At 54.4% G+C, this 102,696-nt stretch overlaps 2 protein-coding genes across 5 annotated transcripts in view; both read left to right on the top strand.

The window, feature by feature from the left end:
• NCLN (nicalin) overlaps positions 1–12,838 on the top strand; it is a 16,118-nt gene extending 3,280 nt beyond the window's left edge. Inside the window, exons 2-16 of one of the 4 annotated variants that reach the window (XM_081233344.1) lie at positions 2,259–2,449; positions 2,571–2,715; positions 3,524–3,616; positions 4,603–4,697; positions 5,534–5,614; positions 6,964–7,067; positions 8,074–8,162; positions 8,246–8,385; positions 8,610–8,788; positions 9,624–9,711; positions 9,793–9,831; positions 9,937–10,097; positions 10,993–11,046; positions 11,141–11,219; positions 11,333–12,838. In XM_081233344.1, coding sequence (XP_081089470.1) covers positions 2,259–2,449; positions 2,571–2,715; positions 3,524–3,616; positions 4,603–4,697; positions 5,534–5,614; positions 6,964–7,067; positions 8,074–8,162; positions 8,246–8,385; positions 8,610–8,788; positions 9,624–9,711; positions 9,793–9,831; positions 9,937–10,097; positions 10,993–11,046; positions 11,141–11,219; positions 11,333–11,389 — 1,595 coding nt within the window. In that variant the 3' untranslated portion in view covers positions 11,390–12,838. Of the gene's footprint in view, positions 1–2,258; positions 2,450–2,570; positions 2,716–3,523; positions 3,617–4,602; positions 4,698–5,533; positions 5,615–6,963; positions 7,068–8,073; positions 8,163–8,245; positions 8,386–8,609; positions 8,789–9,623; positions 9,712–9,792; positions 9,832–9,933; positions 10,098–10,992; positions 11,047–11,140; positions 11,220–11,332 lie in introns of all 4 variants that reach the window. The other 3 variants (XM_081233343.1, XM_081233345.1, XM_081233346.1) reach the window with 3 other exon arrangements.
• Positions 12,839–22,877: 10,039 nt separating this feature from the next.
• CELF5 (CUGBP Elav-like family member 5) lies at positions 22,878–70,250 on the top strand (the record flags this gene model as incomplete). The annotated part of the gene is given in 13 exon segments (XM_081230848.1): positions 22,878–23,136; positions 42,294–42,376; positions 56,203–56,254; positions 58,092–58,220; positions 59,693–59,772; positions 61,433–61,579; positions 62,337–62,478; positions 62,563–62,709; positions 64,208–64,270; positions 64,920–65,003; positions 67,615–67,758; positions 70,029–70,066; positions 70,068–70,250. Coding segments are annotated over 13 exon segments (1,551 nt in total).
• Between the last annotated feature and the right edge of the window lie 32,446 nt (positions 70,251–102,696).

Here is a 102,696-nt window from a genome sequence, read left to right on the forward strand (position 1 = left end):
TGTAGGCTCCTCAGGCCGTCCTCTGTGTCCCCACCCCGAAGTGACAGGTGACATCCGAGCCGCCCCTGGGAGGCTGCGGGCTCCTGGGAGGCTGCGGGCTCCTGGGAGGCTGCGGCTGGGACACGTGGGACACAGGGGAGGGGCTGTCCGGCAATCCCAGAGCTTCAGGGGCCCCTGAAGGTCTTTGCCGCCCTCCCCGGCCAGGCCCTCCCGGGCTCCCACGTTGCCCTAAAGCAGAGGAAAGGTCCCGGGGGTGGGGGTGGGGAGAGGCACACAGCCCCCAGCCTGGGGCGCAGGCCCAGCTTCACTCCTTGGTCACAGACCCTGCCCCTGAGACAGCCCTGCCCTTTCCCACCTGGGGCGCTGTCCCTTCTGTGTTCTGCTGGGCCCCTCCCCCGGACCAGCCGTCAGGATGAGCTGTAGGAAGCAACCCTTCTGATGGCATATTCTTGGGAAGCAGAGGTGGGGACCTCGCTCCTGGCCCTGAGCCTGAGTCCGTCTGGGCCTGGTGCATCCCTGAGGACACAGGTGTAGCCTTGCCCGCCAGCCTTGACCTCCAGGCAGCACATTCTGGCTCCCTGGGGGAAGCAGACCTGTTTCTCTGCATTGTTATTTTGACACTCACTGTGTGGGTCTCCAACTGGAGGCCCTAAGGGCCGTTTCTGGCCCCCATGTGCAGTAGGGTTTGTTTGCTTGCTTTGTGCATCCTAGGTCAGCCTGGGACCTGTGAGACATTTGGACTCGCTGTTGCCTTTGTCACCTGGTGATCTGACCTAAGGATCTGGATTTCTGGCAGCATCCCGCTGAGTGCTGTTGGCCCTGGCAGCTGGGGGCCTGTCTGAGCCCCCTTTCCTCTCAGTCCAGGGATGGCCCCGAGGGCCCGCTGCTGCCTGCCGTGCACCCGTGTGTGCTGGCGCCCCCTCCTCGTCCCGCTGAAATGTCCTCGCAGCTTCTCGCCGCCTTTCTCCAGTAGAGCTCTCAGGACAGCAGTGCTCTGTGTCTGAGGGGACCTGCTGGCCTTAGAAAAGCGCTCTGTGCAATCCTGGCTGTAGCCTACTTCTGCTCAGGCGGGGAGGGGTCAGCTGCCTGGAAAAGCTTGTGAGCGGGGAGGGGTCCAAGGCGGAGGCAGCCTCTCCCTCCCTCCCTGATTCTCTGGCCCTTTCTTGAGCTCCCAGAGGAGAGAAACACGGGTGGTCCTGCCCCCAGGGCACACCAGGCCACCTCTGGCATCATCTGTGGTTACCCTGACTAGGGGGCTCCTGGCATCGAGGGGGCGGGGCCCGGGAGGCTGCTCCACACCCCCACAGCGCCCAGGACGGCCCAGGGGGAACAATGCAGCCCTGACTGGAAGAAGATGGACAAACCCTGGTGTTTCCCTTTCCTGAGGGACTTCGGGGAGACCGGGTGTTGGTTCATTCCATGTCCTGAGCCTGCTGGGCTGGGAGTCGCCAGGCGATGCTGGGTTTTCACTGTGGTGAACGAGGTCCCTACCCCTGGAATCCCCAAGCCAGTAAGGGGAGTAGATAGCAAGGGCCCCGGGGACATGGACAAGGCCGTGTTAGAGCTGTGAGGGGAGGGCGCCCTGGTCTGAGGAGGGCGGGACGGGGGCCACTGATCAGGTCAGCCAGGGCAGGGTTTGGGTTTTCCTCAGGTCATTGGGAACTGTGGCGGGGGCGGCAGTCCTGTAGCCTGGGGGCTCCCTCTGCTGGGGACTAGACCCTGGGGTGGGTGCTGGGCTCTGTGCTGGGGGTCTCCTGACACCCTGGGCAGGGCGTGAGGCACCCGTGGGGCCCTGCGTCCCGGGAGCCACGGGGAACCCAGGGGAGGAGGGCTGGGGGAGCAGGACCAACTGGGTTCCAATCCCGGGGCTCCTGCCTTCTGGGTGGGTGGCCTGGGGGGTTGCTGGTTGCCTCTGTGGGCTGGGGTGAGGGCACCCGCCCCTGAGCTGCCGCAGGGACATGGGGCAGGGGGCACAGCACCCAGCCTGGCAGGCAGCCCGCACATCCTCGCGGGTGGCTGGGTGGGCAGGGACCACGTCACTTTCTGAGGTATGACTGGCCGTGGTGCAGTGGCGGGGGGAGGGTGCCAGAGCAGGGACAGTGGGTCCAGCCCTGCTTTAGGAATGTAGGGGTATGGGGGTTGGTAAAAGGAGAAGGGTCTTAGTTTTCGTTGAGTTCTCCGAAGGCCCCGCGAGCCCGGGGTTGGGGTGGGCGCGGCTCCAGTGGGTGGGCGGCCAGCTGACGGACCCCTCCCTGCAGGCACGCGGAACGCGGTGCTTAACACGGAGGCGCGCACCATCGACGCGGATGTGCTGAGCCGGCGCTGCGTGCTCATGCGGCTGCTGGACTTCTCGTACGAGCGCTACCAGCGTGCCCTACGCCAGTCGGCTGGTGCCGTGGTCATCATCCTGCCGCGGGCCATGGCCGCGGTTCCGCAGGACGTCATCCGGGTGAGGCCCTCCCCGCCCCACCGGCTCCGGCTCCATCCGGTCCAGTCCCCGGTGCCCGACCTCCAGGGGCAGCCCCGGGCCCCCCTGCCCGAAGCCGCCTGAACATTTGTCTCTCCCGCAGCAATTCATGGAGATCGAGCCCGAGATGCTGGCCATGGAGACCATCGTGCCCGTGTACTTCGCTGTGGAGGACGACGCCCTGCTGTCCATCTACAAGCAGACGCAGGCTGCGTCCGCCTCCCAGGGCTCTGCCTCTGCCGCCGAAGGTGGGCTCGGGGCGGGGGCCGTGCGGAGAGGGGCCCCGCTGTGCAGTTTCCAGGACCCCCTCTCCCGGGCTGGGGGATGTTGTGGTGAGCTTGGCAGCCGGGAGCTCTGCCATTTGACTGGTCCGGGTGCCATGGGGGAGAGTGAGCTAGCAAAAGTGGTCAAAGAATTGAGCCAAAAGGATCCAATCGCTGGTGTAGGAAAAGGAAGCTGGTGAGAGTGGGCAAGGCAGGCAGGTTTGTCCACACAGTGGACTAGCCCAGCTCCTTGGGGAAACAGTTTGTGGGTATGTGTTTAAGCTGTAAAGGAAGGGTCATTCCTCCTGGCCAGATTATTAGCTGCGTGGATGCTAGACTGGGGGGTGGCAGGCTGTGGCTCTCGGCCGCTTGTTTGTGTAAATAAAGTTTTATTGGCACACAGCCAGTGGTACACATGGCTTATGGGCTTTCACACTACAGTAGCAGAGCTCAGTGGCTGTGACAGACTGGCCCACAGAGCTGAAAATTTCGACTCTCTAGCACTTTACAGAGAAAATTTGCCAAACCCTCGTCTGGATTAAAGTCTGGACAGTGGCCGTCTGCATTGTGGCAGCACATGAGTGAGGTTTTGGAAAGATCTTAATTTCTAGTTAGAGCGGAAGGGAGGAGGAGGAGTCAGCTGCCTGGTGGAATATTTTGCAGTCGTTAAGAAATGACATCGGGTGTGAGAAAGTGCTTATTTTACGTTGGTCTGTGGAAAAAACAGAAAGATCATAGATCAGGGCCACAACACTTTCTTAGGCGTAGCTTGTTTGTTTTGGAATAACGCTAGGGTTTGGAAGAAGTTGCGGACATACTACGGTTCCTGAGAGGCACTCTCCCAGCTCCCCCAGTGATGACACCTCCCATGGCCATCACGATTGTGGTTTGTGTCGTTGTCGTTGTTGTTTTTCGGCCGCACCGCGCGGCTTGCAGGATCTTACTTCCCCGACCGGGGGTTGAACCCGGGCCCTCGGCAGTGAAAGTGCGGAGTCCTAACCACTGGACCGCCAGGGAATTCCCACGGTTGTGTTTTTAAATGTGTAAAGAACGGAAGGGCTTGAGACAGGGTGAGCTCACGGGCATTTTAGGGCAGCCGCTGCCCCCAGGTGAAAAAGTGGCAGGCGGGGCTTCCCTGGTAGCGCAGTGGTTGAGACTCCGCCTGCCGATGCAGGGGACGCGGGTTCATGCCCCGGTCCCGGAAGATCCCACATGCCGTGGAGCTGCTAGGCCTGTGAGCCATGGCCGCTGAGCCTGCAAGTCCAGAGCCTGTGCTCTGCAATAGAAGAGGCCACAACAGTGAGAGGCCTGCATACCGCAAAAAAAAAAAAAAAAAAAAAAAGTGGCAGGCGCAGTGGACCACTGGCTTACATGGAGCGAGGTGGGCACCACCTCACCTCGGCTCAGGACAGAATGGAACTTTCCTTTTTATGAAACTTGGAGTTCTCATGCCATCTTTGCTTTCGGGGCTGGGCTGGAGGATCCTGAGCCATCTGATGGGAAACTCCTGTTTTGGGGTCCCTGCTGAAGTGATCCTTGGGAAGCTGGGTCAGAGGTCGTGCACACGCCTTCGTGATTTCGGAACAGTCCCTGATGGTCCTGCAGAGTGAGGGCGCGCACGCACTCCTCACCGGCCTCAGTGGTGTCCGGGTGACTGTTTCACCGGCTCTTATACTGGACACCCAGGTTCTTTCCCGTGTCCAGTTACCACGTTGTGTTCTAGTGTGTGTGGTCAGTTCTGCTTTTGCTCAGACTGAACCCCTGGAGTCTGGGGTGCTGGGGTGGTGAACGTGCCGGCTCTGGGCAGGGCAGCCCCGGGCCGCGGCAGGGCAGCCCCCGGCTCAGGCCGATCCTCCCCGCCCCTGTCCTCAGTGCTGCTGCACACCGCCACCGCCAACGGCTTCCAGATGGTCACCAGCGGGGTCCAGAGCAAGGCCGTGAGCGACTGGCTCATCACCAGCGTGGAGGTGGGTGCCCGGCGCGCCTCACCGCCCGTCCCCACTAGAGGGAGGCTCTGACTGGGAAATCGGGTCAGATGGCCGCCTGCCCGCACTATGGAGAGATGGGCCTCCAGCCACACACCCTGCCTCGCCTCCTCCCCCCACCCCTGCCCCACTGAGAGCCCCCTCCCCGAGTGGCCGGCCCTTCCCCTAACAGTAACATCGCGGGAGCTCAGCTGAGCTGGCCGAGAGCAGAGCTCTGGGCAGCAATTAAAGCCTAATCTCCCACCGGGAGGGTGGGTGTATGCAGGCATCCAGGCCAGAGCAAGGTCCAAGTCCTCCCCCTCGCATTGTCCCCACCAGAGTCAGCTCCACGGGCCGCCCGTGGGGTTGTCTCGCTGCACCCTCCCACCCCACCCCCCAAAAAGCCTCTGGCAGTTTTGTTCCCCTCTACCCACGAGGAGGCCGCAGCTGAGGCCTTGCAGAGCTGCCCTCTCCAGAGAGTAAGGGGCGTGGGGCCTCAGCATATGCTGCCCCCAGCTCGGCTCCGTGGGCCCTGCTCCCGACAGGATGACTTTCCCGACCGTTCCCTGCTGGACTTGACCGGGGGCCGGTTTACGCAGGAGGACCTCGGCCAGGGCGCCGGACCCCGACCCCCCGAGCTCTTCCTACGCTGTCAGGACGTTGCCGTGCCTGCTGTCAGCGGGGCTCGGCCTTTGAAGGGTGGGCCTGGTTTCCCGGTGGCCAGGTCCGGCCACCCCCCGTGTCCACAGTGTAGCCGGCAAAGCCGAGAACACTGCCGCTGGGTGGGGGGGCGGCCACGGCCTCGGGCCGGCTGGCCCTTCATGCCTGTGTCTCTGCAGGGGCGGCTGACCGGGCTGGGCGGAGAGGACCTGCCCACCATCGTCATCGTGGCCCACTACGATGCCTTCGGGGTGGCCCCGGTACGTCCGTGCCCTCAGGGCCCCGTGAACACCCTGCGGGACAGGTGTCACCGTGAAGCTTCACTCCCCCAAACAAGACGTGACAGCAGAGGGAGGGGCGGTCCCCGGGGACAGGCCGGGGTTCTCACTGGGCACCTCGGCCCGGCACGGCCGAGACCCCAGGCCCAGGAGGAGAGCGGGTGCCCGTGCGGACCCCGTGTCTGCACAGACAGTGTCGGGACAGGGGGCCCCCGAAGTCTGGTTCCCGGCGCCCCAGAGGGCTGGCCTGGCCAGCGTCCCTCCAGGCTGCAGGCCCCCCCGGGCTGTACCCTCAGAGCCCCCAGCACTTTGGGGTGGGAGGTTCCTGCTGGAGAACCCACAGCTGGCTGAACCGGACAGTGTGGGTGCCGGGAGGGCCTGCGGCCGGGCGTGCGCCCCTGATCACGCCTTGCGGGCCGCCCCACCTGGGAGGCCAAGGCTGTCCTTGAGGACGCTGGGGCCCAGAGGCCGGCCCTGGACAGTCGGCTCACAGCCACGTTCTCACCCTTTTCATCATCCACCCCCACGGAGCCTTTTTAGACACCTGTGTCCTCGTTTTCCCTTTCCTGTGAAATTTTCTTAAATTTTTGAGATGTGATTCCCATAACATAAAATCCATCCTTTGAAAGCACGCGATTCAGAGGTTTTTAGTGAATGCACAGAATTGTGTAGACATCACCGCTCTCTGCTTACAGAGCGTTCCATCCCCCCAAAAGAAGCCCCGTCCCTATGAAGTCACCCCACCCCTCCCCCAGCCCCTGACAGCCAGGAACCCACTCTCCGTGTCTGTGGATCGGCCTGTCCTGGACGTTTCCCCTCAGTGGGGTCACACCCTCTGTGTCCTTCTGTGTCTGGCTTCCCTCACTGAGCACCCGTCGGCCCCTCCTTGTGAACTAGAATGTCATCGCACGCCGTGTGTCAGTTGGTGCGCTGTGACTGTGGGAGGGTCCCAAGCCATGCAAACAGCTCAGCTTTTTTCTCTCCAAGAACCAGTCGTTCCCCGTGGGGAATGTCGCCTTAGAGCGCAGGACCCAGACGCAGGGTGGGGTGTGTTCACAGCGCGGGGGAGCCGAAGGCCAGGGGTCCAGCTGGAGGGAGCTCCCAGGGCAGATGCCCAGGCTGGACGGAGGCTGCGCACGGGGCTTCCCACGCGCGTGGAGGCCGGGCGGTGCCCAGGGGCCATCAGTCTCGGGTTTGGGCCGTGCAGGGCGGGTGAGCCCAGCTGCGCTGGAGATGTGGACCAGGGGCGAGATGCGGAGCGGGGTTGGGGGGGTGTGAGGCACCATGTGTGGATGTGGGGTGACCTCGGCCTCCTCTCTGCACACCCGCAGTGGCTGTCGCACGGCGCAGACTCCAACGGTAGTGGCATCTCCGTGCTGCTGGAGCTCACCCGTCTCTTCTCCAGGCTCTATACCTACAAGCGCACCCACGCCGCGTAAGTGATGGGGGCCAGGGCGGTTCTGACCCTGGAATCACAGTGTCAGGTCGTGGGGCCCAGCTCCTCCTGGGTGCACCCCCGGGAATCTCCCCCAGGAGGTCGGGCTGCCCTCGCTCCTGGAAGAGCCGGGGACGCTCCAACGGCAAGAAGCAGAAATACCTGCGAGCCGGTCGCTCAGGCTGGCGTCTCCCCGTCGCAGCCCCGGGCACGGCTGGTCACCGGTGTGGGCGCTCGTCCCCACACCACGCTGCCCTGGGGCGGCAGGGGCCCAGGGACGAGCGAGTCTCCCTGAGCTGCCGGGCCCGGCCCCACACACGCAGGCGCCCTGAGCGGCAGGGGTACTCACGTCCTGGGCGGGGAGGGGAGGTTGAGATCAGGGTGTCAGCAGGACCACGCCTCCTCCTGAAACCCCAGGGGAGGGTCCTTCCTGCCGCTGCCGGGTTCCAGCAGTGATGGATTCCTCGGTCCCAATGTCAGGTGGCCTTCTCTTCCTCCGGGTGTCTCCCCTCTCCTATAAGGACCGCCGTGGCCACGGCGGGATGGATGGGGCTGGGGGTGTGGCGTGGGGATATGGTCCTTCACAACACCTCTGGCTTCAGTCCTTCTCGAGGGACAGGGTGCTGAATCACCTGTCACTTTTTATTTCCCGGTTGGTCCACCCAGTCTCTCCTGGTTTGGAGAGTTCAGAGAGGCCCCTGAAGCCATGAGAGGGGCAACAGAGCTGTGCTTCTCACCTGGAGACCCCGGGGGGGACACTGGGCCATGTCTGGGGACATTGTGACCATCATGACTCGGGGACTCCTGGCATCCATTGGGCGGGGGCCAGGGATGCTGCTGCATACCCCGCAGCACCCAGGACGCCCCGATGTCAGCAGTGCCAGGATAGGGAGGGCCAACCCTGCAGGCTGGTTGGATTTCGTACTTGGGGGTGGGGGCCACTTCCTCCTTGTCGGGGACCTGGACTCCCACGTGTCAACGCTGGCACCCCACTGCTTCCCACCAGGTACAACCTCCTGTTCTTTGCGTCTGGAGGAGGAAAGTTCAACTACCAGGGCACCAAGCGCTGGTTAGAAGACAACCTGGACCACACAGGTGAGCGGCCCCAGCGGCCAGGGTGGGGTCTGGGCCCCCGGTACTCCCCGCCACCTCCACCCACCAGCCCTCACTGCACTCAGATTCCAGCCTGCTCCAGGACAACGTGGCCTTCGTCCTCTGCCTGGACACCCTGGGCCGGGGGGACAGCCTGCACCTGCACGTGTCCAAGCCGCCCAGGGAGGGGACACTACAGCACTCCTTTCTGCGGGAGCTCGAGACGGTAGGCGCCCCGCCGGAGGCCAGGCTGGGACATGGGAGCTTTGCGCACCCTGGGGCCTCGGGTGAGCCTCAGGTGGGTTTTCCGGGGGGTGGGGGACAGGTGGGCTTCTCCCTGGGTTTCAGAAGCAGGAGGTTCGGGGAGGGACTTGGGACCCGCCACAGAGACAGGTGGGGCTGGGGCGCGGCCCGCGGGCGCCGGGCAGAGCCTGACAGTGCCCCTTGCAGGTAGCCGCCCACCAGTTCCCCGAGGTGCGGTTCTCCATGGTGCACAAGAAGATCAACCTGGCAGAGGACATCCTGGCCTGGGAGCATGAGCGCTTCGCCATCCGCCGGCTGCCTGCCTTCACCCTGTCCCATCTAGAGAGCCACCGTGACGGCCAGCGCAGCAGCATCATGGACGTGCGGTGAGCACCACCGTCGGAGCAGGCATGGGCTGGGGCATCAGCTTGTCCTGGGGCATCTGGCAGGCTTCCTGGAGGAGGTGGCGCTAGAACTGGGGCACGAGCCAGGAGAAGGGTGTGGCTCGGAGGGAAGACTTGGGGCAGGGGAGGTGGGGCACCTCCTGGGGCAGCCCCCCACCCCACGCCCACGCCCACTCAGGTCAGGATGTGTTGCCTCTGAGGCTCCTCTTCTACGGTCCTGTGTTGCTGGCAGCCCTTGGTGTCCCTGCGCTTGTGGCTGTGCCACCGTCCCCACCTCCGTGGTCACGTGGCCTCTCTCTTGTGCCTGTGTCCGAATTCCCCTCCTTATAGGCACACCAGCCGTGGGACTTCAGGCCCCCCACTCCAGTGTGATCACATCTTAGCTAATAACGTCTGCGGAGACCCTACTTCCAAATCGGGTCCCTTTCCCAGGTTCCGGGTGGGCGTGAATTTGGGGGACACTGTTGCCCCCACTACAGGGCGTTACAGCAACTCCACCCTCAGCAGCCCGTGGAAGCGGGCGTCCTGACCTCCCCCAAGGTCCAGAGGAGGAGATAGGCACGGAGCCGCCAGTCACTGAGGCAGACACGCGTCCACAGGGCGCAGGCTCAGCCCGGGCGCCCAGGGTGCAGGGCAGCCCCGTCGGGGGTGGGCCCGGCCCAGAAAGGAGCCCGCAGTGCGGCGGGCGCCCGTCTGCTGGGAGGGCCGTCACGCTGCTTGTCTTTACCGTTATCAGGTATATGCGTGCTCTTGGCTTTCGGCGATTATGAATGACGCCAATTCCTGATACGTGTGTTTTTAAACCTTGCCCTCCAAGGTCCCGGGTTGACTCCAAAACCCTGACCCGAAACACGAGGCTGATCGCCGAGGCCCTGACCCGTGTCATCTACAACCTGACGGAGAAGGTGAGCCCCTGCCCGCAAGCCCCCCGCCCACCCGGCCGCTGGCAGGTCTGGACTCAGCCCCATGCTCTCCTCTCTCCGCAGGGGACGCCCCCGGACATGCCAGTCTTCACAGAGCAGATGGTAACGGGCGGGTGGATGGTAACGGGCGGGTGGACGGGCGGGCAGGAAGGGGGGGCTGGTGGGGTGGGGCAGGGTCCCGTGACCACGGCCGCTTCCCCGCAGCAGGTCCAGCGGGAACAGCTGGACTCGGTGATGGACTGGCTGACCGCCCAACCGCGGGCCGCCCAGCTGGTAGGCAAGGACGGCACGTTCCTCAGCACGTTGCAGCACCACCTCAGCCACTACCTGAAGGAGGTCAGGCCGCACCACGTCAAGGCCGACAAGCGGTGAGGCCGGGCGCCGCCCCTCCAGCCAGCGGGTGGGCTCTCCTAGGGCCTTCCTCCCCCCAGGGCCAGATGGAGCAGACAGAAACACTGGATGAAAAATAAACACGATAAGTGACAAGTGCAGGTGCCCCGTTCAATGAGTTCCAGGTGAACCACAATTGTCTCAGTGTAGGTATAGCCCACGCAGTGTCTGGGACATACTTACACTGAAAGCCCATTTCTTCTGTATCTGTAGTCCTCGTAGAACTGAAGCCCTGTGTTTTATGTGGCAGCCCTATAGTCCCAGCTACCCTTCGTGGACCTTTTGTGTTCTGTGCCTCGGGTGACTCATACCCCAGGTCCCCTTCTGCCCTCGGGATGCTCTTCCCCACTCAGGCCTCCTGAGTTTTGTCTTCTTTCTGTCCAGTGCTCCCATGCTCCCTGGTTGGGCTGAGCAAGGACCGAGGAGGGATGTCTGGGGGATCCACAGGCAGGAGACAGCCCCCAGAAAGCTTGGTGCCCCTCGCTGGCTCTCCACCTTCCTCCCAACTCTTGTCGCTCCAGGGAGAGCAAGCTCTTGAATAGAAGAAGAAACTGAGGCTCAGAGTGGACCCACAGCTGTGGAGCTGGGGGCCTCCAATTCCTAGGCTGTGGTCGTTCTCCCTCTATAGAAAGGCTTCCCAGACCAGATAATTTCCACAGTTACCACACTTAGTTTTAGAGAGTACACCCCAGAAAGCAACAGGAAAGACATTAGTTGAGAATAAAGCACGGTCCTTCCCCAGGAGGGACAGTGGCAGCCTTGTGCAGGCACACACCGGGGGTGCCCCCTTCCCCCGCCACGTTCCTAGGCTGGTGGGACCTCCAGTGGCCCTGCTGTCAGGGTGAGCCTGCTGAGAAAGCGCTCTCTCACCAGGGACCCTGAGTTTGTCTTCTACGACCAGCTGAAGCAGGTGATGAACGCCTACAGGTGAGCACCCTGGGTCACCATCCAGGGGACTGGGTCCTCGGGACAGCTGGGGAGCAGCCCCCTGATCCACCCCGCCGCCCCCTCCCCTCCCCAGGGTCAAGCCGGCCATTTTCGACCTGCTTCTGGCCGTCTGCATTGGTGCCTACCTCGGGATGGCCTACACGGCGGTCCAGGTGAGCAGGGGACTGGGGAATGCGAGGCCTCTCAGGAGACCCCTTGGGCGACCCGAGGGCCTTCCTGTTGGTGGGGTTGCCCGACCTCACTGGAGCCCTCCCGCTGCCCCCAGCACTTCGACCTCCTGTACAAAACAGTTCAGAGACTGCTGAAGGCCAAGACGCAGTGACGCGGCTGCTCGGCGCCGGCAGGAGGGCAGGGCCTTGCCCCTCGGCGGCTGTAACCCTGAATTACAGAGCTTTTCTGTGTTGCTCTTGAGGATTTGGGGGCTTCTTTCTCTTGTTTATCCTTTGAGCTCCCTCGGAGGAGCACTGGTGGAGGTCTGGTCTGGGGCCTGGCCACGGACTCGGGGACAGACGTGTGGATGAACCCCTGCCCTGGAGTTGGCCCCGTGGCCCTTGGGGCGCGTAAGCCACGCCAGGAAAGACGAACCGTGCCCAGCTCAGCCTCAGCCTCACCCCCGCCCGTGATGCTGACCGTGGACCTGGTGGTCGCAGGCCAACAGAGTCAGGGCCAGGCCACCCCCGTGCTGGCTCTGCATCTGACCTCGAGGCTGTCCCCACCCCCTCCGTCGACCCGGGTACTCCCTTCCCTCCCGTCTGGAGAGGGTGGTGCCGCCTCTGGGTCTCCGGGTTCTGGCCGCTCCCTCACAGCCTTGTACCCTCACCCAGCCGGCCCTGGGACGCGACTCCCCTGAGCCCCCTTGGGCGGCTTGCGCCTTGAACACCTGGCAGCCTCCCCAGGGGCCCTTACGCTGCTCACCCTGCTTCGCGCTGCCCCTGCCCCGGACTCCTGGGGCTCCGCACTCAGCCTGTCCCCCTGCGGAGCCCCGGGGGTGGGGGCGGCCCCTCTGCCCCTTTCACTGGGCCTTGGTTTCCTCACATGCGAGGAGGAGGATGCTTTCGGGGGGAGTGGGCACACCCCCACCCCAGGAGGAGACGTGACCATGGGAGCAGCTCTTCCTGGGGCCCTGAGGGGGCGGGTCCGGGCCTGAGCCCCACAAACCAGGTGCCTGTTGGGGCCTGAGCCGCTTGGAAGGGGAGGAGCGGGCAGGGCTGGGACTGACCTCAGGGAGACCCAGGTGTTCAGATTCATTAGCAATACAGTCAGTTAAGTGTTGAGTGCTGGGGGGCCAGTGTCCAGGAGAGGGGAATCCAGGGGCCTCCTGGCCACCAGGGAGGGCTCGCCTGCCTTCCAGTTCTGAGGGGCCTGGAGGGGCTGGGGACTGGCTTGCTCCCAAAGCCGCCCGACGCTCACTGGAGGGAACGGTCTCCTGGGGGCTCCTGGCTCGGCTGACCGTCCTGTCAGGCCTGGGAGGGGCAGGCGTGGAGGCTGCCCGTCCTCTGTCTCATCCCACCCTCTCCCTGCCCGGTGGCCCGTCTCCCCCAAAGACTGTTTACTGAGTGCCCGGCCACCTCTGGGGCAGGAATGGGCCCGGCCCCGCCCGGCCCATCCTATCCTTCCCCATGTGTGAGTGTGTGAGCCGTGGACGAGCTGTGGTTGCCGCGTGAGCGTCCTTCCTCCCCAGGGCACATGGTCAGGATCGCTGACCAGTTGGAGCTCAGGATGCTTGTGGGACGCGGCCGGACGATCAGAAATAAAGCCATAATGAATGACAGCCTTGTGTGTCCTGTCCTATCAGGGGCTGGGGCCTCAGGGTTCAGTCCTGCCCACCTGAAAGTGGTTTGCGTTTCCCCTGGGGGTGCGGGGGTCTGGTGCCCGTATAGAGAGCAGGGTCAGCATCCCTCCTGCCCCCAGCTGAGACCACCACCACTCCCCACTGCAAAATGGGGGTAAAAACCAGCTCAGAGCTGATGGGACAGTGGGGCATATTCCTTTCCTGCGGTAGCTGTACCACAAACTCAGTGTCTCAAAACAGCAGGGATTTGTCATGTCCCAGCTCTGGATGCTGTGAGGGCGAGGATCCCAGGTCTGTCCCGGCTTCTGGTCTCTATGTCGCGTGGCCGTCTTTTCCTGTCTTCTCTCATAAGGATGCGTCTTTGGGTTTAGGGCCCATCCTACTCCAGCAGGACTGCATGCCAACTAATCACATCAGCAAAGGCCCCATTTCTTCATAAGACCATAAGTCTGAAGTTCTGCGTGGACGTGAAATTTGGATGGACACCATTCAACCTGATGCAGGGGTGCAATGGCTGTGTGAAGGCCACGCCCATTAGTCAGGCGCCGCCCCCCAACCGCAGACCAGACTACGGGGAGGCCCTGGCTGGGCTGTGGTGCCCCGTGCAGCTCAACACAGGGGTTCCGGCGTCGGGTTCTCTGCTCTGGGCCTGGGAGCTCCCGAGGGTCTGCCTTGAACAAAGCCCTGCCCTCAGGAGCTTGGGTTCGGGGGGCGGGGGAGGATACACACATTACAGAGACGTATGCTGCGGGGACATGAAGCCACAGGCGACGGAGGCAGTGCGGGGGGTGCAATTTGGACGAGGCATCGGGGGAGCCAACGGAAGGGGCTGTGGGATCCTTTATCCCGGGGAGGTGGGACCCTGGGGGGCTGTGGGCAGAGGAGGGGGCGGGGCCTGACCCAGGTGCTCACAGGCGCCCTCTGCTGGCGGCTTCGGGGGGGGACAGACGGGGGAGGGCGCCAGGTGCCGAGGACTCTGCTTGTCCAGGTGGGGGCACAGGAGGGGAATGGGCTAGTTTCCCCAAACCCAGAGGAGGGGCTAGGAGGGTGCTCCTGGGACCGTGTGGGCCAGACCGCAGGGGCTGATCAAGTTGCCTTAGTGACACCCGTAGTCAGGGTCAGGGTCACAGCCGCCTCTCCTCAGACCCTCCTCTCCTCCCCCCACCCCGCCCCCCACCATCCTGAGGCTGGAAGGTGGCTCTGGCCCCAGCACGGACTCATGTGAAACTCCCCACGTCTCAGGGGCAAAGCCAGCCCCTTATCTCCTCATTTCAACACAGGTTGATATTTCTTCCTCGTTTTCCACAAAACTGTTCCATTGACTGTAGCCAAGAAAAGGAAAATCGCAACAACACCGGCCCGGCAGACAGAGACGGCCACCATCTACATGCTGGAGCCTTATCCTGTCCCCACACCCCCAGGTACGTGGGTGTGTGTACACGTATGTACCTGAAACCTTGTTCTGGAATTGAGGTTCATGTATAAAAATGGTTTAAGGGCTTCCCTGGTGGCGCAGTGGTTGAGAGTCCGCCTGTCGATGCAGGGGACATGGGTTCGTGCCCCGGTCTGGGAAGATCCCACATGCCACGGAGCGGCTGGGCCCGTGAGCCCTGGCCGCTGAGCCTGCGGGTCCGGAGCCTGTGCTCCGCAACGGGAGAGGCCACAACAGTGAGAGGCCTGCGTACCGCAAAAAAAAAAAAAAGTTTTAAGTGTTTCTCTCCATAGGCACAGTGGACAGCCACCCATGAAACCATCCCACATGGAGGGCGTGGAGTGAGCGTCATCCTGAACCCCCGGCTCCCCTTGCACCCCCTCCCTCCGCCCTCCTCCTCCCCAGGCGCCCACTGGTCCCGTCACTACAGATCAGTCTTGTTCCACTGTGGAGTCAACCAGTATTTCCCCACCTCCCCGCCACATGCCAGGTACCGTGCGGGGGCCCGCAGACGCAGCCGCCAAACGGAGACCGTGGGGCTCGCAGTCCGCTGGGAAAGACGGATAAGTAAAAATAACGCCTGGTGGACATGAGGGGGCTCTTGAGTGAAATCGGGATGACAGGACGGTGGTCCAGGCAGAGGGCACAGCCCGTGCAAAGGTCCTGGGGCAGTACCATGCCTGGTGTGTTGCAGGAACAGCGAAGAGGAAGCCTGTGTGTATGCAGCAGCGTGAGGGAGGGGGAGAGAGGGAGGAGGGGAGGGCAGGGAGGCCCCCAGGACGTTGGTGGGCTTTTGCATTCTGCTCTCAGTGTGATGGGGAGATGTAGGAAGGGGTGGGCTGAGGAGAGGAGGGATGTGGAGAGGTCACTGGCTCCCAGGGGACAGTTATGAAGATGCCCACGTTCCTTGGGCTCCCTCAGTGCCCATGAGCGTCACCCGAGGTCCCCATCAACCCTGGGCAGCAGCAAACGATTTGGGCAAAGGTGTCCTCTAGCGAGGGCATTGCACCCCCCACGGGGACCCCCAGGGGGTCACATCCAGTGGCTTTGATCTCTTGCCAGGGGTCTTTAAGACTCTAAAACAGGAGGTGCGTCCCATGAAACCACGTCAGTCCCTCCCCCTTCTTCACAGAGGCATCGTCCACTGTCTGTAACTTTGTCATTCTTTTAAAAACGTTTACATGCACATTTATGGATCCAGGGACAATATTCAGCATTGCTTGGTGTGTGGCCTACACATCTTATATGGGTGGCATTGTGCCGTCCCTCTCTTGCATTAACTCTTGCTTTGGCATCTCCCACTTACACCCCACACCCCTTTTCCCTGCTGTGTAGTATTCTACCCTCAGAAGACACCACAACTTACCCACCCGGCACCCTGCTGATGGACATAACCATTGCAAGCTTCATAGGTGCCTCTTGGGAGGGAGCGTGTTTAACCAGAGGTCAGAGAACTGCAGCTCATGGCTGCGTCCGGCCCCACTCCCTGTCATTGTAAATAAAGCTTTATTGGCACACGGCCACACCCACCAGACTGTGTAGGGTCCATGGTTACTTTCTCACCAGGGACCCACCAACCCCCAAGTGCTTACCTTTACGGCTCTTTCCAGGAAAATCTGTGGCCCCCAATCTGCCCTCTGGTTTTTCTCCTTTCTCATCGTGGGAAAACTTTGGCCGCTACCAGAGCAGAGTGGCTCTGTGGTCCTTTTGTGGGGGACATACATCCTTGGCTTCTTAAGACATTTCAGTCTCAGTTCTGAGAGTTACTGCTGATTTTAATTGCCGTTTGACCTACAGCAGGTCCAGAGGAAATCAAGCCGGGGTGGGGGGAAAAGGGGCGGGTGGGCTATTGCAGGAACCATGAATGAAGTGGGAGTGTCATTCCTGAGCGCAGTGTGATGTAGTGTCTGCCGGGCGTCTCCACGGAGAGTCACTGTTTCCCCCTTTGTGATTAATAAGCAATTTGCGGGGAGATCCTTCAGTCTCTGCAAATACCACTCCTCCTCCAGGTCACCCCACAGTGTCAATGCCCACTGAAGATTCCTGCCCGAAACCAGGACCCTGGTGCCCAGTGGGGACCCTCCTTCCATCCCTCCTAAAGGTACAGGTCAGGACCACATACCTGCTTTTATGTCCAATTTACAGAGAACAAAAGGGAAATCCAGGCAGGTGAAGCATCTTGCCTTGAGGTCGCGTGGCAAAAGGGCATAGTTGGCGTTCAGACAGGTTTTTTTAATTAAAAAAAAAAAAGCCTTATTGAGATATATTCACATACCATAAAATTTACCCTTTTAAAGTGTATAGTTCAGTGGGTTTTAGTACGTTCATAGAGACGTGCATCCATCACCTCTATCTAATTCCAGAACATTCCATCGCCCCAAAAGGCAACCCCGTCCCCATGAGGAGTCACTCCCATCCCCTCCCCCAGCCCCTGGCAACCACGAACCCACTCTCTGTCTCTGTGGATTTGCTTGTTCTGGACGTTTCACAGAAACGGCATCCTACAATATAGAAACCCACGCAGTTTTGATGGCAAGTTACTGGATCACACTGAGGCTGGCTCATTCAGAAAAGAGAATTTATTCATGTCTTTCTCATTCTAACTTGGGCGGGGGGAAACCCTGACGACTCTGGCATTCAACATGGTGTGCACCCAACCCCTATTGTTCCCAAGCTCAAATTCCCAGGGCAAGAAGTCCTGTGGGGCAGGTGTCCACTCCTGTGGTGAAAGGGTGGGAGGAAGGGGCCACGGCCCCTGGGCGACCACGGCTGGATCTCTGTTCCTGTTTCCAGCCCCTCCCTTCCTTCCTTCCCCTTCTCCAGGCTTTCTCAGGGTTGGCCAAGCTGTGCTTCAGACCTCCCCCTCCCCGACCCTGTCCTGTCCAGGGAGTGGGGTTTGCTGAAAGAGGGAACGGAGAGGTTGGTCCAATGAGGAATCATGTCCCATCCCTGAAGCCAAATAGTGGGGACCGGGGAGGATCCGGGGTCCCTGCAAGAAAGTGGATGGGCAGCTCCTTCCCAAGCGAGGGAAGGCAGTGGAGTTGGAGGCACTCAGAACTGTAGAGCTCTGGCTGCTTTGTGTCCTTAGATGTGTGAAGTCGGCAGGCATCTGGGGCAGGTGGGGACTGCAGTGTAGTGTTTCTGGGGGACGCATCCTGAGCCCCTAGGCCCTTGTAGGATGGGCCTAGGGCTTCAACCCCCTGGAATGTGCCAGAAGAGCTGTACACAGCCTGGGCGGTGAGGGTCTTCGAGGCATGGAGGGGGCAGAGCCAAAGGGCACCAGGGTCTGAGGGGACGGGGGTGCGACTGACCGTCACCCAGGAAGACACGCAGGCCGGCTGTGCAGAGACCACTGAAGGGAAGGGGCCACTGGCACAGGGCAGCTCCAGGCTGGGCCCCTCGCCCCACTTGCTGACTCTGTCCCACTGGCTGACCTTTCCACTGACACCAATAACCCCCAAGCAGAGGGGGGCAAGGCAGGGACTCAGAAAGGACATTTCCCTTCGTGGGCTCAGCCTTCTTCACACCCACACGCTATGAAATGATAGTCTTGCTAGTAAAAGTCAAGACGGGAACGCGGTGGATGTCTCCTCATAACTTTGCTGCCCTTACCTGGAGGCAGAGTCCCAGGCCGCACCCCAGACCCGCAGGATGGGGATCTGCATTCCTGGCAGGATGCCCAGGTGGTCTTGTGCACATCTGAGAGGTGCCAGCCAGGACTCTGCCCCCTGACCCCAACCTGGCCCCTCTGCTGAGGTAAGCACCTTACCTGTCCACATCAGCAATACTCACCTGGGGCAGTTCTGCCCCCAGGGGACCCTGGGCCGTGTCTGGGGACATCTGTGGTGGCCACGACTGGGGGTGCTCCTGGCACCGAGTGGGTGGGGCAAAGATGCTGCTCAGCCACCCACAGAGAATGACCTGATCCCAAATGTAGACAGTTTTCCTTTAAGATAAGTTTATTTAAGTTTGGGTAATTATTTTGAGAAAACCTATTCTGGGAGATGAACACTAAGCAAGTGCAAAGGTCCTGGGGCAGGTTTTTGACGACAGATCCAGAGAGCCAGGCAACTTGCCAGAAACCTCCCAGCCCCGGATCCCCCAACAGGCTCTGTTCCCACCCTCGTTGGCTTTTAACTAACAGCCCAAACCGTGGGCCTCCTGCCATGATGCCAATGTGACAAGGTTCCCTCTGGCTGATAATAAATCAGAGAGTCGGCCTCGAGAGCTTCAAATGCTTTCAAGCGCACAGCCTCAGTTTTCTCTGCCATGACCTTTTCCCTGATATGGCTGAGGTGTGTCAGGGAATAAACTCCAGGGATGAGTATTGTTCAGGATGTGGGATGCTGAATTTAAGTTACCGGAGGTCAGACTCAAGCTAGACTGGGCTCTTCCCCTCAGTGGAAGAAAGAGGCTGAGAAAAATGCCTCTTTGACTCACAGGAGAGCTGGTGGGGTTTTATTTTTATTCTTTTAAACGACTCTCCCGGCACATCAGAGGGCCACAGGGCTTCAAGCATCCTGTCTCCATGGAGACAGAGCCTGTCTCCAGCCTGGCTCCACAAGCCCAGCCTGGGGCTGAGCCGAGAACCAGGGGCTGGGCAGGGCCAAGGGGTGGAATGTTCTAAGAGGACTCTAGACCCCTCACCTGGGCTCTGCTCCTCCCCCAGTCCTGACGTCCTGCTCCTGTCTGGGGGTGGGCAGCTGGCTTCTGGTAACAGTCATGATAATAGCCATTTATTGAATGATAAAGATGTCCCAGGCGCTATGCTGAGCCTCACCTATTAGCTCACTGAATCCATGCCAGGGACTTCACCCTCTTAATCTCACTTGGCAAATAAGGAAATGGAAGCTTGGCTGTGTAAAGCATGGGAAAGACGGTGTGGGATCACGGGAAACGTGTGGGTTCTGGAGTCCAGCTGGCTGGGTTCAAATCCCAGTACTCTCACTGTGTGACTTTGCCCAAGTGACTTGACCTCTCTGGGCCTGTTTCCCCTTCTGTAAAGTGGGTATGGGAACAATACTTACCTCTTATGTTTGCTATGAGGGTGAGTTTGCCTGGGGAGCAAAGTTTAAGGGGGGGATGCCAAAAAACATCATCAAGGTAAAGATTATTTTAATGCAATAATTTTTTCTTTTTTTTTTGAAGATCTAGGTTGTGTTATTTATTTTTATAAATTTATTTATTTTATTTATTTATTTTTGGCTGTGTTGGGTCTTCATTGCTGCGCACGGGCTTTCTCTAGTTGCAGCGAGCGGGGGCTACTCTTTGTTGCAGTGCGTGGGCTTCTCATTGCGGTGGCTTCTCTTGTTGCAGAACACGGGCTCTAGGCGCGCGAGCTTCAGTAGTTGTGGTGCACGGGCTTAGTTGCTCCGCGTTGTGTGAGATCTTCCCGGACCAGGGCTCAAACCCGTGTCCCCTGCATTGGCAGGTGGATTCCTAACCACTGCACCACCAGGGCAGTCCAATGCAATAATTGAAAAAAACTAAAAATAATGTGAAAAAAATCCATGGTGAACAAAATGTCAACATTTTAAATAGAATTACTGAGGTTTCCTTTGGCTCAGTATGGCACTGTTACTGATGCTGTTTTTATTTTAAAATAAAAACAAAGAAAATAAATTTAAAATGAAGTCCGTGTTGGTAGACTGCCCCCAGTGGCTGTGTGGTGTTCTTTCTCTTACAGCCACTGATCCCTGTTTCTCCAACCCTGCCTCAGGGGCTTTGCACTTACCACTTCATTCTCATCTTTGCTTGAAGGCCATCCGCTCTAAGTCTTCCCTGAATTTGCCTCCTAAAGCCATCCCTCCACTTCTGTTTCCTCCATTGCATTGATGACAGTGTAAAATATCTGGTTTATTTGTCTGTACCCATCCCAGGCATTTGCTGTGTGGATCAAATGAGTTCATACATGTCAAGCACTTGGCACAGAGCCTGGCGCCTGGAAAGAGCTATGTGGCTTATCAATAAACAAGTAACTGGGGCTTCCCTGGTGGCGCAGTGGTTGAGAGTCTGCCTGCCAATGCAGGGGACACGGGTTCGTGCCCCAGTCCGGGAAGATCCCACATGCTGCGGAGCGGCTGGGCCTGTGAGCCATGGCCGCTGAGCCTGCGCGTCTGGAGCCTATGCTCCGCAACGGGAGAGGCCACAACAGTGAGAGGCCCGCATTCCACAAACAAACAAACAAACAAACAAGTATATAGCAAATTAGAATTAAATTAATTAAACTAAAATGAGTATAAATGCTATGGAGGAAAAAGGAAGCCTGAGAAAGGAAGTAATGGTAGCTGAACGATTTTCGATCAGGTGGACAGAGAAAGTGATGGGAGATCGAAAGAGTGGGCCATGCACCATTTGGGGGAAGGGAATTTCAGGCACAGCCCGTGCAAGGGCCCTGGGGCAGGACCATGCCTGGTGTGTTGGAGGAACAGCCAGGAGGCCCGTGTGTCTGGAGCATAGTGAGTGAGGGGGAGAGAGGGAGGAGGGGAGGGCAGGGAAGGGACAGGGCAGGTTGTGCATGGCCTTGTGAGCTGCAGGAAGGACTGGGGTTTTAATTTTGGGACATCTTTGGAGAGTTTTTTTTTTTTTTGAAGTATAGTTGATTTACAGTGTTGTGTTAGTTTCAGGTGTACAGCGAAGTGGTTTGGTTTTATATATATATGTATTCTTTTTCAGATTCTTTTAATTTCTTTTCTTAAAATTAATTAATTATATTATTTATTTATTTATGACTGTGTTGGGTATTTGTTGCTGCGCACAGGTTTTTCTCTAGCTGCGGCGAGCAGGGGCTAATCTTCGTTGTGGTGCATGTGCTTCTCATTTCGGGGGCTTCTCTTGTTGTGGAGCACGGGCTCTAGGCATGTGGGCTTCAGTAGTTGTGGCACACGGACTTCAGTAGTTGTGGCTCGTGGCTCTGTTGCTCCGCGGCGTGTGGGATCTTCCCGTACCAGGGCTCGAACCCGTGTCCCCTGCATTGGCAGGTGGCTTCTTTACCACTGCGCCACGAGGGAAGTCCCTTTTTTCAGATTCTTTTCCATTATAGGTTATTACAAGATATTGAATATAGTTTCCTGTGCTCTACAGTGGGTCCTTGTTGTTTATCTCTTTTATATATGATAGTGTGTATCTGTTAATCCCAAACTCCTAATTTATACCACCCCCTTACCCTTTGGTAACCATAAGTATGTTTCCTATGTCTGTGCGTCTATTTCTGTTTTGTAAATAAGTTCATTTGTATCATTTATTTTAGATTGCACATCTAAGTGATATCATATGATATTTGTTTTTCTCTGACTGACTTCACTTAGTATGATAATCTCTAGGTTCATCCATGTTGCTGCAAATGGCATTACTTCATTCTGTTTTTTATGGCTGAGTAGTATTCTGTTGTGTGTGTGTATATATACACACACACACACACACACACACCACATCTTTATCCATTCATCTGTTGATGGACATTTAGGTTGCTTCCATGTCCTGGCTGTTGTAAATGGTGCTTCTGTGAACATTGGGGTGTATGTATATTTTCGAATTAGAGTTTTCTCCAGATATATGCCCAGTAGTAGGATTGCTGGATCATAGGGCAGCTCTATTTTTAGTTTTTTGAGGAGCCTCCATACTGTTGTCCATAGTGGCTGCACCAATTTACATTCCCACCAACAGTGTAGGAGGATTCCCTTCTCTTCACACCCTCTCCAGCATTTATTGTTTGTAGGCTTTTTGATGATGGCCATTCCGACCTGTGTGAGGTGATACCTCCTTGTGGTTTTGACGGAGAGTTTTAAGCAGGGTTGACATGATGCCCATAGAGCACTTGGCCCAAATGCGTCCATATCCTTCGAAATATTTTGGACAGTATGTGCACATGGCAAGTGTGACAGAAAGTGTTGCTGTTGATATAACACAATGATTGCTATTTCTATTTCATAAGTTACAAACTTAAAGCTGTGCTGAGCGCAGTGCCTAGCACATAGTATTATCAAAGTGTTCTTTCTTGTTGCTGTTATTATTATTATTCATGATTGTATACTTAAACATTCCAAGGACAGCCCTGTAAATGCCAAGTAAGCACCGTATAGAACTGTGCGCTACTTTTAGTGTTTTTCCTGCTGTTATCAGTGGGAGGAGCCCGTGCCACCTGGGGGCCTGGTCTGTCCTGCCTAAAGCTTCGCCGTCACCTACCCAGAAAGCAGGGGCTACGGGCCCGGTGGACTCAGTTTACCGGCCCGGACTGGGCGCCGGGATGCGGGATGTGGGATTCAGGATGTTCCAAGTGCGATGTGGGATGCACGATTCGGGGTGCGCGATGAGCACGGAGGCGGGATGCGGGATGCTGCTGGATGGGCGATGCGCGCGGGGGGCGCCGCCTCGGCGAGGCGCGCTCTGGCCGCCAGGGGCCGCTGCGGAGCCGCCCTTTTGTGGTCCTGATGCTGGAGCGAGCGGGCGCGCGGAGGAGGGAGGAGGGCGCGGGGACGGGGCGGGAGAGAGGCGGGAGGCGGCGTCCGTCGCTCCAGCTGCGAGTCCGCCCGCCGCCCGCCGCCGCCGCCGGCTCGGTCCCGCGCCCGCCGCCCGCCTTCGCCCGCCATGGCCCGCCTAACGGAGAGCGAGGCGCGCCGGCAGCAGCAGCAGCTCCTGCAGCCGCGGCCCTCGCCAGTGGGCAGCAGCGGGCCCGAGCCCCCCGGGGGGCAGCCCGACGGCATGAAGGACCTGGACGCCATCAAGCTCTTCGTGGGCCAGATCCCGCGCAACCTGGACGAGAAGGACCTCAAGCCGCTCTTCGAGCAGTTCGGCCGCATCTATGAGCTCACGGTGCTCAAAGACCCCTACACGGGCATGCACAAAGGTGGGCACCCGGCCCCCTCCCTCCCCTCCCCTCTCCTCCCTCGGCCTCGCCACCCCACCTTCCGGCATCTTCTCCCCCCCCAACCCTCCTCTCCTCACCTCCTCCCTCTGCTTGCCTCTGCCACGGCATCATTTCTCCCCCCCAAACCCTGTTCCACCCACCCCCTCCTCCCCCCTCTGGGGGTGCAGCTGACAGATCCGAGCTGGCCCCCTCCCCTCCTCCGCCCCCTCTCCCTCCCTCCCCACCTTCCGGCATTCTCTCTCCCTCTCCCTCTCTCTCTCTCTCTCTCCCTCTCTCTCTTCTCTTTCCTTTTCTCTCCTCTCCCATCTCCCTCTACCTCCCATCCTCCCCCCCAGCATCCTTCTCCTTCTCTCTCTCTCTCTCTCTCTCTCTCCCCCTCCCTCTCATTCCCTCTAGACCCCCACCCCTTCCTCCCTCCCTCACCCACTCTTTCCTGCCCCTTTGCTCGGGGAGCTGCCTGAACGCTGCCACCCCTCCCTGCCGCCCCCTCCCCATTCATTCGGCCTCTCCAGGCCCCGTCGGGGAAGTTTGCACCTCTGGACTCCATTGCTTTGGTCATTTTCACAAAGCCAGGCCGGTGGGGCAGGTCCAGCCGGCCACGGGGGACACGGATGCCCAGGATCCCGGGCTAATCGGTAACTACAAAGAAAGCGGGGTGGGGGGCTGGGGTGCAGGCAGCTAAGCCAGTCAGGGGGAGCACCAGACTCGGGTGGTTAAAAGGCTACCGTTTGCCCTCCCCCCTGCCCACCCTCTCTGTCTGGAGCAGCATCCCCCCTCCATTTCTCTATGGCCCCCCCACCCTGAATGCCGCCTCCACCTTTGGCTCAAGTTAAAACTGGCCAAGCCTGTTAGCAGTGTGTTGAAGGCTGAGGCCAAAGACGATGAGCCTGGACCGTCCATCTGGCAGAGCCCAGATCCTGGGGTGGATGAGGAGGCGTGGGCGACCTGTGAGCCCAGCGGGGGGGGCAGGTGGGGTGGGGAGGCCTGCCCACCTCCCTGCCACCTGATTCTCTGATGGCATGCTGGGAGGGGGTGCCAGGGACTGTGGCCCCAGCCCTGGGCTCTGATCACGGCCCAGTATCTGAATGGGGGTGGCCCTGACAGTTCTTCCAGCAGGGGCTGGGGACTGCGGGTGGGGATGGTAGAGGCTTTGTGCTGACACCCCAGATGAGACCCTGGAGGGGTCTTGGGGGTGGATCAGGTCCCATGACCTATTTCAGGCCCCATTCATGCCTGTCCTCCCTTCAGTGTGGCAGGCATGGTAAGCATGAATACGTGTTTGTTGAATGAATGGATGAATGAACGAGTGAATGAATCAATGAATGATGGGTTGGGGCAGGCCACAGGGAGGGTCTGGTCGGTTGGAGCCCAGGCCTGCCACTTCAGCTATACCCTCCAGCCGGTACCCTGGGGGAGGAAAGCAACTCTTCCCATCCCCCACCTCTTTTCAAATCCAACCATCACCAAAAAAAAAAAAAAAAAAGGGCCTGGAAAATCTGACTTCTCCCTGTGGCCTAGGAGGGCAGAGGGCTTGCACTCATCCAGGCTAAGGGGTCCATAGCTGTACGGAGGGCTCTTTCCACAGCCCTCACCCACTGGTGTGTCCGAAGGGCCCTTTTCTAGAAAGATTCTGGTGGGGTGGGGGAGTGTCCACGCGGCCCCCCCCAAATGTTGAATTGAAAGGCTGTCGGTGAGCTCTGGGTCAGGGAGACAGATGGGGTACGGGGAGAAGGAGACACCTGGTGGCCCTCCCCTCGTTTCTCATTTTTAAATCTCCCCTGGAGACCCCTGCCGCCCCCGCAGCGTGGGAAGGTGAGGGAGAAACTGTGGCTAGATTTTCACCTGGTCAGAGCCTCAGTTTACCTGCTGTTAAAGAGCAGGGTCTCATGAATGTGGATGAGATTATTTTTTTCTGGCTGGAGAATGTTGGGATCGGGGGCATCTCAGGGTGTTTCCCATTTGCGATCTTTCCTTGGAGGGTGAAAATTAGGAAGCTGGGTGTCCATGATACCTGGCCCTCAACCTCCACTTTGCAGGAGCCCTGGATGCAGGGCCTGGGGATGGGGGGGTGGGGGTCTTCCCCTTCTATCCCCCCCGCATACCATCAGGACCCGAATGGTTCCCCCTCCTTATCCCACCTATGCTGGGCCTGGCAGGACCTTACCTGTGGATGGGAGCTGGGGGGAGCTGAAGGTCAGCAGCTGGGATCGAGGCCTGTTTGTGGGGCTCAGCTGTGTGACCTCTGGCCAGTGGCTGCCCCTCTCTGGGCCTCAGCCAAAGGAAAGTGGAAGGATGACTGGGAGGTTGTGGTGTGGGGATGAGCTCCAGGCCCCTCCTGCCAACATGTCTCTGGTTTTGGTTTTGTTTCTGGGGAGCCTACAGGGTGCAGGTTGCCTGCTGGGGGTGCTGGCTGAGAGCCATGGGGTGGGAGTGTGGACACCGGGTTGTGGAGAGAAATCCCCTGAGAGCTTTCTGTGCCGCCGGAGGCTGGGCACCAGGGGAGCTGAAAGGACCGGAGTGGGGTGAAGTGAAAACACCCATTGTGGTCCCCGTGACCCGAGCACCCAGTAGGAGAAGGACCATCCAGTATCGCATTATTCTTATGATCACCATCGCACCTTTAAGTTTCACATTTGGGGGCCTGTATGATGCCCAGTGAAGGGATCATCACTCCCATGGGCTTGTGAGCACCTGTGCATTTCGTCCAGAAGGGAAACTGAGGCTGGAGGGGCAAATACTGGGTCCTAAGGACTGACCAGAGCTGCCCCGCCAGCTGTCACCCACCTGTCTCCCTCCCAGGCCAGAAGCAGAAGTATATCTGTGTGATGAAGGGGCGACAGTGTCCCCCAAGCTGAGGATGAGGACCCCCCCCCACCGCGGTGGTGTTGAGGGAGGAGGGGAGGGGGCGGGGCTGTGACATCTGACAGCCGTCGCCAAGGGTCGGGGGTAGGGGCACCCCATTTCCTACGGGCCTGGGACCAGGAGAAAGGCAGGGAGTCCAGCCGGGCCCTTGGACTCTGGGGATGGGGCAGGGTTGCGGGGAGAAGGCAGGGCGGGAAGTGAAGATTCCTCAGGAACAGGGCAGGCCCCTGGGTGCTGGCCTTTTTTTTGTTTTTAAGAGAGATGGAGACAGAGGTGGAGAGACACAGCAAGAGCGGAGAAGGAGAGAGATACACCGAGACGGAGGGAGGGAGACACCCAGGGAGCCGCCTCCAGACCCCCCCCCCCCACAGGAAGAGAGGGTGGGAGTGAGGCAGAGCTGGAGAAGGTGGGCAGGGAGGCCACAGACCTTCCCCCTGCCCAGATTGGCGCCCCGTTCAGAGAAAGGAGGCCTCCCCCGGCGCTCCCAGCCCGGCTCGGGGCTCAGGCCAGGCACGGGGCGGGGCTCCCACTGGCCAGAGGTCTCCCACTGGCCAGTGTCCAGTCATCACCCCCTCCAGTCACCTGCTGGGGGACAGGCCCCCCTGGGACCCTCCCTCCGAAGGCGCTGGGTGCACATGGGGTCCCCCGAGGTGCCTGGTGTGGCTCGGTCCGTCCCTCTCCCAATGGGGCTGAATATTAATACCCAACCTGCCCGGGGCAGGCGCCTGCCAGAGGGCTCGTCCGCTGCCGCGCGGCCCCCATTTATGGTAATCACATATATATTTGCATGTTAATGACAATATTTGTCTTAAAGCTGAGGTTGTGAGGGGGGCCGGTGCAGGTGGAGGGGGCGGGTCGGGGCCTACGGTTTCCATGGGAGCACCAGCTGCTCGGCTGGCGGCAGGGGGGAGGCTGGAGCACGCTGCGATTGAGGCGTGAGATTCCGAGTGTGACGTGCCAGCCCCAGGGAGACGGCGGGCTGGGCGGCCGGCAGGCGCTGCCTGGCAGGGGGTAGGGGGGGACGGAGGGAGGGGACAGCGGCGGGGGGGCTGGGGAGAGCCACCAGGGCTGGCTGTGCGGTTTCGAGCCAGGCACACCCCCCTCAGTGCCTCAGTTTCCCATGATGATGGGTTTAACAGGCTTTTCTGAGGGTGACTGTGACATCGTTTCTGCCTTCCTTCAGGCTGAGGGCATTGATTGCGCGCCTACTGTGTGCCGGCATTGGTGCGGGGCTGAGATTCTGAGCAAATAGGAATCCCTATGTGGCACGATGGAGTCAATAAGCCGTAAATCCATCTACCCCTATGACCAACATTTATTGAGCACCTGCTGTGTCCCAGGCCCCATCCTAGACCCGGGATACAGTGTTGGGCAAACAGCTAAAAATCCTCTCCCAGACTCCTCCCACCCCCAGATCCCATATGGTGGGGGACACAGTGAGGAACCAGGAGGTTACAAGGCACTGATGTCAGGGCTGCGATGGTGGAAACACATCAGCGGGGACAACCCAGAGGAGGCCCCAGCCTCCTCAGTGCTGTTATCTATAGAGTTGGGAGGCCAGCGGGAGAGGGTTGGGGAATGTGAGGACCGGAATGGTGGTTAAAGCTCTTGACACAGGGCTGGGCACAGAGCCATGCTTATTATACGAGTAGGCTGAGACCTGAAGGGTGGGAAAGATCTGTTGAGGGGGAAGGGTGTTCCTGGTAGAGTATGTGCAAAGGCCCAGAGCAATGCTGATGCTGACTCTGGGAAAGTTCAAGCAGGGGAAAGACAGAGTTTTTGCCCTGGTGGGAAAACAGCAAAGAGTCCTGGGAGCCCCAGGGTCCCCTTCTGATGTGGGGCATATCTGGCAGGGCTCCTCTGAGAAGTTCTGGCATGGGGGGTGGACCCACGAGCTATCTCTGAAATAGGCCGGTGACTCTCTCTTTCACCCCTGATGTTGGCAGAGGAGACCCTCGCCATGAGGAGCACTCAGTAGGACCACACTCACTAATTTAGCCAACACTTCCTGAAAGCCTTTTGGGTCCTTGCCTTGTACTAGGCAAGAGAGATCTGAGACCCCTCTGATTGGTAGACAGAGCTAGATATTGGCACCTATAGCTGGAATGGTCAGGGTTGTATGAAAGGGAAGGGATGCAGGGTTGAGGGAACTGGATAGGAAGTTGAAGGCTCTGCCTGGGGACTCTGGCTGCATGGCACAGGGGCATTAGAAGTGGGGTTTTGAAGGATGAATAGGAGCTTGCCAAGCGGAGAAAGCATTTCATGTATTTATTCACAGAGCACTTTTTTTGTTCTGGGCCCTTTTTTTTTTTCCTTGCAGTACGTGGGCCTCTCACTGCCGTGGCCTCTCCCGCTGCGGAGCACAGGCTCTGGACACGCAAGCTCCATGGCATGTGGGATCCTTCCGGACCAGGGAACGAACCCGTGTCCACTGCATCGGCAGGCGGACTCCCAACCACTGCGCTACCAGGGAAGCCCTGGGCCCTTTTATGGGTGTGAAAAAAAGCAGTGAGTCAGCTAGGTGGATGTCTGTGTCCTCATGGATGTGGACAGAGGGAGCTGGGTTTGCAAAGGCCTGGAGGAGTGAAGGGGCACAGATGGAGTGGAGGAGGAATTAGGTGAGGCATGGGAGGTGAGGCCAGAAAGTTGGCATGGGCTGGACCCTGAAGAGCCTCTTATACTGGACTGAGCTTGGACTCTTTCCTGAGGACACTGGGGAGTCATGGAAGAATATGGAGCAGGGGAGGATCTCAGACCTGCATGAAAAGGGAGCTTCATGTCCTGTTAACTGTCATGGCCACCATTGGCCTCTTTCTAGCCTCCCAGCCTTGTTCAGCATCTGCACATTTCCTGCATACCTGGATGGGTACAACAGAAGCTTCCCCTTGAGGCGAGGCTCACAGTGTGGGACAAGAGGGTCACAAAGAAGCAGACATGTGCTCAGGTCGCAGTGGTTCTTAGAAAACCAGGTTTCCCTCCCCCACATGGATAGGTGAGGAATTGGGGCTCAGAGACAGGCAACACCCAGACTCAAGTCACACAGCAGTATAGCTAGGTGTCACACCTCCCAACCTGAGACTTGACCCCCTTTGGAAGAGAAATAAAGGAGTCAGAGAAAGAGATGTGATTGTGGAGACATAGACTCAGGATGAAAGCCATCCAGGGATGCTGGCTGTCCTTGTTCAGGGCCAGAGGGAGGGGCTGCTAGGTTTGGAAGACACTGACCTAGCAATAGCCCTGTTGGTCTGGGGTCATGGTCATCATCACTGACATGTAAGCTGTGTGAGGGCAGGGACTGTGTCTTGTTCACCATTTTGAAGTGGATCGTGTGGATGAACAAGGGCCTAAGGGAATGAGAGGATGGGAAGGTGAGGGAGTGGTTGGATGTGGGGGGGGCTGGTCAACAGGTGGATAGATGGATACGTGAGTAGATGGTTCTAGGTATGAATGGACGGATGGGTGACAGTGACTTGGTGGCTGTATGAGTGCATTGCTGGATGAAAGAGTGGGTAGACAGATGAAAGACTGAATGGATTGTTGGCTGGGTGGGTGGGTGGGTGGGTAAATGGATGGATGGATGGATGGATGGATGGATGGATGAATGGATGGAGGAATACATGGTTAGAGGGGTGGGTGGATGGGTGAGTGGATGGATAGAGGGATGGCTGGCTGGCTGGATGGATGGGTTGGTGGACACCCCTCCAACATTTACCACCTTCCTCCCCACCTGAATGGGAATGACCATCAGCTTTGCAGCCAGACAGGCTTGGTTCCTATTCCTGGCTCTGCTTTTTATTTCTGTGTGATCTTGGACAAACCACCTTATCTTTCTTCTGAGCCTTAGCATCCTCATTTGTAAAAGAGAAAGAATATCAACAGTTGTTTTACAGAGTAGTTGTAAAAATTAGAATTAATTTATAGAATGTGGTTAATGCAATCACTGTCAGTAGTGTCTTGCATATACTTGGTGTCAGTAAATGGTTGGGTAGCCAGATTGTCAACAACTGTCTGTCAAGTCTCTGGGATGTGCCAGAGCTAGGCTCTGGGGGACACAAAGCAATCGGGGGGGAGGAGGGATTGACAATAAATGAGCAAACAGATGAATAAGATTTGGGTAGGAGAGAGTCGCTCTGGAGGAAGTAAAATGAGATGTGTGTTTGTTGAAGGGTGACAGCTGACCTTGGGTGACTGAAGATGTCAGGAGGTGACATTTGGGATGAGACCTGCATTACAGATGAGAAAGCTGTTGTTCTAAACCCAAGGGAAAGTCATTCCAGGAAGAGGACATGGCATGTGCAAAGGCCCTGAGGTCAGAATTAGTTTGCTGTGTTGGGAGAATAGTGGCCTGTGTGTCTCAGGGCCCAAAAATCTGGAGGTAGAGAGCACAGCATGTGCAAAGGCCCTGGGGCAGGATGGGGCCTGGTGTATTGGATGAACAGCGGAGATTTCTGCCACCACGGTTGAGCTCAGCTCCTCTGAGGGGCTCCTGAGAGATGGCGGGTTGCCTGCAGATGTCATGTAGGGTAGATTGTGACCTCCCCTAACTGTCCTCCTACTTCTCCCAGCAGCCTTGAAGGGTGGAGTCTTCACTTCTGAGTGGTGGGGAGGGGGCACTCATTATGTCCTTGTCCCTGACCCTCTGCTAGGAGGAGGGACCCAAGGAGGCATTCCCACCACAACTAGGGGTCTCCCGAGCAACCTTATGGGGAAAGGCAGGCTCAGAGAGGGGAGGGCACCTCCCCAAGGACACACAGCATGTTCATCATAGCAATGTCTACGTTGGAAGGGTTTTGGTGTCATCTAGAGCTACCCCAAGTGGGTGGGCAGAGCTGCAAGGTCATTTCTTCACCTATCTACCCATCCCCTCTCTCAACTGTTTTTTTTTTTTTGTCCCTATTATGTGCCACCTTTGGGTGAACCAGACCTACTGTGCCCAAGAGGAGCACAATGTGCTGTGAGAAAGTTGTCAGAACAGCTGAGTGGTCCTAAGGGTGGTGATTTGTGGTGATTTAAAAAGTCAACTCGTCATCTCTTGGTGGGGGGAGATGAGGAGGAAGGGGTCCAGTGAGGTGGGTTTCACCCAGAGCGGTCCTGTCCCCTGGGGGACACTGGGCATTGTCTGGGGACATCTGTGGTTGTCATGAGTAGGGGGGGTCCTGGCTTTGGCTGGGGACCAGCCAGGCTGCTCCACACCCTACAGCACCCAGGATGGCCCCCACAGAGGATGACCCGGCCCCGAGGGCAGCAGTGCCGAGGGGGGGACCCCGATCTAGGATCGTACGAACATTCTGGCCTGAGCGGTTGGTGGTCAGTGTGGTGTCATGTAGACAGGCCCTCAGGGTGCTCAGGATAGAACCATGGAGTCACCCTCACTCTCCCCCACCACACCTCCGCTCCCCATCCCTCCCTCCTGATGGCTCTGCCTTCTAACCTTCTCCACATCCACTCACTTCTCCCCCAAACTCTCTCCACCCCGTCATTGCCCACCTGGACTGGCTTCGTCTCCTCCACCCTGGTCCCTCGTCTCCCATACTCACCCCCACAACAAGCTGAAGGTGCCTGTGAGCACCTGAGCCAGACCCCACACCCTCCTCTGCCCACAGCCCTCCAGGGCCCCCACCTCACTGGGGGTAAAAGCCCAAGTCCCCTCCCTGCCCTCCCCTCCTCCCTCTCTCCCCCTTGCTCACTCTGCTCCAGACACACGGGCCTCCTGGCTGTTCCTCCAACACGCCAGGCCCGGTCCTGCCCCAGGGCCTTTGCATGGGTTGTGCCCTCTGCCTGGACCACACTTCCCCCAAATAATCACATGCCTCCTCCTTCATCCTCTGCAAACTTCACCTTCTCAGTGAAGCCATCCTGCAGACATGATTTATAATCTCAGCCACTCTCCAGCACTCCAAATGCCTCTTCCCTGCTTTCCCCCCCTTTTTTTTTCTGTGAAAATGAGAACTTCTGATGTACCATAGATTTTACTTTTTATTTTATTGGTTTTTCTCTCCTCCCAATAGACTAGAAGCCCTATTAAGATGGGATATTTCTGCCTTTTGTGTTCACTGATAGGTCTCGAGTGCTTAGAAAAGTACCTGAAACACAGCAGGTGGATGGGTGGATGAACGGATGTATGTATGTATGGATAGATAACTTGATGTGTGGATGGATGAATGGGTAAATGAATGAATGATGGATGGATGAATAAAGTAATGGATGATAAATAAATGGATAACAGATGGATGGGTGGATGGATGGCTGGATGGGTGGATGGATGGATGGATATGAGGATGGACAGGTGGTTGAGAGGATAAATGAATGGGTAATGAATGGATGGATGGATGGATGGATGGAAGGATGGATGGATGGATGGGCAGGTGGATGGGTGGATGGATGGATGGATGGATGGACAGGTGGATGGGTGGATGGATGGGTGGATATAAGGAGGGACAGGTGGATGAGAGGATAAATGAATGGATAATGAATGGATGGATGGATGGATGGATGGATGGCTGGATGGAAGGATGAATGGATGGACAGGTGGATGGGTGGAGGGATGGGTGGGTTGATGGAGGATGGACAGGTGGATGGATGGTTGGATGGGTGGATAGATGGATGGATGGATGGATGGATGGACAGGTGGATGGATGGATGGATGGGTGGATATGAGGAGGGACAGGTGAATGAGAGGATAAATGAATGGATAATGAATGGATGGATGGATGGATGGATGGATGGATGGACAGGTGGATGGATGGATGGCTGTGTGAGTGCACGGATGGGGGAATCACTGGTGCAACCTGGCGACTAAATCCGTGGGAGGAGTCAACATGGCCGTAGGCAGGAAGTCGGGGGTCCAGATGAGCCCTGAGAAGCCGCAGTGTGTAAGGTGGGGGCAGAGGAGGAGGGAGCAACAGCAGCCCAGAGACGGTGTGCCCGATGGAGTGTGAGCCCTGGGTCCTAGGTCTTGCCCTCTTGGACAGGAAGCAGTGAGTTTATAAGCAGAGGGAGGGGCCCATCAGCCCCACTATTCTCAGCAAAGTGGGGGATGGCTTCAGGATGAGAGGATGGACGAGGAGGTGGAGAGGGTGACCAGGGACAGGGGGTGGTGGAGAGGTGGTGCCACAGCAGAAGGGAATGTCTCCTATAATCCTTAGTGGACGGTATTATTATTTTATGGATGAGAAAGTGGAGGCTCAGAGAGGTTAAGTGACTGGCCCTAGATCACACAGCAGAAGGGCATCGGGCAGGGTTAATTCCCCATCTTTAGTCCCTAGATTAGCACTGAATTGAAAGATCTTGTGCCTGGGGTGCCAGTGTGTGTTGGGTGGGGATCAGAGGGGTTTGAGATGAGGACTTTGCACAATCGGTCATGGTTGGAGTCCTGGCTGGGGAGGGGAGGAGATGTTGGTGATCAGAGAGAAATGAAAAAGGCTGTCTCTCCTGCTTTTGTTTCCGCAGCACAGCTGGCACATGACAGGTGCTCAGGAAATATTGACTGACCCGATGCTGGGCATGGGGGGCGGGTAGGGAGAAAAATGAATCAAATGTAGTCGCCGCCCTCCAGGAGGTTGTTCTTGATATTAGCAGGTCAGTTTGGAAACAAAGTCATTCATTCAGTCAGTATTTATTGAGCACCTACTCTGTTCCTGGCACTATTTAAGTTCTTGGGACCCCAAACTGAACAAAACACAAACCTCCCCCCATCCTCTTGGAAGTGGCATTTCAGTGGGGGAGACAGAAAAAAAAATTATGTGCCATTTGAGATGGTGACAAAGGCACGGGAAAAAATAGAACAGGGTGGGGGGTGGTTGAGGAATTTTTTTTTTTTTTTTGGTTGCATTGGGTCTTCGTTGCTGCACGTGGGCTTTCTCTAGTTTCGTCCAGCCAGGGCTACTCATTGCGGTGGCTTCTCTTGTTGCAGAGCACGGGTACTAAGCACATGGACTCAGTAGTTGTGGCTCGCAGGCTCTAGAGCATAAGCTCAGTAGTTGTGGTGTATGGGCTTAGTAGCTCCGCGGCATTTGGGATCTTCCCACACCAGGGAATCGAACGCATGTCCCCTGCACTGGCAGGCAGATTCTTAACCACTGCGCCACCAGGGAAGTCCCAGGACTGTCGTTTTAAACAGGGTGCTCCATGGAGGTTTCACTGAGGGGGTGACATTTGAGCCAAGACCTGAAGGAAGTGAGAGGGTGAACTGTGCAGAGTTCTGGGGGAAATACTTCCCAGAACAGCTTGTGCAAAGGCCCTGGGGCAGGACGGGGCCTGGTGTGTTGGAGGAACAGCCGGGAGGCCCGTGTGTCTGGAGCAGAGTGAGTGAGGGGGAGAGAAGGAGCGGGGAGGACAGGGAGGGGAAGGGAGAGGTCGTTCAGGGCCTTGTGGGCCACGGGGAGGACTTGGGCTTTTACCCCAGGGAGGTGGGAGCTCTGGAGGGTGGTGGGCAGAGGAGGGACGGGGCCTGGCTCCGGTACTCACAGGCGCCCCCTTGTGGCTGCTCTGGGGAGGACAGACTGTGGGCACCAGGGCGAAGCTGGGGACCAGGGGGGGAGGGGACTGAGTTGGTCCAGGTGGGGCTGGACCAGGATGGAGACTAGGAACAGTGGCCAAATTCTTACTGAGCACGTGCTGTGTGCTGGGCCCAATGCTGGACACTGGGAACACATAAGTGACTGGGACAACACATAAGTGACTGGGACACTACCTGTCTCTACCCCCCTGACCCAGCATCAGTTGGGGATGGGGAGGCTTCCCTGAGGAGCAGTGGCTCAGTTGGGACCTTCAGGTTGAGGAGAAATGAGCCAGGCAAAGATGAGAATGAGGGTGTGTGAACCAAGGAAATGGCAAGTTCAAAGGTAGTCAGCGAGGGACTTCCCTGGCAGTCCAATGGTTAAGACTCCGCGCTCCCAAGGCAGGGGGACCAGGTTCGATCCCTGGTCAGGGAACTAGATCCCGCATGCCGCAACTAAAAGATCCTGCATGCCGCAGCTAAAAGATCCCGCATGCCACAACTAAGACCCAGCACAGCCAAATAAATAAATATTAAAAGAAACAAAAACAAAGGCAGTCATTGAGAGGCCAGGCGTGGGGTGTGTCCAGAGTCAGGGTGCAGCCAGGGACACAACCAGTGTCCATCAGGGTCAGTCCCCAGACCTACCATGCTGCCTGGGAAGTGACAAAAATCCCAGACTCATGCATGAACATGAGGACTATGAATAGTAAAAAGGAAAAAAAATGTTTTTCTTTTCATTTTTAAAACAGTTTTTTTAGTTCATTAGATCAATGTAACAAGCTCCAGCGACTTAAGTCATCCCCAACACTCTGGAATTTTCTGGAACTCAGAAGCCCTTTACCCACCCCCAGTTTGGGTTTAGCACCAGGGGTTGTTTCTGGCTTGCTGTATGACCTCAGGAAAGCTGCTCAGCATCTCTGAGCCTGGGTTAACTCCTCTGTAACATGGGATAAAAATAGTGTGAGAGGGCTTCCCTGGTGGCGCAGGGGTTGAGAGTCCACCTGCCGATGCAGGGGACACGGGTTCGTGCCCTGGTCCGGGAAGATCCCACATGCCGCAGAGCGGCTGGGCCCGTGAGCCATGGCCGCTGAGCCTGCGCGTCCGGAGCCTGTGCTCCGCAGCGGGAGAAGCCACGACAGTGAGAGGCCCGCGTACCGCCAAAAAAAAAAAAAAAAAAATAGTGTGAGAATCCAGGGATGGCAGGGAGAGCAGCTGCATGAGGGCTTGGCTCCATGCACATGGCTGGTACCACTTGAGGGATTTTTAGTCAGTCCTCCAGGGGTCCTTCCCGTGAAGACCCCCAAACCCTCAGATCCGGCAGGGCCCAAACCAGGTTCCACCTCTTTCTTCCAAACTGCTCCTGCTCCTGGGTCCCCATCGGTACCAGTTTCCTGGGGTAGCCGTTCCAAACGATCACAGATTCTCTCTCAGTCCTGGAGGCCAGAAGTCTGAGATCAAGGCTGTGCTCCCTCTGGAGGCTCCAGGGGAGGGTCCCTCCTGCCTCTTCCAGCTTCTGGGGGCTCCAGGCATCCCTTGGCTTGTGGCTGCATCTGTCCAGTGTCTGCCTCCATATTCCCCTGCCTTCTGTCTGTGTCTCCTCTTCTGTCTCGTATAAGGACACTTGGCATTGGATTTGGGACCCACGTGGTTGTCCAGGATGATCTCATGTCAAGATCCTTACTTACATCTGCAAAGACCCTTTTTGCAAATAAGGTCCCGTTCCCAGGTTCCTGGAGCAGATGGATCTTTTCTGGGAGGACCACCATTCAGTGCCCAGAGATGCTTCTCATCTTCTGGACTTCCCTAGCCCTGTGTCCCCACCTCTGCCCCAGGCTGACAACACACAGGGGTGTGTCTATCTCTGCCTCTACCCAGCCTGGAGCCTTAGCATCACCCATTAGTCAAAGCATTGTCCCCAGAACCCCAGTTGAACAGAGGCCTGTTGCCATGGAGGGACAATGGCCACCTCTGCCCCCTTCTTCAGAGAGGAGCATCCCCAGGGCTGGGGGAAGAGCCCTGTGTCATGTGTCATGCAGGTATGGGCTTAAGTCCTAGCCCTGTCCTATCTCTGGGTGACCTGGGCCACTGGGAACCTCAGTCTCCTCACCTGTAAGGTGGGCACTCTTCTCCCTACCATCGTAGGCTCTGTGGGGTCGGCCTGGGTCTCCATGTTTGGGAGCCCTGTATTAATGGTTCAGTTTATCTGTACATCAAACAGCTGGTGACTAGGCTAGATTGTAGGTGGCCCACAATGGTCTTTTTCGTGGATGCTCTTAAGGCCACCTTTGTCTTAAAATATTAAAGGTGTGGAGTGAGTTCAGGGAAGATGGCAGAATTGGGGGCCTCTGCCACCCCACACCCCAGGGACCAAAGCCCCAAAAGTGCAGTGGATGGGAGTGAAGCCCATGACATCGGATACCCCTGGCTTCAAATTCCAGCTCCACCCCTTACCTGCTGTGCAATCATAGGCAAGTCACTTTGTCTCTCTGAACCTCAATTCTTCCATACAATGCATAACACCTCCCTCATAGGATTCCTGCAGAGAAGAGAGGGGCGTGGAGCCAGGTACCCAGGACAGCGAACACCCTGAGTGTTCAGTGAATTGGCTGTTATTGCTTCTACTGTTATCTTATAAGAGGGGAAATATTGTGGTGCAGAAGGGCTGGGACTGGAGTTAGACTTCCAGGGTGCAAATTCCACCTCTGGGACCCGTCGCTGTGTGACAGCTCAATGTCTGGTGTCTCCGTGTCCCCATCTTAAAATGGGGAGAAAAATAGATACAGTAGTGCCATTCTCTTGGGCTAGGCTGAGGGTTCATATGGGTGATGTCTCTCTAAGATGCTTGGTACTCAGTGAACTTCAACTATTACTGTCATTATTACAACTTCAAGTCATGAAATTCCAAAAGCTGAGATGTTGGAGCAGAGAGCAGAGGATCTCATCAAGAGGAGGGACCCTCTGGATTTCCCAGTAAAGAAGTGTCCTCTCTGGGGATCTGCTGCTTGCTTGCCTCCAGGGACAGGGCACTCCCTCCCTCCAAAGAGAGCCATGATGAGGTAGATCTAGTTGTTAGACAATTTTCATATATTGAGGAAATCTCTTGTTTCCCAAGGAGTCCCTACTCCACCTGGGGTGTCGAGAGGTCAGCTCTTGTCCAGGCTTTGAAAAATGGGGGTGGGTGTGAAGGGAACCATAGGGTTGTCAAGTACTGAGCATTCTGGGTTATTGGTTCTTGGAGGTGGGGCTGCCCTCTTGACCTGCCCCGCCCCTACAGAACCCCAGGGCTTGGCCAGCGCGGGGCTTGGAGTGTGTTTTGCTGAACACCTGGTCCCACCCTCTTGTCATTGACGAAGCTGGTGTATAGGGTGAGGGTAGCCAGGGCTGGAATCTGCTGAGAGGCTCACCCATTGTGGACACTGGCTGGGCTAAGATTTCCCTGGGAGGGTCTCTCTAGGATTAGGATGCAGCAAACCAGACCCCCTCAATTGAAATGGGGTCCATGGCCTCTTCAGCATTTGACCCAGCAGCACATTCTCTCAGAAAGGTGGTACTATTTTAAGGTTCCTTACAGGGAAAGTTAAGGCAGGGGCCTGTGACCCTCCACATAGGCCTGGGGGGCCTGTTTCCCTCATAGGCCCTGGGGGAAATTTTTAGAAAAGATGCAAACTCCAGGCAGTGTTTCCCAGTGGTTAGCACACAGTTCAAGGCACCTGACTGCCTGGGATGTTCCACTGTGTGACCTTGGGCAAGTCACTTCCCCTCTCTCTACCTCAACCCCTCATCTGTAAAACGAGGACAATGCCAACAGCTCCTTTGTGGGGTTGTTGTGAGGATTAAATGAGTCAGTATTGAGTATAAGCTTATTAGCAATAAAAGCTAAGGAGCTTAGGGCTTCCCTGGTGGCACAGTGGTTGAGAGTCCGCCTGCTGATGCAGGGGACACGGGTTCGTGCCCTGGTCCGGGAAGATCCCACATGCCGCAGAGCGGCTGGGCCCGTGAGCCATGGCCGCTGAGCCTGAGCGTCCGGAGTCTGTGCTCCGCAACAGGAGAGGCCACAACAGTGAGAGGCCCGTGTACCACAAAAAAAAACCCAAAAAAAACTGAGGAGCTTTATTAACATCATCACTAAAAGTCTGTGTTTGTTGGGAACTGTATTTATTTGTTAAGGCTGCTGAAATAATGTGCTGCAAACCAGGTGGCTTAAAAAAACAGAAATGTAATCTCTCCTAGTCCAACAGGCCAGAAGTCTGAGATCAAGGTGTTGGCAGGGCTGGCTTCTTTTTTTTCCGTTTTTTTTTTTTTTTTTTTGGCCGCACTGTGTGGCATGTGGCATGTTCCCCAACCAGGGATCAAACCCGTGCCCCCTGCATTGGGAGCACGGAGTCTTAACCACTGGACCTCCAGGGAAGTCCCAGGGGCTGGCTCCTTCTGAGACCATTAGGGAGAATCTGATGCAGGTCTTCCAGCTTCTGGTGGTGCTGGCAGTCCTTACTGTTCTTTGGCTTGTCATACATCCCCCAGATTTCTGCCTTCATGTTCACATGGCATTCTCCCTGTGTGCATGTCTCTGTGTTCAAGTTTTCCCCCTTTTATAAGGGTACCAGTCTCATATTGGATTAGGGTCCACCCTACTGTACTATGACCTCACCTTAACTAATTGCATCTGCAATAACCCTATTTCCAAATAAGTTCACATTCTGAGGTCCTGTTGGTTAGGAGAACAACATATGAGCTTGGGGGAGGAGGGAAACAATTCAACCCTAATAGAACCTGAAATTCGAGGCTCTATTATCCAGAAACTGGTGAACATGACACGTTTTCACCAATTAGAAAAGAGAAGCTAAGAGGCCGAGAAGAGATAGGGCCAAGAAAACAGGGAAACATTTCAGTACCAGGGACAGCGGTTCGCGTGTTTGTTTTGTTCTTTTCTCTCGCTGCAAACCTTCCAGACCCAGAGGCTGATGGAAGGTTATTCAGGGGTCTCACCGAGACCCTCCTAGGGCCAACACACTCCATCTTCTGCATATAGGGCTCCACAGGCAAGAAAGGACCCAAGGAGAAAGGGCTTTGCTCCTATTTTACATCTCCCTGCAGCCCAATTTCTTGCCAATCATGCCTAATTTCTCTCAGTCTTTATGGCTGATTTTCATAGTGCTTCTCCTTTCCCTGAAGACCTTGGGAGATTCTATTCAGAAAATAGAAACACCAAAAAAAAAAAAAGTGGAAAGACGAGGCATGCATTGGAAGAAGACATGGGCATCAAATATAATCAAAAAAGAATAAGCACACACAATTTATAAAGAGGGGATGTTTGTAATATATCCCAATTACAAGTTTTTATTCTGGTAAAATTACGTAACAAAATTTACCAACTTAACCATTTTTAAGTGCACAGCTCAGTGGCATCAAGCATATTCACATTGTTGGGCAACCATCCCCACCATCATCTCCAGAACTTTCTCATCTTCCCAAACTGAAACTCTGTCCCCATGAAACACTGATTCCCCATCCCCCTCCCCCAGCCCCTGGCTCCCACCATCTACTTCCTGTCGCTATGGGTCTGACTCCTTTGGGTCCTCCTATGAGTGGAATCATACTGTATTTGTCCTTCTGTGTCTGGCTTATTTCACTGAGCATCAGGTCTTCAGGGTTCATCCATGTTGTAGCAGGTGTCAGAATTTCTTTCCTTTGTGGTCCTTTTATAGATGGACCACATTTTGCTTATCCATTTATCTGTTGATGGATATTTGGGTTGTTTCCACCTTTTGGCTATTGTGAATAATGCCGCTATGAACACAGGTGTGCAAATATCTCTTCGAGTCCCTGCTTTCAATTCTTTTGGGATATATACCCAGAAGTGGAATTGCTGGATCATATGGTAATTCTATGTTTAACTTTTTTTAGGAGCTGCCAAAGTGTTCTCCACAGCGGCCGCACCATTTTACATTCCCAACACATTTAAATGTTTTTTAAATGCTAGAAGCTATCCTCAGCTCTGCCTGGTGCCCCTTCCCCAGGGCTGCAGGGCACCTCTCAGGCCTGGGGCGGGGACCCCTCCCCATCACCAGGCCCAGCTGGTGGGAGCAGCCGCGTAGTGAGTGCAGCCCAGCAGGATGCGGCTTTAATTAGCTCCAGCCCGGGGCGGAAGTGGTGCCCACGGAGCTGTTCCTAGGGGCTCTGCACAGGGGGTCCTCTTCGGGGGAGGCAGAGAGACCATGGGGAGGGAGCTGGGCATGGAGGACACAGGACTCGACAGCATCAGAGCAGCCAGCCATGGTCTCATTTCACAGACAGTGAAACTGAGGCCCATAGGGGTTAGGCAAACCCAGCGCTGGAGCCCGGATCCCTATGTCCATCCCAGGGAACTTGCCTGCATGCTCTAGCCCGCCTCGGGCCAACATCTTTCAAAATATCTTTGATCTCATTGGCCTTTCTCTGGGCGCCTCCCTCTGCTCGCTCCTCTTCTGTGTCTGTCTCTCAACCTTTCTTGTCTCTGTGGCTCTCACGCTTCTCACCCCCCGCCTCCATTCAGGACTTCCTCCAATCACACCCTCTCTCTGGACTACTTTAAGGCTGGCCCCGCCCCTTGCCTCTCCTGATTGGCCCTGCCCTTTGACGCCACACCCCACCCGTGTAGCTCTGCTCCCCGCCCCTTGGTGGGTCCATCCCACCGCACCCTCGGACCATCCTCTCTGATGGGGGAAACTGAGGCCCACACAGGGGCAGCGTCCCATCCGAGACCACAGAGCTGGTTAGTGGCAGAGTCACTGTGCTCCTCATTCCAGTGTTGAGGCCTCTCCTGACTCCTTGGGGCTGCTGGTGCCCTCCCCACCCTCCTCCCTGGGACAGCAGGTCTGCCCCCTCTCCCCTCCCCCACCTCGCCCCGCTTTTTAGCATCAGCCACGTATTTAATTAACAGCTGATTCTCCTCTCTGCCTTTCCCTGTCTCACCCTTTGGGAAGTGTACGTGTGGGAGGGGAGAGCTGAGCTACTCCTACTGCCCCACCCAAAGGGGGCTCCAGGCTCCTTTTCTCTTTTTGTTTTTTAAATTGTAGTAAAATACACATAACATTAAGTTTACCACCTTAATCATTTTTCCTTCTTTTCTTTCCTTAAATATTTTTTATTGTGGTTAAATACACATAACATAAAGTTGACCATTTTAACCATTTTTAAGTGTGCAATTCAGTGGCATTAAGTACCCTCCCACTGTTGTGTAACCATCCCCACCATCACCTCCAGAACTTTCTCATCTCCCCAAACTGAAATTCTGTCCGCATGAAACACTAACTCCCCACGCCCCTGGCCCCCACCATCTACTTCCTGTCTCTATGGATGTGACTCCCCTGGGGACCTCCTCTGAGTGGGATCACACAGTATTTATCCTTCTGTGTGTGGTTCTTTCACTGAGCATCACATCCTCAAGGTTCATGTATGTTGTAGCATGTGTCAGAATTTCCTTCCTTTTAATTTATTTATTTGGCTGTGCCGTGTGGCATGTGGGATCCTATTTCCCCAACCAGGGATCGAACCTGCACCCCTGCAGTGGGAGCGCAGAGTTTTAACCACTGGACTGCCAGAGAAGTCCCGTTTCCTTCCTTTATAAAGCTGAGTTAATATTCCATTATACAGGTGGACCACGTTTAGTTTATCCATTCATCAGTCAGTGGACGCTTGGGTTGTTTCTGCCTCTCGGGTATTGTGAATAATACTGCTGTGAACATGGATATACAGCATCCTTTTCTCCTAACACCCATTTTTGTCTCCCCTCCAGGCTGTGCCTTTCTCACCTACTGTGCCAGGGACTCCGCCATCAAAGCTCAGACTGCCCTGCACGAACAGAAGACCTTGCCCGGGGTGAGTCCTGGGTGCTGTCTGGGAAGGGAGGGGACACACGGAGGAGATGCTTTCTGCCTGGGGAAGGCTAAGGCCCTTCCTGGGATCAGCTGTGAAGCCCACGTGCTTCTGGACTCAGAAGGAGGCGTAAGGAACAGGGAGACAGAAATCATCACCAGAATGAGCATTTCTTGTGTGCCTACTGCATCCCGTGCTGTATACTTCACATCAGGGTGGTTGTGTGGTGTGCAGGCTGCATACTGCACAAGGGCACCTGACTTTGCATGTGAGTGTCATTGGACTGAAACCTGCAGGATGAGGAAATATTGGCAGGGCAGAAGGACAGCCCGTGCAAAGGCCCTGGGGCAGGACCGGGCCTGGCGTGTTGGAGGAACAGTGTGGAGGCCCGTGTGTCTGGAGCAGAGTGAGCGAGGGGGAGAGAGGGAGGAGGGGAGGGCAAGGAGGTGAGAGAGGCAGATGTGCAGGGCCCGTAGGCCTCAGGGAGGAGCCTAGACCCTACCTGTTTCTCACCATAAAAAGGGAAGGGATTGGGCTTCCCTGGTGGCGCAGTGGTTGGGAGTCCGCCTGCCGATGCAGGGGACACGGGTTCATGCCCCGGTCCGGGAGGATCCCACATGCCGCGGAGGGGCTGGGCCCATGAGCCATGGCCGCTGAGCCTGCGCATCCGGAGCCTGTGCTCCGCAACGGGAGAGGCCATAACAGTGAGAGGCCCGCATACCGCAAAAAAAAAAAAAAAGAAGGGGTTCTCTTTCCCCTTGTCCTCATGGAGTAAATGAAGCTATGGCCCCTTAATGTAATAGTTCCTCCCCAGGGAGAGCTGGCCCAGACTCTGTCCCTACTGGTCTCTCTTATCAGCCCTTTCCTCTTTGGGTGGGCAGGAGGTCCCTGCCCCTGGTAAAGGAGGGATGGTCCCCCTGAGCCAGCCAAGCCAGGTCTCCAGTGAGAACTGTGGCACCCCCCACATGAGTTCGGGGGTGGGGGTCGCCCCTTCCCTCTGGAAATCTCAGGGACCCTTCAGCCTCAAGGGGATTCAGCGGATGCTTTGGTGGCATCATGCCATCACTGCTGGGAGCATGGGCACAGCACGGCTGACAGTGGACAATCTGGGGTTCGCCTGCCAGGGACGTGAAGCTGTGGCATGGGTTTGACTCAACTCTGAACAAGCATCAAAATGTTTGGGAGGGGGTGGCCTCAACCTTATCTTTCAGAACAAAGAGCCCCTCTTTGGAAGGTGAAGTGGCCAAGGCAAGAGCATACACTTTGGTGGCCACATCAGTGGGCTCCTCATTTAGCTCCCACCTGTTTTTGCTGTGTGACAGTGAGCCAGTAACTCAACCTCTCTGATCTTCAGCATCGGAAGAGTATAATGGGGTGAAACTGTAGAGAAGGTCATGGAGGGATTCACAGAGTAGGTGGCATTTGAGAAGAGACTTGAAAGATGAGAAGGCAGGGCATGCCAGGAGAAGGAACAGGACATGCAAAGGTGACTTAGAGCCTGTGGAATAAACACCATCCGGAATTCACTCTTCTCCCTCCCTTGGACCTTCTGCCAATACCTCCCCAAACCAACCGGAAACTGGAGGGCAGGTCCGTCCATACAGGTTAGCGTTGAGGGGCACAGTGGAGTTCTATGGGCTGTATTAGTTATCTCCTGATGCATCACAAATTACTGCTCAACTTAGTGGCTTCAAATAATCAGCATTCGGGCTTCCCTGGTGGCGCAGTGGTTGAGAGTCTGCCTGCCGATGCAGGGGACACGGGTTCGTGCCCCGGTCCGGGAAGATCCCACATGCCGTGGAGCGGCTGGGCCCGTGAGCCATGGCCACTGAGCCTGCGCGTCCGGAGGCTGTGCTCTACAACGGAAGAGGCCACAACAGTGAGAGGCCCGCGTACCGCAAAAAAAAAAAATCAGCATTCGTTATCGCACAGTTGCCAGGGGTCAGGAATTGGGGTGTGAGTTTGCTGCGTGGTCCTGGCTTTGGGGTCTCTCCTGAGGTTGCAGTGAAGTCGTCAGCCAGAGCTCGACTGTTGGCTGGAGGCCTCAGCGTCTCTCCCTGTGGGCACCTTCCTCGTGCCTGCTGCTTGAGGGAGGGGCCTCACAACTGGGCTGCTGGCTTCCCCCAGGGCACGTGATCAGAGCCAGCGTGAGCCAGGAGGAAGCCATGGCGCCTTTTATGGCTTCCTTTCAGAATGACACACTCTCATTTCTGCCATATTCTCTCCTGGCAATTTGCCAGGAGCCAGGGGGCCTTGGGGAGAGACACCTTGGAGGGACAAAGTTTGGTAGTGGATTTGTCCAAGTTCTGGCAGCCAGCAAGCAGCAGAGCAGGGATATGACCTTCATGGTCTGACTGCAGACCCCACGCTAGCAACAGCCCCAGTGCTGTTTCCAAATCCTTCCATATCCAGTGGACTTTTTTTTTTTTTTTTTTTTTTGTGGCATCAGGTCCTGGCTGGAAGCTCTGACTCTCTGTTCAGAGAAATCAGTACCCACATGGAGATTTGCCAACGTTCCTAGTAGTTTCCCTCCACCCCCATCAGCTAAGTCCCTCTTCCCCATTCCCCTGTGCCCATTTTCCTGATGAGATCACTGAGATCCAAAGCCAGTGACTTTGGCTGCCTGAGGCCTCAGGGGCCTGTTCCCTCTGTGTTGGGGGCTAAAGCTGGGTTCTGGCAGACGGTGGAAGAGCCAGGAGTCAAGGAGCCATCCCTCCCTGTATGCCCCGCCCCTCTTTCCAGTCTGGTCTCTGGTCCGAGGCCTCTTCAGGATGTAAAGATGCCAGTTGCCAGGGGTTCCTTCTCTGTGTCAGGCTCAGGGCTCTCTGTCCTCCTCTCTCTGCTCACTCTCCCAGCCCATGGATCCAGTTCTTTCATCCATCTATCCAGCCACCAGCAAACTTTCATTGAGCACCTATGCTGCACTTCTCTCGCCAGCTCTGTGTGCAGAAACCACCCCCTGGTGACTCTCCCAGGCACCCCAGACCCAGCAGAGCTCAAACTGGCCACAGCATCCCCTTTGAACAAGCTTCTCCTCCTCCCTCCCCCATCCCCCCTCCAGCCCTGCCATCCCCACATCCTGCTCTCCAGAGCCTCTCCTCCATGTGTCACCCCTCCCCCCACATCTGTGATCCTGTGGGTTCACATCCCAGCTCCACCCCTCCCAACCTGTGTGACCTTGACAGTGTCTTTCCTTCAGAGGCTCAGTCATCCTTGTCTCCAAACTGGGCATCGCCAGGTCCATCTGACCAGGCTGGAGAGAGGGTCGTTAAAAAATGTGGGTACAGGGCTTCCCTGGTGGTGCAGTGGTTGAGAGTCCGCCTGCCGATGCAGGGGGACATGGGTTTGTGCCCTGGTCCGGGAAGATCCCACATGCCGCAGAGCGGCTGGGCCCGTGAGCCATGGCCGCTGAGCCTGCGCATCCGGAGCCTGTGCTTCGCAGCGGGAGAGGCCACAACAGTGAGAGGCCCACGTACCGCAAAGAAAAAAAAAATGTGGGTACAAAGTAGATTCCATTTTTGGAGATGTTAAGCTCTTATATTTTGGTCTCCGGCAGCCCCTAGAAATTCCTCACTCCCCGTATACTAAGGACCCGGGAAGAACACCAACCTCTAGGTCGTGCGGAGAACATGTGGGAAACTGCCTTCCTACCTGGAGAATCTCTACGCTGCTTTCAAGGCGACCCCTGTTATCTCCTCCCTCTGCTCATCCCTGACCCCTCAGGGCCAGGGGTGTCTGCGTCTGCCTATGTCTCCCCCTAGATTGGGGGTCCCTTGAGGGCAGACCCTGACTTTCAGGATGGGAGTAAATCTGGGGGTGTAGATGTCTCCTAGGGCCACTCTAACAAGGCACCACAAACTGGGTGTCTTAAAGCAACAGAAACTTACAGTCTCCCAGTTCCAGGAGCCAGAGTCCAAGATCCAGTTGTCAGCAGGGCCGCCCTCCCTCTGCAGGCTCTCAGGGAGATTCTATCCCAGGCTGTCTCCCAGCTTCTGGTGGTCACTGGCAATCCTTGGCTTGTAGACCCATCCCTCCAATCCCTGCCTCTGTCATCACGTGGCCTTCTTCTCTGTGTCTTCAGCTCTCCCACCTCCCTCTGCCTTTCTCTCTCTCTCTCTCTTTTTAAAAAATATTTATTTATTTATTTATTCATTTGGTTGCTCTGGGTCCTAGTTGCGGCTCGCTGGCACCTTAGTTGTGGCATGTAAACTCTTAATTGCGGCATGCATGTGGGATCTAGTTCCCTGACCAGGGATCGGAGCCGGGCCCCTTGCATTGGGAGTGAGGAGTCTTTTTTTTTTAATTAATTAATTTTATTTTTATTATTTTTGGCTGCGTTCGTTCTTGGTCCTGTGTGCAGGCTTTCTCTAGTTGTGGTGAGCAGGGGCTACACTTCATTGCGGCGCGTGAGCTTCTCATTGTGGTGGCTTCTCTTGTTGCAGAGCATGGGCTCTAGGCACGCGGGCTTCAGTAGTTGTGGCTTGCGGGCTCAGTAGTTGTGGCTCGTGGGCTCTAGAGCGCAGGCTCAGTAGTTCTGGCACACGGGCTTAGTTGCTCCTTGGCATGTGGGATCTTCCCGGACCAGGGATTGAACCTGTGTTCCCTGCACTGGCAGGCAGATTCTTAACCACTGCGCCATCATGGAAGTCTGTGCCTTTCTCTCTCTCTTTTTTTTTTAAATAAATTTATTTATTTTTGGCTGTGTTGGGTCTTCGTTGCTGCGTGCGGGCTTTCTCTAGTTGTGGCAAGCAAGGGCTACTCTTCGTTGCGGTGCGTGGGCTTCTCAGTGCAGTGGCTTCTCCTGTTGCAGAGCACGGGCTCTAGGCACGCGGGCTTCAGTAGTTGTGGCTCGTGGGCTCAGTAGTTGTGGCTCATGGGCTCTAGAGCGCAGGCTCTGTAGTTGTGGCTCGCAGGCTCTAGAGCGCAGGCTCAGTAGTTGTGGCGCATGGGCTTAGTTGCTCCGCGGCATGTGGGATCTTCCTGGACCAGGGCTTGAACCCATGTCCCCTGCATTGGCAGATGGATTCTTAACCACTGTGCCACCAGGGAAGCCCCTCTGCCTTTCTCTTATGAGGACACCAGTCGTTGGATTTAGGGCTCACCTAAATCCAGGATGACCTCGTGTCCAGATCTATCACTTAATTACATCTCTAAAGATGCCTTTTCCAATAGGTTCCCATTCACAGATTCCAGGGGTTAGGACTTGGACATATCTTTAGGGAGAACAACCATTCAACTCACTACAAGGGGTGACCACAAAATGAAGAGCCAGATATAAGGGTCACTGTGGGCAGCATCTCAAGGGAGAACCAGGTGACCTGCATTGATGACCTCGCGGAGGGCAAACAGGATGGCTTCTTGGAGGGGGATGCATTTGAGCTGAGTCTTGAGCAATGGGGAGGATTGTGGCAGATGGGGGTGGTGTGAGCACGGGGTGTACCAAGACTTGGAAGCAGGAACATGCCTGGCCTGCTGAGTGCAAGGACATGTGAGATCCTGACGGACGAGTTTACTGCCCCCAGGGCCACTGGGCAATGTCTGGGGACGTTTGTGGTTGTCATCACCGGGAGATGCTGCTGGCATCTTGTGAGTAGAGGCCAGGGATGCTGCTCCAAACCCTACAGTGCACAGGACGGCCCACCACAATGGAGAATTATCCAGCCCCAAATCAACAGTGCTGAGGCTGAGAAACCCTGTTTTGGAGAATAAGGAGCTGGTTAATGTTCTAGAACGGTGCTAATAGAAATAGAATGCAAGCCATGTATAGCATTTAGATTTTTCTAGGAGCATCATTTAAAGAGTAAAAAGAAACAGTTGAAATGAATTTTAATGCTATCTTTTATTTTAACCCACTATCTCCAAAATCCTATCAAGAGGCAGTCAGTAGAGCCCACGTAAAACTTACTAACAAGATAGTTCACATTCCTTTTTTTCATCCTAAGTGTTCCAAAATCCGGTGTGTGGATTGCACACTTCTGGTCCATCTCAAGTGGGACACTCAGTGGTTATCAGAGATGCTCAATCTGGATTTGCATTTTATAAAATTGACAGTTGAAAAAGTAGATTCACTTGCCCAAATTGTCCTAAACATACTTAAAGGTTTTCCAAGAATGAAGTCGGCTAGTATCAGTTTTCAGACTTAGGTTTACCTTTATATTAATTTTTTTAAAAATAAATTTATTTATTTATTTTTGGCCGCGTTGGGTCTTCGTTGCTGAGTGCCAGCTTTCTCTAGTTGCGGCAAGCGGGGGCTACTGTTCGTTGCGGTGCGCGGGCTTCTCTTGTTGCGGAGCACGGGCTCTAGGTGTGTGGGCTTCAGTAGTTGTGGCTCACGGGCTCTAGAGCGCACGCTCTGTAGTTCTGGCACATGGGTTTAGTTGCTCTGAGGCATGTGGGGTCTTCCTGGACCAGGGATGGAACCCATGTCCCCTGCATTGGCAGGCAGATTCTTAACCACTGCGCCACCAGGGAAGTCCTATATTAATTTTAACTAAACACAATTAAACACAGTTCCGTTTCTTGGTCACGCAAGCCACATTTCAAGTGTTCAGTAGCCACATGTGGCTGTCGGCTGCTGTAGTGAATGGCATAGTTCTAAAATGTTCCAGGCCAAGGGTCAGCCAGCTTTTTCTGTAAAGCAGAAATGTATGGCTTTGCCGGCCATACAGCCTCTGTCACATCTACTCAAAGTGTAAAACAGTAACAGATGACAAGTGAACAAATGGGCGTGGCTGTGTGCCAGTAAAACTTTATTGACAACAACAGATTGGGCGCCCGAATAGCGCTGTAGTTTGCCAATCCCCATTATAGACCATTGCTGTCCAATAGAACTTGAAGGTGGAAGTGTTCTCTCTGTGCTGTCCAGTAGGGTGGCCACTAGCTCCGTGTGGCTATGGAGCCCTTGAAAAGGGGCAAGAGTGACACAGGAACTGAAGTTTTAATGTTATTTAATTTTAACAGATGTAAATTTAAACTTCCAATGTCTACACGTGGCTAAGGGCTACCGTACTGGACAGTGCAAATCTAGAATGTTCTAGATCAGGGATCAACTACTGTTTTGGACAGCCCAGACCCAGAATGTTCCAGACCAGGGCTCAGCCACCATATTAGACAGTGCAGACCTGGAATGTTCTAGGCTGGGGGTCAGCTACCATGTTAGACTGTCCAGGCTAGAATGTTCTAGACTTGGGGTCAGCTACCACGTTAGACAGTGCAGACCTAGAATGTTCTAGGCTGGGAGTCAGCTACCATATTAGACATAGCAGCATAGAATGTTCTAGAACCAGGAGCATGGTGCAGTGTCATCATACATCTAGGTTAGAGAGTTCTCGGTCTCTCTTTGACACCTGTTGACAGTTGGGGACGGGTGAGGAGTCTCAAGCAATGCCCTTCTCTTCTTGGGCCTCAGTTTCCCCAGGGTTATCACTGTTTCCCAGCACTGCCAGGGCACCTCATCCATCTGCCATGTCAGGGGGGCACCAGGGCTGCTGCTCACCCCATTTGACAGGTGGGGAGACTGTGGTGAGAGAGAGGAAGGGATTTGTTTGAGGTCACCCAGCAGAGTGAGGACTGCAGCTCCACCCACCCAGTTCCACAGACCTTGAACCTCTGGCTTCTCTGGCTCACTTCCTGCAAGCTGGCCCCCTTCCTCCCTGGAGGTGAGGGCTGATGTTTGATAAAGAAGAAGGAGGTGGCTTGGGGCTGGACCCTGGAGACGGAGGGGCCCCTGGGGGCCACCTCCTGACTGGGGCAGCATTCTGTGGGAGTAGAGCCTGGCTTAAAAATTTTTTTTTCTTAAAATTTGAAAAATACTGCATACTTAGAGAAAAGTGCATGCAACCCAACTGATTACAAAGCAAGCACCCTGTTACCACTACACAGTTGGCACCCTGGACACCACCCCGTCCCGTGTCCCCAAGCCCAAGCCCCTCTCTTCTGCTGGAAGAGCTGCTGCCCTGACTTTTACAGTAACCAACCCCTGCTTTTCTTCTGGTACCGCGCCCGTGAGATTCAATATCACGCCTCAGCGCTTTGCACTTTGTCATCGCTGTGTGGTATTCCATGGCTGCGACACACCATTTATTCGTCCACTCTTCTGCTGGTGGACATATGGGTTGTTTCTAGTTTTGCTCTTAAGGCATAGAGATCCTTGCCGGTGTTTTGTCTTTGGTGGACACGTGCCACGTTTGGGTCAGGTGCATACCCAGGAGTTCCGATCCCTGAGTACGCGTATCTTCCAATTCTGATGAGCGAAGAAGCTGATTTGGTGGGTGAGCCTCCCTGCCTGAGAACACCCGCAGAAATGGAATCAGCCTTTAAGAACAAGCGCTGGAGGCTTGCTTGCTGATCGCACGAGGAGGCATGGGGGCTACTGCGCAGGAGACCCCCTTGCCTGTCAGCGGCAGCTGAGCACAGGTGTCCGAGCCCCCTCCCAGGCGTCTCCGCCAGAGGATGGAGCCTCAGCCGGCCGCAAGAGAAAGCCCACCCCGCGGGCTCACGTCTCCGCGCACGCCCGTGTGCACCGCTCGGGAGTGGGGGCCGGGGCTGGGTTGCGCTACAGACAGACAGCCACCATCTCTCCTGTCCCCGTGTGTGTGCGTGTGTGTGTGTTGGAGGAGACGTATAAAGTGGACACTTCTTTTTTTCTATCTCTTGATGACCCAGGAGGGGAGTGGTCCCCGTCGTTTGCCAGCTCGGTGCATCTCTCCGTGCCCTGGCAGAGCCCAGGCCCCCACCCCCCATAATGCTGCTTTCTGCAGCGAGTGACCCACCCACTCCCACTTCCAGTTCTCTCCTCAAGTATGACAGCGGCATCCGTGGGGGACGCAGTTTAATCAAATCTCAGCACTCTGGAATAGGATCCTACATTGAATAACAGAATCCCAGAATAGAACCCAGAATGGACCGCAGGACCCTGGAATCCATGCTGGGCAGATGTCTCCGATTCCCGCAGGGGTTCTTTGTTGGCTGTCAAACCCCAGGACAGGGTTCCTGCGGATGGAAGGGATCCCCCCTCCCCTCTTCACACCCCCACCCCCATCAACAACAAGCAACAGGTCCAGCTCCCGCCTCTTGGACAGTGAGGGGCTGGGCCATGTGAGGCAATGCCATCTCTTTCTTTGTGAAGGCCTTGGGGGGTGAGGGATGCCCCAGACCAGGCGGCCGCCCTGCTGCTCATCTGAGCACCCTGGAAAAGGATGAGTTTGTCCAGGTATGAGTCCCCCCACAGGCCCTTCCTGAAGCCCCTTCTGTGCTCACAGGGGTCTCTGAGGTGGTCCCTTTGCACGATCCACCCCCATATCCCATGACTTGGCTCAGAGTCAAGCCAACACTGAGAATGGGCGGGGGGCCCCAAAGCACCACATGTCTCATGATTTGGCTTCCCCAGACCTCAGTCTCCTCGTCTGTAAAGTGGGTTTGCAGAGTGTTTTGAGGGTCCTGTGAGGTGACACAGGCCAGATGCTGAGCACACACTTGGCAAATAGATGCTGAGTGAATGAACTCAGGGTCCCAGGCAAGTCGAGCTGTGGGACTCTGGCCAGTCATGTCTCTTCCCGAGCCTGTTTTCTCCCGTGAAATGGGGACAGTGCAGACATGCCTGGCACGAGCTCTTGGGTTACTTCCCGTGCAGGGCACTGTGCCCAGCATGCCTGCCTCACTCTTGCCGACAGGACAGGAGTCTGGAAACCATAGGTCTCATCTCGTTTCATCTCAGTTGTCATTTGTGAACCCTATGCTGGGTCTTTCTGGGGAGGAGTTCCCAGAGCCCCTCAGCCCTGACTTCAGGAGTTCATCCCAAAGAGGGACGGTGTGTGTTTTGGGGGATGTGTCACCATCAAGGCAATGCCTGGGCAAAGCAACCAAAGCAGATGGGGATGGAGGGGAAGGCTTCGGGGGTAGGTGGCATTCAAGGGGCTTGTGGGGCGAGGATGGGGTGTACAGGGGCGCATTCCAGCCCTGTGTCCTCGGGGTGTGGGAGGAGGAGGGGGCAGGAATGGCTGGGACTGAGCAGTAAAGGTGCCTCGAACGCCAGGATGAGGAGCTGGCACTCTATCCCAAGGGCAATAGGGAGCCAAGGCAGAATCTAGACCAGGAGAGGGGCTTGGTCTGAGAGGTTGGGCTGGGGCTTGGCTGGGAGAGGAATAGGCTGGAATGGTAGCCCAGGCGGCCCAGATAGGGGTCCACTTTGCTTCCTTCCCCTCCACACCATCCAGAAACCACCCAGGTGGGACTTTCCCTGGGCCCCCACATCTAAAGGCATAGCTTTGCAAATCCAGGAGAATATTTTGGGCCCCAGCCTGTCTACTGAAGGATCTTCCTGCAGTCCCTCCCCACAGTGGCCTCAGTTTCCCCATCTGTAATATCCACAGGTCAGACATATGGGACCCTGTTTTCCCAGTGGTGTATGGCTTGATTGAAGTCACTCAGCAAAAGCTAGGTGGCAGAGCAAGAACTGGATTCCAGCCACTTAATGTTTGCCCACCCAGAGCCCTATCCCACCTGATCCTTGGCTGGAGGAATGGCTGGGTCCTCAGAGGCCCCTGAGGAAACTGGCAGTAGGTCTGACCCCTGCTTCTGATTTTCTCCTCTCTCTTTCTGATTTGCTATCTGTAAAAGGGGCATGTTCCCATCTCATAAAGTTGTTTGGAGATTAAATGAATCAGTAGATGTAGGTATTGCTCCAACATGCTCCCCTGCCCCACCACCAACTCCTATTCATACTTCAAAACCCACTGCAGATTTTCCATCTTCAGCGTACCCCCTTTGGCTCTTCATTGTTCTCGGCTCTAGGCTCTCCCAGCACTTGATCCTTCCCTCTGCCCCAACCCTGACCCTATGAGTCTGGAAGTGTCTGCATATGCCTCTGTTTCCCCCTCTGCCGGACTAGTGGGGTGCTCCCTGAGGCTGCAGAATTACTCAGCATGAGGCACAGGGGAATGTTGTTGAATAAGTGAAAAGAGGAAGGCAGGGGGCAGGGAAAGGGTGCAGTGATGGGGAGCCAGAGAAGGTGGAGGAGGGAGGAAGGGCACTCGGCAGAGACCTCAGTGGGACAGATGGAGAGAGGGAGCCGGAAGGAGGTGGGCAGAGCCAGATGGGCGGGTTGGGGTGGGGGGGAGACCCAGCTCTCCCCTGGCACGCCTCCTCCCGGCTTGGGCGGGCAGCGCGCGCAGGGCCCGGCCTCTGGCGGGTGGATCGCCTGGGCGTTGGGCGCAGAGAACGAGGCGCGGAGCCCGGAGCCCGAGTGTGCGTGCGGCGTGTGCACGCCCGTGCGCCCAGGGCCAGCCGGGCGGGAGGCGGCACATGGATGCCAGCCTGGCGCGAGTCTGCAGGCCGGTGGGTAAGGCGAGGCGCGGGTCCGCGGGGCGTGGATGGCCGGGCCTCGCAGCCTCGGCTTTCGAGTGGGCGACTAGAGAGGAAGGGGATGCCCACCTGGCTTCTCAGAGCCAGACCAGGACCACCCCCCCGCCCCCCCGCCGACCTGACCCAGGAGGGAGAAGGGGCCTCCCAGTCGGAGGCGGAAGGTCCCAGGCTCTGCAGCGGGTGGGGGAGATGGGAAGCAGGTAGCCAGGCCGCGAGAATGGGGTGGGGGTGGAGGATGCCGTGATGGGGGCAGGTTCCCTCCCTGTGGTCCCCCTCCCTCGCTCCCTCCCTCGGCTCATCCATCTCCAGAAGATTATATTTAAATATCTCTTTTGTGCAAGGCAGGAGCTGGGCTCGCCCCTAAGAGGCGGTTTCCATGGCAACAACAATTGCCAGCTTCCGTGTGGTGAATCAGCGTTGCCATGGCAACCCCATCCTCATCTGTCCAAGGTGCTGGGGGGGGGGAGGTGAGGGCCAGCGGAGGCGGGTGAGAGGGGTGGGGGAACGGGAGGCTGCAGCCCAGGTGCCCCCTCCCCCCCACCTCCCTTCACCACCTCAGTCTGCCCTCAGCCCAGAAACTGGTCCCATCGGTTGAGATAATCTCCCCTCCCGCCTCCAGCTAGAGGGGTGTGGCACCCAGGTGAAGAGGGCCCAGGGTGTGTGTGTGTGTGTGTGTGTGTGTGTGTGTGTGTGTGTGGTGGGGGAAGGGGGATGTGGTCCGGCCTTTCCCAGGTGGTCAGGGTTCCTCTGAGGGTGTGGCTGGGTGGCAGGAAGATTGGGCTGGGGGAAGTGGGGGCCAAGTGGGGAAAACAGAAGCCTCTCTGGTCTGGGGCTCCCAAGACTGTGTTCACACTGAGGAGGCCCATATGTGCCCCAAACACACACTCAGAAAGAGGAAGAGTATCAGAGCGGGAGGGGCTCACCGAGGGGAGGGGAAGCAGAAAAATAACCTCTCCAGGCCTTGATTTTGACATCTGTAAAACAGAGTAAAAATTGTGCATCTTTCTGAAAGCTTGCTGGGCAGCTGCACTGTGATTTAAAAACATGTTTATCAAGCACCTCTGAATGGCTGTGGGGATCTACTCTGAGATTGTCTGACCTGGGAGGGGGGCTGGGACCAGCACTCGTTCCAACCCCAGGCCTGGTGCAGAGGGACCAGGTGCCTTTCTATGCTGGTGGGTGATGGCCACTTCCTTCTAGTCAGTTCAGTTCAGCAAACTCGTCTGATTCTCTCCTGTACCCTGCCCTGAGGGGCAGGGTTGTGATGTTATGGTCTCAGTCTGGAGGGAAACAGAGCAACACATAGACACTTCCTGCCCTGAGGCAGAGGGAGGAAGGGACCCAAAAAGGTAGAAGGATTGCCTGCATGGGGGCTTTTGAGCTGAGTTTTGAAGGATGAGCAGGAGTTCATCAGAGACACCAGGTTGGGAGGAAGATTCTGTTCTAGAATCAATAGAGAAGCAAATGCCACCCAACCCCACATCCCTCAAATCTGTTCTGAAATATTCGCATTAGCTGATACCCCTGGCTGGGTAAGTTGCAGGAGTGAGAGTTAGAGAAGAATTTCTTCCACTGAACAGTTCACCGGTTTCTTCCATTTTCAGTGCTGGGAGTGGGGGACAGAGTCCAGAACAATAAGTCCAGATTGCAGGCCAGTCCACTGAAGTATGACAGTTCCCCCCACTCGAGGCTCAGGGAGCTGGCCAAAAGTAGCTGCCTTGGTGTATCAGTCAGCTACTGCTGAGTAATAAACTGCCCCAGCCATTTTATTTGTTCATGATTCTGTTGGTTAACAAGCTCAGGCTGGGCTTAGCTGGGCCATTCTGCTGGTTTGTCCTGAGTCATTCATGCAGTTGCAGTCAACTGGGGCTCGACTGAGGCTAGCTGAGCCAGGACTCCCATGCGTTGTGTGTCAGCAGGGCATCTCTGTGCATGAGATCTCCCGTCTTCCAGTAGCTCGCCTGGATTTGTCCACCTGGCAACCTCCATGGTTCCAAAAAGGCAAGTTCTCTTGCGGGCAAGGCTTGGAACTCTTACAACTTCACTTCCACCACATTCTCTTGGTCAGAGCAAGTCGCATGGCCAAGTCCAAAAGGAAAAGGTGGGGAAATAGACTCCAGTTCTTGATGAGAGGAACCACAAAGTCACATCACATACAGGGACTGGAGGAGTTGGGCCATCTTTGTAAACAATCTATCACACTTGGGGAGGCAAGAAGACTTCCTGGTTGAAGGGTTATTGTTACTGGGCTTTGAAGGCAAAGTGGGAGTTTTCCAGGCAGCAAGAGCAAAGCCCTGTAGGTGGGACCATGTGTCATTTGGTGTGACTGAGGTGCTGGCTGCTGCCAGAGGTTGGTGGGATGCTGAGGCTGGGGAGGTGGACAGGAGTGCCCAGCAGAGCTCAGGTGAAGCTCCCACCCATGCTACCCCCACTGCCCACCTTGACCTCCCTCCCCCCTCTCTCCACAGATGGCACGGCCAATCCAGGTGAAGCCTGCGGACAGCGAAAGCCGAGGAGGTAGTTGTCATCTCTCCGTGGCCACCAGGCTGCGGGTTGGCAGAGGAATGGGAGGAGGGAAATCTTTGCACAAAGGTGGTGGGAGAGGCAGAGGCCCAGGCTGGGGTGGGGTGGGAGAGTAGGGAGGCTGTGTCCCCTCCTCCTAACCACAGGGCCACAGGCTCAGCAGTGGGAGGTGTGGCCAGGTCCTGCTGCTTTCCCCTAGAACTTGAAATACCCGACTCGTCTCAGGGTGCAATAACGGGGATCTTCAGACGCAGAGGGGATGGGGTCCCTGAAGGACTATGGATTGGTTTCTGGGCTCTGCGTGTGTGTGCATGTTTGCACGTCTGAGCAAGTGCAGGTGTGTGTATATGAGCATGCATTCCTGGGCACGGCTGTGCGCAGATGTATGCGAGTGTGTGCACAAGTGCATGTGTGTTTCTGGCAGGTGCAGTGGGGGTGCCTGCCTGTCTGTGTGCACATCTGCGTGCCTGGGCTGTGCGTGGGTGTATATGTTCAAGCGTGTGTGCTTGACTGTTCCTGGCTGGGCGCGTGGGTGTGCAGGCTGGGCCCTGTGTCTGCATTAGGCTGGACCTCTGGGTGGCTGTGTGCCCATGGGGAGATGCTTGGCTGTCCCCAGTGGGATCCAAGGCTAGTCATTCTTGGATATTTTTGACCCCCCTCCCCATCTCAGGTGGATTGGGGGCTGAAGGAGAGCAGCCAGCCTTGGCGGTGCTGTAGGGGGTAGGGCTGTTAGGACCTCTGTGTATGTGTAGGATCCTGTTAAAGCCCATTGGAACTGGGAGCCTGTTTTCACACTCTCCAACCTGGCTTCCACTGTGGGTCAGGGACTAGAGAGGGGGGATCTGCATGTTTTCATCTCTGTCTCTCTGTCTCTCCTTCTCTCTCTCCTTCTCTCCCTCTCCCTCCATCTCTGTTTCTCTCTCCTTATCTTTTTCTCTCCTCCTATCTCTCTGGTTCTCTTTGTGCTTCTCTATGTATCTCTCTTTGCCTCTTACTGTCTCTCTCTTTGCCTGTCTCTGTCTCTCAGTCTCTCCCTGTCCCTCTCTCTCTCCCTCATATGTCTCTCCCTCCCTCCCACCCCTATGAGTGACAGCTGCCAGAGAACGGGTTTCCATAGTAACCAAGCTCACCCTTCCTGGAAGAGGAAGCTGCCGCGTTCCTGATTACAGGGGAGCAGTGCAATTCCCCCGGGGGGAGGGGGGACAGAGCTCTGGTACCTCACATGGGAGAGGCTGGTCCAGACTGGCCCCTGGCCTTAGAGTTGGGCAGGTCCCAGCCAGGCCTGCAGCCAGGCCCCAAGCCAACCCCAGGCTCCCCAGGCACCTGGTCTTGTGCCCACACACTGTTCGTTCATTCAACAGACGTTGATTGCTTGGCCCCTCCTGAGCCCTGGCAAGGTTGGGCGGGGAGCTCTGCTGGGCACTGTGAGGATGCAGGGGCCCTCAGCGCTCACCCCTGCCTGGAAAATCTAGATGGCAGACAGACAGACAGACATGGACCCAGGCCAGGCAAGGCAGTTCCTAACCCTGGTACTATGTGTGGACTCTGAGTGCACAGGAGGGAGAGGCCGTTTTGCCCAGAGGGTGGAAGCAGTTGGACAGAGAGGCATTCCAGGCAGGGGGCACTGCATGAGGTGGGACCTCGCAGGCACGTGGAAAGGTGGAGAGACCCAGGCAGGGAAAGCGCGTGGCTGTGTCCTCCCTCATACGCGCAGAAGAGGGCCCAGGGGGGTCCAGGCGCCCTGCTCCACGCCCTGCTACCTCCACTCTGTGCTGGAGGGATGGAGAAATTCCCGGAGCCTAGGACTCGGCTGAGGTGGTGTCTCCGCCCACAGGGGACCGGAAGCTGTTTGTGGGGATGCTGAACAAGCAGCAGTCAGAGGAGGACGTGCTGCGGCTGTTCCAGCCCTTCGGGGTCATAGACGAGTGCACCGTGCTCCGGGGGCCCGACGGCAGCAGCAAAGGTGATGGGCCGGGGGCGGGGCTAGCTGCCGGGGGCGGGGCTGTGGGGGGCGGGGCTGGAGGGATGGGGCGGAGCGGGCACAGGAGAGAGCGGCGGGATCCAGGGGGCGGGGCCGGGCTCGTGGGGCGGGGCTGGCCCACAGTGGGCGGGGCCTAGCACGTATAGCGCGGGCTGGAGGGATGGGGTCCCGCTAGGTACACAAGAGGGTGGGGCTCGCTCAGGAGGCGGAAGCGGCATATGGGAGGGCGGGGGCGGCTCCGGGGGTGGGGCGAGCAGAGACTGTCCAGTCCCACGTGGTCCTACCCGTGTGCTCGTGTCCGTCTGGGACTGCCTGTCTCCACCTGACTCTGTCCATGGGGCTGTTGCCGTCTGGATTTGCCTATGTCCTGTGCCTGATCCTGCTTGCTCCACCGTTCCTGTATGGTTGTACCATGCAGGAATGATTGTTTAATGATCTCCAGAAACTTGTTTTCCGGTCTACTCACGTGACTGCATGTACCTAGGGTTGAGTATCACTCCGCCTGTGTCTCTTAGTCTCTGACACTCTTTCTGAGTGTCCAAATGGCTATTTCTGTTTGGGTATCCATGTGCCTGGTGGTTTCCGTCTACCTGATTCTACGTGTTCAGGTTCATCTGTCTGGGACTGAGTCTCAGTTTGCCTGTCTCGGCCCTGGTGACTTCATCTTACTGGGACTGAATGTATCTGATGGTCCCTGACTGTTTATTTGCCTGGCTCTTTTCTTGTAATTGAGATATGATCACATACTGTAAAATTCATCCTTTGAAAGTGTACAGTGAAGTGCTTCACAGAATTCACAAAACTGTGCAACTGTCACCACTATCTAGTTCCAGAACATTTTCACCCCCCTTCCCCCAAATCTGCCTGGCTCTTCCATAGCCCTCTCTCTGTCTGGAACTGTAGCCTATGACCGTCTGTCTGGATTTACCTGTGTCTGGTGGTCTCTGGTTGTCTGTCCACCTGATTCTCCCCTTGCCTGGTGACTTTTCATCCCCATCTATCCAACTCTGGCCACATGGGCGTATCTGTCTGGGTCTGAGTGTACCTCTGCCTGAGTGTGCCCACAGGACTGCATCTCTCTGTGTCTGTGTCTGATGGTTTGTCACTCTAATTCTACGTATCTGATTACAACTCTGCATCTCGTGGCATCGGTGGCTGGCGGGCGTTCTCTAAGCCCGTCCCCTTCACTTGTTCTAACGGGCAGGGCCTGCCTCTCCACCTGTGCACCTCCTCACACCCTCTGATGAGGTCTTGGACAAACCGCTATCTGGCTGGCTGGCTGTGTGCTTGTCTTACTGTCTGATCCTTCCTTGTCCAGCTGTCTGTCTGAACAAATGGCTGGCTGTCTCTCGGATGTCCGACTTTTGGGCTGCCTGTGTCCACGCTGACTGGCCGTGCAGGACTGTCAGCCCCTCTCCTGTGGCCCCTCACCCGTTCCCCTTCTCTCGGAGCAGGCTGTGCCTTCGTGAAGTTCTCCTCCCATACGGAGGCTCAGGCGGCCATCCACGCCCTGCATGGCAGCCAGACCATGCCGGTGAGTCGGAGTTGCCCTGGGCGATGGGGGTAGGGGTGGGAAAGGAGCAAGGGGACCCGGCCTTACCATCCCAGCCATCTGGTAGCCCCTGGCCCTTCTTCAGAGAGGTCATGGTGGGGGGAAGAGGCGCAGTCTCTGATGGTGGTATGGGTGGGTGTATGTGTGTGATTGTGTGTGTGAGCCTGCAAGTAAGTGTGGAGTGCGTATGGATGTCCTGCCAGCAAGTGGCTGCCCGTACGCGAGTACGCGCAGGCCAATGTGTGTGTTGGTGTGTGCATATGTGCATGTCTGTGTGTGAGCATGTGGTTGTGAGTAGGTGGGTCAGTGTGCACACGAGGTGTGTGTAATGGGTTTGGATACGTGTGCACGTGTGCGCTGGTGCATACGCACACGTGTATACGTGTGACTGCATACACAAGCGTGTTAAGTGGGTGTGTTCGTGGGAGCACACGTGTGCAAATATGTAGCTGAGTGCACATGTATGTTTATGTGCGAGTGTGTATCTGGGTGACAGGGGAGCGAGTGCACCTGTGTACATCTGTAGGAGTGTGTGAAGGCAAATGTCTGTGTGTGGAGGGGTGAGCATGCATGTGAATGTAAGCAGTAACGTGTGTACATGTATGACTGTGCACGTGAGTGTGTGAGTATATGTGCACGTATTTGGGAGTGTATGCATGTGTATGTGTGAGTGTCAATGGTGAGTGTGAGTCTGTGTGGGCGGAATGCATGTATAAGTGTGTGTAAATGTGTGTGAGCCCCAGAGGAGCAGGAAGAGATGGGGCTGGAGGGGCCTGCAGTTCAAGGCTGAGAAGCATGGGGTTCCTCCTAGGGTGATGGGGAGCCCCAGAGGGAAGGGACCAGGTCATTTGGAAATGTCCCCGTGGGGCCAGAGTGGGGAATGGGCGAGTCTGGAGTCGGGAGCCTGTGAGCCTGCAGCAGTGAGAGGCTGGAGGGGACCACACAGGTGTTGGGGGTGGCCCTGCCTCCCAGGAAAGTGGCCCTTGGAGCCACCATCACTGTACATAAATGTCCCAATCTGCCACGGGGAAGAGAGGCCTTGGGGACCCACTGTCTGTTGTTGTGGAAAATGGGTGTGAAGAGCAGGGCAGTCTCAGATCCTTCCTTCTATTGCTCTCTGGGTCCTCAGACATCAGTTTTAGTCCCTAGAGGGGCAGGAGTCAGCTCATCCGAAAGTCAGGCTTTCTCCTGCTCCGAGCTGTCCAGTGATGGAGCTGGTGGGCGGCGCAGGGAGTGAGCTCTCCATCAGAGGAGGTATTCAACCTCTCGGATGGTTGGAGCCTTACCTGTTCTCGGGTGTGGGTGGCAGCTATAGGGTCCTCCATGCGGGCCCCCATTGTTCCTCTCCAGCAGTTGGATTCTCCGCCCATTTTGAGAGTGTGGCTGTCAGTCAGGGTCCTCACTGTGCCCCAGATGCAGCCCCCCACGCCCGGACGCCCCACTTGTGCACACGAGGGGGCTGCAGGATCAAGTGCGAGACCTGGGATGCTGATCTCCAAACTGTCCCCACTGTGGCACCTGGGACCTCGAGGGTGGGGCTGACAGCTGCTGCTATCCACACCCCTACACCCCTTGTAAGGGACCCCAGAGTCCTGGCTACGTCCCCCCTTCTTTCCCTCCCTGCTTGCGGCTGCCCCTGCAGGGTGCCTCCTCCAGCCTGGTGGTCAAGTTTGCTGACACGGACAAGGAGCGGACGCTGCGGCGCATGCAGCAGATGGTGGGCCAGCTGGGCATCCTGACGCCGTCCCTCACCCTGCCCTTCAGCCCCTACAGTGCCTACGCCCAGGCTGTGAGTGACCCCAGAAGACACACTTCTGTCTCCAGCAGGGCTTCTGAGACTTCTCTGGGGATCTGGCTCAGTCTGTCTCGCTCTCTTTCTCCATCTATTCTCGGTCTAGGGCTTCTGCCTCTTTGCCCATCTTTCTGTTTCTCTGGCCCAATCTTTCTGACTCACGGCCTTATTCTGGCTGTGGCTGAGTCCCCAAATCCAGGCTGCTTCCTGACCCCAACCCCAGCTGAGCCCCCAACCATGGACTATGCTCCGAGCCCAAGCTGAGCCCCAGGTCTGGACTGACAGGACACTAGACTCAACCCCTACATCCAGCCTGAACCCTCACCCTGCGTGAACATCAAATGAAGATCCAACCTTGAGTTGACTCCCAGATCCTAGCTGTTCCCCAAATCTAGATTAGCCCAAATTCTAGCTAAACCTCCTGGCTGACTCCAAGCTGAGACCCAACCCTGAGTGAGTTCAACATTGGCTGAGCCCTGGTCCCAGACTGAATCCTGATCTTAGACTGAGCCCTAATCCCTGGCTGAGCTCTCATTCCTAAATGAGCCTGGAACCTAGTCTAAGCCCTGAGCCTACACTGAGACTTGATGCCAGGCTGAGCCCCAATTCCTAACTGATCCCTGACCCCGACCTGAGCCAAGACACCCGGCCTGACCCCCTAGTTCCTGGAGGACCCGCCCCCCACCTCATGAGCCGTGATCTCAGGCCAGGTGCCAATTTGACTGTGCACGTTGACTCCCTCTCCACCCCCCAGCTCATGCAGCAGCAGACAACGGTCCTGTCCACCTCAGGCAGCTACCTGAGCCCCGGCGTGGCCTTCTCACCCTGCCACATCCAGCAGATTGGCGCCGTCAGCCTTAACGGGCTGCCCGCCACACCCATCGCCCCTGCCTCTGGTGAGAGTCCGCCAGGGACCCACGGATGGGTGGGCAGGGCCAGGGCCAGGATCTGGCTCCCCGTGACGCTCTTCCGTTCCCCAGGACTGCACTCGCCCCCGCTGCTCGGCACCACCGCCGTGCCCGGCCTCGTGGCTCCGATCACCAACGGCTTCGCAGGTGTTGTGCCCTTCCCTGGTGGGCACCCCGCCCTAGAAACCGTATATGCCAATGGCCTTGTGCCCTACCCAGGTAACTCGGGTGGTTCCCGGGGGCCGAGGAGAGTGGCAGGAGGCAGGGAGGGTGTCCCCGGGACAAGCATGAGTCCCTATGCCTTGGTGTCCAGGGAACAAAGGGGCAGGACAAAGGGAGTCTCAGGTGAACAGGTACTAGCTGTGGGCACAGAGAAAGAGGTTAAACATAGAAACTTTGCATCCAGACCTTTCTGGGTTCAAATTCCAGTTCGGTGGCCCTGGGGGGTTTCTTTAAGTCTCTGAGCCTCAGTTTGCTCATCTGGGAAATGGGGCGGATAACATCAGTCATCTCATGAGATTGCACTGACGAGGCAATCAGTCTGTAAAATGCTAACGCGTCACTTGGTATCAGGCACCAAGAATGGCACCATCGATCTTCATTAGTAATCGTTACCATTTGGGAAAATACCAGTGCCCATATTCATTCATTCACTCATTAATTCATTCATTCAGTATTGGCCATGCACTGATTTGTTGGGCTGGGCTCTGCCCTCCTGAAGCAGAGGTCTCACTTTTCTCTACCCTATACCATAATTTCAAGGCAAACGTCTTCCCACACCTTACTTAGGTGAAGTACGTCATCTGCGTTTCCACTGCTGAGAATTTGTTTATTCTTATCTTGCAATGATTGGCGCTCACGGGGAGTTTCAAAAATAATACAGAGAGGTCCTGGTACCCCTCACCCAGCGTCCCTGGATGCTAACGTCTTACATAACCACAGTACGTTGTCAAAACTAGGAAACTGACATTGGTACAGTACAATGAACTCAACGGGAGTTGGAGAGCCTACTCAGACTTCACTATTTACAGGCACTTGTGTGTGTGTGTGTGTGTGTGTGTGCGTGGTTCTATGTCATTTTATCACAGGTATAGTTTCATGTAACCACCACCACAATCTACATACAGAACTGTTCCATCACTATAAAGTAATTCGTTCATGCGACCTCTTTACTGTCTTACCTCTCCCCCAACACCACCCCATCTTCTAGCAACCTCTCTCCATTCAAGATTTTTTTGCTCAATTTTCCCCAGACTCTCCAGCTCTGGTTGCCTAGACAAGCTCTCCCCTACCCCTGTGTCCTCCCCTAGGGACTTCGGAAGGTCACAGCCACGTAGGGGATCCATAGGGTGTCTGATGATCAAGGTGTGGGGAGGGATAAAGGGAAGGGATGGGGATAGGTAGTGATCAAAAGCAGAGACCTGGAGTCCTGGAGAATCCAGAGAATAAAAGAGAGGAGCAAGGGGGGTCAGGATGGGGACAGAGAGTTGGGGTTGATTGTTAAACCTCTCTGGAGTCTGAGAAACCTGGATTCGAGTTTGGCTTCTGTCATTTCCTACCTGAGCGGCCCTATGCCAGCTGCTGTTTCCCCACCTGTAAAATGAGGGTCATACCTGTAAAACGTTTATGCAGAAGTGAAGCTGGGTGTGGGTGTTGCGGGGTGGATGGACGACTTCTGCTGCCCCCGCCCGACTCAGCCCCTCCGTCTGCCCCGCAGCTCAGAGCCCGACGGTGGCCGAGACCCTTCATCCTGCCTTCTCCGGAGTCCAGCAGTACACAGGTAGGGAGGCAGCGCGGCCCCGCCCCGCGCGTGACCCTGCCCCCCGGCCCCCGGCGTCCTACCTGGGCTAGCCACGCCACGCCCCTAGCCACACCTAGATATGGTCCCTGCCCTCAGAACCGTCCTCTCATCCTACCTTCCCTCTTCTGCTTGTGCCTTCTACTTTGGGCCCAATCCCAGTTCTTGGCCTCCCCCACGCCCCGCCTTTCTTCAACATTTGGCCCTGCCCCTCATAACCTGTCTTTGGTACCGCCCCTCATGTCCTGCCCAGACTGACCCCGCCTCTGCCAGGGCCTCGCTCGGATCTCTGGCTTGTCTTCCTAAAGGCTGCCTTGGCCCCGCCCTCAGCCATGGCCACGCCCACTCTGCTCTTCCCCGTTGCCTTGGCCCCTCCCTCCAATGTGACCACGCCCCTCCCAGACCCGTCCTCGATTATGACCACGCCCCCTCCTTCCCAAGACGGTCCTTGGCCTTGCTCTCAGACCGTCTCTCCCATGTGACCACACCCCTCCGCCTTCCCTAGACCCGGTCTTGGCCCCACCCTCAGCTGTGACCCCGCCCCTCACGTCTTAGCCCCGCCCCCACGCGCACCGGCTGCCCACCGGCCTCACGCCCGCTCCGCCCTGTGTCTCGCTCCCGGTCTCTGCAGCCATGTACCCCACTGCGGCCATCACGCCCATCGCGCACAGCGTCCCCCAGCCGCCGCCCCTCCTGCAGCAGCAGCAGCGAGAAGGTGAGGGGGCCGCGACCTGCCCTGGGCGCCAGCCCCGCCCTTTGACCGCCCCCCTCCACCTCCAGGACCCCCGGCTCGGCCTGGCCTCGGGGAACCGCTCGGCCTGGGGTCCGGATAGACCTGGGTTCAAGCCCCGGCGTAGCCCATGGGTGTTTGGGGGGGCGACTGACTCTTCCTCTCTGAGCCTCAGTCTCCTCCTCCGGAAAGTTGGAATGGGACTAGTCCCGACCCAGTAGCGGTAGCAGTGACCCAGAACGGGATGATTCTCTGAAATTTTTTTGAGAGAATTTAGGGGGTGGGATGGTGAGGTATCTCGGGGCAAATGAGGCTTCCTCAGTAAAGTCAAGGGGGCGAGGAGTTAGATTCTGGAGTCGAAGGACCGGGAATCAAATCCACCCAGTTCTGACTTGTGAGCGTCATAAGGAAGGCACCTCACTACTCCGGGCCTCAGTTTCCTCATCTGCCACTCAGGCGACCACCTTTCTCCCCTTGCTGGGGAGTAAACAGCGATGTTTCCTGACACATGGTGGGCACTCAGCCAGGAAGGCCCTTCCTCTCCTTAATCCATCTAGTGGGTGTGAGGGTGGGGGGCTGGGGAGAGGCAACCAACCAGAAAAGCCCCAAATCGCCCCACGACCTGGGATGCTTGCGGGTGGCCTGGCCCGCAGACTGATTTCTGTGAGGCTCTGTTCAATTTCTCCCTTGCCCTGGGCCTGCAGGAAGGGGAACACTGGCAGGGTGCAGTGGATAAAAGCTGGTCCCGATGCAGTCCGTGCTGCTGTAACAGGATGTATGCTTTCTGGAAAGTCACCTGAGTTCGCAGAACCTCACAATACCAACTACAAGGCTCGTGGGGGAAATGGGGTCGTGGTACACCATTCAGAAACGTTGGCTGTGAGGTGCCAAAAAAGAAAAAAGATAAGATCCTAATGAAAACAGTAGCACAGTTTTATGCGTGTTAGATAGTTTAGAGATACCCGAATAGTACAATAAATTTGGTACTTTATCTTGGAAAAGACCGCAAGTTCGCAGGGGCAAGTGGCATCGGAGGGGTTGCAGCATGTGAGTTACCCTGAAGTGATGGAAAGGCTTGTCTGAAATCAGACGGAGAGTCGGAACCCCAGATGGGGATGGGTCCTGCTCATAACATACTTGGAGAACTGAGAAAGTTGATGGATGTTGAAGCTGTGTGTGTGTGTGTGTGTGTGTGTGCGCGCGCGCGCATTTTGCTTTCTTATGAGGTTCGGTGCAACTGCGTGTGGTTTTCTGCATTCACCTAGTGTTTCTTGGAGATGAGATAACACACAGACAAACATAAAATTCGTGTTTGCTCAAAATTGTTCCATAACATATCAGTTGTATGGGAACACACTTGCATTTTAAAAACAAGCATGTTAGGGAATTCACTGGAGGTCCAGTGGTTAGGATTCGGCGCTTTCACCGCCGTGGCCCTAGGTTCAATCCCTGGTCGAGGAACTAAGATCCCACAAATCTCGGGGTATGGCCAAACAAACAAACAAAAACAAACAACAACAACGACAACAGCAACAAGTATGTTAGCAGAACTGTGGTCCTCATCAGGAAGATAAGGGTGGATGTGGATGTGAATGTGTAATCTTGGATTTTGTGTTTTCTGGGGTGGGGAATATTCATTGTGAGGGTGGGGGGATTCTCGGTGGTTTGAGGGCTACCTTTTTGGTGGGGGGGGACCTGGGAGAAGGTTGTCTGTAGGTTTTGGATTAGAGGCAGGTTTGAGGACTGTTGATGACTTTGGATAATCAAGGTTTTAAAATGCTATTATTATTTATGGTTCTTATATGAGCCATGACTGGGGATTCCTGGGGGAGGGGATGATTCTGAGGGTTAGCTGTGCTTTAAAAAATTATTTCTGGTTGGTATAGCATATCATTTAAAAATAATTGGTGCTTTCAAGATACCTGGGGTTTGGGACTAGAGAATAATCTTTTTATTTTACTTGATTTTATTTTTGCATCATTTTTGAAATTATCCAAGGTTTTGAAAATTATCCAAGGTTTGGAGGGTTATCCAAGGTTTTGAAAAATATCTGGATATTTGGGGTTTAGGACCAGGCAATTACTAGTCTTATTTTATTCTGTGATCATCAAACTTTCAAAAAGGCATGTTTCATTTTAAAACCAGTTTTAGACTTATGGAGTTATTGCAAAGACGGTACAGAGTGTCCGTATGCCCTACGCCCAGTTCATCTGATTTCTGTAAATGACCAGGAGTTTGAGGCTTAGGGATTTTCCGGGGTTTGGGGTTGTATGGGATTTTTGGATTATCTGGGGTCTGGGATGGAAGAATTTATCTCAGTTGTGGAGGGTAGGGATCATACGAATTTTATAAGTTCTCTGGGGCCTGAGGATCATTAGACGTTTGGAGTGTCTGAGTGTGGGATTTTATAGACAAGGGATTAGGGCTCCCGGCCTCCCCTTCCTGCCACTTCCATGCCTCTTCTTTCTGAGTGTCACGGGGCTCCCCTCTCCCAACAGCTGGAGATGCCAGATGTGGGCTCCGGACCCGTGCCCCTCCCCCGGGGGTCCACCTCCTCTCCTTGGGGGCTTTATGTCTTTCTCTCCCCCACCTGCAGGTCCCGAAGGCTGTAACCTGTTTATCTACCACCTCCCCCAGGAGTTTGGAGACACGGAGCTGACCCAGATGTTCCTGCCCTTCGGCAATATCATCTCCTCCAAGGTGTTTATGGATCGGGCCACCAACCAGAGCAAATGTTTTGGTGAGTCCCTGCTGCGGGTGCCCCCTCCTGCTTGTCAGCCCCATCCCATGCGCCCCTCGCCCTGGAATGGGGGTTGGGAGGGTGTGGTCAGCCATGAGACAAGTCTGGTCCAAAAGAATCCCTGGAGGTCCAGTGGTTAGGACTCCGTACTCTCACTGCCAAGGGCTGGATTCAATCCCTGGTGGGGGAATTAAGATCCCATAAGCCGAGCGGTGTGGCCAAAAAAAAAAAGAAAAAAAAGAAGAAAAAAGAATCACATTTATAATCAAAGTAAACACTTATTAAGGACCTACTGTGTGCCAAGCACTCACCATGCAGCATTTCTAAGACTCCCTTGTTTATTTATTCATCAACAAATAGACATATGGTACACTTACTGTGTGCAGCCCTCAGCATTGTGCCTGGCACACAGTGAAAGAAGCCAACAAAAATCCCTGCCCTCTGAAAGCTCACAGTCTTGCCACTCTGCCTCTAGAACTTTCTCCAATGATAGAAATGCTCTACATCTGTGCTGTCTGAGCCGACCACCCCATGTGGCTGCTGAGCACTTGAAATGTGGCCAGTGTGGCCAAAGGACTGAATTTTTAATTTTACTTAATTTTAATGAATTTCAGTTGAAATAACCACCCATGGCCAGTGGCTGTCGACCGAATTGGAAAGCACAGGTCCAGGGGGAGGAGATGGAAATAAACAAATATAGAATATAGGCCAGGGAGTTATAAAAATAAAACTGGTAAGAAAATACAGACTGATAAGGAGGAGGCAACATTTCAACTGAGACCTGAATGATGAGGAGCCAGCCATGGGGTGTCTTGGAGAAGAGTGTTCTAGGCAGAGGGACCCACATGTGCAAAGGCCCTGGGTCAGGACAGTGCCTGGCATGTTGGAGCAACAGTGAGGAGGCCCGTGTGTCTGGAGCAGATTGAGCGAGGGGGAGAGAGGGAGGAGGGGAGGGCAGGGAGGGGATGGGGCAGGCCGTGCAGGGCCTTGTGGGCTGTGGGGAGAACTTCCTTGTCCCCAGAAACAGAGGACATTAAGGCTCAGAGAGGCACGTAACTTGTCCAAAGTCACACGACAGCAAAGAGGCAGAACCTAGGTTAGAACCAGTCTGTTTGACTCCAAAATCTGGGCTCTGAACCCACCCTGTCCTCTTGGAAGGGTCGACTTTTGACTATTTATTAAGCACCTCCTGTATATACTCATTATCCAACCGTAAAAGGGAATAATGATCCCAATTTACATGGGGAGGAAAGAGAGGCACAGAATGGTCAAGCGACATGCTTGAGGTCACACAGCAAGTTAGGGACACCCCCCCCCTCCAGTGCCCAGGCTCCCTCCTCTACATGCTGCTTCCAGGAGGAAGAAGGAAATTTCTGGAGGAAAACCTGCTCTGTTGCATTCAGCAGTCAGGGGGTCACATGCCTTCTCTGAGCCTCAGTTTCCTCCTCTATGTAATGGGAGGTGTGGGTGATGTGAAGACATCCACCCACCCCAGCTCCAGATTCCCCTATGGCTCCCCATGGGCCTCAGCCAGACCCCTCAGCCCTGACCCCACCATCTCTCTGCCTGACCTCCCACCCAGCCTCTCCCATGGAGCTCAGGTATCCTGCCCCCAAATGCCCGCACATGCTGTCCTCTCCCCCTGGAGGACCTCCCCAGCCCCTGTGGTCTCTGCACAGTCCCCCAGGAAGTCTGTGAGGACCAACAGGTGAGGGGCAGGAGTAGGGCCAGGTGGAGGGTGTCATGCTGGTGGAAGCTTAAGGGGGGGTGGGGGATGCTGGAGTGTTTCTGATGGCCCAGGGTGAGGGGGGTTCTGGGACAGGAAAGACTGATGGTGACAGAGAGACAGAGACCAAAAGAGAAGAAACACAAAGACACACACACACACACACACACACACACAAAGAGAGAAAAAGAGAAACAGAGAGACAAGGTTAGACAGAGACAGTCACATGGGCAGACAGGACCCCAGATGGATAGAGATCTCAGAGGAGGCAAAGGGTGGGCATCCAGAGCCTAGAAGGAGGCAGGCATGGGGTCTGGGGAGGGAGAACATGGCCCTCCCAGGGCCCCCAGAGACCCAGCCTGTCCCCCACGTAAGTTGGGAAGTCTCAGCAGAGCAGACCCCAGGTAAGGAGTGAGCGCCCCGTCCCCCAGGCACGCAAGCCCAGCGCGTGTCAGAACCAGGCCAGGCCTGCTGTGTGTGCTCTGGGAAGCCCTCCCACCTCCCTGGGCCGTCTGCCCCTGCGAGCGCACACCCCCGCCCCCAGGACCCCGCGAGCCGGGCAGCCAGGGCTGCAGCGCTGGAGCGAGCAGAGGACGCCCGCGTTGCCCTCCATCGTGGGTCCACCCCGGTCTCCGCAGGCTTCGTGAGCTTTGACAACCCGGCCAGCGCACAGACCGCCATCCAGGCCATGAACGGCTTTCAGATCGGCATGAAGAGGCTCAAAGTGCAGCTGAAGCGGCCCAAAGATCCGGGACACCCCTACTGACCGGCCCACAGCGCCCCGAGGCTGCGGGCTTGGCCCAGGTGAGCCGCCAGGCGGCCCCGCCCCCGCTCCCGCCCCCACCCCGGTCTTGTCCGCACCCCCTCCTCATTCTCCAAACCCTCCCGACGCTGGGGGGATGCTGCAAGAGGCTACAAGGAGCCCCCAGGTTTGGTTGACGGGGACAGAGCTGGACGAAGACACCCCCAATCCCCCCCAACCCTCCCCCCCACCGTGGTCAGGGCTGGAACCGGAGCAGTAGGATGGGGTTGGGGAGGGTAGTTAGGGAAAATCCTTCCTGGAGAAGGCTTTGGAGGATGAAAAAAAGTTCACCTGAGAGGCGGGGCTTGGTCTGGGGTCGGGGAGGGCTGTGGGGAGGTGCTTCTGTCCTGTCCTAAGAATCTGTTCTCTCAGCTGGGCCCCTCTGGGAGGCTTCATTTGGCATAATTCATACCCAGTGGGTTGATGGGAGAGTGGAATATTTGCCCCACCCGACAGCATGCGGTGGGGGGTTGGGGGGTGTCGGAAATCCCCTCGAACAAATGAACAAATCCCCAAGAGCGTTTGTGCCATCAGAGTGAACACCTCTGTCAACTCATCGCTTCTTTGGGGAATGAGCCGTGAGCCTCAGGGGCCAATGGGGAAACTTATAAGTGAGCCCAAGCCTTGACAAGCCTCATCTGTGAAATGGGCCCGTGCCTGTGGCCTCCTCCAGGGGTCGTGGGGCGGATTTACAGGGCACTCGGTGTTTTCCCGGCTGAGCCCAGAACCAGCCACCTGGAAAGCTCTGGATAAGTCGTTTTGATTTTTTCCTCTTAACCACCGTCGCCATCGTCATCACAGAGGCTCCTCTGGGGTCTGGTGCGAAGCAGGTGCTCAGTGAGGGGCTGCTCCCAGACCGTGCCGGGGCAGCACCCACAGATTTGAGGGTGTTCAGTCACCGGGTCGTGTGTCGTCGGGGGCGCGCGCGCGGAAATCCGCCACCGGAAGCCAACAACAGGATATCGGCGTGCTTTGAACATGCTGACAGCAAATCCTCACTAAGCACCTACTGTGCGCCAGGCACAGTTTCCAGCACCACGAATGAACAGAAATGGGGGCGGGGAACTGCTTCGTGGAGTTTCAGGGGCAGGGAGCTGGGAAAAGGAGGCAGAAAGAAACAGAAATGTTTGTCCCCAGTGGCCGGATGAGGACACGGGCTTGGCGACCCTCGGTCCCTTCCAAGCTGGGTGTGTCAGCCTCCAAACCCCGAAATGGACTCTTTCTGCAAAGGTGGGGGCCCTTGGGTTCCCAGACACCAGTCTGGCCAGGGCAGGGGGGTGGGTGGGAGGTGATGTCGTCGGCCGACGTGACCCTCCCGCCCCCAGCGCCGCGCCCTAACGCCCCTCCCTTCTCCGCCAGGTGAGGGGCCTTCCCACTTCCAACCGATCCAGGACTTTTACGTAAATTACAACTGAGTTTGGACACCAGCCCCCCCTTCTCCCCTGACCCCCTCCCCATAATGTGAAACGCTGCCCAAGGCCACGTGGAATGGGGAGGGGGCTTCATGGTCTGCGGGGGACTCCTGAGTTGTGGGCCGAGGGGTTCACTGCCCCCTCCTGGGAGACTCCCTCGCTCCCACCTTCCTCCCACACACACAACCTTTGTGGCTTCCCCAAATGAAATTGCAACTTTTCCTATATATATATATGCATATATATATAGAGCTATAGACAGTATATATATTTTTTGAGTATAGATCAAGGGACCAAACTTTTCCGACTTCCTTCCATCCAAGAGAAGGTGACCCTGGACCGGTCACTCAGCAGGGACGCTCAGAAGGGCTGAGGCTGGCGGGGCAGCCCAGTGTCCCCCACCTCCCGCTGTCATGTCAGACCAGGGCGCCGGCCAAGCACTGGGAATCATCAGCCAACGCGATATACCTCCAGGACTTTTGACCCCCCCCCCGCGCCCCGCCATCGACGATTCTCGCGAGCCTGTGGGCTCAGCCGGCTTCAGTGTCCCTGGTCCTAGCTGCAGCTTCCGGAACCCCCATCCCCTTCGTTCCAGGGCCCTGCCTTCCCCAGTTGTAGGCACAAAACAGACCCCCTTGGCCTCTCCCACCCTCTCCCCTCCCCAGTCATAGCCTTACTCATGTGACCAATAGCCCTTAGCTTTCCGTCGGGGACAGACAGGGTCGGGGAACCCCCCCCACCCCTGGAGCCCCCTCCCAAGGGTAGGCGGCCACCCTCCCTGCCTTTGGATCACCAGCCTGGAATTCACAATCTCATGACCAAGATCGCCACGTGCACTGGACAAGCCCAGCTTGCACGGGCCCAGCATCCCTTCACCGGAGATACCTCTACAAAGTTTTTTTTTTTTTTTAATCTTTCTGAGCAGGTACAAAGAAGAAAAGAAATGGGGGGGGAAATCAAACTACAGTGGATTTTTGTTTCCTAGTTGGGGTGGGGAGGGAAATCCTGTGGGGTGCCTCTGTATAGCTACCCAAACCTTGAAAACCCCCCTTGAAGCACAGAGTCAAGTTCGGGTTTTTTTGTTTTTGTTTTTTGTTTTTTGGACGTCCTGTGGGGCCTCGCGCCAGACGAGGCACCAGAGAACTTCATAAGCTCAAGAAAAAAAATTTTTTTGAAAAGAAAAACAAAGCATTCCCTTTTGTTTCTACCAAAATGTGTTGACCGACCCAGAAAAAAAAAAAAGAAAAAGAAAAAGAAAAAAGAAATAGCAAAAAAAAAAAAAAAGAAAAAGAAAAAAAGAAATAGCAAAAAAAAAAAAAAAGAAAAAAAAAAGAAAAAATATCTTCTGACCAACCTGTTTCGATATTCCAGAGTTTGATAATTGTTCCGAGACCCTGTCTAGTGCGCCTGTGTCCTGTGCGTCTGCGTGTGCGTGCGCGTGTGCTCAGGGGTGGCGGGGCCTCGGCCGTGTCTGTCCCGCCCAGCCCCCGCCAGGCCTGCTTGGGAGTGCGTGCTGGTGTGCAGTGGCGTGTGTCCTCTGGTCCATGTTTACTGGCTGTAAATACCATTTTTATACTCCACATCAAAGACCTACGTGATTTGTACGATGTACTTTATTTCTGCTACAAGTAATTTCATGAAGTTTCAACTTGCAAACCGACTTTTGGAGACAAACCGCGCCACACACACACGCACACAGAGAAAGAAAGAGGAGAAAAAGACTTGGAGGGAACTTTGGGTTGACCTGGTTTGAATCTCGAGGTCCCTGTCACTGTGGCGTGTTTCAGGTGAGAAGCTGCAGACTTCATCTTCATGTCCAAAACGCCTCTCTTTGGTCTGGAGAAACTGAAAGTTTATTTAATAAAAATTTTACTTGCTAAAGGACTGGGTCCTCCCTCATTTGCCCTCTCTTGTCGAAAAAGACGAAGTACATCTGGCCGGATCGGGTGCCTGGGCCAGAGATAAATCGGATTTAGAGTGAAGGGGTGCGGGAGGAAAAGGGTCTGACATTCCCATGGCCGGGATTTGGACGGATTCATCCAGACATTGAAGAAATTGAGTGTTCTTTCTCAAGAAGAGCCGATACCTGTGTTTGTTGATTCACACATTCATTCATTCATTCAACAAACGTTTATTGAACGGCTACTGAGTGCCTGACCCTGTGCTGGCCACAAGGGTTGCAGCAGTGACCAGATGGTTCTGGGCTCTGCCCTTAAGGAAGCAGCCAGGGGGGCGCGCGGGGGAGACACTCACTATTCGATATACACATTTTTGCAATTCGGGTAAAATTCACGCAACATAAATTTCACCATTTTTACCATTTCGAACTGTACAATTCAGTGTATTAAGTACATTCACAAGGTTGTGCAACCATCACCCCTATCTAGTTCCAGAAGGTTTTCATCACCTCAAAAAGAAGCCCCGTCCCCATGAGCAATCACCCTGATCCCCCTTCCCTAGCTGACAGCCACGCAGCCACTCTCTGTGTCTGTGGATCTGCCTGTTCTGGATGTTTCCCATCAATGGAATCACACCCTGTGTGTCCTTCTGTGTCTGACTTCTCTCACTGAGCATCGTGTTCTCAGGGTCCATCCACATTGTAGCGAGTGTCAGGGCTTCTCTCCTTTTCATGGCTGACTGATGTTCCAGTGTGTGGGCCCTTGGTTCCACCTTTTGGCCATTGTGAATTATGCTGCTGTAATTATTCGTGTGCATGTTTCTGTCTGAACATCCGTTTCAGTTCTCTCAGGTACATACCTAGGAGCAGAATTGCTGGGTCCTGGTAACTCTGTGTTCCCACCAGCAACACATGAGAGTTCCTGTTTCTCCACATCCTCACCAATACTTGTTACACAGTAGATTTGAGTTGGAATGTTGAGGGAGAAATCCCCCCATTGGACCTGACACAGTCAAGGACCCAGAAATGTACCGAAGAGGTGAGACCTGGAGGAGATAAGATCTAAGAGATGATGTGGCTTTGGCGGAAAAAACAAAACAGTCTGAGGCCCCTGCCCCACCCCAGTGAAAGCCTCAAAGGTCCTAAAGAAAAAAATCCCTGAGACCTGGGATGGGGGACAGTGGGCTCCAGGGTAAAATCCTGGAGTAGGGGTGTGAGTAGAGGGGGATGGCCACACCCAAGCTGAGCCTTTCCAAATTCATGGGAGGGGTCCTAACCACTCGATTTAATGAGCTACTTAATATCCTGCCAGGGGCTTTGCAGAAACGATGTCTTTTAATCTTACCAAGGACTCATCCCATTTTACAGTTGAGGAGACTGAGGCTCAGAGACAGGAAGTGCTTTGCTCCAGCTCCAGCAGAGAGAACGAGGCCCATCTGGAGTGGGAGCTGGAAAGGTGAGTCTGAGTCCACCTGGAAGGGTTTTCCAGGTGGAAGGAACAGCCTGGGCAAAGGTTCAGAGGCTTGGGATGTTGTGGTTATTGGATCATTGGCTAAGACCACAGCACTGGGTGAAGAGATGGGTGCAGAGATGACAGGGGCTGGGTTACAGAGGTTCTTTTGCGACTGAGCACCTTCTGTGTGCCAGACCTTGTCCCCGCCCACCCAAGGTTTCAATCAAGGAGAAAGTACTTCTGGACAAAAAATCAAAAGTACCCCATCCCCACAAGAAAAAGTAATTCTCAAGTATGCTAAAAGTTGTAATCACAATGAGACCAGCAAATCTGGGAGATTTTTAATTTAATTTTATTTTATTTGGCCGTGCCATGTGGCATGTGGGATCTTAGTTCCCTGGCCAAGGATCGAACCCGTGCCCCCTGCAGTGGAAGCATGGAGCCCTAACCGCTGGACCACCAGGGAATTCCCTGGGACATTATCTTGATGTCAGATGGGAGCTACAGAGGATTTTGAGCAAAAGGGAGGGGTGTGATCATGTTGGGGTGTTAGGAGGATACCTGCGTGACCTCTATGCTGCTGGTGGGGTGTAAATTGGCACTCTGGAGAACAATTGGGCAGAATAATATTCCTACCAAGCATTTATTAAGCACTTACTATTTGCCAAGCATTGTTTCAAGCCTGTGTCATCCAATATAGTAGCCACTAGCCACCTGTGGCTATTTACATTTCAATCCATTTATCAAATTATTACTTTACTTCCTCAGTCACACTAAGCCACATTTCAAGGGCTCAAGAGTCACACATCCGTCACTTGGGAAGTTCTCTCGGACAACACTAGCCTCAACATTTTAAACGACATAACTCAACCTGCCACAGCCTTGTGAGGTATGTCCTATTAATGGCCCCACTTTATGAGCCAGTAAACTGAAGCCCAGAGAGGTTAAGTGACCTCCCTGAGGCTGCACAGCAGTAATTGAACCCAGGCTCTCAGGCTGGTCTCTTAACCACTATGCTATCCCAATTCCCTGTCCTGTGTGGTGGCTTCAATTTGAATGTATTAAATTGTAATTCAAGTTGTTATTTGCGATAGTCCAATTTAAGCTTTTAAATTTAACTCAAAGTCAGGGAATTCCCTGGCGGTCCAGTGGTTAGGACTCGGCGCTTTCACTGCTGGGGCCCGGGTTTGATCCCTGGTTGGGGAACTAAGATCCCTCAAGCCTTGCAGCGCACGAAAAAAAAAAAGTACATAAATAAATTTAACTCAAAGTCATTAAACATTTAGAATGTGCACCCGTGCAAAACAGAGATTCTACCTGAGAAGAATAGGGTTGTGCTTGGGATGGCTGAGCCCTGGCTGTCATGTAGGTGTTCATCCAGGGGGAATAGGCTAAGTGACACCCAGGGCATATCAGTTAGCTGTTGCTGCACAACAAATTAACCCCCCACCCCGCAATTTAGCTGCTTAAAATACTACACATCTATTATCTCACCCAGTTTCTATGAGTCAGGAATCCAGGAGTAAATTAGCTGAGGGGTTCTGGCTCAGGGTCCCTCAAGAGGTCACAGTCAAGACATCAGCCAGGGCTGCCTCATCTGAAGGCTCGACTGGGTCTGGAGGAGCTGCTTCCAAGCTGGTTCCCTCCCATGGCTGTTGGCTGGAGGCCTCAGTTCCTCACCACGTGGACCTCACCATAGGGCTGCTCATGACATGGCAGCTGGCTTCCTCCAGAGAGAGTGTGATCCAATGTGGGGGTGGGGTGGGGGTGAGAGAGCTAGAGAGAGAGAAAGAAGGATATATATATTTAAAACATTCTCTCTGAGGACGTGTATATGATTGTAAGAATGAGAAGATGGGACTTCCCTGGTGGTCCAGTGGTTAAGACTTCGCCTTCCAATGCAGGGGGTGCGGGTTTGATCCCTGGTTAGGGGGCTGAGATCCCACATCCCTCATGGGCAGGGAACCAAAGCATAATATAGAAGCAATATTGTAGCCAGTTCAATAAAGACTTTAAAAATGGTCCACATCAAAAAAAATCTTAAAAAAAAAAAGAATGAGAAGGAAAGGCTAGACATGGACTTCCCTGGTGGCGCAGTTGTTAAGAATCCGTGTGCCAATGCAGGGGACACGGGTTCAAGCCCTGGTCCGGGAAGGTCCCACATGCCACAGAACAAATAAGCCCGTGTGCCACAGCTACTGAGCCTGCATTCTAGAGCCTGCGAGCCACAACTACTGAGCCCATGTGCCACAACTACTGAAGCCCGTGCGCCTAGAGCCTGTGCTCCACAACAAGAGAAGCCACCGCAATGAGAAGCCCACACACCACAACAAAGAGTAGCCCCTGCTCGCCTCCACTAGAGAAAGCCCACACACAGCAATGAAGACCTAATACAACCAAAAATAAATAAGTTAATAAATAAATTTATTTTAAAAAAGAAAAGGCTAGAAGTGTATTCACCAAAATGACGATGGGGTGGCTTTGGGGGGAGTGAAGAATTAGAGGCCAGGATTAAGCAGAGTTGAACCTCAGCTGCAATCTTTACAAGGTGAATATATTTAGTTATTTTTCAGGAAATTAATAATTAGGTTTAAAACCTTTTTTTTAAGGATGGAAGAATGGGAAAGACAAGTGTGGGAGTTATTTGGGGGAAAGTACCTACATGTAACTCAACTGCTCCACTGCCCTTCAGAGAGACCCTCAGAGCAAGGAATGGGGTGGGGCAGCGTCCAGCCAACAGCCAGTGAGGAACTGAAGTCTACCAGCAACCACATAGGCTTGGAAGCAGATCCTGCCTCAGTCGAGCCTTCAGATGAGACCCCAGCCCAGCACAACAGCTTGATTGCAGCCTGTGGGAGACCCTGAAGCAGAGGACCCAGCTAAGCACCCCAGATTTCTGAAACTGAGATAATAAATGTTTTAAGCCACAAAGTTTTAAGGTAATTCATCATGCAGCAATGGTAACTAACACATCAGCAAAACCTCATCAACTACAACGACAGAAACTACAAAGTACCTGGAATAAACCTAGAAAAATCTACAGAGAGAAAACGGTAACATTTTACTGATACACATTTTTTAAAAAAAACCAACCAACAAACAAAAAAACAAAAAACAGACAAGTGGTGAAGTGGATGACGGAGGTACCCAGGGCAACTCATGATCTTAAAGGATCAGTTCTCTCCCTGATGAACCTTGAACATCATCACAGTTTAGATCCTTGCAATAGTTTCCTTGGAAGTGGATAAACCAATTCTCAAATTCATGTGCATAATTGAATTGTAAGTGAAGCAAGGCTGGAATGTCCCGAAATGAATGACTGTTTATTGAGCATATACTATGTGCCAGGCACTGTTCCCAGTGCTTTAGTTATTAGAATTAACTAACTCATTTAATCACCGCAGCAACCCCAGGTGGTCGGATCTAGTTCACAGATAGATAATGGAAATACAGAGAGGTTGGGTGGCTGGCTGCAGAGCCTGCCCACTGGACCGCTATGCCACACTACCCTATACAACAGTAAGACACATTATAAAGCTACAGTAACTAAAATAGCAGGTCATCGGTGCCTGTCCTGTTTTATTTACTCTTCTATCCCCTAGAGCCCAGCACATAGTATCTGCTCGCTAAATGTCCTAAAATCATAGTGCTTAAGTCTGGAGGCTTGAGCTTAAGTCTGAAGACTGCCCAGGGTTTGAATCCCAGTTATGACATTTATGAGACCAGTGGCCGATCTCTCTTCAGCTCAGCCCCCCCACCTCTGGAAAATGGGTCTAATCGGGCACGCTTCTGAGGGCTCTTGTGGGAATGAACGAGTTTATATTTACGAAGCCCAGAGTAAGCACTACAGAAGTGTCAAAATAAATCAGTCTCGCGGAAAATTCACTTTCCAGAGGCTTCGCTGCTGGCCACCAGCAGGGGGCAGCAGAGACTCACGCCTTCGTTTAGTAGTACTGGAGCCTTCACTTGAAATGCCACAAGCATATATTGAGCACCCAACGTGTGCCGCGCGCGCGCTGGGCGCTGGATGAGGTGGTGAGGAGATCCCTGGGCTCTCTCCTGGGACATAAAAGCTACCTTGCCCAAATTTCTTAGCCCGTCCCTTAAAGCCTGTGGGATCAGCCCCACCTCCCTTCTGCCCCCTCCTCTCTCCAGATTGAATGTGGTCCAGCTGCCAGGCCATTGCACGTGCGGTTTCCCACGCCGGGAAACCCTCCTACCCTGGAGTTCTGAGGCGCTGGGTTGGGGTGGTGGCACAGGTAGTCTTCCGAGCACAGGGAACGGTACTGGCCAAGGTGTAGAGTTGGGAATGACCCGGGCCCTAGTGACACAACAGGGAGCCCTTCAGCCTGGTTGGCCTCAAAGCTACACAGAGGATGCAAGCAGGGCACGTGGTGGTCAAACAGGGTGTCATTGGACGGACGTGAGGGCCACGAGTACAGAGACCGGCATGCTCACATCTGGGTCCTCAGTTTTTGGTGAGCTATTCAAGGTGTGCATGCCCTTGAACAACCTCATTCTCTTTCCATGCCTCAGTTTCCTCATCTGTAAAATACTATGCACCATCCAGGATTGTTGATACGATCAAGATTAATGCACACGAATAACAGCCGTTGTCATTATAATATAACATTGAGAGAAGGCAACACAGGATCTCCCGAATCAGAAACGTGAACTCTCGGACATCACTCCTACTGGATTCGAACGTCAACAGGCATTTACTGAGCGCCTGCGGTATGCCAGGCGCTGTTGTAGGTAGTTACTGGAGACACAGCCGGGAACAAAATGCACCAAAACACCCCCTGACCACGCCCCCAGCGCATCGCCCCGCCCCAGACCCGCCTCCTCTCCGCCCCCTCTTTCCTGAGCCTACCAGAACGAGGTAGAGGTGGAGGTTATCTACATATTCATGAGCCCATCAGCCAATCCACAGCCTGAACTCAGGCCTGTCTTTGGAGCCCGGGTGATTGTGACGTCAGGAGTGACGCATCAGTGATACTTAAAGGCGCAGTAACCTCCTACAGAGTAGGGAGTTTGGAACAGATTTAGAGCGACGCACACCTGCTTCTCTTTGGGGGTCTGTACAATACAGGTTGGGATGTGCGAGGCATAGAAACCAACTCAGGCTAATAGCACCGAAAGAGTGTTGCTTTCGTGGGTGAAGTCAGGGATACGTTTGGCGCGCGCACTCCCTGCCAGGCACTTGTCCAGCGCCGGGTTCTTGCCTGGAGCTGGAGCTTCAGCACCGGGGGTCGCGGACAGCTCCAGGGCCCAGACAGAGGGCCCTGAGTGGGTGGGTGTGCGGGTGTGTAGAGGGCTCTGGGGACAAGGTCGAAAAAGAGCCCTAGGCCCTCAGCCAGCCCACGGGAACAAGGGCCTACTCTCTCTGCCTGTCTGTCCCCCTATCCAAGCCTCAAAGGAGCCCAGCCCCCCAGATCTATGAATCCACCTGACATCTCCAGGCGGATGTTCATTAGGTCGAAACTATTCCTGGTCCCCAGTCCTGCTGCTCCCACGTCGTCTCCATGTCTGCAGGTGGCAGTTCCATCCTTCCAGGTGCTGGGGACAGATATCTTGATGTTACCCTTGACTTCTTGCTTGCTCATTCCGTAACCAATCTATTAGGAAGTCCTGTCGCCTCTGCCTTCAAAAGTCTATCAAATCTGCGCACTTCTTCCTCCACCTCTGCCTCCCCTTGACGCAGCCCTAGGATCTCCCACCTGGACCAGCTCAGTCCGCTCCATCCAGGCCCTCGGCTCCAGTCCTCACCGGCGCCCCCCCGTCTGTCCTCCCCGAAGCAGCCACTAGGGAGCGCCTGTGAGCACCTGAGTCAGGCCCCGCCCCTCCTCTGCCCACAGCCCTCCAGGGTTCCACCTCCCTGGGGGTAAAAGCCCAAGTTCTCCCCGCGGCCCACAAGGCCCTGCACGGCCTGCCCCGTCCCCTCCCTTCTCTCCCCTCCTCCCTCTCTCCGCCTCGCTCACTTTGCTCCAGACACACGGGCCTCTTCACTGATCTTCCAACATGGCAGGCATGGCTCTGCCTCAGAGTCTTTGCACTGGCTGCACCCTTTGCCTAGAACCCTCTTTTCCCTGGATATCACCTCCTTTCCACTCAGAGCGAGTGGGGGTGCGATAAGTTAGCAGGGGGCTAACTTTCAGGCATCACAGGCCCTGTAGACCTGGTGGAAATGTTGGTCTCTATCCCAAAGGCAATAGGGAGCCATGGAGTGTTTTTTTTTTTTTTTTTTTTTTCTTTTTGCGGTATGCGGGCCTCTCACTGTTGTGGCCTCTCCCGTTGCGGAGCACAGGCTCCGGATGCGCAGGCCCAGCGGCCATGGCTCACCGGCCCAGCCGCTCCGCGGCATATGGGATCCTCCCAGACCGGGGCACGAACCCGTATCCCCTGCATCGGCAGGCGGACTCTCAACCACTGCGCCACCAGGGAGGCCCCATGGAGTGTTTTATAGGAGGGAGAGGTGAGACAATCACATCTGCATCTTTTAGTTTCCCTCTGGCTGTTGTGTGAAGAACAAACTGCCCACTATGTAAATAGAGGAGGCTTGTGCCGGCTCCCAGGTGGGCAATGGTGTGGCTTAGATGAGGCCAGGGCCCCCCAGAATTCCCCTCGGGAGAATCTGGGGTCTACCTTGATTGAGCTATGTCCCCCAGAGCTCAGTACAGGACCTGGCATACAGCAGGTGCTCAATAAAAGTCTGAGGCAGGAAGGAAAGAAGGAAGGGATGTCCCATGCCCAGAACCCTGGCTTGGAAACATCTGACATTGCATTGGGACCTCACAGCAAAGCCGCTAAGAGGACATCATTGGATCCATCATACAGATGGGGAAATTAAGAGTCAAAGAAAGGAATATGCCTGAGCAACAGGGTCAAGGGTCAAGGCCTCTGGTGGGTAATGGAAGGTTTCCAGGGGGAGGTGGCATTTGAGTGGGGCCTGGAAAGACAGGAATGAAGGTCAAGGGCCAGAGGAGGGCACTCTTGGCTACAGGAAAGGCATGAGCGAGCGTCACGTCGTGCGATGGTAAGAGGATGAAATCCAGCTGGAAACCTGATGGAGAGATTGTGCAGGACTGGAGGTCGGCGGGGAAAAGGTCCTGAGCTGGGAAGGTCTGTCCGGTGCAGAGAAAAGAGCTTCCGTATCTGCCCCGCGCCCAGACTGGGGGGTCACCCCCTCCCCTTGAGTGTGGGAGGGGCCTGCGACTTGCTCTAACCGACGGAATATGCGAAGGTGATGGCGTCACTCCCACGGTTAGGTTACTTTTTCCTCCCTTGTGGTTTTTCCAATTGTAGTTAAATACATGTAACATAAAATTTGCCATTTTAACCATTTTAGGAGTACAGCTCAATGACATTAAGTACATTCATATAATTTATAATATAAGCATTTAATGCTATGATTTTTCTCCTAAGCACTGTTTTAGCTACATCTCACAAATTTTGAATTTCATTTTCATTGAATAAAAAGTATTTTCTCATGGCTCTTCCATCTAGGTTAGTAAGAAGTTTCTGGTTTGATCTCCAAATCTTTGGAGATTTTTTTCACATAGCTTTCTGATTTTTTTTTCACATAGTTACTGATATCTAGTTTAATTTTGTTACATACTTTGGATGATTTGACTTTTCTTAAATTTAAAGTTCGTTTTATGGCCTACCTTGGTGCGTATGATTAAAGAATATGGTCTATCTTGTTGAATGTCCCATGTTAACTTGAAAAGGAGGTATATTCTGCTGTTGTTGGGTGGAGTGTCCTAGAAATGCCATTTCAAGTTGGTTGATAATGTTATCAAGGTCTTCTAGTTCTTTGCAGATTTTCTGCTACTTTTTCCACCAACTGCTGGGAGCATAGTTTGAAGTCTCCAAGTATAATTGTAGATCTGTCACTTTTCCTTTCATCTTTATCAGTTTTTGTTTTGTGCATCTTGACTGTATATTGTTGGATTGTTTGCTGTTTGTATGTGGTGAGATGCATACACATTCAGGATGGGTAAATGGACCCTTTTATCATATATGTCCCTTGCTATGATGTCTGCTTTGTCTGCTTTTTAAATTTTATTTATTTGTTTGTTTGTTTATTTATTTATTTTTGGCTGCGCGCGGGCTCCCTCTAGTTGCGGCGAGCGGGGACTACTCTTCGTTGCAGTGCGCGGGCTTCTCATTGCAGTGGCTTCTCTTGTTGCGGAGCACGGGCTCTAGGCGCGCAGGCTTCAGTAGTTGTGGCACACGGGCTCGGTAGTTGTGGCTCGCGGGCTCTAGAGCTCAGGCTCAGTAGTTGTGGCACACGGGTTTAGTTGCTCCGCAACATGTGAGATCTTCCCGAAACAGGGCTCGAACCCATGTCCCCTGCATTGGCAGGCGGGTTCTTAACCACTGCGCCACCAGGGAAGCCCCCCAGTATATTTTAAATGACTATTTTCTTGGTATATTTCCCCTGTCCTTTTAGTTTTATCTATGTCTTTGTATTTAAAATGGGTGTCTTGCTAATCATGAATTCCCTAGCTTTTGTTTGCTGGAAAAGCCTTTATTTCTCCTCCATATTCAAATGATATTTTCACTGGGTATAAGCTTCTGGGTGGACAGTCTTTTCCTATCAGCACTTTAAAGACATCCTTTTTTTTTTTTTCCCACGGTTAAGTCTGTGATCATTCTTGTCTTTGCCCCTCTGTAAGCCATGTGTCTTTTTCTTCTCAGCTGCCTTCAAGAATTTTCTCTTCATTTTTAAATTTCTGCGTTTTGAGTATGACATGTCTGAGTATGTATTTGTGGGAATATTTATTCCGTTTGGTATTTTCTGAGCTTCTTGGAACTGTGATTCGGTGTCTTAAATTTTGTAAAATTATTGGGCCATTCTCTCTCTCTCTCTCTCTCTCTTCTAAGTCAATTGAGGGAATCCCCTGGTGGTCCAGTGGTTAGGACTCTGAGCTTCCAGTGCTGGGCCATTCTCTCTCAAAATATTCTTCTGCCCACTTTTCCTTGTCCTTCTGAGATTCCAGTTACACATCTGTTGGATCATTTGATCTTGTCCTATGGCCTTTGGGGGCTCCCAACCTGTCTACAACACCTCTTTAATGCTTGATCATCTTTTTAGGAAAGACAGAACAGGCTTCAGGCTTGTTTTCTGGTTAGAGTTGGATAGGACTGGGGAGGATTTTTATTGTATTTATCTTTTCAGCTGAACTTGACTGGTGGCAGCCTGTAGTGGTGAGTTGTACTTTTCTCTTTAAACACATCCAAGTCTTTTTCTAGAAATGGTTGGACGGGAAGAAAAATGTTCAGTAATACTCAGACACAGACAAAAGGGGGTGGGTGGTCTGTGCATGGCAGGAGGTTGAGGGGGGCTTTCCGACCTCCTCTTTTAGCAGCTGGGGAAACTGAGGCTCAGAGTGGCCCTGGGCCCTCTGTCCTTGGGATTGGGGGGTGGGAAGTGGGGGAGGTGCTGGGGGGACCCTCACTGGGCCCTGGTCCAGCTCAGCTGCCACTGAGGGTTTGGGCATCCAGCTGGCCCGCAGGGGTCTCAGTTTCCTTGAATGGAGATATAGCTGATGAGCCAGGCCCCTCCACCGGATGTGTGTGTGTCGGGTGGGGGGCGTGCCCAGCAGCCTCACCAGCTCCCCTGTCGCACAGGGCATGGCTGGGTCTCTAGGCCTTTCTTGTTCCGTCTCTCTGTGTGTCTCTCCGTGTCTCTCTTTGTCTCAGCCCCTCTGTCTCTCCCTGGCTCTCCCTGTGAAGTCTCCTTCTCTCACCCTTCCCGTTTGAAAGCCACCTCCTACATCTGCCTTCCGCCACGGGGCTCTGACCCGCTGTCTGAATGGCTGACCCCCACCGCACATCTGTGGGGTAACGGTCTCCTACGATCACAAGGTACTGAGGCAAATTATAGTTACGGGGCGGGGGCCTCCATGTGGGTGAACCGCGTCCGCTGGGCTGGGCCCTGCCAGCCTCAGCTGGGCAAGCTGGCTGAGGCGTGGCCCCGCTCGGGCCACGAGAGCCATGCCCGGCCCCTTGCCCCTCCCCAACCCCTTGCCAGACCTGCAGCTTTTGTGCCAAGAGGAAAATGCCTTTGGGGAGAGTCAACAGGAAATGCCAATGTTTGCAAAACCCTGACCTGCTCTTCATTCATTCATTTCAACAAATAGATTACCGAGTGCCTACTCTGTGCCAGGCACTGTTCTGGACACTGAGGCCAAAGCCGTGAAGAAGACAGACAAAAACTGACATCCCCCCCACAGCTGGGGGCCACAGACAATCATTAAGTAAAGTGATTAAGGGAAATAAAGCTGGCAGGGGGCTGCATGTGCGTGGTGGCGAGCACTGTTAAGCAGGGGGCTGGGCGGGCGCCTTCCTCAGGAGGTGTCATCTGAGCTGAGACCCGAAGGAGGCGAGGGTGGAAGCTGGGTAGGTGTTCAGCGTCTGCCCCAAATCACAGAAGTGAGTTCTACTTGCTGTGTGTCCCTGGGTTCGTGACTAAACTTCTCGGAGCCTCAGTTTTCCTGTCTGCACTGACCTTACACGGCTTCTGGCGTGTAGTAGGTGGTCAAGAAACAGTTGCTGTTAATAACAGTGATCTGAATAATCACATCTGATCCACACCCTTGCGCTTGGTCAGGGATCGTTGGAGCCTGTTGTGTGTGGGAGTCCCAGCTAGGGCTCAGACCCAGGTCCTGTCCTCTGGGAGTCCCCAAGCCAGACACAGAAACTCTCAGTCCCGTGTGCTCAGGGTTGGAACCTAGGGCCAGAGGGTGTGGGTTGCACAATGTCTTTCCAACAAGAAAAAGGTGGCTGAGGGACTTCCCTGGTGGTCCAGTGGTTAAGACTCCGCCCTCCCAGTGCAGGGGGCCCCGGGTTTGATCCCTGGTCATGGAACTAGATCTCGCATGCCGCAACTAGACATCCTGCACATTGCAACAAAGATCCCGCGTGCAGCAACTAAGACCCGGCTCAGCCAAATAAATAAATAAGTATTAAAAAAAGAAAATGTTTGCTGATAATCCAAGCCTCTCAGGGTGGGAGGTAAGAGCGTGTACGTGTAGCCCAGACAATGGACAGGGCATGGCTGGGTGTCTCTCTGTCTGTCTCTCTCACTCACTCTGTTTCTCCATCTCTGTCTCTCTCTTAGTGTCTCTGTTTCTCTTTATCTCTGTCTGACTCTATCTCTCACCCTCAGGGACAGGTGGGGAATATTGGGCTGGTTTTGAAGGATGCATAGGAGTCGCCAGGTAATGAAAGGAGGAAGGGTGTGCCGGACAGAGGGGACCAGGAGGAAGCCAGGCCCAGTCTCAGTGGGGGCCTGGGGAGCATGGAGGGTGGTAGGCGGGAAAGAGAACCCGTCAGAGCCATGTTTTAGGAAGAATCCGCTAAGTCTGTGGCAGAGCAGAAGGGGCGGGCCTGGGGCAGCCATTCCTGGTGTGCCACTGTGCTCACTCCCGATGCCACAGGGGTCAGCTTCGGTCCCCATTCATGTCCAGTCCTACTGCCACCATCTCCCACTCCCTCTGTCCACTCCTAATTGGCAGGCTGAAAGCCCAGTGGAAAACCAGACGCCACACGCTCTCCAGCCAGACCTCGCTGCAGCCACTTCAGAGCTCCCAGCAGCCCCTGGCCAGGCCGGGGGGTTCTTCCTGCTGTCCACCTTCAGTCTCTCCTACTGCCAGTGTCGGGCCAGGGCATCAGCCCACACAGAGCAGAGACCAGCCCCTTCTCATCGAGCTTAGGCACACCCTCGGCGCTCCATAGATGCACAACCACCATTAGATGATGAGATCAAAAGAATCCCCCTGGCTTGCTTCTGCTCAGAAATTGGGAGAAGGAAGGAAAAAAGTGAGACGATGATCCCACCCCCTTCTATGCGCGTCTGCATTTTGTCTCATCCCCCATCCCCACCCGTACCATTGTCCTCAGTGGTCAGCTGACATCTTCAGGACAGGGAGAGTGAAGCCCAGAGAGGCCCAGGGACTGGTCCGAGATCACACAGCCAGGACTCAACAATCCAGGGCCCTCGGACGCCATCCTCTTTGTGCACCGAGAGTGCCTCTCTCTCCCCACCTCTCAAAAGTACCATCTGCTGTGCCTTGGCTTCAGGGCCCCGCCTGGAGTTAATGAGGCCTCGGGGCCCGGGGAACCTCCCCAGCCAGCATCCAAGACAGGGGTGGGTGGGAGGGAGGGAGAGAGGGTCGAGGCCCCCCGCTGCATGAACCCCAACTCCCTCTGGCCCCAGAGCTTTCTTCCCTGATGGAGTTGATGGGAAGGCGAATCAGCAGGGGAGGGGGAAAAGGACAAGCCAGACGCCTTCCGGGGGTGGGAGGGGGGTATTCCCAATCAGAGGCTCATTCACAAATCCACGTACCGACCGCTCTCTCTCGCTCTCTCTCTCTCTCTCTCTCTCTCTCTCTCTCTCACACACACACACACACACACACACACTTACTTACGGCCTGCGACGGCCTCCTTGGGCTGTGGGTGGCCACTTGCAAGAGACTGGCCTGGTGTGTTTCAGACCAATACATCTGCATCCCTCCCCCTCTCTCTCAAGCCTGTGATCTCCAGCTCTGAGAGTCCCCGGCACCTTCTTCCGACTCCCCCAGAGAAAGCCCCTCGCTTGGGGCTATGGAAGTCTGGACCCCGGACCTGCACCCCAGGCGGCCGGCCCAGCCTGTGCTTCTGACCGAGTGAGGCAGCTCGGGCTGCCCTTGCCTCCTTCCAAGCATGGAGGTGCCTGGGCCCCTGGTGTCCAGCAAGCCGGGCGAGACCTCGGTCAAATGGCAGCTCTGCTACGACATGACGGCCAAGATGTGGTGGATGGTGAGTGGGAAGGCACCCACCAGTGCCGGGTGGGGCTCGGGTGGAAGTCTTGGGGAGCAGGAGGGGACAGCGGGGAGCCGAAGGGCTTCTCGCCCCGTTCTCTGGCCTCTCGGATTAGGGGACGCTTGGACATTGGTGAAGGGGGGTCAGACATGGTTGACGGCAGCAGTGACCCCTCCCTGGGCATTTGGAAAAGGAGGAGAGGTGGTCAGAAGCGGGGAAACCAAGGCCAGACAATGGAGAGAAAGCCATTCTGGAGTCTTCCACCTGGAAGCGCGGCCAGGGCTGCCCAGAGGCGGTTAAGAGTCCGAATGTGCCGATGTCTGTGGCCAGGAGGGTGCCGAGGCTGGCCGTCCTCTGGGAAGGTTTGCAGTATGTTAGCTGGATCTGAAACCTTGCAGTAGCCATGACTCCGTTGCCCCAGGGCCTACGATGGGAAGTTCTGAGTAGAGCGAGGTCTGGGGGCTAGGGGCGCTGGGTGGGGGGCTCAGGTTAACAGACAGGAGATGGGAGACTCATGGTCTGAGCTGCTGTGGGACTCTGGCCACACCTCTGCCTGTTTCTGTGCCCCCAGACCCTGGGGAGGGAGTGGGCGCCCTGTAGCATCCACCCTTAAGACTGGGCACCCTTCTGGAAACTTTGAGGGGGATGGCCATGTTCCCTGAGTCAGGACCCAACTGATGGGAGAGAAGACATTCTGGGGCAAGGCAGGCTGTGGCACCTGGGGGCTGGGTGTTTGCTGTCTGAGGCTCTCCAGCCAGCATGAAACCACAAGCCTGTGCACCATTGTCTGCCCCGCCGTCCATCCACCCCTCTGTCCCTCCAGGAGCTGGCCTGCCACCCAAAGTGGAACTCTGAAATCTTCTACCTACCTATACAGTTCTAGGTCTGAACCTGGGTGTGCTGTGTGATCTTGGGCCAGTGGCTTGCCCTCTCTGGTCCTCAGGTTCCCCTATCAGGGAAATGGGTTTGGGGCCTAGATGTCTCAGGCTTCTCAGCAAGTGTTCTCCAAGGAGAGCTGGGCCTTGGGTGGAATACCTCCCACGACCCCTCATTACTGCTGCCCCTGGGGTTCAGGTGACTCAGGTGGGTTGGGTGAAGCGGGAGTTATAGAGTATCAAGGTTTTGGGGTCCATGAGGACAGAGATGTTCCCACATCCCTGAGTAGCATCACACGTTGGTTTCATTTTTCATTCCTCATTTAGCCAACATTGATTAAACACCTGCTGTGTCTCCAGTCCTGTTCTCCTGCTGAGAACACAGCAGTGACCCAGACAAAGACCACTGTCCTCTTGGGGCTGATGTTGCAGTGAGGGAGACGGAAAATAAAAGTATCAGTGCACAAAATCGGACTTAATTATGATTGTGGAAGGGGTTCTAAGGAGCTGGGGGCTTTGAGTTAGGCTGGGCAATCTAGGAGGGCTTCACTGAGGAGGTGGCATCTCATCTGAGACCTGGCAGATGGATGACAGAATTCATTAGAAGAGAAGGGGGAAGAGCATCCCCAGCAGGCACAGCCCATGCAAAGGTCCTGGGGCAGGATGGGGCCTGGCATGTTCGAGGAACAGCCAGGAGGCCCGTGTGTCTGGAGCAGAGTGAGGAGGGGGAGAGAGGGAGGAGGGGAGGGCAGGGAGGGGATGGGGCAGGGTCGTGCAGGCCTGTGTGGGCCATGGAGAGGACTCAGGCTTTTACCCTGAGGGAGGTGGGAACACTGGAGGGCTGTGGGCAGAGGAGGGGCGGGGCCTGTTTTACATTCTTTAAAGCTCCCTTGGGCTTCTGTGGGGAGAAGGGATAGCCTGAGGCTGACGTGGCAGCTGGTACCAAGGGGAGGCCAGGGCAGCATCCAGGCCAGCCATGATGGGGGCCTGGGGGTGGAGGGAAGTGGGTGGGTTTCTGATGAAGAAAGGCAAGAACCTGATGATTAAATTGGAAGCTCAGATAATGGCGTGATTTGCTTAAAGTCACAGGGCAAGTGGAGGGCAGAGCTGAGAACTGGAGAAGAGGCCTGGGGCTAGAGGTCAGAGGTGAGAGAGTGATTCCGCATCACCTTTCTCCGGGGTCCTGGGAATGTCAAGCAGTCTGTGACAAGGAGAATTGTTCTGTGCAAACTTGAGGTCTTATCAATAGAGGTAGAGGCCCCAGTACAGAGGAGGTTATGGATCCACTAATCAGCTAAGGACAGGTATCAAACTGCGAAACTGCGGTATATCCAGAAGAGGAAAGAGGATGGGTTTCAGCAGCCTGTGGAGAAAGATTGAGAGATTCAGGGCTTCAGCCCTAATAAGATGCTTGGGCAAATTTGGTTCAATTCACCACCTTGCTCTGGGCTCAGTCCCAAGCTGGGTCATCTGGACACCCCACAGAAGATCAGCCCCAGCCCCACCCACATGGAGCCCCCAACACAAGAGCTGAAACAGGCAGACCCAAGACAGTTCTCAAATGTCCCCAGGTGGGGCTGCCCTTGGGCACAGGAAGCTGATGCGGGAGCTGGGAAGGTGGTCTGTGCAACCCCAGAGGGCAGAGCTCAGCCTCCACAGGGGTCAGTTCAACGTTGGTAAGGACTATCACCCCCCTGGCTGAAAGATAATGAGGCATCCGTCACAGGAGGCTTGGTGGGAATTCCATCCTTTTAAGTAGAGAGGACCAGGCCATTCTAAAAAGGTCTCTTTATGCTCAGAGCAGCAAAGATCCCTAGGTGGGTGAGGGACCCCCAGGCAGCATTCAAAATGTGGGACTGGACAGGGAAGTGTGAGTAGGAGCCACAGATTCCAGCCTCGGCCCCCAAATCCCAGGCAGACTCCCATCTCCTGCAGCCATGGGAGGCGCAGCGCCCAGGGTCCATGGGACTTTCAGTGCCCTCAGAAATATTTAAATTTATTTATTTATTTATTTTACAACCAGAAGAACGCAAAATATGATAATAATGAATATATAGCAATACATCTAGCCTGAATTATATTTACGTGTATACCAACACAACCAGAAAACATAATTTTTAATAATTTTATTTTTTAGGGAGGAAGGCCAAATGCATCAGGCCCTCAAAAGTCATAATGCTGCTACATTTATTCAGTCTCTGTTCATTCATGCAAAGAGCAAATTATCTCACTTCTTGCTGCCTCAGTTTCCTCATCTGTAAAATGGGGGAGGGTGCGTGAAGAATAAAGCCTCTCTCCTACAGGGTCTTTGTGGGATAATCCAGTGAGCCAATGACCATGGAGGTGTCTGGCAAACCGTTAAGGGCTGTGCCCAGGTCAGGAACTGACACACAGCTAAAGCAGGAGAGATTGTGGTTAGATTCCAGGAGGACTTCCGTGGCTGCTCCACCTGTTCAGCGAGTGCCTATTACGTGTCAGCTGTGAGCTAGGCTGACCCAGCCCTGCCCTTCTTGGGCTCATGGTCCAGTTGGGGGTTAGGGAGTTAGAGAGAAAATGAATAAATGCATGAGAGAATTCCAAATTGGGAGGAAGTCTGCAAAGACATTAAAGGGGCGGGTAATGGGCCTGAGGAGGAAGCCAGGTGGGCAGGGAGGCCTCTCCGAGTTGCAACCTGAGTGATCTCAGGGACCAAAGGGCTGGAGGTAGTGAGCACAGCCCGTGCAAAGGTCCTGGGGCAGGACTGGGCCTGGCGTGTTGGAGTAACATCCAGGAGGCCCGTGTGTCTGGAGCAGAGTGAGCAAGGGGGAGAGAGGGAGGAGGGGAGGGCAGGAAGGAGACAGGGTAGGTCGTGCAGGGCCTTGTGGGCTTGTGGGGACGACTTGGGGTTTTATTCCAGGGGCACTAGGGAGCCCTGGGAGGGCTGTGAGCAGGAGAGGGCCTCCCCCATCTGCCGAGGGGGTCCCTCTGCCCGTCTGTGAGTGCCGCCTGCTGCCTCCCCCGCCGTGTGCCCGGAGCTGGGGTGGGATTCGGGGGGCACGTAGTCTCCCCAGCCCCCGGCCCGCGCCCGCCCGGCCGCCGCCCACTCTGCCCACATCTGAGGGACCGAGGAGCCGGACAGTCTGCTGCAAACCACGGAATGTTTCCCGGAGCGCCCGGGCCGGGAATGTCGGCAGTGAGGAGGGGAAGGGCGGGGAGCCCCGGAGAAGAAAGTTGGGGAGACACAGAAAGCAGGGCCAGGGAAGGGGGGCAGACCCGGGCAGCACAGAGGGCTGAAGGGGTCACCATCATGCCCCCCCACTTTATAGATGGGGGAACGGAGGCACGGGGCGGTGAATGGACTTGTCCACAGAGCTGGAGTGAAGCAGCACAAGGATTCGAACCTGGGCTGCAGAGCTTGTGGGCTTAACCCCTAAAGGAGTCAGTGCAATTCTTTCAGTGAGTGCATGAAAAAAAGAAAGAAAGAAAGAAAGAATGAATGAATGAATGAATGGTCTCTGCAACTAAGTGAATGAAGGCAGCCAACACCGCCGGCCCCGCCTCTCACTTGAGCCTGAGACAATCAGTACCTGACCGCACCCATCAGCTCCCCACCCCACCCCGGCTCCAGGTCCCAGCACTTTCCTACCTTCTGGAAATCCTTCCTCTCTTCCATCCTTTCTTCTCCTGGGCAGGCAAACATGGGGTGTTCAGAGCCTCCCCTGGGGGCTCCTGAGGCTGCCCCTCCAAGAGCAGGGTAGAGCTGGGCTGCTGCTCATTCTGGAAGTCAAGAGAAGGAAAAGCCATGGCTCAGAGAGGGACAGTACTTTCCCCAAGGTCATACAGCAAACTACTGTAAATTTGCAGCGCTGAGCCGAGAGCTCAAGATAACAGCCATTTGGAGTCCTCCCAAAAAGCCTATGAAGAAGGAAGTGCCATGATCACCATCTTACAGATGGGGATACAGGCTCGGAGAGGGACGGTCACCGCATGAGGACGAAGAGACGTGACAGGATAATGCAGTGGTTCAGAGCTTACCCGCAGGATCAGCCTCTGTCTGTCATCCATGAGAGGCTGCTATTTTGGGAGGTCACTTCACTCAGTTAGTGAGTGTCACACCCCAGCCTCACACAAGCTGATGACACGGTGCTTCGGTCCACCTTTGCCCCTGGTGGCCTTGAGAGGCTCCGAGAGCCTGAGGCCTAGAGCCAAAGACAGGGTGGCGGTGCCTGGTCTTTGGATGGAAACTCAGGGAGCAGGGAGCGGGCCCTGGCTGGGGGCGGCGGGGTGGGGCTCCCTGGAGGAAGTGGCATTTCAGCCAAGCCTGGGGGTATGCTAAGGCTTTCAGCTCAGAGAGATGGTGGTGAGGGCATTCCTGGCAGAAGGTACTGTGCAGACACAGGTGTGGCGGTGGGAATGTGCTGGGTGTGACAGAGCTAAAGGCAGGAGGAGGTGAGTGAGGTAGCAGAGGGAGACGAGAGTGTAGCCAGACCCTGGTGGGCCTTGCATGCCGGGCTGCGGAGCTGGGCCTTCCCTCCCCGGCAGCAGGGAGCTACGCGGGGTGAATGAGTGGGGAGGGGCACGGCCAGATCTCAGGCGGCTGTGGGATTGGGAATGGGGGCTGGGAGGAGAGTGAAACAGTGATCCAGATGGTAGAAAAGGAGACCTGAGGATGGATGGGGGAGAGGCCCGAGGGGGAGAATGGGCAGAACGTGAAGACCCACAGGCTGCGGAGAGGGAAGGCGGAGGAGGTGAGGCCGGTGCTGCGATCCCAGCCTCAGGGGCGGTGAGCAACGGTGAAATTGTCCCTGAGGTGGGGACATGGGGTGGGGGACGGGCAGGAAGATGCTGAGTCTAGGGATCCTAGGGGATGTCCCAGGGGGACACTGAGTAAGGCGTGGAGAAAACCACTGGGGCCTAAACCAGTGCATGGTGCATCTTACGTGATCAGTAACTGCTTATCCATGGGAGCAAGGGACAGAAGGTCAGGGAGGGATAGATAGAAGGATAGAGGGGTGGATGAGTGGGTGGGTAGATGGGTGGATGGATTGTGGATGGATGGATGGATGGATGGATGGGTGGGTGGATGGGTGGATGAATGGGTGGGTGAGTGGATGGATGGATGGATGGATGGATACATGGGTGGATAGATTGTGGATGGATGGATGGGTGGGTGGATGGATGGATGGATTGTGGATGGATGGATAGACGGGTGGATGGATGGGTGGGTGAACATATGGATGATTGGATGGATAAATGGACAGATGGGTGGGTGGAGGCTGAAGACAGAAGTGGCTACCCTGAGTGTGAAGGAAAAAGGGCCCAGCACAGCCTGGTGAGGGCCAGGCCAGTGAGATTTGGGGGCGAGGGGGCAGAAACCATGTCAGTTGCCCCATAACTCTCTCTCAGTGAGGCCCCCCCGCCAAGTCCTCTCCTCTGTCCTCACTCTCCATAGACAGCTGCGGGGCTAGATATTCCTCTCCACACACACATGGCTCAGCTCTGGGGGGCCCACCGCAGACAAATCAGTGGAAAATTAAAATAGTGCCTGTGTGCTGGTTATCGGTGGCCTCAGCTGGGCCACTTAATGATCCCTTTCTGGGGATTGTTACCAGCTGGAGGTGGCTGGGGGTGGGCATCAGCGCTGAGCCACCCAATCTGAAAGGGAGAGGGAGGGGGTGGTCCCTGGAAACAGTGCTGCCGGGAGAGGGGAAGGGCCGTACGGTGGTCGTGATGGGAATCCAGGAAAAAGGTGGTGCTGGGCTCCAGGTATGGACCAGCCTGGGCCCTGCATTCTGGTGGGTCCTCCCTCAGGGCCTCTGCCTTCCAATCCCTCCTGCAGGGGTGCGTGGTAGTTTCAGCTCCTCTTTTAAGTCTCAGGCCCAATGGCACCACCTCCTGGAAGCCCTCCCCAGACCAGATCAACTCCTCCAATCATTTACTCTCTGCCCTGCTCACCTGTATGTATAATGTTATCCTCATGGATACACAGGTGTTAAGAGCAAGAACTTCACTTTGCCACTCGCCAGCTGTGTGTCCTTGGGTAAGTCACTTTCCCTCTCTGTGCCTCATTTTCCTCATCTGTAAAACAGGGATGATAATAACCCCTTCTTCATAGAACTGTTGGGAGGATTCAGTGAGCTATTCAGGGCAAACTTGTAATTACTGAACACTTACTATGTGCTGGGCAATCCCATTTTAGGGCTGGGGTCACTGAGGCCCACAGTTAGATAAACTAACCTGATACCGTCATTGTGTTGTGTGCCTGGACCAGGACAATCCCTTCTGCCCTGATTCCCCAGCTCCCACCCTGGTCTCCACAGTCTGTCCTCCCCATAATGACCACCAGAGGGTGCAGGTGAGCATCTGAGGCAGGTCCTCCTCCCTCCTCTGCCCACAGCCCTCCAGGGCTCCCACCTCCCTGGGGTAAAAACCCAAGTCCTCCCCACCGCCCACAAGGCCCTGCACGACCTGCCCCGTCCCCTCCCTGCCCTCCCCTCCTCCCTCTTCCCCCTCGCTCACTCTGCTCCAGACACATGGGCCTCCTCACTGTTCCTCCAAAGGAACCAGGCCTGGTCCTGCCCCAGGGCCTTTGCACGAGCTGTGCCTTCCACCCAAGATGCTGTTCCATATCCTTTGGCCAAACTGGCTTTGTCTCATTCCTCAGTTCTCAGGTCAAATGGCCCTCGGACAGCCCCCCTTCCCAACTAAAGCAGGTCTTTCTGCTGTTCTGTCCTTACCCCTCCCCCATTCTTCTCCTGAATGCAACTAACACAAGTTGCAATTATATTCTGTGTAATTCTGTATCTCCCACTGGACCACAAATGAGATCAGGGATTTCTGCCCTGGCCTTCTCTGGGTCCCCAGCGCTCCACATAGGACATAGCACACAGGAGGCGCCGAATAAATGTTTATTGAAAAATGAACAAAAGAGTAGATAAACATCACACAAATAATGTGCATGACAGAGCAGTCACAAACTCCCATCTCTCCAAGCTCAGCTGGAAGTGAGCTTTATTCGCCCTGCTCTGGCTGACTTGATGATAATTTTAAAATAGTAGTTCATAGATGCCAGTCTTTTTTTTTTTTTACTTTCCGTTTTTAAGATTCAGTTACATACAGGATAAGACAAATCCAGAGGGCAGAAACAGACCTCAATATATTTGGGAACGTTTCCAATTGGTGGAGAAATGACAGATTCTTCGATAAATTTTTTTTTTTTTTTTTTTTTGCCGTATGTGGGCCTCTCACTGTCGTGGCCTTTCCCGTTGCGGAGCACAGGCTCCGGACGCGCAGGCTCAATGGCCATGGCTCACGGGCCCAGCCGCTCCGCGGCACGTGGGATCTTCCCAGACCGGGGCACAAACCCGTGTCCCCTGCATCGGCAGGCGGACTCTCAACCACTGCGCCACCAGGGAAGCCCTCTTCGATAAATTTTGATCGAAGGACAGCTTTAAGAAAAAAAACTCCAACATTTTATTTTGGTATAGTTTTAGAGAAAATTCACAAAGGTAACACAGAGAATTCCCATGTACCCTCTCCTGACTGCACTGATGGGAAAATCTTTCTTAACAGCTGTGCATTTGTCACAACTAAGAAATTAACATCAGTATAGTACTATTAACTAAACTCCATCTTTTAACATCACTACCTGAGTTTTACCATTTTTTCTATTAATGCCCTCTTTTTGCTCCAGGATCCCACATGGAGTTTAGTCATCATGCCTCCTTAGGCTCCCTGGGCTATGATAATTTCTCCATCCTTTCTTGTTTATCATGACCTTGACTGTGTCGAGGAGGACTGGCTGGCGTCCTGAGAACATTCCCTGATCTGGGTTTCTTGCATATTTTCTCATGATTAGACCGGGGTTTTGGGGAGGAAGACACAGAGGTGAAATGCCCTTCTCATTACACCCCATCAGGGGTCCCTGACGTGCACACGACATCACCCTGAGGATAACCTTTTTTAAAAAATTGAACAGTAGTTGATTTACAATATTGTGTTAGTTTCAGGTGTACAGCAAAGTGATTCAGTTACATATTTATTCATATATTCTTTTTCAGATTCTCTTTCGTTATAGGTTATTACAGGATATTGAATATAGTTCCCTGTGCTATACAGTAAATCCTTGTTGTTTATCTATTTCATATATAGTAGTGTGTATCTGTTAATCCCATACCCGTAATTTATCCCTCCCCTCGCCTTTCCCCTTTGGTAACTATAAGTTTGTTTTCTATGTCTGTGAGTCTGTTTCTGTTTTGTAAACAAGTTCAGTTGTATTATTTTTTAGATTCCACATATAAGTGATGTCATATGATATTTGTCTTTCTCTGACTTACTTCACTTAATATGATCGTCTCTAGGTCCATCCATGTTGCTGTAAATGGCATTATCTTATGGCTGAGTAGTATTCCATTGTATATATATACCACATCTTCTTTATCCATTCCTCCATCAATTGATATTTAGGTTGTTTCCATGTCTTGGTTATTGTAAATAATACTGCTATGAACACTGGGGTGCATGTGTCTTTTTTAATTAGAATTTTCTCTGGATATATGCCCAGGAGTGGGATTGCTGGATCATATGGCAACTCTATTTTTAGCTTTTTAAGGAACGTCCATCCCATTTTCCATAGTAGCTGCACCAACTTACATTCCCACAAACAGTGTAGGAGGGTTCCCTTTTCTCCACACCCTCTCCAGCATTTATTATTTGTAGACTTTTTGATGATGGCCATTCTGACCAGTGTGAGTTGATACCTCATTGTAGTTTTAATTTGCATTTCTCTAATAATTAGCAATGTTGAGCATCTTTGTTTTTTTGATATTGAGTTGTACGAGCTGTTTGTATATTTTGGAAATTAAGCCTTATTGGTCACATCATTTGCAAATACTTTCTCCCAGTCTATAAGTTGTCTTTTCATTCTCTTTATACCCTGAGGTCAACCTTGATCACGTGGTTTTGATCGTCCACCAGGTTTCCTCACTGTGAGGCTACCCTTGTCCCCTTTTCGTGCTTTGTTCTTTGGAAGCCAGTCACTAAGTCTAGCACCCCTAGACTCACCTCCAGGAGGGAGGAATAGCTACATGAATTATGTAAAACTCTTCTGCAAGGAAGATTGTTCTCGTCTCCTCCATTTATTTATTTATTAATTCATTTATTATGATCAGTATGGACTGATGACATGTTAATATTAGGTTCTAGTTTATCATCTGATACTGCATTATTCATTTTTTTGCTTTGACTTTTTTGGCTTTGACACTGGAGCTCTTTCAGGTGGCTCCTGTGAGGGGGAAGGACAATTTTTTAAGCCTTGGAGAAGAAAACTTAAATTGTCTCCCTATACTATGTCTTTCATCAATATCCATTACAAATGGGTTAACAGTGAAGCCATAAAAAAAATTAAAACACAAAAGTACTAGAAGAAAATATGGGAGAAACTGTTTATAGGATCAGAGTGGAAAGGCCTTTCTAAGCAAGCACAAAGTCCCCTGAAGTCATAAAAGAAATGTTATGTTTTATTACATAAAAAATAAAATTTCATGGAGGGCAAAAAGTCCCCCAAATCAACAACAAATGTGAGAGAAATATTTGCACATACTTGCAAAAGATTTTTGCCAAACAACAAATATGTAAAGAGTGCCTACAAATCAACAAGAAAAGACCAACTGAAAAAAGATACAAAGGATATGAATGGACCATCACAGAAAAGACCTGAAAGAAATAAAAATGGATTCAAAATCTGTGAAAAGATGTTTGACCTTATAGCGTGAGACATTCACAATAAAGCTACAATGGGATTTCTATCGTTTGGATTGCTAAAAAGCTAAAGCTTTCTTGTATGCTGCATTGTAAGTCATGGGGCACTTGTTCTCAACCAGGAGTGATTTGACCCCAGAGCATACTCTGCCATGTCTTAAGACATTTTTGATTGTCATGACTAAGGGGAGGAGGCTACTAGGATCTAGCGGGAGGAGGTCAGGGGATGGGGTTCAACACCCGACAATGCACAGGATGCCTGCCCCTCCCCCAACAAAGAATGGTCCAGCCCAAAACGTCAATAAGGAAGCAAGCTCTTTTGTGTATTACTTGGGAGAACATACATTTTTTAGAGGCAATTTGGTATTACAGCATCTGCCAAAGTTTAAAGTGCAAACATCTTTAAGAAAATTTCTTTTTAATTGAAGTATAGTTGATTTACAATGTGTTCGTTTCAGGTGTACAGCAAAGTGATTCAGTTATGTATATATTCTTTTGCAGATTCTTTTTAATTTTATTTTATTTTACTTATTTATTTTTGGCTGCGTTGGGTCTTCATTGCTGTGCAAAGGCTTTCTCTAGTTGTGGTGCTCAGGCTTCTCCTTACGGTTGGCTTATCTTACTGCGGAGCACGGGCTCTAGGCGCCCAGGCTCAGTAGTTGTGGCTCACCGGCTCTAGAGCACAGGCTCAGTAGTTGTGGTGCACGGACTTAGCTGCTCTGCGGCTTTTGCGGATTCTTTTTCCTTGTAGGTTATTATAAAAAATTGAGTCTAGTTCCCTGTGCTATCCAGTAGGTCCTTGTTGGTTATCTATTTTATACATAGTAGTGTGTATATGGTTTTTAAAAAATATTTATTTATTTGGTTGCACCAGGTCTTAGTTGCAGCAGGCGGACTCCTTAGTTGCGGCTCGCCAACTCCTCAGTTGCGGCATGCAAACTCTTAGTTGCGGTACACATGTGGAATCTAGTTTCCTGGCCTGGGATCAAACCCGGGCCCCCTGCATTGGGAGTGCAGAGTCTTAACCACTTCACCACCAGGGAAGTCCCTGTAGTGTGTATATGTTAATCACAAACTCATAATTTACCTTTCCCCTCAACCTGGCAAACACCTTTTAACACCACATTTCCAATTCTTGCAATATGTCCTCCATGTCTGCAGAGATACGTGTGTAAAGGTATTTGGCACCATATTGTTTGTGGTAACAAACACTGGCAACAACCAAAATTAGCCTCAGGAGAAGACTAATTTATAGAAACCATGGTCAGCAGAAAACAGGATGGTGGTTCCTCACAAAATTAAACATGTAATCACCATATGACCCAGCAATTCCACTCCTGGGTGCATCCCCAACTGAATCGAAAGCAGAGTCACCAAGAACATTTGCACACCCCATGTTCACAGCAGCATTATTCACAGCAACCAAAAGGTGGAAGCAACCCAAGTGTCTGTCGACAGATGATGGATAAACACAATGTGGTCCATCCGTACAATGAAATATATTATTCAGTCTTAAAAAGGAAGGAAATTCTGACACATGCTACAACGTGGTGAACCTTGAAGATGTGATGCTAAGTGAAAGAAGTCAGACGCAAAAGGACAAAGTGTCTGATTCCACTCATGTGAGGTCCCTAGAGGAGTCAACTCCATAGAGACAGGAAGTAGATGGTGGGGACCAGGGGCTGGGGTGAAGGATGGGACGTCAGTGTTTAAAGGGAACAGAGTTTCGGTTTGGGAGGATGAGAAATTTCTGGAGATGGATGGTGGGGATGGTTGTACGACAATGTGAATGTGCGTAATGCCACTGAGCTGTGCACTTAAAAATGGTTAACATGGTAAACTTTATGTTATATATCTTTTACCACAATTTTTTTTTTTTTTTTTAAAGTGTGCATCCATGCAGTTGACTTCAGTCCTTAGCAAGCTGCTTTGGCTGTTGATGGGCAACCATCTCTTAGGACAAACCAAGTGATAAAGGCTGCAATGCTTATGGGTCCCGCGAGAGGGCAGCACATGACCGGGAGACCTGCCTTAACGCTTTGATACACGTTCTCACGTTCCTGAAGGTTTCCTTTCTGTTTCCCACCTTTTTTGTTTTGTTTTATTTACCTCTGTATTTCTATCCTTTTTTCCTATTACTGTCCCTCCATAGGCAAACGTCTCAAGTGTTCAACGTGTGTCTTTTTTACATCTATGTGTCATTGAAAATGTATTTTGTTAGGTTGCATGTATAGGTAATATGTCTGGAAAGATGATGCATGTGTGACTGTGTGGCTGTGTGCCAATAAAACTTTATTTATAATAGCCAGGGATGGGCTGTGTATTGGTCAGGGTTCTCCAGAGAAGCAGAACCAATAGGGTGTGTGTGTGTGTGTGTGTGTGTGTGTGTGTGTGTGTGTGTGTAGGCATAGACAGACAGATAGATGTAGAAATAAAGATAATTATTTTAAGGAGTTGTCTCATGCCATGTGGGAGCTGGCAAGTCTGAAATGTGTAGGGTAGGCCAGCATGCTGGAAAGTCAGTTATGAGGCAGTGTTGCAGCCTTGAGCCTGAAATCTGTAGGCCGGGCAGGCTGGAGACTCAGGCAGGACTTCTGTGTTACAGTTTTGAGGCAGAATTCCTTCTTTCACCAGGAAACCTCAGTGTTTGCAGTTAGGTCCTTTGACTGATTTGACGCGGCCCACCCACATCCTGGAGGGCCATGTCCTTCACTTAAAGTCAACTGATGCAAATGTGAACGGCATCTACACAATCCTTGCACAGCAACATTTAGACGAAGGATCACAAAATGTAACCATCCCAGGCTGAATTTGATCCATAGGCCACAGCGTGCCAACACCCATGTCTTAATTTCCTGGGGCTGTTAGAACAAAATGTCACAAAGCAGGTGTCTCGAGCCACACAAATTTGCTGTCTCACAGCTCTAGAGGCTAGAAGTCCAAAATCAAGGTGTCCATAGGGCTGGTTCTTTCTGAGGCCGCGTCGAAGAATCTGTTCCACGTCCCCCTCCTTGGCTTGTAGACGTCTGTCTTCATGTTCACACGGCCTCTCCCTGGGTGCACATCTCTGCCCAAATTTCCCCTTTTTAGAAGGACACCAGGCATATTGGATTAAGACCCACCCTAATGACCTCATTTTTAGCTTGATCACCTCTGTAAAGGCCCCATCTCCAAATACTGTCACATTCTGAGGTCCTGGGGTTTAGGACTCCCGTGTACGCATTTGGGGAGGATACAGTTTGACTAGTAATACCCTGTTATAAATGTGGATGGTTCTTTCTCCTTACTGTATAATATTCCATTGTATGAATATACCTCACTTTTTTCATCTGTCCTAGTAAGGATGGGCATTCTGGTTGTTTCTATTTTGGGGTTTTTATGAGTGAAGCTGCTATGGCCGTTCCTATACGTGCCTTCTGGTGGATAGATGCAGCATTGCTATTAGGTGTGTACCTACCTGTGTCAACTGATAGTGACAGGCTGCTTCCCAGGGGGCTGCCGCAGTCCACACACACACACACACACACACACACGTGGGCTCCCAGCAACCCTCAGCATCATCCATCTTTCTCATTTTGCCCCTCAGACAGGTGTAAAGTGATACAGCCGTGCTACTCTGCATTGCTCCTGGGTTGACCATTTCTGCTTTCTTCTGAAAGTTGCCTGTTCACACACGTTGTCCACTTTGCTCTAGGGGTGTCATCTTTTTGTAATGGTTTTGAGGAGCGGGGCCACTGTATTGCACACCTCCAGGGCAAAGATTCCCACTGGGATGTCTTAGAACTCAATTAGACTAGAGTGAGAATGACTTCCCCTGCAATATGCAATACAGCAGCCCTGGGTAGGAGTTCCTTGTATACTCCAGCTATTGGTCCTGCCATTTCTCCTCCTGTCCCATCATCTCTCTATTCACTCTGTTCCTAGTGTCCTTGACTGGACAGAAATCTTTAATTTTAATGTCATGGAATTCACACATCCTTTGCCTTCTGGCTTGTGCTTCCAAGGCTTTGTTTAAGAAGTTCTTTCTCACCCCCAGGTCCTAAAGTTCTTTTCCTACATCTTCTTCTATCAATGTTCCTGTTTTTTCTTTCACATTTAGGTCTTTAATCTGGGGGGCATCCATCTGCAGGTGACATCAACCAGGGAACCAGTTTGAGTTTTCTCATGGAGCAAGCCAGTTTTCCCCAATGCCCTTGGTCCAGCCACCCAAGTCTTTTCCTCG

Source organism: Mesoplodon bidens (assembly GCF_964165515.1).
Source record: "Mesoplodon bidens genome assembly, chromosome: 4".
Taxonomy (NCBI): Eukaryota; Metazoa; Chordata; class Mammalia; order Artiodactyla; family Ziphiidae; genus Mesoplodon; species Mesoplodon bidens.